This window comes from Chiroxiphia lanceolata, chromosome 4, assembly GCF_009829145.1.
Source record: "Chiroxiphia lanceolata isolate bChiLan1 chromosome 4, bChiLan1.pri, whole genome shotgun sequence".
Taxonomy (NCBI): domain Eukaryota; kingdom Metazoa; phylum Chordata; class Aves; order Passeriformes; family Pipridae; genus Chiroxiphia; species Chiroxiphia lanceolata.
In genome coordinates, this window is record NC_045640.1 from 44,193,378 (window position 1) to 44,337,556 (window position 144,179).

At 37.5% G+C, this 144,179-nt stretch overlaps 2 protein-coding genes and 1 long non-coding RNA gene across 3 annotated transcripts; 1 reads left to right on the plus strand and 2 right to left on the minus strand.

Moving 5' to 3' along the window:
- Positions 1-13,481: 13,481 nt before the first annotated feature.
- Positions 13,482-56,171, minus strand: GUCY1B1 (guanylate cyclase 1 soluble subunit beta 1). The gene is made up of 14 exons (XM_032687030.1): positions 56,097-56,171; positions 55,734-55,807; positions 39,809-39,909; positions 39,261-39,379; positions 34,636-34,833; positions 26,143-26,373; positions 24,600-24,716; positions 23,643-23,776; positions 22,360-22,557; positions 20,391-20,628; positions 19,404-19,544; positions 18,089-18,243; positions 17,646-17,772; positions 13,482-14,319 (listed from the first exon to the last, which is right to left on the minus strand). Exons 1-14 carry the CDS (start codon positions 56,097-56,099, stop codon positions 14,296-14,298), a joined length of 1,860 nt encoding a protein of 619 aa, XP_032542921.1. The 5' UTR covers positions 56,100-56,171; the 3' UTR covers positions 13,482-14,295.
- A 1,885-nt stretch (positions 56,172-58,056) lies between these two features.
- Positions 58,057-61,047, plus strand: LOC116786089. Its single transcript, XR_004356818.1, has 3 exons — positions 58,057-58,159; positions 59,510-59,543; positions 59,922-61,047. It is a non-coding gene; the product is annotated as an uncharacterized LOC116786089 (long non-coding RNA).
- A 2,053-nt stretch (positions 61,048-63,100) lies between these two features.
- GUCY1A1 (guanylate cyclase 1 soluble subunit alpha 1) lies at positions 63,101-97,923 on the minus strand. Its single transcript, XM_032686386.1, has 9 exons — positions 97,778-97,923; positions 76,345-76,761; positions 74,580-74,641; positions 72,895-72,953; positions 71,232-71,941; positions 69,253-69,738; positions 68,613-68,756; positions 66,293-66,447; positions 63,101-64,157 (listed from the first exon to the last, which is right to left on the minus strand). Exons 2-9 carry the CDS (start codon positions 76,591-76,593, stop codon positions 63,956-63,958), a joined length of 2,067 nt encoding a protein of 688 aa, XP_032542277.1. The 5' UTR covers positions 76,594-76,761; positions 97,778-97,923; the 3' UTR covers positions 63,101-63,955.
- Positions 97,924-144,179: the final 46,256 nt, after the last annotated feature.

Sequence of the window (144,179 nt, forward strand, 5' to 3'; positions counted from 1 at the left end):
TCATATTACATTAATTACTTAGTGCAGTGTTGAAACATGACTGGGTTATAAGTGATAAATTCTGTATTGTTAGGATACTGCTGTAGATCCAGGGTTAGCATCACATCTTGTTCATGTTGCTTTTGACCATCCTGCACTCTTAACCCTCTTCCAGTGTAAAGTCCCTTTATCCATCAGAAGATGCTCACCTCTGCTGACTCCTCACTAGAAGCAGTCATCACAAGAAGGAAAGCTTCTTCAGAATAGGAAAACTTCCAAATGGCCCATCCTGCTATGCACACAGCTGATGTCCAAAAAGGGGATCCCTAACTATCTTGTGTCCCAGGACAGAGATGCTCAAGGTGGTGTATTTTGGGGTTTTTTTTGTTTGGTTTGGTTTTATTTTAATATCTTTTGGGATACGGACTGCCCTTACAAAACTGTATGAAGGAGAGAGGTCCACACAAGTAGCTTTCCAGAGTGAAATACTAAAACTTTTCTATCTCTACAGAAGTGTGTCATTTTGCAATAGGAAACCTGGTGAAGTGTGTATCTAGTTTTCCTTGCTAATTGTGGGGGCTTGTTTCCAAAGAAATGACCCTGAGGCCTAGAAAACTTAGCAATGCTTCCAGTACACTTCAGGGTCCTTAACAAAAAGAAGGTTTGCAGTCCACATTATAATTGTTAGTATTTCTGCCTACCCGGTGACACTTTCAAAGCCACTCTCAACCTAGCCAGTAATTTTGAATTAAAGAGATGAACACTTAAGTAAACACAGGTTGTGTCCCTTGTGGGTCTCAATCTGAGCAAAGCATTATCTACTTATCTACTACCTATTTAAGACTTGGCAAATAGGTATGCAAGGCAGGATTGATTATTACATACCTGACAATTGCTGATGCATCCTTCACACGCTGTGAATCAGCTGAAGTTAAGAATGGAACAGCTACAAGAAGGAATGCTTTCATGCAACCTGTAAAAAGTGTAGGTTTATCAGGGTTGCACACATGCTATAGAACATGGAAAAACCGTTCATCAAAAATCAAAATTTGCTTTTGGTGTTATTCAACTCAACCCATATACCTCCCATACCAATCACTCAATTCTTAGTGCAGTTTCCATAACTGACATTCCCAATATCTTCAGTTAAGAATTTTAATTGCTAAGAATTTTTTGGTTGCCCCTTTTCCTGGGGCAACTAACAGGTCTTTGTGCGTAGTTGATGCAAAGAAAACATACTTAGAAGGCCTATTATGAATCCTGGCTAATAGGACTAGCCCAGGAATATTTGCCTGTTGGTCAGCTGGCCTTCTACGTTTGTAACCCTGAAAGACACCTTCATTTTTGTAGCCTCTCTCTATATGAGTAGTATTACTTGTTACAGACTTGATCCAGAGTTTTGTGTAAATTTTCCAACCTAAAAATGCCAAACAGCTTCAGACCATGCCCATGTAAATATACAGTTCACTTATCAATGGTATATACTCTAGTCTGGAAGTGTTACATCACAGCTTCATCTTTTCCTGCAGTCTGAATAAATGGAATTTTCTGGGGTTGTTTTAGTCCAAACATCCGAGAAATGTATGAATATAAGTGGCAAACAATGCCCCACATGAAACAAACCAGATATGAGAAAAAAACATTTGACTGGAGAAACATCACAAAATGTCTGTTTTAAGACAAATTGTAACAAGCTGTTCACTGTTGAAACATGAAAATCAAACAAACAGCAGCAAGCAGGAGGAAAAAAGAAAAGAAAAAAGGTAATACTGTTACTAAGAGGTTTACATTTCCTCAGGGAAATGAAGTCACATCGTACAGTATGGCACCATATTTTAGAGAGTTCATTTGTCCTAAAGAGTAATTTGCTGGTTGCTCTTTATTTTCCAGTATCCCAGTTCAGACAAGGACTCGCCTGTGTGGAGTACCTCACAAAACACAGACCCTGTTCCAAAGGTCTTTCAGCTTTAGGAAACTGCAAGGCATCTGTCTCCTTCCTCAATTCAAAGCACCTGAGTGCTTGGGAGGATGCTTTACCTCATCAGATAAGAAAGTGTGGTTAGGTTGGCAATGGCTATTACCTTTTCTCTCATTCTTACTGCTTGCTCAGAAACATTAGATGCCTTAACATAAAACAAATGGCCTAAATAGGGAGCAGACAACAGCAACAGCACTGTCATAGGAATGAACCTGACCCTTCCTGAGTCTCTCTTCATGTTATGCACCTGAAGAAGAGGTGAGCAGCAATGGTTTCAAATTAGGTTCAACATCCAAGCTTTCTGCCACCCAGTTGTTTTGATGACATCTTTGAGTCTGCTCCAGCAAATACTCATCCACATAAGCTCTGCTGGTGACACTAGCAAATACTGCATTATGAGGTTTAAATTTGGAGACAATCTATTCATTCTTTATTGCTGATGCACAACCGAATTCTCACTAGTTGGCATTGCCAGATTCTCAGATACCATGGGAGGTTTTCAGTACAATACGCCAATAAGAAACTTCTGGCAGAAAACTCTGGAAATCAAGAACACTATAAGCAAATTAGTACTATTCAGTTACAAAGATACATCCAAGAGGGGAAACAACCTCTTTATGGAAGAGGAAGGGGTAGTTTCCAACTGAAGAAGGGAGTATTTGGTACAGTTCATACCTCTGAGGAAAATCAGAAGGACTGAGAATCCAAACAGCTCCAAACAGGGAAACGCTAGACTTTTTCTTTCTTCTTTCTTCTTTTTTGCCTCTGTGTCTTTTATAACACCAAACTTCTTCTAAAGGCAGAAACTCCTACTGAGTTTTCATCCAGCAATGGAATTCAGCTCCATTAATTAACACTTACATGAAACACTCATTACATTCTCACAGTGTGAAGTCAACCATTATGGTTCAGAATTCAATTGTATAATTCTGTCGCTTTTCCCTTAATAAAGAATATAAACAAGTCCACAAACTGATCAGTAATTTACATGATTTCAAGATCAGATCCAGGATGCCATGTAAGGAAAATATGCAGTGGCTACTTATCAATATGAATGTCATTTAAAACAAAATCCTATGCAACAGTGGTTAAAGCTAGCAAAATCAAGGACAAAATTTGACTAATTTTTATTTCAGTCTCTCTGTCTTGACTTATAAATACTATATTATCCAAACACTTTCTACCTTCAAATAACCAGCTGAAAGAGGTTGAGGGTTAGTTTTTGAGATTGCTCAGCAATCAGCTGAACAGAATGGCTCTCCTGCTGAGAAAGCTTTGAGTAGAATGGATTTATATAATGTATTCTGAATGCATGCATTTGGCTACGTATTACTAACAACAGATTAATTAAATAAAGAATATACAGGATTTTATAATTAAAATAAATGCATAGTTCATATGCATCAGTAGATTAATATTTGCCCTAAGGAGGTTAAGGACAGCAAAACAGAAAACAGATGCCGGGCATCTCTCAGATCCATAAACCAAAACAATTCTTTTGGCCATGCTTACAGAATTGTTAGTGCCCAACCTCTGTCCCTCTTTTTCCTGCTAAAAGTGAAAAAGCAGCAACATTGCTTTATACTGTTTCTTTGGATGCTGATGGAAGAAAGTTCTCAGCAGGGACCAGAGACTTCAGCACCTTGCAAGCCAGTCTCCCTTGCCCAGGCCCCCTGCACCCACAGAGCCACACTCCCTCCGCTACAGGGCAAGGCAGTTGCATCCCAAATGCTGCTGTTTGTGCAAGTGTCCAAACAATGAGAGGAGGCCAAATGGGGCCTGGTGCTCAGGAAGGAACAAGTCTGTTTTCTGCAGCCTCCTGATTATCTGTTCCACCTGCCCCTGCAGGGAGGAAACAGGCATCATTGAAAAAGCCACAGCAGTGCTTAAAGGTATTGCCTGATTGAGTTGTGTGTTGGTGGGTGGGAACTATTCCTTTCATAGCCTAATTTCCTGCTCAGAGTTCTATTCCCCTGATTGCTACTACATTTTTTTGCACCAAGCTGTGCACTGATAGAATTCACCCACTTGCTTATCAGCCACAAGAAAGCTACTTTTGTTTTTCCATGGGCAGGGAGCCTTCCAGCATATGTTTTTTTTTAGGAGGAGGAGATGTTCCAACCTGACCTAGTGACTGTGGTTAGTAACTCCAATGACCTATGGATATTTTCAAGTACAGTGAGCGAGTAAAATGGTCCTGCTAAATACAACCCAAAGTGCAAGTCTGCATTACTGAGATGCACAGAAGGGAAAGGAAATTGTTACAGAAATAGATGAGGGAAAGAAGCAAGGACTCTTTAACATCAGCCCCTCCAGTTCATCCACATTCTCACAATTAAAGATTGTGCAGTAGCTTGAAGACTCTAGAACTGCAGAACAGAACAGAAGCATCAGATCCAGGGACTTAAGGCATACAGCAGGTATGAGCAGTCTGTAAACAGTCTGGAAAAAAATATATTAGTTTTTTTCTTTTTTGCAAGTATTTTTCATTCCAGTCTTCAATTCAGAGACACTTTCAGTAACATTTGTCTTACTAGAACTTTTTTTTTTTGGTATATTTACCAGAGGGCTATATTAGAAATGAACATAAGGTACAGAAATAGATGTGTAAAATGGACTACATTGCATTGGGAGTGATACTGCTGATCAGTCGAAACTGGAACTCCTAGCAGAGGACTAAGCTCTCTAAAACAGAAGCCACTCCTGAAGTGCTGAGATCTCTTTCAAACAACTATTTCCACTAACAGACTAGATAAATGTATCATGGTAATGCCCTAATATAACACTATCTTGCAGCAATGTTACAGGTGCCGTAAGTCTCCAGGTTCATGGGGACAATAAAACTGGCTGCTATGCAAGCGGAAACGACCCAAAAATCCTTGTATGAGAAACTATCCATGAATTATGAATTTAAATATTTAGAAAGATGTGTTTTGTAATTCTTAAATAATTAAAACAATTATCTCTTAAAATAGGATTTACATTATAACAAATTTTGGTTACTTTAGAATGCTTTTCCTCTAAGAGCTTCCTCTAAAGGTAGCTACAGGAATACTGTGTGCTGCTTGGGTAGAGTTTAACTCATTACCTTGAATTGAAGTAACAACACCATTGTTTTAACTCATTACCCTGAATTGAAGTTACAACACCATTGTTACATAGTCATTACCAAAATGTTACCAAAGATCCATGGTATTGTATCAATTTCTTATGTAGATACTGGAATGTTTGATCTTCATTTAAAATGGTAGCTTATGTTACATCTGTTTACACAACAGGTGTTACAATACAAAGTATTGACACATTCATCAGAGGCAAAACGTCTGTTTTGTGTATTCCTGAATTAAAATGTAATGATGCATGGTTTTTAAATAACATCAATACCACCAGTATTGGATAAAACAACCACAGACATTCATTGATGTCTGAAGTCCAAAGCAGAATTAGAAGAAGTCAAGAAGGGAAAGGCTTGTGATTTTCTTCAGGGTGCCAGGGGCAGTCAAGGGCAAGGTGAGAATTCAACACTTAGTGAAAACAAAACCAGTGAACCAAAAGGATGGACAGTGTCCCTTGACAGGTATGCAGCATGGTTTATAAAATAAGGTTCAAGTGAAAATTGAGGTTGAGCCTCTCACAGAGGTAGAGATCTGATCATTAAATCAGCACTTTTGTCCAGATAGCCTCTCTTTTCAGCCTTATAAAGTGAACAGTGGAAGCAAACAATTGCTTTCAAAACTAAATACTTACCTGTATAAACAGAATTGACCTTCCTTTTATTCCAGTGACCAAAGCAAAGCAGCAGTTTACTTCCATGGTCTTCCTTAGGAGGAGAATAGAGTACCTCAGGAAAGCAAGTTCTTCCAACAGCTGCTGACTTTGATTTTCCAGTCTGTGCCGCTCTTGCTACTCTATGCAAGAGTGTGCAGTGCACAAACATGTGCACAGTTCAAGGTGCCTGTTTGGTCAGAGATTAATTTCTCATCTTTTAAACAGGAGTGCTGCGGGCACAGCAGAGAGTGAACTGCCTGCTAGTCAGGAGAAAGCCAGCAACAACTAGCAAGGTGACCCTGTGTTTCTTCCCTTGCAAATACGTGCAAGATCCTGCTGCCTTCAACCAAAAGCAAGCCTCCAGCACTCAAGGTAAGCCCATTTGCCTCCAGGCTGATGGCCAGCTGCTTCTCTGTACCCTTTTGCCAGGATGGTGACAGCAGGGGTAGTTGACAAGACTCTGGAGGTGCATAATCCTCCAGCCACAGCAACACCTCTGCCCCTTCCCTATCTGGCAGCAGACTCTGCCTTGGGATTGAAGACCAGACTTAACATAGAATATCCTGAGCTGGAAGGGAGCCACAAGGATCATCAAAGTCCAACTCCTGGCCCAGCACAGCCCCAAGAATCCCACTCTGCACCTGAGAGCATTGTCCAAACCCTCCACTAAATGCTCCTTGAACTCTGATTCTATGATTCCTCCTCATTCCTGCAAAACATCTGCAGTCTTACGAATTTCCTTCAGCCATAGTCCATGTGTTTGTTTAATTCAGAATTTACTATCTGCCTCTACTGAGTTTTGCCTGGGTATTAGTTGCAAACTCTTCACCCTGCAATAACACAGCTGATGGGATTGCAGTCTCCGCTCTCTGCAGAGGTGACAGCCCAGTGAAAAGCAAATCAGCCAGAAGGGCACAGAAAGACAACCTTCACCCTGCAGGAACACCATGCAAAGTGTTTGTGTCCATGTTGCAGCCTAGCAAACATAAAGTAACTCAGTGCCAACCACACAAGTTCCTTTTCTCTAGGGAAAGTTTTATCTTCTACTTGTATATAAACAGATAATAAACATTAAAACACAGTAAGGTAAAACTATCCAGTTCATGGTACCTTCTCCTAAAGACTTCAGTTTAAAAATCCGAAACAGAACAGACACATTTCTTTTTCAGGCAGCTCCTGTTCCACCCCTGGGTGACCTGTTGGATTCTATTAAAGTCTTTTTTGCTGGGGTCAGGACAAAACAAGGCCCTACTGTTACTTTTTGCCATTTTTTTATAGCCTGGGATACTTTAACCAGTTTTGAGTTGCTGCTCAAGAAAAATTACTCTTCCTGCTAAAAACTAATAAACAACAAAAGAGAAGCCAAATCTAGTTAAGCAAATGTCTTATCAGTATGTTTCTGACAATGCTGTGGAGCTTCAGTGGGGCCAGGCTGAAGTGCATCCAGCAAAGCCACCACAGGTCCAGAGCAGCCGCAGTCCCAGCCTTAGGACCACAAGCCTCACACCTTTTGCAAGACTAATACGAATTCAGCAACCCAGCCCATTGCCTCCCTTTACATTTAAACTAAGAAAAGGTAGGATTTCCTTTTCTAAAGAGTGTTCCTCCATCCTGTTATGATTCTACAAAGTGATTGAAATCCGGTTTTTTTGGATGTAGAGTATTTAACCCAGGTGGTATTGCAGTGGGGCATGAAAGTTTGGGGTTTTTTCTTTTTGTAGGACACTGTTTTGTTATATGCAAAAAAGTATTCCTATTAATTATGGAAGGCAGAGAAGTAAGTTTTTGCTGTCACAATGGAGGACACAAACAAAGAAAGTCCAAACTCTTGCACTGAAATGCTCTAACAGAGCACCTGTGACAATTTCACTGCCTTTTCCTCAGGATGGCACTCAAACTTAGGTCTGAGAGCTACAGGCAGGATTATACACCAAGCAACCATTATGGCTTTATCCTGTCAGCCTTACAGAGCTTTCAAAGCCTGACACAACAGTCTAACCCTTTGTTAAGGAAACTTCCCCATCCAACCATCCAGCAGCCACTCTGGCCATACCTGAGTTGGGACTGAGGCCCCTTCACAGCTTCACACATCACATTTACCCAGTCAGACCAGGTTTCCTACCGGCTCGGCCACAGGTTTCCCATAGCAGAGCCTCAGATGTCCAGATCCTTCAAATAATTTAATCTTGCTGCCATAACTAAATAAAATAACAGCTTGAGCTGATGACTCTGATGAGGGACCCCAAACAAAGGAACACCTGGGCTTTTATATCCTCAGTCTGAGCACACTGAAGTCTGGGGGTCATTGGTTTCTGTCGTGTCTCTGGATGTTTGGTCATCTGGCTGGGACTCAAGTCCTGGTGCCCTTTGTTGTGCAAAGGGTCGGCACCAGGTCACAGCCTCTTGCCTGGGGCTCTTTGCACCCAGGGTTCAACCTGCAGCTCTCACTGCAGCTGCACACCGAGCTACCTCCACTGAATGTATTCCTCAACACCTTTTTGCTTCCTGTTGCAACGTTCTATATAGATTGCCTGGTATTACTGTAGCAACAGGGAGAAAAATATTAGCACACAGCAACACACAGCATTTAATTAGAAAACATGACATCATCTGACACAGAACAGGCTAGGCTCTTCCACTAGACAAGAAGAAACACAAAAACTGTGGACTGGCAGCTGTGCCAGTGAAGGGCTAGTAGGGCACATTTTGTATAGGCCTCTTTTCTCCTGGACACAGGTCCAAGCAGCAAGGAAAGAAAAGTGGCCTACCTAGAAGTTAAATGTGAGATGTACGTATGCATCTGCGCATGACTCTGTGTGTGTGTGTGTGTGCATACATGCATTTATAAAACCTGAAGGATAGGATGATGTGGGAAAGGAAGGCAGTGGGAGAAGGCATGTGTCCTTATTTTGTGGGCAAGTTTCTTATCCTCTACATCATTATAAAATTTCCCACAAACACACCTACAATGTGACAGAAGGCAAGGCTTTGATTTCTTGTACAGGCAGTTGAAGCTCTGAATGATTCACTATGCCCTCTGTGGAAAAAGGATACTTACTCTTCAACCTCATTATACAGGTTTTTTAGCAAATCAGATTGTATTTGAAGACTGAATAGGTAAACTGACATTAATTGACTTGCACAAACTATCTGAAAATAACAGGGCATAATCGGCTGTCTTTTCTTTCCAGGAACCTTACAAAGAGTCTGTAGGACTTACGAGAAATAGATGTGCATTTCTTCACACTTACTACATGGCATACTTCAGTGTGATTTATGAAGATGGTTTCTTTTTCACACATAGTTCATTACAGCACTATGCTCATATTGACATAGGGGCTGAAGGTAGCATTACTGAACTCAGAGTTTTATTTCTTATCTGAAAACTATGGCTATGTAGTTTTTCTCAGTCTTTGTTTGTTTGTTTTAATTTTTAAACAAAGGCTCAAGGACTATTGGCTTAATTGGTCTCCAGTTCAGGATTATGTTCAACACCAACTAAGAACACTTTCAGCCTTTTGCCTGCACTCAGCTAAGTTGTCATTTTAAACATAAGTCAGTTGTTTGAGGACTAGACAAGACACCACACTTACCAAAATGTAAAATCAATTCTGAAAGACTAGAATGACCCTGAGAACCTGCAATATAAAAACCCATACAGGTTTCCTGCCAGATATGTCTAACATATGAACAGATAGATCCCCATAACACAAAATTGCTTCTCTTGAAAGTACAGTTGTTCTGTAGCACTAAATCTGTACTAGGTGCATAATCACCTCTGAAAAAAAAAAACAGTAGTAAAGTCAATGCCCATCTGACTGCTGGATATGGGGAATAGTCTGGAACAAAACCTTTATAAAGGAGATCACACAGCTTCACCCCAGAATACTAATCACAAAATTGTTCTTACATTCCATAGTAGTCATTATCTCCAAAACAACTGCATTGGCAAAAAGACTCGTTGATTACGATAAAAAAGAACATTAGCCTTTTCCTGCTAATAAGAAAAAATGAATCAGTGGAGACAGCACGTATTGTTGCAGTTTTTCCACAACTGTCAGCCAGAAGTCTAAAGAACAGTAATAAAAAAATAGTGCCTAGTATGTCCAGCTATAGATTGGGTAATGAAACCTCTTCCTTTTTTTTTTTTTACAGTTACATTACCACAGCTCTGTTTACTGTCTTATTACTTGCTCCCCCCTCATGGTCAGGTAGGTGTATGAAATGCCAACAGTTTCAAATTCTCTCCCCCAGGAAAGAAAGGATCTTGTTATAACAAAAAATAAAATTTTGTTAAAATAAAACAGGACTGTAAGTCCAGTAACTTCCCTCTACTTGGAGACAATAAGCCAACACCATGACTGACAAAATTAATTTCCAATTGCCCATAAACTCCCATCTGTACCACTATGCTGACTGTCTGATGACTGTCTGGAGAACATGAATGCCAAATTCTCTTCAAGTTTTCATACTGATAGAACATGATGACCGAATTTTTTTCTCTCCCTTTTAATAAATGATGGCTCTGGAAATGCACTGGATAATCATTTTACAGTTCGTGACAATATATGTAAGTGTTGACCTGTCTACATGGTGAATGAAAAACCCATTTTAGGATACCAATGCCTCAGGCCTTGCCCTGCCTCCGTGGAGACAGATGTTATTGACAAGGCTATCAGAATTTCAGAGTACAAGAGTGTACATTACAGTGCACAGCTTGACTGCAGCACACTCAGATGTTTATTAGCTTTGGATTTTACCGGAGTTTTACTCAAAGAAAAGGTTCTGGGGCATTCAGCTCCACCCAGTTTTTATTCATATCAAATGCTAGCATATCCTACTTCCTTCTTGTGCATATGATTGTCTTTCAAATGTGAGTTTGGAACTAGTCAGCTATGATTTGTACTAACAGCTACATTAAACACCATAACCAGGTCATAGAAAAAATCTCATATAACCTTATTGGCTTTGTCTTCATCTGTCCTTCCTGAAGGATGTTCTTTACATAGAATCATTGAGGTTGGAAAAGACCTCTAAGACCTCTGAGTCCCACCATTAACTTAGCACTGCTAAGTGTTCATTGCTAATGTGTTCATTGCTAAACCATATTCCCATATGCCACATCTACATGTCTTTTGAACACTTCCAGGGATGCTGATTCCACCACTTCCCTGGGCAGTCTGTTCCTGTGCCTGAATACCCTTTCAGTGAAGACATTTCTGTGATAATTCTGTAAGTAGATATCCAAATGAGCATTTCATCCATTCTTTATTGTTCCGTTAAAAAAAAAAATCAAACATGAAGTTATGTTTCCAGAGATTGTTTCTACCAATCACCAAATCAGCATTGTGGAAGCCAACTGCAGTGCCAACTTTAAATTAGCACTAGAGTCCCAGAGTCCCCTGCATGGCCACAGAACAAACACCATTGAAACCCAGTTTCTCCTGCCTATCCAAATTCAAAGGAAAGCATATGATCCAGAAGATTACAAACAGCCTAGAATTTCATACTTTGCAATTTCATGGCTGCTTTCTCCTTCTCCTTGCTTCAAGTTTTTTGGGTAGTTTTTTGGTTTTTTTGATTTTTTTTGGTTTTTTTACAATAAATACTAAAATAAAATATTTGCATTTGTAAAGACCTTCGAAACAGACTTTTGTAATTACTCTGTCTCACGTTTCAGCTAGAGAGCTTCTATTGAAAAAGCAAATCACTGCAGTGCAATAAAAGAGGCCGTAGAGCACATATAAAAGAACTAAATACCTGCAGAAGTGTTTAACTGTTATCTGAGAACAATATTTAACCAAAGTATAATTTTAGTAGCTGAATGCGGCATTTAAGTGAAGATCAGTTCCAGTAATAGAAGTGGTTAAGTGCCTGCCTAAATCATACTGAGATAAAAAGTTCTTATATGAACACAATACATGAGCTATCATTCTAGTCCTTTAAGAAACTGGTTATGTTACAGAGTAGCTTAACAGGAGCTTTAATATTTTTAAGTTATTAAGAAGGTAGAATATAAAATCAGAGCATTATTTAAGTCTTCTGGCACTCCATCTTCCATCAGCTTGAAGTGTGATACAGAACTTCAGTTTCTTCAGAGCCATTTGCATGACTTATATCAATACACAACCAAAGCTGTCAGAAATCCTGTGTCTTAAGGAGTCACCATTAAAGTTTTGGTAAGCTTGATGAACTTCAAGTCCAAATTGCTGCTGTGTATCTACTTGAGGGAGGGCAACCTCTGATGGTGTCCTGGGATGTGCTGCTGTCCAATAGTGAGATGATGAAGAAAGTGCATGGCTTCCTTTCTTCATTTCCCATTCCTAAAGCTTTGGTTGGTAATGTACATCCTGCTCAAAGTGGATGGCTAATTGTACAAGTTTCGAGCTGGCTTCCCACCAAGTCTCCAAAACTTGACAACACGGCCTGCTTCCCAGAGAGGGAAGAGAAAAACGAACCAAGCAGCCAAAGCTATATAAAAAAAATTATATATTTTACATATAAGACAGATATATACAATGAGAATATTGTATACTATAACCCCAGAAACCCTAAATAGCTTCCTAAAAGGGAAGAGGGGGAGGGAGAAGGGAAAAGGACAAAATAGGACAAAAAGGGACAAAACCCAAACAAGTCTACATAATCTAAAAACCCGGTAACCAGCAAACTGAAGAACAGGCAAAATCTCACCACTTCCCTTGAGAGAAGCAGGATGGCTGGACACGGCCCAGCACTCTCCCCTCACGCGTGGCAGATAACAGCAGTCGCTGTAGGCCTCAGCTCCAGATAAGCCAGACCGAGACAGGGACCCACCGTTCTTGAACCTCGCCGGAAAGGAAGAGAGAGAGAGGTCCCTCCTGCTGGCTTTATTTATACCTCAAGTTATGTAAAGGAACAGCATGGAATACTTCCGTGATCACCTTCCTGGTTCCTTCCTGGTTACAAGCTGGTCTCCAGGAAGGCCTAGAGTGAAACCATCACACTAATAATTTTTGATTGTTAAATATTGTCCAACGGTTTCAAAGGAAGGTATGCATTTTTGCAACCTTGTCTACTATTTTTGAAGCATTGATCCATTTTGAACATTACTTTAATCTGCGGATGTGATTCATTAACCTGAATGTGTGAGACTTTTGGACATTTGCAAATATTGGAACAATGAGTCAATGATTTATTCAAATTTGGACTGCAAATTATTTTATGGAGAAAATACTTGTTTTGCATCAAACAATGAAATACCATTTTCTACCAAAAGAAAATCACAAGATTTCTATAGGTCAGTGGAAAAAATAATTTATTGCAATTTCTTTTGCACATTAACATGAAACATTTATACATATATATTCTGTGCTAATAAGGTATACTAGATATAGACAATTTTTATACACAAAGTAATTGCACTATCCTATTTTATAATGCCAATATTCAGAAATTATCAGTCTGATAAGAACAGATATTATTCACATAAAAATGCACTGTATACTGAAGTTATGGAAGATCTATGCATCCAATACGTTGTCCACTTTTACTAACTGTATCAGCTGATAAAAGACACAATGACCCTTTCCAAGCTTTACATCCCTTAATTATGCCATGATGCCTAGAATAATACCAGGTCCTCCCAAGAAATAAAGTAAGATCATTTCTGAAAATTTGAGAGACCAAATTAAAAGGCAACTATGGCAACCATGTCCCGAGAGCATGCCTTCAATTCCAGGGGCTCCATGAGACAAGAATCAATGCACTACAAGTGGTCTAAAATTGTCCAGTAATCTATAATTAATATGACAATTTAATTTACTTAATACAAATCAATGAGAAATACATTGCAAGTGAACAGCATTTCAGTAGAAGTATATTGGCACATGCTTCAAATGGCAGCATCAGAAAAACAACTGCCCCCTTTCAATACAGAAGATGTTTACAAAGCATCTACAAAGGTAAAATGCAGCATACTATCCAAAGAGAAACCTTTTTTTAACCAGGAATTTACAGTGCATCAAATGTTATTCACAAAATGAATGGGAAGCATGGTAACAGCAGAACTAAATCTGATAACAATATTTATACAGTAATTTTCATAATGCTGCTTTAGGTATTGTTTTTAAAAATAGTTCTTTAGGTTCATTGTTCTGCCCATCAACTGAAACACCTATCTTTCCAGCAATGTCATCAATTCACATAACCACTGTACTTCAGAGATGAAGATGAAGATGTGAAGCATCAGATTGAAGTGGTTAGTTGTGGCGCGCATTCTACACAGATTCATTCAATATTATCCAGGGGTAGGAATGACTGACGTGCAAAAATGCATATCAAGAAAAGGAAAGCTTGAAATACATGCTCATAGCAGAGATATAACAATAACAAACAATAAGGACAAAAAATTAGCAAGCAAGCCTGGAGAAAAATGGTGAGTATGATCTCAGGAGGAGGGCAAAAGACAATGGTACTGCATGTAGCAATGGCATATAATGTGAAATAACATCCATAACTCAACCTTACTGCCAGGCACCCTATTTGGAGACAGTATTGCACCCTATCCAGCGTCCTCTTCCTCTTCCCTCAGTTCAGAAAGTGTCTTGCTTTGTTTCCTTGAGTGCATGCAAGTAGAATTCAAGAAGTAAGGGATTTTCTTTGAAGCAACAACATGGTGGGTTAATGCAGTGACAAAACACATTTTACAACTTGCAACCAATATCAGTAAATAAAAAGAAATAAAACAAAGCATAGGTAGGGCATGTATTTCTTTTGTATGTATTGTACGTAGGAATGTAATAATTCTTACATTCCCTGATGAACTACCAGCTATGAGATACTTTCATTTGTTCTCATCAGTAATGTGGGAACATGGCAGAAGAGAAAGATATTTCAAAGTGGGGAGGGAGGAAAATTGCAGTCAGACATCTGAGGCTCTTTGCAAGATTTATTTTTTGCAACAAATCTGCTTCTCAAGAGAGAAGCTTCAGCTGAACCACTGTTAAAATAATAAAGATGGTAATAATTAATCTTAAAACATGCAAACAAGTAGATGCAAAATGGTCGCTGTTGCTTTTGTTCTATGTGTATTTTTGATGCAATTCTATTTTTTGCTGTATTGGTATCATGGAAGAGATATCTTAAACAGAAAAAAAGTAAAGGAGCAGCACTCCAAACCAACACTTTTTCTTGTAAATTAGGTCTTCCTCAGAAGTAACTGGTAACATGGTGACTGATATTAGAGCTATCAACTTAGGAACTAAGTTTGAGGCGTGCTGAACTGTTTCAACTCTATCATTTTCTACAGGCCTAGCAGAGCAAGAGCATATTTTAAGAATTGCTTTCACATCTCTACCACAGCTGTAAGTATTTTGTCCTCTTTCCTTACCATATATTTACTAGTGGTCTTCAGGGTAAAATATTATGCTGACAGATTTGCAAATGCTGAGCTAATAACTCTCTAATGGATATAATGAAAAGGAAAATATATCACTAATGTGCATCTATCCTAGATTAAAGATATTGGAGGTAGAAAACTTCAAAGTAAAAGCCTAATCATCAAAAATATCTTCTGGATGATTCAAGAACTATTTTCATGTTTACTTCTACAAGCCACTTGCAATATTCTGGACCTTTCTGTACAGAAACTATATGGTAAACTACTTTAAGGAAGTTTACCATATAGTTTCTGAATATATGTTAACATGCTATATTTATTATTATGAACAGTCCCCCTGAAATTGGTGGCATTGCACACAATGATACATTTGCATTCCGAAAAATTTCTGAAAAGAAAACCATTACTACATCCTTGCATAAAGCAATGTGATTACTTTGAAGTAATCAAACATAAAAAGTTGGTTATCTACTTTCTGCTTTTGGATTACAACTATTATGTACAGCCTATAAAGTGCCAGAAAAAAACCCATGAAGAGTACCTTCACAGGAGAAACTGCAAACAGTTCAGAAAATCTTAAAGGAGTAAAACTCAGTATATCTTTTTGTGTATGGACAGGTGAAATTATGCAGGGAGTGAAAAAGAATTAAAAGATTAGAGGAGTATATTCTTTCACTTTTCAAAATCACCTCTGACAAAATGATTATCAGTTCACATCACCACATCAAGGTATCTTTCTAATCTCTTATTCTCTGAAATTTAGTACAATTTAGAAGAGATACCTATGATGGGAGAAGTCCTTCTGACTGTAAGAATTACATCTATAGCTTAATTTCAGAATTAACAAAAACTATCAAAATTAGAAAGACTTTTTGAGTGTACTTAAACTGTGATTCTTAAGTGCTCCTGAAAATCAGGCTCACAGTATGTTTCTGTCAGGTTTATTCCTGCCCCCATGTCTCCCTCTATAAAGCTCAATTACTAGGTTAATAGTATTAACAAGTATCTCTCAGGACTGTTGTGAGGATTAACAAAACTAAATGTCATACAAGATCTCTGAAAAGAAATTGCAACATTTAAAATCCTAAACTATCTGAACCTGATATTCATATTAAACAGGTGTGAGGCTGAAACAAGGAAAATATCCACCTGACTCAGTACCTCTCTGAAATTTACATTTAAAATTACAATGTGCCCTGCTACAAATGATAGGACATTTATAATGCAGAAAAAAGAAGTGACAGGTGTTTAATTAAAGTATATTTTAAATACAACTATAGATTTGAAATAGTGATAGCCATGTGAAATTATAGTTAATCTTGTTGTAGAATAAGAATAGAAAAGTATTCTCAAAAGTGGCACCCAGAATATAATTAAATAATACATACTAAAATACAGAGTTAAAATGCAGAGTTAAAGTACAGGCTCTCCCCTTAAGTTTAATACCAGGGGTTAATATTGGGAGTTACCACTAAAAATTCATTATTCATATACTTGGGTACCAGTGGTAATAAATCTGGATTAGATCTCCTAAAGAGCCTTAACAGTTTAACAACCTAAATTTCATTTTCAGAAATACATGAGTATTCAGACATATCAATAATTTCCTGTGACTTACAAGAATTATTTCAGCCAAGATAATTGATGACTTTCATTATTTTCTTCAAGTGTAAGATTAAGTACATTAGTTTAAAACTCATTCTTTTTGTATTACTTTAGGGTAAAATTCAAGCTATGTAAATTACTTTTACCCATTTTTTTCCTCCGTGTTGACAGTGGTGTATGCACTTGCTCAGCTATGGCAAAGCAGCTGGCATACTGTAACTCATAAGTTTGTAGCACACTTATGAGTCTAAATTTCATTGGCTTTTACCGAGATTTTGGATAATACATGCCCAGAATTCTGAAACTGAGGCATAAGCTAAAAGACCACTCAGTGCTCGAAGAGCTTTACCTTACATCATTTTCAGAAGAGGACTTAGGCTCATATGTCATTAAAAGAAATAGTTTTCACCCTATATGTTTCTAAAGCAAGACCTCTACCAGGCAACAGTCTCTGAACAACCCATCAGGGGTTAACAGATCACCATACTCATCAGCTGTGAACCTGCTTGCATGTAGTTGCTGGACTATTGCCTAAATATTTGAAGGCACATTTATTCACTTACTGCAAGAAAACAAATGGTGAATTTTGAAGTGCTGATAACCAGACATGCCAGCTAAACAGAAATGGACATTATATTGCAAAATCTAGTACAGTGGAGAAATCTGTAAGAGGGAGATATAAATATTTAAACACTTGGCATTCCCTCAAGGACTTTTTGAAATCAAAAGTACTCTTTCAGGAACTGCACAAACTGCAAAGACAAATAATCAAGGACTTTCAAGTGCTGTCAAGATAGTAAATAGTGTTGTACAAAACTCTTCATATTGTTTTAGGGAATATTTAGTTTTGCAAATGCAAATGGATCTCAGTGGTTTAGATTAAATTTGTAATGTTTATGCCTTGTTTGAAAAAAATAATTACATTCTAGTTACTCATACCTCTGCCTCTGTACTCTTTCTGGACAAAAACCAAACCTGCATTGGTTCTTTTTTGCCCTTCATAGAAACTGGACCCCTGTACTCCAGGTGGAACTGAGGATCTGAATTTTCTGGTGTCATAAGACACCTGAAATTGAAAGAGAAAACATGTAAATATACACACTAAATATATGCATGCACACCACACAGTATCTAAAATATTAAACATACTATAGATATGTGAGCAAAATATCAAAAGATTCAAATTTATCTCTAGATCATATTTGCATACTGATAACTGTGTACCATAATGCAGTCTGCCATACAGACTGCATGAGAACTCACATACTTAAATAATGGTTGCAGAGTCCTGTCACTTTCAACTCCCAAAACACTTTGATGTTATGTTGACAAAATGATTTCTTTTAAGAGGTCAGTACCCATGAAAATAATACATCGCTCACCTGTAAGTATATTCGGAGACATTGATCTTTCCCTTTTCTCCAGTAGTTTCTGTTCTGCTTGTTAGATTGACAGTATTTCCAAAGAGACAGTACCGTGGCATCCTTTGACCTATGACACCTGTGACTACCTCACCAGTATGGATTCCTATTGTTATCTTTAGAGAGAAAAAATAAAGTTTGAATATTCAAAATTAATGTAATTAATCTGATGCTTCTGACTAAATGCAGGTAATATGCCATTTATTTCTACTAGTTTATTTTTCTCATGTGTCACTCCTACTTCTTCAAAGCCTTGCATTTCGTGGATTTTTGTCACTTTTTTTTTTTTTACTTTAGTACAGTGTCATGCCTATGCCTTCCACATGAAAAATCAAACTCCATATTTTTCCAGCATGCACCATCCTGTTATTATGCACGGTGAAATTAAAAAAAAGGTAGGAAGAGAGGCATACTCTGCAGGTCTGTGTTTATTGAGTGCTTAGAAGCTGCAGAAATGGATGGCTTAGGTCAAGAAAAAAAGATGTTTCTCAGAGAAAACATCATGGTATGTTGTGCTTAAAAGCTCATGAGATGGGACAAGGGTTTGCATAAGCTCATTCTTATAGCATATTACAGTTACTGTAAAGCCCCAAATCAAACCCTCTCACTGCTTTGCCCAGTGACAGAGTGTAGTACACAGCTCTAAGCTAGATGTCAGAACAATAACATTAATGTAAATAGAAATACACATCACGCTCATTAACCATTTTGCTCTCACAGCCTTCTCATGAGGACAGGTCAGTGTAGCCTGCCTGGTTCTGTATCAGTGCCACAACATCTTCATAAAGTCCCACAATGGCTGAACTTCCACTAATATACACTGGTGTCAGTAATCATTGCTGTAACAGTCTGTGGAACTGTACTTCTCTTTTTAATGCAATATTTTTTCATGCTGACATGAAGATCTGAGGCATAACCAAAAATATCAGTTAGGGAATATTACTGTTCTGTTCATTGAATTGAAGAAGAGTCAACAGATTGTACTAGATGCACAACAGGAATTTTTTGATTAGACTGAAATGATCAGAAAACAGACATAAATGATGCGGACCCAACTCAGTCCTTTAAAAAGTAAAGCACAATTACTACATTTTTAGACCTGGGAACTGCACGTGTCACATCTACATGTGACTTTTCACATTATTTGCATATATCAGTCTCAAAATCTAACAAAAACAAAGCTTGTATAGACTGGGACTAGAGCATTATCATATTTCAAAGCATTATCATCCTACCAAAGAATGGGTTTTTCATTCAAGCCCACACATTTACTAACCTGTACAGGCTCACCATCTACTTGAACTTGGCCTGCTATTTCCATCATATCCAAAGCCAGGTGACAGATAGATCGTGCATGATGCATGCAAGGCTCTGGTAAACCACTCACTGTCATATACTTGTCCCCAACTGTTTCCACCTATCAAGACAGATATTTTTCAATTAATTTATTACCATGGCCCTTAGAGTACTAGAATGGATATAGTGCTTCCTTCAAGATTGCTTGCCCTTTCAAATAGTTTCCCTTCTCTTTCATTCAAATCACGCTCATTCCTGTCATCTCTGCTTGCTATTGAAGGGAATTTGTTGTAAACTCACAATGCAACAAACTACAATGACACTGTGACTGTGTAAACCTGAGTCTCTCTTCTGGTGTCTTCTGAATTAAACTGAGCTCTCTGTTTCGACTCATACCCTTGATTCACATGTTAGAGGACACAAAATCAATTTCTAGTAAAAGGTAGGAATGAACTTTATAAATATAAACACACAAGCATACACAGGTACCCGTATATGGGAGATGTATATATATACATAAAAATACATATATATACCTACCTGCTACTAGCCACACTTGCAACTACACCTCATTCCTAATGAAGGAGTGGAATTCACATTGAATAACTGAATAATAAGTTATAATTTAGAATTAGAAGACCGAGGTATATGGCTGAAAAACTTAAAGCACAGTGTCAGAAGAACCACAAACGGCTTCTATGAGTTCACATTCACTAAATGTGGAAGTAGATTTATATATCCACCCAACGGCTGATTGCAGAAATCATACTGAGAATTAAGCCTATGTTCCTTCACACATTACCAACATAATCTTCTTTAGCTACCTAATATCAGGTAATACAGTTCAACGAGTGAGAAAATAAATATTTTTTAAAAAAGCCTAAAATCCAAAGGATGGAAAATACTGACACGATAGTAAATTACTGAAAAGTAACAAATTACATACTTCTAAAAATCTTATGCTTACCTTATAAACAAATGGATTCCTTCGTGAATCAGTCAGAATATCAAATCTTGTGTACAGATCATTTAAAAGATTGACAATCTTCATGGCTCCCTCTCCAGAGGCATGTTTACTACAAAAGGCATTGAATCCAACAATGCCACTGAAAAGAATGGTCACGTTGTCGTACCGCTTAGCTGGAACAGGACGCTTGTGTCTCAGCTCATTTGCCACTGATGGTGGTAGAACAGAGTACAGTAATCTAAACACGTAAGAAAAGAAAGGTACAAGCAAAACAGAAAGAATGTGGAGAAAGGTCTTTACAGCAGCATCCTTCAAATACTAACTTCGTACATCCCATAGGGTTTATATCATACTCCCATCATCAACGAGTAATATAAAATATGTTTTTTGAAGAATATGTTATTTGGGAAACAGGAACGGATCTACATCAGCATACCTAAACCCACGACATTTCAAACACACACTAATACACCTAAATTACCAACAAAATGAGACATACACTACTAATTCTTCTGACATAATCTATTAATAGTGTCTTGGATCATTTTTACTCATTTCTGCCATTTCCTCAGCTCATATAATCTGATTTTTCCCACAGAACCATAAAAACTGCAAAAAAGACCATGAAGAGATCAAACAGTTTTCCACCTCTGACCAATTAATCAATTTCTAAATGCTTCCTCTGCTGTTGGGTATGCTGTTTTTAGGAGTTATAGTATCCTTTTTTAATTAATAGTCTATATGACATATTAACACTTGTTCATATAATAAATTATGCAAATAAAATCCAAATCACACGCACAGAGCTTCACCCTACTCTCATGTGTATTCCTTCAACTTTCTATCTGCCATCTTAAGGTCTATTTCCTTCCTGACACAGCTAAGTGGACAAGCTGAAGATCTCCAACCGTTTCTCAAATCTTGAACATCATTTTGTAAACAGCCTCCTGCACAAACCCTCATTAGTTGCATTTTTGGCAAGCTCACTACTGCATGAGCTATAATTAGTGAATACCTTGGGCAGTGATATAGTAACTGACACTGTCTGTTCCAGCAGCTGCTAAGAAGGCTAGAATTCCTGAAGATAAAATGACTTTATAAAGCAAGCCAACAGGACTGAACAGAAAAAATACTTTTTAGGTTTCTTTTATCTCTGATTCTTCTGTCCATCCCTTTCAAGTATTTTTAAAATAATTTCCATTACTCACTACAGACAAAGAACGTATCTGTCAATGGAATTCATACAGAGATGGAGACTATGTTTTATAAACAAGAGTCAATCATCACTGCCAGGCTATTTTTCCCACAAGCTTTTGTTTATCTGCCAGTCATCATTGAGCTGAGATGCCACAGACTAATGCTATGAATAGCTATCTGTAGAAATGGATTTGGGCATATCCTGTATATATACATGCACATATAACGCATATAGTGTATTACTGTTATGTACTTATATCTAGATAGCCCCAAATTTGTTTCTACAGGTAACTATAAAATCAAATTCATAGCATTAGCCTATTGCAAAACTTCAGCTTTATACAGACGATTTTCAAGGTTTATAAGATACATTTTTCTGTTCTACTCACCTGTGAGCATGGCAGTGCAGAAAGACAAAGTTGGTTTACAGAACTCTGTCAAATAGCAGCATTTGGGCATTCATCAAATTAACCTTGGCTACAAGGACTGCATATAGGAAAGTTTCCAAAACTATTTTAGGTAACTCACAAATCAAGAAGAATTGTCAGTTCACTTCTTATAACCTTCCTTATCAGAGAGCGAGCCATCAAAACACCTGTGCCTAGACTGCGGGTGACATCTGACAAATAAAATGTTCTTTCTTGACTCCAGAATTACGAGCCATGATTCTGTCTTATATTCCTTCCAAGTTTCTGTTAGTTTTTGAAGAAGGTAGCTATGAATAATATATTGATTTGAGTGTTTCAGCTCAAAATTGGGATTTGGTTCTTACGTGTCTGTCTTTTTCTTTTCATCTTCCAGCGCCCGCAGTGTGTGCTGCAGTCTGTCAGTGAGGATCTCAAGCTCTTGAGTCAGTTTATACTCCTCTCTGAACTGCTCTCCCAAAAGAACCAGATCACGGGTAGCATCATGCAATGGAATATCACTCAGATATAAACCTCTTCTGGTTAAATCATCCAAGTTCATCACACTGCAATGTGGAGAAATATATAATAATATGGGTACAATTAAACTTGCCAAAGGAGCATTTAAAACTCAAATGAAATCAGTGGCTGCTGAATAACAGATAAAAAGACTACAGTTCTGAAACCTGTGATGAGCTGTACAACATATCCTTTCTACAGAACACCTTATTTGTGATCATTCATGTCAAGCCATGGCTCTTGATTTTCGCATTTAAATATAGAATTCTCATTGATGAGTTCCATGAACATATCAAATGTACATCCTTTACTACACAGATAAAAGTGAGATTATGTTAAGGTAACCTCTTCCCTTTGTTGTCATCCACTCTATCCATTTTACAGAGGAGATTAATGTATCATACCTGTGTAATCCAATGTGATAGTTTAACACGCTCTTAGCTAAAGAATCCTTCCATTCAATCCCCCATTCCAACCACTTCTTTATCACTGCTCTATTACATTAAAACTACTGCAAAAATATATGAATCCACATAGGAAATAAAATCGTAATATATCTTAGCACTCTTCGACTAAGAAACACAGGATAAAACCTGCAAAAAATGGAATTGTGAGGAATTAACATTTGTACAAATGGGCCAATATTTATATTGAGTTATTTAATAATCAGTCAAGTTTTGATGTTGAAATGCTCCTCCCTCTTCTAGTATAAACACATCAGTGTATGGCCAGTCTTCGCGAACGAAGATTTGGGAAGGGTCTTTACCCTTCGAGCCTGCGCAGTGGATTTTTTAGGTGAGACACAGTGTGCGCTGAGCTGAGCCCACCCTTTAATCCTGAGGTTCATCTGCCGGGGCCGAGCAAGCTTGGACGGTGGCAGTGAGGTCCTCAGGACGTAGGTTTGTATAGAGTGACCTTCTCTTAGATGGATGGCCTTACAGGGCTAACGAGCTCCATCTGCCCGGGGGACTTTTTCTCTGACCGGGAATCGAACCCGGGCCGCGGCGGTGAAAGCCAGTTAAATAAATACTTGAACCAATTAATTTCTGTAGTACTACTCTCATAAGAATTCTTAAAATGAGCCATTGAAAATTGAAGATCAGTATTATAGAATCCTTTAAGTTTAAAGTACCTTGGTGAACAAAGAAAGAGAATGCTGTCTGCTTCGGGCAAGTAGATCATTTGCCCTTTCAGGCGTAAGCAGCTGATTTCTGTGCCAGTCAGTTCATCTTCACACTCCAGCTTTTCCACATCCAACAGCCCCTCCTGGTGATGAAAGTCACAATTGTATAAGGGCAATAGTGTGTTATGCACCAGGCCAAGTGTGTAAGTGCATTCACTATGAAGGCAGTCAGAACACTTGGAATAGACTTTAAGCCTACATTAAAACTCATCTAATTTCTCATTGGAACACCATATACTATCCATACTTTAATACTGTGATTTGCTACCTCAAAGACACAAAGCATGGTATCTTTCTTATGTTATTTTCATAACTTCTTGTTTTCTTCTACGTTGTTTCTTAGCAATAGTTTGACAAAAGTATTGCCTATTCTATGAAGTTCTATCTGTGCCTGGGAACATCTCCAAGAAATCTTGTTGGTTTCCCTCAGGCACAGTTTTCTATAAATAAACATGCTCCTTGATGTAGGAAGTGCTACACTACATGATTCATTTGTTCAGATCACCTGCCTCATCTCCTGCCCTCTCTAGAGAAAAGGAAAAAAACTTGTGTGTGAATGTAGGGGCCCAAGCAAGAACACATTTCATATTTGTCTCTTACATTATTATGAAGCAAAAGAAAATGTAATTAGCTTTCTACATTTTCTTTGGTACAATGACATATAATGGATTGGACCCTTGCAAAGAAAGAATCAGACATGAAGTATATTTACTTCACCATTCCTATAAAGCATTCTACGTAACAACTACACACATACTCATACCTGTGACTTTCTCTTGGCTCAAGACTCAAAAGGGTCTGAGCAGAGAGAATTTTCTCTGAAGACTTCTGAGTTTTTGGCACTTCTTCTTATCTCTTCAAAGCATACTTACTGAAAGAAAAGCCAGGAAAATATTGTCTAGTTACCTTAGTCCTCAGTACAAAGACTGTATTGATATGTGAGAGGATTCCATGGAAACTAATATCAATATGAGGCCGGACCAAGGAGAAAACTGACAACAAACTGCAATTTCCTGGCTGCAACTAGAATATTAAGAAAAAAAAAGGATTATTATGTTTTATAATAAAAATATACATGGAGTAATTATACTCAATTTGCTTAGATGGCAAAACTGAATGGAAGAGAATATACACTTTATGCATTTCTCCACTAAATCACAAGGTGTTTAAGTTATGGATTTTACACTGGAAATATCCTAACTTCAAAGTGCAATTTTAGTCTGCAAGATGACTTTGTAATATTGTGTTAAACTATTACACTTGTTATTCGTTAAACCTTTCCCATTCTACAGTAAAAACACTTTCCAGTGTTTTCATCCTAAGTGACCTCCTTCATACTCCCCTTTCAATGAGCCACAGTATGTAAAGCATCAGCTCTGATAATAAGGATTCTGACTGCCATCCTCAGTAGTCTGAATAGGTATAGCTGTTCAGTGAATGCCTTCGGGAAAAATCTGGCAGAGCTACTTACAAAGCTCTTTTTTTCAAATCTTTCTGGAAAATTCTGAGAGAAATCACCAAAAAACAAATTCAGGAAAAAGCTAACAACATAAAAATGCATTTTAAAACTACATCAATGATTCAGAAACAACACAGTATATGCAGCATTAGTCTTTACATAGTTGTAAAGAAAATTTGATGGTTTGTCATCTTCTCTGTCATCTTCTCTTTTGCTTTTCTCCTTTTACTGCTTTTACCTGTTGCTTATTTTTAGAAGCACTGTCAGCTCTCAGAAGCCACAACTGATGTATCCACATACATACAGAATATAAAATATTAAATGAACCTCTGAGTACCCTTTTACTGTAAATAACCAGAGGAAATTGCAGCAGCTGCATTCAGTTCAGAACACACACATATATATCACAAACTTTGTTTGTTTGGCTCATCTTAGTTAATACTGATGCTTTTGATGCACAAGCTAAGAAAGTATGACACAATTTCTGTTATTCTGCTCTTTAGTTATCGTGCATCTGATATCTTAAGTATTTGAAGGCATTATCGTCAAGTAATACATATAGAATCTGTACCTGCTGCTAAATTATACAGCAGAATGGGCAAGACCATTATCCTGAACCCCAGGCCAAGTTACACCATCTCACATCCACTTTAAAGAGCTATCTGTTGCTTTCATAGCATATGTAGCTTGGAGTGAGCTAAGAGAAAGAATCAGTTGAATTTTGGGGATGGCCAGATTTTCTCTGCTCAAGCTTATTCTCTTACTGCATATGGACACAATCATAAAGAACAGAGTTGTTGTAGAATCAGGGCTATTTTCACAGTCCTTTATCAAATAAGAGAAACACAATGCAGTAAATATTATACACTTACATGGGAATTCTGTTCAGACAGAGAATTCTAAATCTATTTTATTAATCTTTATAATTAACCTGTGAAGCATCCAGCATTATGAATCTTTATGACTATCCATGCATGCAAATCATCTAACCTGTGGAAGGACTCTGTATATAGCATTGCCACACTGTGTGACCACCAGATCTCTGTCAAATATTATGTGGAAAGGAAAGGCCTTGCAGAAAGTATAGGGACTGATGCGAGACTCTTGGGTACCGTTTTCTTCAAATCTGTCAAGGTCTTCATAGCAGTCCTCTTCTTTAGACTCTTTCTCTTCAATTAAAAATTGAATGTGATCACACTCCTCATTTCTCTGTTGAATAACCTGGAAAAATGAAGGAAAAATGAAAAACTGAAAACTACTATTCATTAGTACCTGGAATGCTACTATGAAGACAGGAATGTATTTAGAGCAGAAAAATGAATTCAAGAATTATATTTGCATATTGAAAAATACTGTATTATAATGAAAATTTCTGATTTTAGAATCTTTATAATTCCAAGTGAATAAGTATGCCTTTGCTTAGCCACAGTTGCTCTCTGCAAGAACAAGATATTGAGATCACCCAAATACAATGTATTAAGCCTGAGTGAAATGCACATTCTGAAATCAGGGGTCAAAGCTCAGGTTATACTTGCTCTTGGCACTTGCCAGAAAACAGGATGCTCCCCTCCCCTTGACCCTGTGGTGAGTTTTGAATTACACAGATCACTCGAATTCTTATTTTGATCAAAGCTGTTTGCAAGGTTTGTAACACAACAGCAAACAGTGCTGACCAGAGGATGGGCATTTCACTGACAGCAAAAAGAAAGGTAGCTAGAACAGATGTTTGAATATACAGTCCTTACATATTCCAGCACACTGTAAGTTCAAAGCCAAAACACAAAACTAAAAGCAAGCACAATCTTCTCTGGGCTTTATTCCATATTAATTGAAATCATAGCAAAACTAGAGTCATCTACTTTGGTGGAATCTCAAAAAGGTGTCTTCAATACAGCATTTCACACTTCAGTAATTTTACTCAAAAGTTAGTAAAAAATATGAAATTAATAGGGATTGTTTTGTTTGGAGTGAGAGTCATGTATTGCAGTATAATTAAAGCTAATAACTAATAGAATAACATAATTTACCTTGAGAGGCCAAATTCACTTCTTTTCATGTTTAATTAGATTTAATGACTGGAACAGAACAATTCTATTTACACAGCATTGTTTAGCAGCAACTTTCTGGAACATGTTGCACTTGATTCTACTTTCAAGTAGAGTCTGATCTAAAGCCACTGAGGCAAAAAAAAAATTTCCTCAAAATCTCTAACATATCCTGATTCTGCCCTTTAAATGTAGTCTTAATCAAAGAGATTAACAGTTACAATATGAAAACAGAATGGATATGCAAAAACACTGCATTTGATCCCTAAAATGTTTAGTTTATTAAATATTTCTCCTCCAAAAATGTCAGAAACACTAACTGATGGGTTGGGGAACTTTTATGTGGTCCTATACAAATAGAGGAGTGTAAAACAACAAAATAATATTTTATTGTGAAATTATGCCTCATTTAAGGTGGCAGTCTTCTTTGTTCTCCTATTTGACTACTCATTTGAAGGAAAGAGATGCTTTTCCAGAGGACACTTCAGAGTAGAAGCCTGATTTAGGTGCTCTATAGCCATGTGCTGCATTAGTCTCCTCGTTCTATTGCACATGTAAGTAACTTAGAGAAAGATCAGCTACTAAATTTTCCAGGTCATCACAGAATCACACAATCAGAGAATATACCAAGTTGGAAGGGACACACAAGGATCATCGAGTCCCTTAGCCCTGCACAGGACCATCCCCAAGAGTCACACCATGTGCCTGAGATTATCATCCAAATGTTTCTTGAACTCTGTCTGGCTTGGTGCTGTGACCACTTCCCTGGGGAGCCTGTTCCAGTGCCCAACCACGCTCTGGGTGAAGAACCTTTTCCTAATATCCAACCTCAACCTCCCCTGACACAACTTCAGGCCATTCCCTCGGGTCCTGTCACTGGTCACCACAGAGAAGAGATCAGTGCCTGCCTGTCCTCTTCTACCTCATGAGGAAGTTGTAGACAGCAATGATGTCTCCCCTCAGTCTCCTCTTCTCCAGGCTCAACACAGCAAGTGACCTCAGCCGCTCCTCATATGGCTTCCCCTCAAGGCCCTTCACCATCTTTGTTGCCCCCCTTTGAACGCTCTCCAATAGTTTAATATCTTTCTTAGATTGTGGCGCCCAAAACTGCACACAATATTCAAGGCGAGGCCGCCTCAGTGCAGAGCAGAGCGAGACAATCCCCTCCCTCAACTGGCTGGTGATGCTTTGTCTGGTGCCCCCCCAGGACACAGTTGGCCCTCCTGGCTGCCAGGAGACAGCGATTCATATTCAACTTGCCACCAAAGGGTCCAGGACCCCCATGTCCCTTTCCATAGCACTGCTTTCCAGTACCTCATTCCCCAGTCTGTACAAACATCCAAGGTTGCCCCATCCCAGGTGCAGAATCCGGTACCTCCCCTTGTTGAACTTCATATGGTTGGTGATTGCGAAGATGTCTGTTTTCTTTACTACTTCTTTTTTATCCTGTTTGTAGATAGGTGTTTTAAGTGCTTTGCTATTCTCCGGTTATGGCATGGTTTTCCATGTGTTCCTCTTCCTTTAAATTACTATCCTTGAAATTGTGAGAGACAATGGCCATACTGAGGATTAACAGAATGCGGAATTTTTACTTCCTGTTACTCATGCACAGTCCCACAGGTTTTAATACTACTGTTATTGTAGCCAGGGATGGCTGAGATCATATACAGAAACTTTTTTAGAATTGTGTAGAATTATCTCTAGAACTGATCTATGCTTCCAGGTAATTTCCAGTCCTGGATCTTACTTCAAAGTGTTGTTTTATGAACTATCTAATCTCCTATCTCGTGATTTCATCCACTTCGTCAGCAAATTTAAAATAAGCACTTCTGGCCTTTAACGTAATATGTTAAATTCTGTCTCTTCACCCTTGTACCTATAAACCCAACCTAAGTGGCCAGATATTTGTCTGGCATAAAGATCTGCATTGGACACTCTGCTAAGCTTAACTAGAATAGAGCTTACCTATTGTTCCATTCTGCAAGCAAATTTTGCAAGCCACAAAATTTCAGTATCATTTAAATACTGCTGAAGAAGCCTTTGATAAATGCTTGACAAATGAAAGTTCAGTGACAGAAGCAACAAAGCCAGCAATCAAGTCTAATTCTTCCTCCCCCGCAGACTTAGCTGGCGAAGTAACATCAGTTCACCACATCTAAGAGCTCAATCACCATAGTAACTGCAGTTAAAACTGAAGGGAGAAATCACTCCTGGTTTCAAAGAGAATATATAACATCAAACTGCTAACCTGCCTGTGCTTTCCAGAAGATGAATCTTCAGAGTTTGTCCTTGGTTAATCAAGTGAAAAGTCACACTGATATTTCAGGGAAAGGCAATACAAAGAAAAGTTATTTTAAAGTGACTGTCATTTAATCTATTTGGTGAGCTACACACAAGATATTAAATCTGCAGTATCACTGTGATACAGTATGTATAATGAACACATGCTATCTGTTAAACTGTCACTGATGTGTCTACAAGACAAGACTCAGTTCTGTGGATCTGAGTATATCCCCAGGACACACTCATATCTCATCATGGAAGGACAGAATGTCCTTCGACAGGGATCTTTTTACATGAAATTGTGAAGATTAATACAAAATCAGGGAGGTTTTGCCATTTAAAGGTCAATACAGGATGAAATTCTTCATCTCTTATCAAAATTGATTGTGCAATGCTACTTGACAAATTTCACTGCAGTTGTTTCAGAATGATCCTGAGGCAAAGCAGTTCACTGTGGAAATGGCACCACTCTTAGTTTTGCATATCCAAAGTTAAAACTGGGGATGTCTTCACATGGCAGCCGGTTTCAGTGCAGACTGTCTCACTGCACCAAACCCCCAAGTCTGGAGACAGTGGAGTTTCCAGCTGCACTTGTGTCAGAATTAGAGACTGATCATGCTCCATCATTGACTTATCGTCATACACAGCATTTTAATGTGGATCAGTACTGCTTGTCCTCCATGACAAGTACCCAAGTAGTTGTGAGGTCAGTGCTCCAGCTGGTCACATCTTGGCTTTGTTTCTTATATTGCCATTACTAATAAGACAGTCTGAAATTACCATCTTGTCAAGACTTCCCCTGATCTTTTCTCATTTTATATTGTAAAACATCTTCCCTGTGTAAAAGAAAGATTTTAACAGTCTGCTCTCAGATAATAACAAAACTGCAGAAGTCTGTTCTCCCAACAGATATTCGGACTTTGTTGGATTATGTACAACACTCTTTTCCGATCCATACCATTAGCAGCTTTGAGGGAATCTCTGTTCTAACTTCACCTTCACAGGTCACCCTCATTTATATACAAACAACCTCTCACAAGTGAAGCAAGAGAATGCATAGCCAGTAGGCTGCTAACAGAGATCTCATGACAAAGTTCGTCACCAGCATCATGATGATTTTTTAGTTATCATACTGAGACTAGCAGAACATGAATATTCTTAGTGTGTTCTCAAAGGCAACAACAATTCTTGAGACAATACCTGCTACAAAAATTATATAGTCTTATCTCGATTTGTCTAAAAATGAATTACCACATCAGGGAAGACAAGGTAAATTGGATTTGAATCAAATAATCAACTGATGTCAACTTGGGCTTTTCTGAACTATTCAACTGCAATTTTGAATGCAAGTTCTAACCAAATTGCTTTCTTTTCCATGCTAACAAAGTTTAACAGAGACAAACCTTTTTTTTCCTTGCCTTCAGCACACACATACCCAAGGTGTTAAAAGGCACATTTCCTGGGAAAAGGAAGCCCTAATGTATTTTAGAAAAACACATACCTCTCTCTCTCTCTGTGTGTGTATAAATATGTGTATATATATGTGTGTGTATATACAAAATTGTTCTGTGTGAAACTGAAGAAAGGTGATACATTTTCTATGTAGCTATTTCTCCACCTAAAAAAACAATTTGGGACAAAACAAAAACAAAACATTTTTCTCCATATTTATTTTTTCTCTTGTGATCATTATGATTCCTTAAGTTTTCACTGCAGGATGAGGTAGGTGATCCTCACACCTAGAGTGCTGTGTCCAATTGTGGGCTCCTCAGTGCAAAAGAGAAACGAAGCTACCACAGGGGGTCCACTCTCTCCAGCAAGGGCCACTAAGACAATCAAGGCACTGAAGGATCTCTCAGAAGAGGAAGGGCTGAAGAGCTGGTACTGTCCAGGCTGGAGAAGAGAAGGCTTGGGAGGAGCTCAGCCATGTGCACTAATACCTGAAGGGAGGGGACACAGAGGATGGAGCCAGGCTCTCTTCAGTGGTGCCCTGTGCCAGGACAAGAGGCAATGGGCCCAAACTGAAACAGAGGAGGTGCTGTCTGAACACCAGGAAACACACTTCTACTGTGAGATGGACTGAGTGCTGGCACATGTTGTCCAAAGATATTGCAGAGTCTTCATCCCTAGAGATAGCTGAAAGCTGTCTGAACATGGTCCAGAACAAATGGCTCTAGGCAGCCGTGCTTGAGCAGATGGGATTGAACAAAATGACCTCCAGAGGTCCCTTCCAACCCCAGCCAGTCTGTGATTCTGTCTAACCCATGAAACAAAATCTAACCACTTAATGAAACAAAATCACTATTATTGGGAACAATTAAAGTCTTCTGCCACCTTCACAGAGCTTGTAATATATTAGACAAATTCAAACAATATTTCAAGAAAATATAGACTTAAAAGCATGTATTCTCTCAAGGAGATTTATGTAAGCATTTGCTCTAAACAGACAGAGAAAAAAAATGGATAATAAAGTATTAACTATCAAATTGCAGATATCACCTTTACACTAATATAAAGAGAACTGCAGAACTTATTGTGTTGATGTAAATGCTTTGGATAAAGAGATTTGGAAGGACAATTCAGGACTTAAAAGTCAGAAGATGACTTCCACAATAACATCAGAAACTTTGGGTTAGGCACTGAGTTTTTTATAATTTCAAAAAAAAAAACCCAATTCTTCTTTAGGCAAAATTCTAATTTAAGTCCAACACAAAAATTTTACAGAAGAGGCATTAATTGGTCCACAAAAACTGAGGGGATGAAAAGTAACTCCATTGTCTTCCTGTGCTGTGCTATTTCAAGCAATGGGTTACTAACAGACTAAAACACAAAAGCATTAATTTACTGAATTATGAGGGAAAGCATAGAGATGAAAGAAGTCTGTCAATTTACTTCTCCCGTTTTCATTTTTTTAAACAATAAAACTACCCAGTTTTCACACTGGAGTTTAAAACCTTCACTCCATACCATTACTGATTAATAGGTGACCTGTGAAGTAATGGTGGTAGACTTCCATTGTCTGTGTGGCTAAGATGCAAATTTTGGCACTCTCACCTTACAGAATCAAGTAGCTGATTAGTCTCTGCTTATCTACCACTGATGTTTCTGAGTACTCATGGAGTACAGTGCTATTTAATGTCTTAAAAGGTGTCAAAAGCTAGACTTTATTAAGCAGCAGAGACAAAAAAAAATTCAGGGTGGAGCGCATGTGACTTTGTAATAGGGAAAAAATTAAAAACAGGATAACAGACAAAATAAAACAGACAATATGCACTTTCTTCAGTTTAGAGGTGCCTATTTTTAGGCATGTGCTTTTGGCTCTGACAGTCTGGAAGAACAGCATGGATTTAAATTAAATTTTGTGTTCACTTACAACAGGTTTGACCAATAGTATTAAATTTCTATTTACTTACAATACAACAATAAAATTTCAATAAAAGCCTAAAAAAGCCAAATGAAAATAAGAAGCAAATATGTAATAAACACTTAAACCTTGTTGGAATATGTTATTTGTGAGAAGTCCTAGATAAATATCAATACAATCTTCTCAGCAAAGTAACATTCAGACTGAGGACACAGTTGTCAAAAGTTTGTTCTGGAAGCTGCTTTGGACAACCCAGATTTCTCCTCTGCCCCATGGATCACTTTTGTCTCTGCAGGACCCCTCAACTAAGCTGGCAGAACTCTGACAGAACACTGAACCACATAAAGGAACAGATGTAGGTAAAAATAACTCAGTTCATTTCCTCAGTCAAGTTTATTTTATAACTTGACACCAGCTGGAGAGACATGGCTGAAGAAGCTGCTGTAGAACAAGCTTGAGCACTAAGAGAAAGATGACTGCTTAAGCTGCCTGTGCTACCAAAAGAAATTCTTGTCAAGCAACAGGTTCAGCGCTTTTGCAGCCAATTTTCCATCATGGTCCACCTTGTCTTTCTCAACACTTCAAATAAACAGGTATCTAAGAAGAGGATTGTTTTGATTCTGTTGCATCCTTCTGTATCTGATTACTAACACCTGCTGCAAAAGTTTGAAATACGGTTTTCTACAAAACAGGATCTTAACATGGACACAAGTATATCACCACAGTATATACAACTAGACATTTACTATAAACCTGTGCTAGCTTATAACAGGAAAGCTAAAAGGCAAATACTCCAATACAGCAGTACAAATATCTTTGTCATTGGACTGCTTGTAAATTTCTTATCTGAGCAAGATCATGTTTTTGCAATAAACTCACAAAACTGGAAAGGATTTTCTGAGCAAGCATACAGTGAAACTCTGCCAGAAAAATAATATGACTAGGGAATAGTTTAAAAAAAAGGAATGCTTCCTGTACCTGCTTAGATGCTTTTCTACTTGATGAAAAGTAGTTTATATCAGTTGCAATATTTCTAACAGCAAAAAGTTTTGATTTTTTTGTTTCCCCCCCACATATATCCAAGCACCTTGGATCAAGCTGATTTTATACCATTCCATATGCAAGGCCCGATCAACTAAATCTTTCCATTGCTCTGTATGGACATAAAGCAGAAGCCTCTTTCCCATTTCACAAGTGACTTTAGCACACATGACATTATGTCAACTCTGTGACTGAGGAACATTTTTTCATTTCTGGGGCTGTAGGTCCATATCCAGTCACACTCCCACACAATGATAGTATGAAACCCACAAACATATCTTGTTTCTGGGAAGGACCTGGCATGCAGTCTGGGAGCAAAACACTGCTCGCCAGCCAGGCCTCACCAATGTACATCATCCTCACAATTTGTACACAGAAGAATCTGGGACACAAAGACAAAATGTCCATGTTCCCACAGAACACAGTAGACAGTAAGAAATATATGCCAAATATAAAATATATGCCAAATAAGCCATACATGTCATCTCCTTCTTTGAATAACAGCATATTGTGTTGAACTGCTCTCGATTGGGTTTGCTTGCAAATCAGTGCTGGCTTTCTCAGCACATGGTTGATGTGTCCTCAAAGTAACACAAATTATGATGTCTCTTCCTGAGCCAGTACTGATTGCACTGCTTCACAGAAGACAGTAACAATGCAAATTACTGTTTGCCACCACTTTACTTTGGATTTTCTTGATCTCGTCCTAATGACATAAATTTTCAGTGTTTACATCACTTCAGACATTACCTTCATGTCTATTTCTGTACCATGGATCTGTTGAGCTACTGTTTTAATGATTCCAATGACAATATCCTGAAGACCTTCTCTTTCTGAATAGTAATGCAGAATGAGTCCCTTCCCCTTCTCTGCATCAGTGCATCTAAAGGAAGGTGCTCGCATACCCGGGTAAATAGTAGCGAGGTGATCATGCAGAGCATCCAGGTTCTAGAAGAAGAAATTAAAAACATGATTATAACGCAATCACTTAGTATTTCTGAAGAAAGCAAGTACATATTTTGTCTAAGCCGAACATCCCCTTTCTCTTACTGCTCATTCTTTCTGTGCATCTGCCTTATTATTTGGAGAAGTGCCATCATAGCAGGTTTTTCAGGTAGGCCGCAATGTTCTTTCTATCTACCATGGCAATATTTGGACAATGAAAGGCATAAAAATGAGAACTATTAATAACTACTCCAGATAGTAAGAATTCATACAGCTTTACCATGCTGTATTTTGAAACATTCTTAGGACTAAAGACCTTGTGTGTGATTCTCAATCCAGTACCTCATCCATTTTCATCCCTTCCAATTCTAGTCTCTACAATCTCCTCTTCAGATACTAATTTAGGAGTCAAATACAAATAAGCACGTCTGAATATACATAAATCTTTCTCATAATCCATGAAAAAGCCTAGTTCTGACATCATAACAGTCAGCCCAAGTTTACAGGGCCTGCTAAGTTTCAAACTTTAAAGTAAAGATTTAAATGCTTGAAAGACCAAGCACAAATATGTATTTTCATTGAGAATAACTGAAAAAATCCACAGAATGAACTGAACATATCACAGCTGCCATAATAATGTTTCAGAGAAAGTTTTTCAGGAAAGGGAAAAGATCTATTTTTCCAGCTAATATCCTTGACATCTTATGTATATAACTTTAAATCTTGACCAGACAAATTGTGATCTGGAGAGGAAAGCTAAATTATAAATTGATAGGCATACCTAATAAGAACATTAAAGAGAACAATGAAATCAAAATCACACTTAAAACATAACAATGATCCAGCTTTGATTGTGAAGCAATTATCAAGACTCCAGTTTGCTATTTACTGTATATTTAACAGAAAGAACAAGCTCGTTTGTGGGATAGTGTTGCAACCCACATAATGCTTTACTTTTGTTGTAAAATTTATGCAACTTCTTTACAGCTTAAGTCCTGAACATTACTGCACATTTTAAATGTTGTTCTCTCACCGCCCTGCAAGTAACTGTTACCACAAGGCTTTGCATATTGTTTTCTGCCAGCACAGGAAGTGAGGTGAAAATATTTTGCACTGTAGTGTCTGGGCCATTCTCCACCTTTCACAAGCATCTGTCAATCATCAAATTTGTGGAAGAATACTGAACTTAATTTCACGTGAGCTGTGAAATGCTTGAACAGCTGCCTCTTCTGGAGGCCTCCAGAGGAAATGAGACTCCTAGAAACGAATTCCGTGGGATGCTCTCAGCCTGAAACTTCCTCCTTCAGTTTTTTAGCATGTTTCAAATCCATGGTTTTGTTGCTATATCAACATCTCCAAATTAAAACTTTGAGAGGCAACAATCCAGGAGTCAATTCATTCCAGCTGTTAGTGGGCATTGAACAGCAAAAAACATAATGCTTAAAGGCAAATTCTGTAAGATCTTTGCAGGGTTCAAGAAAATGAAATTGGAAGAGATTGCTTTGAAAGAGTGTGAATGAGAAAAGAGAAAAAGAGATGACTGGCTCTGAGAGATTGCCCCATGATCTCCTTAACAGTGCAGAATTTCGGTTTCGATATATGTGCCTCAGAAACAGCCAGGATACACCGACCTTTTGGAAAAAACCTCTTAAGGAGACACATGGGAAAAGACAATAATCTTCCAGTTACACAGTCATCAACAGCAAAAGAAATTCAAAAGGAGTTTGTTATGGGAAATGGTCAATGACAAGGATAGAATTTTTATCAGATGGTTTTCTTAATTATTAACACAAATCTGGCACAAGTGTGGCTAACAACTGGCAATAGTCCCATTCTGCAAAACTACTTTTCTGCTCTTCTACCCCGTTACTGATGACTTTGTCCAAGCAGTGTCACAGGTGAGTCCATGGGATATGCCTTTCAGTTTTTGCTCTCTAATCACCCCCAGTGGGAGGCTTGTAGCTTATTTTATTCAAAACCTCACTCCAACACATAGTCAAGAAGCAGTAGACATCTTCTTCCAAATCAAGGAGCTGAAATCACTCACAATTAGATATTGTCATTGCTACTCCTATATTTTCTTGTGTTTGATCCATTCTAAATTGATATTGCAGCTTCTGGAAAAACAAATGTGTATTTTTTCCTAGTATGTTCACCTGCTGTGAGCCAGAGGTGCGGCCGGGTACAGATAACAATAGGTTAAGTTCTCTCACTGAATTCTTGTCTCCTAGACTGCCCAGATGTATGCTAGAGCTTGTGCTGGGACAGAGACACTAATTCTAGAGCTTTGTGGAAGAGTGATCAGCTCCATGGTGAAACACTAAGGGATTTCCAAGCAAGAACAACCAGTGATACTAAATCAGGCATGATCCTGGCCCATGTAAAAATGCGAGTTGTGATTGGCACCTGAATTACAAAGATATGCTGTTCAGTGCTGTGTGGTACAGAGCATCTGGAAATTTATCTAAAAGAGGAATTACTCCTCTGAATTTTGTTACACTGCAATAATGAACAACTAAGTAGCTATGTAAATGATTCACTACATGAGAGAACTAACAACTACTCCAGTGTTTGATTTTCATTCAGTAGAAAGCTATTGAACTTAACATAAAAGCCCACTCTGGGTTCCTCAGGAGGTACCTCTTTTCACCACTCTTCTCTTTGATGCAGTGTCTTTCAATATGATTTACAAAATTTTCACACCCATGTTATTCTTAGGAAGTAAAAATATTCAATTTAATTGCCCTTTTTATTTTCCACTTTCACGAAGCTTGAAGTACTTGTGTTTCAACTATGAATAAACTAAATTTTCATGAGATGTCAAAGGAAAGAAATATAAATACAAGATTTATTTTCACATACTTAAAAAACCTGCAATCCTCAATTATTTCATATATCCTGGACTCAGTACAGATTTCAAGAAGAGCCTTTTGGAACTCTATTATGTATTTTAAGAATCTGACAAAAGTTCAGGACATTAAACTAAATCTGCACTTATTTTTATAACAGGTACATAAAGTAGTTTCCTGACCTAATCTGACTGCTGGAATATGCAAAAGCAATAAATCACAGATGACACTGATTTTCTATCGTAATAAAAAGCTAAAAAGTACACTTTTGGCACAGCTACTAGTACATTAGTCCTCTTAACATTTACAGAAGTATATAACAGCCAATATCCTCTGTTAATACTGATATTCAAACAAAGCAGCTAAAATACTGTCATTACAAGAATATAAATGTAAGTCATTCCCACTTTTACAGATGTTTGGTATGCTTATCAAATGTGTCCAGTCTTTCTATCATCACACAGTAAGGAATGAAAAGAGAAGTATACTATATGGAAAAGAGCATAAGTAAAAGGAATAGGGAAGGCCTGGCCCATATATAAGAAACCAAAGTGATGAAGCAATGGGCCAACTACACTTTCTTTTTCCTCCTCCCCTATTTTTGCTCAACCCTAACTGCAACTTCATTACATAAGTTACCTTTAAAAATTACATTTATCTGAAGGCTGGCTTTAAGGGTAGCATGTGAATGAAGCTATGAAATATACAGGATGTCACATCCCATACATAGACAGTGGTTTACAGATCACACATGATATGGACACGTTGGAACACATACATATCCTGTCTGCCCAGCAACTACAATTCATGGGATTTTTACAAGAAGTCTAGGTTGACTCCATCCAGGATGCTCTGGAATGATGCAGGTTTTGGGGCAGGCAGTCAGACACAGAATATTCTAGTAACCCAGTAAACCATGCATTCTGCTTATTCACATATTGCTGGGGAGATTTTAAAGGTACAGATGACAAGAGGCTGCTAAATTTTCAGCGAAAATCAATAGAGATTTGACACTCAGCTTTTGGGTAATCTCCAGTTCAGTGCTCTTAAACTCATTACAGTACACAGTTCTCTCCAAGAGTGATGTAGATCACAAATCTTAAATCCAAAGTGCTTTTAGAAGTGAACAATTTTCAGGTGACAAAAAAGGGAAGGCTTTTTTTTAAAAACAACACTTTAGAGAAGTCCCTACATTTCTACATTTCTTCCATGCTATTGAAAAATCATTTTCGTTTTGTTTTGGTTTATAGTGCAGTATCACACTGTTCTGCAATTAGGAAAGCACAAAAATTGACTTAAACACTGCTGCTTTATCTCACCCTCAGTTCATATATGAAAGATAATGTCTTAGAGATAAGCTGTGTATGAGCCTTAGCTTTGTACATAACATACAATTAGAAATAACCGTTATCTATAATTAGTCAGAGATAACTTAGAAGAAATACCCTACAAATCTGAAGACCACATTTGCTGTTAGTATAAACAAGGTAAGCCCTTTCACTTCACACCCCTCCCCAATTTGCTGCATATGAAAACTCCTGTTCTTCTGTTAACCGACATAATTTGGCACCAAATTCTTACCTGCAAAAACTCTCTGACATTTGAGCCCAAGACACGTAGAATTGTATCATAACCAGATTCTTGACAAAACACAAAAAACATCTTCCCAAACATTTGAAGAATTTCCCCAGCATTTAGATCTAGTTAAGACAGGAAAATATGATTCAGTTCGAACACCGTATTTCACGCACTTCGCTTATTACTTTACCCTTGTATTCATAAACAAGAAAGACAGTACCTAAACTCTACCCAGATCCAGAGGTCTCCAGTAAAAGAACAGCAAGATTCCCTGATATGAAATGAAATGTGCCCATGTCACAAATATTACTTCACTTTAAAATGGAATACTTTGGAAGTAATAAAAATAATTTCAAGGAATAAAAGGAATAAAAATATCTTAAGAGAAATAAAAAACCCACAATCCTTTCTTCTTAGATGTTAAAAAAAATCTCTCCTTTACTAATACTCTGCTTTCACTTCCTCTTTAACTATAGAACACAGATTTGGCAGGGAGGAGAGGTATTACCTTTTTTGTGATGAGGGGGCAAGAAGATATCTGTATTACTTACTAAGAACCTTGCTTGCAGCTGCAACCAGGTCATAGGTTTTGGAATCATCATAAATTATTCTGACCAGAAACTGTCCTTCTTCATCCAGCTGTGCCTCCTTCCTGAAGAAAACAGAATAAAATCTTTTCACCTGGGGGAGAAGTGCCATATTGAAAAAGGTCTTTTAAATAAAATAAGTTTTTAGGGTTACTAAAGATAGAAAATTAGAAATAAATTTGTTCCATATCTCAGTCATTAGTGTACAATACAAATATCTCAGACCACAACTGTTCCGAAAATAATAATTAGCTATAACAAAATAAAAACAATTTTTCAGTACAGAGCCTCAGAAAGAAATTGCTGAACTGATAAAGACACAATTTGCATTTTAAAAGAGGGGAATATCCAATAATGCAGCCCAAGACAGGCTCTTCAAACACTTCTTAAGCTTTTTCATTCCATCCAATTTTAATTACACTTTATTTACAATAGGCATGGGATGGTTTTAACAACCATTTGCACATATTTTCAGAGAGGAATTTAAAACACAGATATAGGTACCAAATCAATTATCTTTTTTCAGAATTCTGCACATGCCCACTGAACAGGAAAATAAAGATGCCAAGATTTTGCAAGGCCTTGTTCTCACAATGCACATCAATTCTCATGAGTAAAGTATCACCACTTCGATATATCACAATAAAAATACACATTTCTTCATTAAAGGAAACAAGTCCCAATCCCAGGTTCAATACAAGACTCATGCATATGTCTTGTGCACAGTTACTACTGATACTAAGTCAAAAAGCAAAACAAAATGACTTCTTAGTTTTTCAGGATCATTTAATATTCTTTTCAACTTGAACATGGAGTCAGCAGCTTGTCCAAAAGGCAGCACAACTCTGTAGGCGAATTTTTCATGAGAAAAACGAGTTGATCCCACTAGGCAACAAACTGTTGTGCCTTCCAAGCCTTGCATTTGACACAAGGGAGTTTCTAGGGAGGGTCCACAAGTGCCTTTCCCCCTGTTTTACTCCACCTGCTCAGCACAGGAGCCAGGCCACCGGTGCTGCAGCAGTGGCTGAGTCCCAGCTCTTGGGAGGAGGACAGGGAGCACCTTCCTGGGCAGGCAGACCCCAGGACCCTGAAGAGCCAGGTGCCCCCTGTGGTTGGTCCCACCATGCATAGGGCATGCCCACGGATACGGCCCTGACTCTGCCCAGCTTCAAGTCAAGTCATATTCTGTATTTGCTCTTTTTTCCCTTGTATGTTCTCCTTCAGCAAAGAGAGGTGGATGTGCAGGAGGACACAGGGTGGTCTCTGAGGAAGTCATGCCCTGTTTGTTGAAGTCCTCTGGCAAATGAGCACAGCCTCCTTTTTCAGTATATTTTTTAAAATAAGTGCTCATCTTCTGTGGTTTTGCCACAGAATGGGTCTCGATAGAGACATTGTGCTTTGCAGAAATAGTAACAAAAGAAAAGCCATCTGTAGGTACTCATGCTGTAATTTATGTACCAGAATGAATTAGCAAAACTAATAAGATCATGGATGGCATCACTAGTATATTTGCAGGTGGAGGGTCACAGCTACCTCATTAAAAAGAAATTATACCCTTAATCTAAATGCATCTCTATGCTGCAGAACACTTCTGAAGTCAAAAACGTCAAAGAGACAGGAAAGTCTACAAGTGATTTACTGAATCACACCTTCTTATATCACACCCAAAAAAAATTAGTACCGGAAGTTGTTCTTCAGAAAAAGCTTTAGAATTAGAAAAACTATAACAAAGGTAGATTATGAGGTAGGTTTTATAAAAAACTAAGCACGGGGGATGCAAATCGAGACATTCATCTACTTGGTATTAGAATAATTATTTTTCTAATGTACAAATGAAAGAGAATCATGAGTAAACAATTATTTACTGTACCACCGTGATGAAGGGCTTTTACCAAAGTAGGACAGAAATGCTTCCTTAGATAATGTTCAAACCTCCAGCTTAAGAGCCAATATTTCTAATTGCTCTGAATTTTTCTTGGTCATCAGAGGAATTATAAGCATACAAAACACAGATTCTAAACCTAGTTTGTAAAATTCTGCATCCCATTTTACATCAAACTCTTTCTCTCCATCATCATAACATGATCAACCATTAATTAAAATCAAAGACTTTGACAGAAACTCAGATTTTATTTTTCTAAAGTGGGCATAATTTATTTTAAAAATTAAATAATACAAACTAATAATGCCTGAAAACAATTCGTTTACAGATGTAATGGAATTATCCATCCATACAAACAGAAATATTTTCTGTGATACTCAAGGAGAGGTCTGAAAATTAAGTACTCTTGTTCATCTTAAAACTGCTAGATGGCAAATTGTACTGCTGAGAAGGCCTGATTCCAATCTCATATGGCAGTATTCTATTGACCTAAATAAAATGACTCATCATTTAACCCTCCAATTAGTAATCATCAGTCTTTGATAATCTGTTCATTTATCAATGGATGTCTGGATTTCTTTTTCCTCTTCATCTTTCTTTAATCTTGCTCATCACATTCTTCCCACTGACCAAAAATTATACATTGTTTTTATATTTTAAAAATATACTTAATTTTGTTATTAATTAATGAAGTACTGTAACTGTTACTTGAAATAAACATTTTATACTCACTCTAAGAATGATGACCTAAAATAAGCTAAGCAGTTTTCCTAAAGGACTATGACAGGGCTAGAGGGGAGGTGAGAATAAATATCCTACACAATTCTACATAAAAGGAACATCATTCTCTATCCAATGACACAAAAAATATTATAATAAACTCAATGGGGGGTCTTTATTTTCATGCTCTAAAATATTTTCATATTCCAAAATAGTACTTCTGGTCCTCTTTCCCCACCATTCTTTGAAAACTTCAGATCAGCCTCCAGGATATCAAGTCTCACAGATTCCTGAAAACAAATCCCATGCCACATATTCCTTCTTTTACTAAGCAGAAGGAGAGCTAGAGTTGTTAGTGGGAAATGATGTCTTGAAACATATGAGGTAGTCAGGGACAAGAAGGTAGAGTTTACAGTTTTCTTAAGAATGGAACTGAAATGAATATAAGAAGAGAAAACCATCTTGATTCTTTGATTCTCTTAACATGGTATGTATCTGCAAGTCAGCTACAATTTGGAGGAAAGTTTGTAAAGGGTGAACAAACTTTCCCACATCCCTGATACATGCTGTGCTTTCGTTTAGTCTCTCTGATCTCAGCCAAACCACAAAGGATAACATGCACATCTGGAAAAGCAATGAACATCCTCAAAAATACTGCATACTTGAACAATTCAGTAGACAGAGATTCTGTGTGTGAGAATTCTCTCTATGAAAAATTGACCCAGATTGATGATGCTGGTATCTCTTGTTTCAAAACTACTTACATTTCTTTCCAATTATATTGACTGGAACTTTTCCTGTTTGCTTCTCTGTGCCAAGTCATGGTTTTTTTCTTATTTTCTGTGTCCAAGTTTTTCTTCAGTGTCTGCAATTTCCCTGAGCCACCACTCTTTAAAATTAGCACTTGTAATTTCAGTGCCTATTCCATTTAATTATTTTAACTATTTTGTTTTTCTCCAGTTTACTCAAGATCCTTCGGATCACTCAGCAGCTATCTTCTCTGTAACCTTAATGATGTATTTCCCTTTTTTGATAAAGGTAAAAAAAAATTTCTACAAAATTTGTCAATGGAAATATTTATTCCTGCAGGACATTACACTCCTCAGTGATACAGGCAAGTATCTTTGCTTGTCCTACAAATATGGCAAATACCATGACACTGTCTAATCTAAACCTGTGTCAAAACATAAACTGCCTTTTTAAAGCCCCCGTTTGAAAATTATTAAATTCCAGAACTTTTCCTCTACCTTTTCAGGTCCATTCCTTCTCCATACCTCTAAGATCTCCTGTGCAGGTACATCCCAACAATTTAGCTAGATGCTGAGCTGAAAAATAATTCAGTTAGATATTTGTTTTTCTGTATTATTTTTCTGCTAGATGAATTTCCCGGTCTGCTTCATCACCGTTGCTGCGCACACAGAACATGTGGCCAGAGAGAGTGACTGAGGACAGGACAGGACGTTCAGTGAAGTCAGCTGAAGGGAAATCAGTAAATTCCCCTGCCTCTGGTGAGCTGGGTCTGCAGCTTCTGAAGCCCTTCTTCCTCCCTCAGTAATCTGACAGCAGTGAGAACTTCCAAAAGTCTTTCTATCTGAAATACTACTTTTAAGACTAAATGTGAAGGGGACATGCTGCTGAAAGCTTATCCAAAATGGCCACTGCAACATGAAAACACTCCTATTTTTACAGAGGCACTTGTCTTTCAGCAAGTCTACAAAATAGCAGGTCCTCTAATAAACTTGTTTCAGAGACCACCACAGCTATCAGCACCAGAGAGGTTGACTACAACACAGCCACCAGCAGTCTAGGAAACAGGAATGGGCAATACCTAAATGGTTTCCTCATGGCTGCACTTTTCTCTCCTAAGTATCTGACCTCTACCTGATTTATCAAAGCTTCCTGCATTTATACTAAGAGACTGGTTCTATGACAAGGGTGATATGAAGAAATATATGACAGTGTTGTGAAAACTCTTATAAGTAATACTGAAAGTGTGGCTGCTTTGTCATCTTTGCAGAGCTGATGTGGTCGGCTGTCCATTAACAGTAATTCCTACAATGTTACACAGCTGTATTTAACTCCATAACCTGAGTACCACATATGAAAACAAAATTGCCTGTGTGGAAAAAGGGATGGCTACAAACCCAAATATAAGAACTTTAAAAGACCAGAAGGCTGCAACTGTTCCCATCTGAACAGCTTCCCTCTCCTGGCTGACAGATGGATCATGAGCCAGGATTAGAACTGCAATATAAAAAGGCACCCTTAGACGCAAAAAATTTACATTTGGCTGACCACATTTCACAGAAAACTTCATAATCCATAGCTTTACAAAAAAACTGTGGCACTTCTCTGGAAATGTTTTGCTGCAGTCTTTAATCACAGTTTTTGATGAGATAAAGTTATGGGAGGAATTAGCATAGTTCTGCTGTTTTCTGCAGACTGCAGTGTTTGATCACAAAGACATTAACAGCAATAACAAGTTGTTGGTTTCTTAAGGACTTGACTGGAAACAAGCCAAAAGCAACAAGCTCTGGCAAATTCCCAAGCCCTGGTTAATTCTTTAGTGAAGTAGCCGCATTACAGTAGCAAACTTTTAACTTTTGTGTGGCCTTTCTTTAAAAATAACTTCCAAGTCAAATAGAACAGAATTTACAACGAATTTCTCATTTACATTTCTAGAGACAAAAGAAGCATGGGGTTTGCTCCCCTGTAAGTTTCTGTTCAAAACCTCCAAAAATCCCAGGATTCTAATGCTCTTGCCCAAGTTGACTCCTGTCACATGAGATGTGATATTTCATGGTTCAAAACTTACATCCTATGACATTCCTGTCCTAACTGCTATGGTCTGGCAGCCCGTTTTATTTACTCTGGACTAATTTTGAATGATTACACAGAGCTACTTGAATTGTGGGAAACAAAGATTCCAGCCCAGACTTTTCTAAAATGCTTTTGTTTTCCTCCAGAATGTTTGCATTATCCAGGTTAATGTGAGGCATTTTACTTGGGAAAGAAAAGAACCTTAATCATTGCACCACAGAAAATAACACAGCTATACAGAGGCCATTTTTCACATACAGATTTGACCTTGACATCACTGGAGAAATTCCTATTGAGTAGATCAAAGAAGGATCAAGGCTTAAAGCAGTCTTTCCTCCATCAGTCATGCTAACACCCCCCCAAACTGCTGTTGATCTACCAGCACAGGACAGTGTTACAAGTGATACAATGGTCCCTTTGAAAATCTTTCCCATTGTGCAACTAGTTTAGTATTTGTAAACACACCACTAAAGTTAAAGGTAATGTTAATAATTCACAGAAATGGATGAAATGTTACGTGTGGACAAGCATTCCAACCAAAACTATTCTTAAAATCAGAACAGATCCTGCACTTCAGATTTTTAAACCACAGATTGCGCACATTTTTATTTCTCACAGAGGAAATATTTTCTCTATTTTGATGTAGTTAGGATTTCTTTTGCCATCTTTTGAGATTTTATAGGCAACACAGATAGACAAGATGTTATGTCAGGTCGGTCTTACTTTTATAGCCCATTCTGCACAAGGTGAATTTTAATGTAGTTTTTCAGTCAGACTGTAGCATTTAAAGGGAATTTGAATAAATCATAATAAAGAAGAAGATTGCTGCTGTCGAACCTTTTTTATTCCTGTGAAGTAGGACTTGCTACTCCTACCCCTGTAGTCAGACAAAAAGCTCTAATTTAAAAAAATTCTTACAGAAAAAGAACCCTTCCCATTTGCATGCAGTAAATATAGAGGGAAAAAAACCAGTACAAGACTGCACTACTTTGCATCCTGAAGATGCACAAGCGTCTCTGTGATACACCATTACTGTTTAGAAGCTGTTGCTGTCACTTTAACAGATCATCCAGCATCCCAAAAACACAACTGTATCTCCTCCTATCAAAACTCCAGTCCAAAGTGCATGCACTGGGTGTGTCACCTGGAACATACCACAACAGAACCTAGTTCCAAGACCACCTCTAGGACTTCTTCCATGATAGGTATTGTTTCTGTTGGGACTTTTGCCACCATTGTGCTTCATTATTCCTGGTGTACCAAGGATGGAAAAAGTGCTCGTTAAATTGAAGAGATCAGTCAAAACAATGACAAAATAACACTACTGCACTTAGAAACACAGCATGGTTCTGATCTCACTGATAGGCCAAGTCAAGTTTAATTCCGTTCCAAGAGCAGCACTATTAAATGGGATTACATGTGTCAGAACTAAAGATGGTATCTGTGAAACCAGAATCATAGTTTTTGCATCTCATTTACATTAAAATGGCAAACTCACTGCTTACTATATTACTTCACAGATGGTTGGTGTTTCCAAAATGCTTCTCATCTTTTTTCATGTATTTCACAAAGATTATTTACTAAAAACTATTAAAAATATTGAACCACTCTTCCCAAAAGGAAAAAAAGAAAATAGACTTGTACATGTTCTGGATGGTCCAGATATATTTTAAAACACCCAGCTGGGGAAAACATAAATTATATTAAGTTACAAGATTAAATAAAAACGGGAATCTGTCCAGGAAAATGACGTTCTGGGTAAAGTAAATAGGTGTATTTATAGAATTCAGAGTTCTGAGCTATTTCCCAGGTTTACAGGCTGGATATGAGAGTGTTTAATGTAGGATTTCAAAACAAGATAATCCTAGAAGATACAGTTAAGAAAAGTACAAGTTCTTTGCTACTACTACAAATATTAAAAATATAATTAAAAATATAGAGCTAGTATTATTTTCCTTCCTTTTACGTAAGTGGACTAAAAGGAATGGTATTTACAAAATACTCTTTCAAGTATTTAATTTGTAAGAGCAAGCAATATGTTTATAACACCTGTTATCCTGACAGGTCTAAAAGCACTTAATTCTAGGAAAACAGCAAAGTATCTGAAAGATACCACAAGAACACTCACACAGTGTTTCATAACATGCCACTATTTCCTCTTAGCCAGCTTTTTCCCAGGCAAATTAAAGAATTTGGCATCCACTCAGTTTAAACTCCTGACCTCCGAGCAGGTCCTTCCGGTGTGAGGAACTGAAGGAGCAGGCAGTATAGTGTCCTGACCCTAAAAATCCTGTAAATAATAACCTCCAGACGCACGAAGAATCATTTCTTCAACATCAGTTTAAAAAAAAATCAACTTATAAAATACTGCTTAGAGCTTTGGAAGAGTATGAAATAAGGACTTAGAAAAATGAACAATAAATGTTCCTACTTAACACCACTTTCTGGACAAAAACTCATTAATGTTAAAAGCGTATGAATTTAAAAAAAAAAATCTGTTGCCCCTTCACCACTGATGGTTTTCCAAAGTCTCTTTCCGACATCTATTTAAGTAATCTGTATTTTTTTCAAAATTGTCACAAGACTGATTGAACAGAACACTCTGTCTTCAGCACTGGGTAAACTCTCATGGTGCTAAGGAGGCAGCAAAAACTCAATTTTCATGTTTTTTCACAGATCACTGCAATTAATTACAACTGAGTCATACATGACCCAAAATAAGAATGGACATACAATCTAAAACTCTAAGTGAATAGTCTATTTTTTTCATCAGTGTTTTTTGTGAGAGGACAATTAAAATAATTAACATGGTATGTCTGTAACATTACCAAGCATGAAAGAATCAGTAATTGAGGTAAACTGTAAAGTAAGCATTCTTTATAATAAATTAGTTGTGGACTGGGAAAGGGAAATACCGATCAAGGTCAGAGCAGTTCAACCAAGCAGGAGAGGAATCACACAGCACTGACCAAGCCACTGCAATATACAGGTATACATGTCTATGTGGCAAAATCCATAACCAACTTGTTTACCACCTGGACTTCTTCTACAGCTCCTTGGAGGAGAAGTACATAGGAAAGGAATAGCGAAGCCAGAATTTTGATGGTAGAAATCCCAAAGGCACTAATAGGATAAAACTGAAGTCCTAGCCACACATCTAAGCTACACTTAGATATTTAAAAGGAGTTTGGCATCAAGATTTTCTTGCAAATCAGCTCTTCATGAGAAACACCAAAAATCACTGGAAGGCTTTTCACTCGCTTCAGCTTCACATGATTATTAGCTGAAGTGACACACCTCACATTTTTTACACTTATTTGATTCTTATGTCCTGTTTAGTTTGCATGTTTATTGCCAGGCCACACTGTGGTTAAACAGACATAATATGCATGCACACATACACATACACAGCAGTGTTTATATGCTTATGCAGCTACATATACAAATATAGTTTTTCCAAAAATGTAATATTTCTAAGCTGATGATTATCCATCTTCTCTGCTAGCAGAAGTGATGCTGTTAAGACTGCAGACAGATTGGTTTAGACTATGGTACTGTTTTATAAGCTTTTTAAAGGGCTGCCCTATATACAGAACTACAGTCAGCTGCAAACTTAAGAAACACTTTCCAGAACTATTATGAAGAAATAAAACATCTCATAAAGAGCCATAAGCATCTGATGAGCTTTCTTTGGTTTAGTGAAAGCAGGAAAGATGGACTCAGGTCCACTCAGAGCAACATTAGTCTAGTTTGCTCCAAGCCACATTTCCCTGCCTCTCTCTAAGCCTGTATGACACAACCCACCAGTCACACCCATGAGCCCACAGAACCTGGAGGCTACCAGTTCTTTCAGTACTGAGGCTAGATCCCACTTCATTAATGCACAACTATTCTGTATTTTACTTTATCTCATTCACCAATAAATAACCACAGGCTTGATTTACAGCAGTGTTCAAATCCAGCTCTGAAGACAGAATTATTCCTTTCTAACAAGTCTTCACATGGATTTGATCCCTATACTCTTTGTATGCACAAGCATTAACTGCCTTTGAAACAATCTCGTGAGGCCAATTATACCATTTCCACTTTAAACAGGCAAGAACAACATGGACTAAAAGGTTTCATTACTTTTGGGTGCCCAGTATGGGACAGGTGGTCCTGTTTTTTTCACGGTACTGAGTACTTTTTATACTCAAAACACCATTTTCATGGACTTCACAGGCCACCAGCATCAGACCTACAAGTTACCTAAATTCCAACACTTCTTAAGAGCTTACTGCTGCAACTTATAACAACAGTCTTTCATTAGAGCTTTTGTACATATTTTCCTATGTTTCTAAAAAGGCAAACTATACTATCCTATGAACTGTTACTACATCTAAACATTGTGCTAAATAACAGTAGTAGGCCAAAATCTTGATTTTTTAAACATGTCAACAAACTTAAATTGTTTTGATATATTAGTAAAAAGAAAAAACCATCACTGACAAGGTGACATTCTGAACACAGTATACAAACACAATAAATCAAGCTAGTGTTTTTATTCTGCAGCTAAAATATTTTTTTATTTGCTTTAAAGAGCATAAAAATGGATAGTTTTTGCAATGTCAGAAATTCCAAGGAAAGGTGTTTAAAAAAATCCAACTCTGTCCCCTATAAAAAAATATCAAATATATTCTTAAAGGTGTTTCATATTTATTTAATATTGTTTATTTATATTATTTACTGTTTTGGAATATAACAAAAATATAATTAATCAGAATATCACATCCTGTTAATGAAAGTCAGTGGAGGACATTTTTTACATGCATAAATTCATAAAAGCATTTCCCTCTCCTGACTTAAGCAGCCAACCTGCACAACACTGATATACCTAACTGCTAGGAATGCATTTGAAAATGTACCCAATATACATGTATTCTTAAAACACCTACATTTTACTGCAAAAGCCACACTGAGTCACTAAAGTCTATGCTAACCTTCGCCAATAGGATGCAGAAGTTTCTGTGTCTCTTTAGTTTTCTAAAGGCAAATGACAGCCCTGCAGTTTATCTCACTCCCCCAGATTGTAGAGTTTTCTACCACTTCAGTTGAACCCAATTTTAAACTGAGCAGAGAAGCTTTTCACTTTCTTTTTCCACATTTCACCAGGATAATTTCTCAATCCTCAGTGTTTCACCAGTTTAACCTTAACAGAAGACTTACAGGAAAAAAAAAACCTCGAAGAGACAACTAGCCTGGAGCCTTGGTAGGTTGTAATCTGTGAAACTTGGGGGAGAACAAAAATTTCCTTCCTCAAAGGACAATCAATTGACTTTTTTCTCTTCCCTCATGCGTGCTTCAAGATCATTGGGTCCATGTAAAGTTTGTGTCACTCAGCCACTTCTCCAGACCTGGAATCTTGGCAAGTGTAGACACCATATGCCAGCCTAACCTTCAAAAGGAGTAAAAAACAAGTCAAAGGCAGGATGATGCCTTAACTCTACCTTAAGCATTGAGCACCAGGAAAATGAGACTGTTTTGTGGGGACTTGTACCATAAAGACAGAAGGAAGATGAAGACTGCAGCTGACAAGTTGTGCCATTTCATTTCCTAAATCCAGACATTTCATGTACCTGTGTGGGAATGCTAATTTACTCTACAGGATTGTGATGAAGCATTTCAATGCCTTTCTTAATAAGATATTTGAGTTCCCACTCATTTTCTTGGCAATATGTTTGAAAGTGTCACAGTTTGAGCATCTAACCTGGCCTCGATTCAGATTTAGAGGCCCATGGGAAAATTCTGTATTCATTTAATCAGACACAGAAGGATAGTGTTGGGAACCACAGGATAGATGATTGTGTACATATTCCCTACTGACAACAATGCTCTAGCTCCTACATATTGACCTGGAGCTGTTTCAAGAAGCCATCCCTGTTAATGCTTGTTACACAATTAAACCTTTAGACCCGCTGAATGGATTGTTCAGAATTTCACATATACAGCTGTTCAGCTCAGCCATATGTGATACCTGTTGCAGAAGAGCTCAGATTTTATCATGATAGAGGCCCCTTTCAAAAATGTATTACCACGTACTATAAAATATGCCCAACGCAAAAACATACTAGTGAAGACAACTTCTTAAGCCTTGGAAACTTTTATTTATTTTTAAAATGTGAGTAATCTCTCTGTGTTGTTTGGGACAGGTACATAGACAGTAATTCCACAAACACTAATTAGGATCAAGTTCACATGCTACCCTTATCACCCAGCAGTACAAATTTGACCTTAAACAGACATGAGCACAGAATTGGACATATGTGGGAATGGTCAGGCCTGACAACTTCCAGTTTATGTTAGCTAGCGTTTATGCTGGCTGCAGAGGACTTGAAGATATCTAATGCCAAAGGAATCTTGAGAACCACCCTTTCAAGCCGTTGAACCACGGCCACACAATCTGAAATAGTCCTCTGGATGTAACAGTGACAAAATAAGGGATTTGACAGAGGTTTTCTCTTAAGCAGGGAAGGAACAAATGCAAAGTGTCTTCTCAGCAAAAATGTGGCTAGCAGCTCTAAGGAACAGTTTATTTACTAATAACTCTTTGCAGAACTAGTGAGTGCTGATCAAAGAAGTCTGTTTCCATGTATTCTGGGTCCTAAGTCTCCCCTTCCAAGGACTGAAGAAGTGAATAACAACAAGCAATGTACAGGTAGCTTACAAGTGCCAGTAAGCACAAGAAATTACTATGCTGAATCACCTTCACTTCCCACTAAGAAAAATCTGCTACTGCAGAATTCAGCAACTGCAGGACTTTCCTCTTGCTCCCTCTCGCTCATCCAGCTTTGCTAAATCCCTCTAATGCTTCCAGGGCTTCATCACAAAAAAACTGTCTGCAAGTTCAAATTCTCAATTCTATGAGTGGTAGCCAGAGAAAAAGCAAGGAGAAAAAAAAATTTTGAGACTTTCCTGTTGAGAAATTGAGTAAAGGCTCCACAAATCAAAATTAACTTTCACTGCTTATATGCCAGGTTTCTTAATGTTATTTTGAATTCAGCCTATTGGGGATCCAGAAAGTTGGTTCAAAAATAAAGGGCTTTGAATCCTTCTGTGTTTCAAGCATTTTAATTCTAGTTCTTTAGCAAAACCAAGCCATATATCCAAGTATATACTGCAATATTTCCCCCGAACTTCATTGTAAAGGCTGCATGATGTGTAAAAAAAGTCCATTATCTAGTTATGCTTTGTTTTTAAAGTGGATGAAAAAAAAAATGGAGCCTAACTTTCCCAAGAATTCCACTCTCGGGAATTTAAAAACAAAATCAGTATGTATCTTTTTCTGCCAGATCGTGGTTTCCTAAGAACGTGGAAAAATTAATGAAAAAGCAGAAACAGAGACTTGAAGTCATCATTCTGACTCAGATAACACCACTAAGTGATGGCAATAAAAACACCACTCTTAAGAGCATCAAATTCAACTGTTTGGACTTCCAAATTCTATATGTAAGAACTTCATCCAATGTCACTTTTGACCGAAGAAGTTACAGAAGTGTTTTCATGCTTCAGATGGAGCATACCCTTTCAATTCAGTATTTAACTTTTTGAATGTATTTTTGTTGAAGAATGACCTGTTTTCATTACTCCAGTTTATTCAGTTCTATGTTTTCTTTTACCTTCTATCAATATTAAGTACAAATTCACCCACTGGCATTTGAGAATCACTCAGCAATCACAACCCACCACTCCGCTGATTCACATCTCTGGAGTGACTTCAGAGAGAACAAAATAGCAGTATGTGATCAGATCAAAAAAAAGCTTAGATAAATTTTGTGCTGAACTACCCAGCGGTTTTTCTGCTTCACAAAAATGCTGATGTTGTATTGCAAATTCAACTACACTAACAGTGCAAAGTTCCTCTCATTTTTTTTAAACAGCCAAAGACTGTTGACTTCAACAATTACTTCTGCAGCCATGAGTGATTCAACTGATTCCACTCAGCATGCCACAACACTGGTCTGTATCTTCCTGTTGTTTTCTAAATGATTGACAATTCTAACAAAGCCTTTGCAAGAAGTTCATATTTACCTATAAAAGATTAAACACCCAAACTCTTCCATAACATCTCTGTAAGTGCACTACAGGAACTAAAAGTACCTAAAAATGTAGTGGCTATCAGTTGACCCTGTACCATTCCCTAAATCAGCACCACCTATAATCTGTTACAGTGAAATATACAGGGATTAGTTTACTGGTTTCTAAACTCAAGGATACATTACTTTTTAAAATAAATCCTGCTGAATAAATACCCTGTTGTGAACATCTTTTCCATAAGGAACTACCACAGCTGTTTCATATAGGTCAGCTCCTTCTCGCAGCTCAGGTTCCATTTGTATGTTTGGGTGGTGTCGTGCTACAGTTTCCTTTCAGAAAGCCATCTTCTCTGTGAGCTAATGGCAGAGCCTACCTGCTGGGCTGCTACAAGACACAAATGTTTCTCACATGAAGAACAGAAACAGGACATACCAGCTTCCCGAATTTTCATAGCTGACCTCAGAAAAGTATTTTGTATCTTTCTAGTAAATTTGTCCAAAATGTTAAATGAGTAACACTCTCAGGGGCTTTAGTTATCCTCAGTATTCTTTTAGTTGTTTGTAAAATCTTAAGAGATAGGATGCATCAGGAATAATAGCTGGGTTTTGACAGTCTGACAGTCTTCTTGCATTAGAAGATGAAACTTTGTACCCTCTCTGATGGATTGATCTTAAATACAAATTCTTAGCAGTGGGTAATCTGGAAAAAAAGTAACTTAAAGGCATCTTGGTAAGGGATGACATGCCAAGAAAGAGCTAATATTTATTATTATATTTTATACGTGTTATAATTTTCATGGAAAATTATGCATGTGTTAGTATTTTATTTTATTGTCCCATAACTTACATGTCATTTAAAAAAATCAAATTATAAGAATTCAGAATAGATCAGTGTGTTTAGATAAGGTATGTAAGAAAAATAAATACCTCACTTGCAGCACAAAACTGTGTGGCATTCACTTAACACTCACCTATGTTATCCACAGTAATCCACAGCATTTGCAAACAGTAATTTATAGACTGTCAGGGATCACTAGAACAATGAACATCTGCTGAACCACAACTGTGGACTCACCTTTGGTGATTTTAAAGACTCAGTTAGACAAAACTCATAGCTGAGCCCCAATCTAGTCCCAGTAACCATGCAGGCTGGAACAGAAACTGGACTAGATGACCTCCAGAGATGCCTTCCAAAGAGCATGTCTATAATTCTCTGACTTCATGGTAGTGTGTAAGATTACCACATTCCTAAGGAATAGTTTTATGAAAAGAATGTGTCATGGTGATAAAAATCTCACAGTGAAAAGCTGTCCTTTAACTCTGAAAATTGTTTTAGGACAACAGCAATATATTGTAACATCTGACATATTAAACTGACATATTAAAATTGGCCCAAAATAAATGGGAAAGAGGGATATAGAAGGCGGCATCCAGTTGAAAGAAGACCACTTTCTCCAAGTTGGATAATCGACTTTTCCCTTAAACATACAATATCAAGAGACCACATTAAACACTTTCTTCTGACTACATAGTTACCTAAAGCCTTATGAAGTAAGCTTACAACTTTGTAAGCTATTAGGTCTTTTTAAAAATATTTCTTGTAGTTTTGCCCAATTATCAATATTACCATATTTATGGTAAATAGAATTTTGTTTACATTACTTATTTCAAACTTTTTGTGCAATCTCACAATTCATCAAGGGTTTAAAGTCAAGGCAGTCAGCTCCCTAGAAAAACATTATACTGCCAGAAAAGCAAGGGTTGAGCATAACAAATCAGGTTCAAGAGATGAAAGCCAAAAGTCATACTTATACTTACATTCTTATACATATTTCTCTGCATAATCAGTGACTTTTTTTAATTTCAAGCGAGGACATTACCAAAATCTCACACTGGTTTTAGACCGCGTTTATTAGCTAAACGCTGTATTTCAGCTCCTTCAGGGATGCGAAGGGATGCAACTGTTGCGTGGTTCACCTGGTGGCCGGATGCAAGGACGGGCATATCCGTGGCTTCAGGGCGTTTTGCCCGCACATTATTTCTGCCACTTAGTCCGCACAACCGAGGGAACCGCGGGGATCAACGCCATCCCCGCTGCGGCTCCTGGAGACCGGGAAAGGTGGAACCAGACGAGTCTTGGCGGCGTTAGGAGAGGCCGCGAAGTGACGAGGCGCGGCAGGAGCCGCTCTGGTCCTGTCACGGCTGCGGGACAAGCCGCGTCCTGGGCACCGCTGCCGGCCCGCTGCCCCGCCCGGACTCGCGGACACACAGACACACACGAACAGACACACAGACACGCACAGACACAGACAGAGAGACAGAGAGACAGAGAGACAGAGAGACAGACAGACAGACACACACACACACACACACACACACACACACACACACTTACTTGATGTCCTCCCAGACGGCCGGGCCGTAGTTGCGGATGACGAGCAGCTCCAGGGCGTGATTGACGAAGCCGTACTGCGGGCAGGGCGAGGCGGCGGCACGGTCAGGCACCGGGCGGCAGGAGAGCCCCTTCCCGCGCCCCGCAGCATCCCATCCCACCCTTCCCACCACCCCGGTGGGAAGCGATCCCACCATGGGAAACATCACCCCCATCTCCCCCCGAAACAAAGGGCTGGGGCCCGGCTTCGCGCTTCCCAAGCGGATTCAGCCTCTTCCCTCCCACCATGGGCCCAGGCCTGAGTAGGGTGGACGCCCCCAGCAGCCCCCGTGTCCCGGGCCGGGAGTGTGGCCGGGCGGAGCTCACCATGGTGCCGGTGCCGGTGCCAGTGGCGCTGCCGCCGCCGCGAAGCACAGCCTTGGCCCCGCCGCCTCGCCACCGCCCCCAGCCCCGCCGCCCCGAGTGGCACCGCCGGCAGCCAATGGAGAGCGTGGCCGCTGTTCTAGGAGCCAATGACGAGCGCGGCCTCTGCGCTCTCTCCCAATCAAGAGAAGGGGCGGGACTGCGGGAGGCGGTGGGGGCGGCCGCGGGCCGCGGGCCGGCGCCGCCCGGAGCACAGCGGGCAGTGCTGCCCCGCCTATCGCGGCGCCGGGGCGTTATCGAGGCGACCCAGGTGCCTGGCACGTTCCTGGTGTTGGGTGGGTACCCAAGGTGTGCTCGCTCTGGTGTCACTGCTCTTTGCAGTGGTTGCATTCGCAGGAACAGAAACGCTTCCACAGTTGTTTCGTATACCAATGCGACCACTCAACTTTTAGGAAGATAAATGCCTCCTAAAAAGTGAAGAATCCGAGGGGCAAAATGACCGCAGATATTTCTGCCCTGCACGTTCATTTTTCAAAAGATGGTGAAGTTAAAAGCATAATAATGAGTGGTCTCAGTAATGGGGGTTTTCTTGTGTATTATTGAATCCCTGTCAGTAGCCATTGTGAATAAACACGGCATTGTATCAGTAACCTGCTGCAGATGGATTCCTAAAGGGTTCTCTAAGTAAGGTATGATCCTTACAACAGGATTTTTTGAGTAGAGGATTACTGACAATATGCCAAGGACAGATCAGAAATAACATACTGTCATCATATGTTATCCTATACATGGAACAAAAAAAGACAGTGCAGCACTTGAAAAACCCATGTAGTTTAAAGCCCTTTGTACCATCAAAAGACCTGTCCTCAGTGTATGAAATAAAAATTCTAAGGAGACTACTGATTTTTATTTTCTTGGCTTGCTTAAAAAGAATCAAAATATATTAAAGAGATAATTAGTTTATCTAGGACGATTATAGGATGAGTACCTGGTGGGCTACTATTGTAGCAGCTCTTGGGCAGAGACCTTGATACATGAAGGCACTAAGCCACAGACACCAACCAATCCAAATGGATTCTAGATGTAAGTGAAATTACAGAAGTTCAGACCTTAGTAAGATAAAGTAAGTTTAAATTTTGAACTGTTCACATACTTCTTGGAAAAAAAAAATGACCGAGCACAAAAGCTTCTGTATAATCTGTTAAAAATCATAGAAGTAATATGCTTATTTTGTAGGGAGGAAAGGAAATATTTAGATAAATTAACCAAACTACTGGTTAAATATATCTGTGTAGAAAACCAAACAAAAATTGAATAGATGCAAATCTCTAAAAATCTCTTCAATTTCCAAGAAACTGGCAACAGAGATAATGTCATAAATCATGGTGCTGAAACCAAACCAAAGGCTATATTTTCCTATAGCTGAGGAGTGGCCAGCTTTCACCAATTAACTAAGATTTGAGTACATCAGGTCATTATCTACTTTTTCGACTTGGTAGAAAGTATATTTTGGGAAAATAGGAAAATGCCCTACAATACAAAGTTGTAGTTCTCTATTAAGAGTCGGTGTAAAAACTATCCTCATTCTTCACAGGTTTCAAGGGAATCCACTTGCTCTGTCTGTTTATGGGGTGAGCCCTTGTGCTCATAAAATATTAGAGAGATTACATGAAATTCTTTTTGGATATGGTTTTCAGAAAGTAGATTATCCTGTCAATTTTGTGTACCTGAGTGACATTTTTTCAAAAGTGCTACAAAGGTCAAAATTGCCTTAGACAAGTATGAAATTGCCTTTCTTCTTCGGAGTTTGGTAGCTTGCATTTGCAAGCTGTTCTTGTGATTAACTGATTGTAATACAAATGGAAGTTCTAGTCAAGGTGAGATTTGTAAAATGTGAAGTGACAACAGCACGGGAGGAGTTAAAGCAGATAGTGATTGATTTAGTTTTCTAAAACAGGGATGCCCTTTCAAAAGTTTTGAAGATGCTGAATTAAAGAATTCAACGAAGTGATTTGCTGAGAGGGACAAGCTTCCATTCCCGATGCCTGCTGAATCAAGACTATCTGGTAGGTCTTAGGCAAGATTTGGTTTCAACTAAAGGAAAGGCTCCAAGTCAATAAGATAAAATACATGTCAGATTAAGCTGTTAGTACTGAGCTGTGTTTTCAAGGCCCAACCCTGTCAGTACCAGGACTGTTAGGTCACATGCATTATGCACATCACACAACCATTTGGACTGTATCTGATGCACTTCCATAAAGCCTGCAGCTTATTCCACTGTAGCATACAATCATATTCCCATTTGGGGACCCTCATGCACTAGGTACTGCTCAAGACCTACTGCCTAGCTGCTTTTTGGTATTCAGGAGCGAGAGAGTAGCTGTGGCACTAGATACAACTGGGACGTGGATGGGATGGAATGCTGATGAGAAAGGAGCCTTTTAGGCAGTGTTTTTTGTAACAGAATTCCTACCAGACAAATTTGCCTCTTTGTGTTCCCTTGAACATATTTCTCAGGAAGAGCTTCCTGCACTGACCATCAAAAAGGCAAGAATTGCAGTCAGTGATTACAGCTGAAAAACAACTGCTATACATTTTAAGTGGTATTTTATTTTAACATGTTTCTTCCTGATTTGAGATGCTGACTTGATCTGGCAATTCCTGGTGAGATCCATGAAAGCAAAAAGTAATATAGGATCCTTTATGCTGTGTGAAAGGGCAGTTGCTGAGACAATAACTTTGGGAAACCACTAGCTGGCCAAGAACATCTGCATTCAGCTTAATATGGTTTGTGTTAATACACAAGCACTATAAAACAAAGGAAGCATTTTAATAAGTTGCATTTTTTACTCTGGACTTTGCTTTTACAGTTCATTTTGTTACTGTAATCCTGAATAAAAACGCTACCTTATATGGTATTGCTGGATTCCACTTACTGAAGAGGGAGTTACTTTGTTGACATTGGCTTGAATTATGGGTATTTTCTAATTAAATTTCAAATCATAATGGACTGAGACTTGACATTTGGAATTGTCATAATACTACTAACGAGATGCAGAAATACACTCTTAAGATCACTTCAGCAAGATTCATTATTTTTAATGTGCAACTGTACACTGATTTACTAGACCATTACATTTATTTTTCAATACTGGTATTGTCAAGCTAGGAATGAAACAGCCCTCAATATGTCCATGCTGTTCTGTAATGCAGTAGCATGTATATTTGAGAAACTGAGCACTCTGTTGCATCCTCCTGTAAGAGGAATGTAATCTCAGCCATGTGGAGCAAACTAATAATATATCCAAATCTTCCCTAACATCATCTGCAATCAGTGGAAAGACTCCTGTTCATTTTTACATGCTTGTATTCCAAAGCCCCTGGTAACGCCTTTGTCCTTGATATTTCTTTGGCAGGTTTTGTTCGGGCTGAAAAATCAGGAGAGGAAATGTATCTATAACTTAATCTACCTCTTTTCATATCCTTGGGATGTTACTGCATGCATTCTCTCAGTTACTTCCCATTATGTGCTGTGTGTGCAGGATGTGCATGTAAACATGGTGTTTGTTTGCTGTAGTGGCACAAAAATTTGTAACTTTGTACCGCTCAAAAGATGAGAAACAATTTTAGCACAGATCTTCAAAGGATGCCTTATAATGGGACTGCAAAGCAATGTGCTCATTTACATTTATATTAGGAAACCGCTTGTTCGACTTTGCTTTCAGCATCAAAAGTCTGCTGAAGCAGATGAGACACACAACTTTATAAGGTTGTTTACTTTCTTTCAAATTCTTTCACAGTTTATTATTTCTTTGACTGGCTCTCCAGCTTCATGTTCCAGCCTAACTGCATATTTAACATTCAGATCTTTCTGTTTGTGCTCAGGAGAGTATGTATCTTTAAATGGTTGCATCTGGATGTAGCAAAGGTTTCAGAACCATCGATTATTTTCCATCTTTTATTTGTGCCTCAGTACCAGAGTAATGCTGAGTAATATAAGACAGTGACTTTTACTCTCCCTCTGTGCTCTGCAGAAAGGGCTGCCAGTGAACTCATGCAAATGGATTGGGAAGTTAAAAAAAAAAAGCTTATATCTGATTATTTCCTTCCTATGCAGTTGTGAGCAGCGATACCATCAGAGTGGTTCCAGAGGTCTCTAAAGACTGTTGTGGTGCACATCTTGCAGATTTTAGGGGTAGAAAAGAAAGTCCTAGCTCTCATTTCAGAAATAGCCTCAATTAAATTTGGTCCCTGCCAAGCTAGCTTATGATAAACTGGAGCAGGACTTTGAAAGCAACTCAGTACGTTTTACACCATATGGCAAATAGCCACAAAAGTTATTGCTTTTGCAGGAAACGAATCTCCCACTGCTTTTGCAGAACAATGAGCAGGCATTAAAAAAAACGGTAGCAGCTAGAGTAGCCTGGTAGGTTGTAGGATGGGTGGGGTTTGAAAAAGGGTCTCCTAGCCAAGATTCAAGAGCAATTCCCCTTAATTCTGATGGCTTTCAGTTAGAAATACTGATTTTGCCTCCTGTATTGTTTGTTGCAGCTGTTTTTGAAAAGATTGTGAAATAAAATTATGGGAGAAATAAACTGGGTTTGGGAGAGGTCTGAATTCTTCCTTCATAAGATTTCCTAGGAAAAAGTAGATCTGTCCCAGGGGATCAATTATCTGTGCACTTCACTATTTTGTTAGTTTCTGTGAGTTCGTTTGCTTTGGTTTTGCACAGCAGTTCAGTGAGAAAGAAAATATCACCTCCACGCTAATTGTACTTCCTCTGATACCAGCAGTGTGAATTTTTTTTTCAACATCTTCCAGGAATCTTATCAGGTCATGCCTGAATGAAATCAAATTAGTTGAATTCTTTTGCTATAGCTTTCTCTTTAGCTATATCACTGTTAAGATTCAAAGGACCCACTTTTTATTTATTTCAAGGGCCATTTACACCTCTTTGGCAAAGAAATTGCAGTGTAATAAAAATGTATCTTCCATCACAGTGTAAATGTGAATGGGAATCAGCCCCACAGAATCTTCATAAACTAATAAAATAAAATTTCAGATACAAAAAAACTGTTTCTGGACATAATACTACAGTATTTGTATATTTATGTAAATAACATTGCATAGTCTCTGAAGATTTCCACAATATAACACACTATAATACAAGATATCAACTTACAAACAAGTCTTTTATTTTCTTGCAAAATATCCCAGTATTGCATGGGTTAAATTGCCTTCCTTTTGTTTATCTCAACAATTTGCTTATTGGTTTTCTGATTCCTTTAATTTAAGTGAAAAGATTAGTTAAAAAGTGAAGGGAATATTTTAGATCGAAGTGAAAAGATAAGTTAAAATAATTGTCCCTTATTAAATACATATTTATTCAGCAAAAAAACTTAAACAGAAGAACAGCTTCAGTGAAATTGAAATTCTTAAATTATGCTTAAACAGACTTGTGGCTTTTTTGCAGAACTGCTCTGAACACAAGTACATTTTAAAGCACTTTTGAAAATTACTGTCTTAAATACATGCCTAAATCCTATTTACTTCACTGACATTCAGGCACGTTGCTTTCTGTGTACACCTTACCAGAATTCTTCTCTGAAGGTTGACACCACTTAGGAAGGTGTCAGGAACTGCCATGATAAACATCCTATTTAATGACAGATTTATACAGAATTTGGCCTTGAACATGGCCATCGTCTAGTCCAGCAATAGTTCTTTTCTAGGGACAAAAGAAAATTCCCTCCTAAGCATCCCTCCTATTCAGTAGATCTGGAGAAAGAAATCCTTTTTATTTAAAAGCCTGGGTATTTTTAACATTCAATAAATGACAGTGATGGATAGATTCATGCTGACCTCAGTCATTACTGGCTTAATACCATAAGCCTACTGAAGAGTCAGTAGTCAAATATTCCCACATTTTTATATCCAGGGGCACCGACATGGGACTGCTAGTAACCTTTGGGTATTTTTGTCAATTAAATAGAATTTTCTGACCAATATAATGTTGCAAAGATCAAAATTTGCATAGTTCTTGTTTCCTTGAAATACTACTCTCAAAAATGTTACAGATACGTTTGCTTGAATACTTGTGTGTGCAATAGAGAGATATGTTTATATACGATACACAGACTTTCAGGTTCCATTTTTGTGTCACAGAATTATTTCTAAGCATCTTAGATGGATATAGTAGACCTCAAGCAATAGAAGGATTCAATATTTCAAGTTTTGTTCAAATGCCGCTTACAGGAAATCTGAATTGAAATACAGTTTTAAAATGTTCTTAATGCTAGACTCTTATAAGGACTTTTCTCAAGGCTCTGATGCTACATGTTCTGTATGAGTTTCTACCACAAAATAGCAGGATAAAATGGTATATTGAGCTTCAGAATGTACCAGTCAAGATCAGAAAATGAATAAAATGGCACCTTAGTCTAACGTAATTGCTCCCTGTAAATATTCAGAAAGCAAAATCTGATTTAGTGACAAGTAGCTTGAAGAAAGACTTTTATGGCTTGATATGCCAAAGGCCAAGAGTTTAAGAGGTTAGAATAATAACTAATAATATTTGATACTACTGGAAATAGTAGTGTGTGTAAGCTCTGCAATTCTCCAGCCCGCAGTTGGGATCAAACTGTACAGCACAGAGGAATTTCCGGGCAGATGGATCTGCTACTTAGAGATCAGACAGAATCCTAAATGCACAACTCTTAACTAACTCTATTCTGCCAGTACCAGAGGCAGACCCTTTAGAGTTCTTCATTCATTTTCCATCATCCACAACAAAAAAGCTTGTACTGGAGTAATATTAATCTTTGTATATATGTTCATATGTTTTAAAGCATTTCTGCTCACTTGAAGATTCTCCTGGCAAGTTTAAAGTGAGCATATGATAGGCCATTCCATAACATGTCATACCCCACATTGCACCCTTGAATAAGGATCATAGCTTTAAGCTGGTGTGCTTCTGTTCCATTTTATACAGTCTAACTGGAATTTCCTTTCTAAGCAAACATTCCAAATCGTGTTTTATTACACTTCTGTTAAAACATTTCAAATTTAAATGACAACAAGAAGAAAACATTTATTGCTGTAATATGTAATAACAAGTGGATATTTTTATTTTTAAGTATTTTAAAAACCCTAAGAACTAAAATAGTTTGATGATTACAGACTTTAGTATGTGATTATACAGTGTTTTAATCTATATTAATTTTATACACAAAATAAAGTTCATGAAACAGTAAGCGGCAACTCTACTATGCATGTTTATTAGCTACAATTAGCAGCCTGATCCAGAAAATGCTGAGCACCCTCTTAATTTGACTCCAGTCAGTGTGAGAAGATGATCAGCAGCTTCTAGGATGGGGCCCAAATGATGCACTGGGAGGAGTATGTGATAGCAATGACACTATTTTAATGGACATTTTCTTATGGAATCTCTAAGAAAATACATTTTAATAGTCATTGATAAGCACCAGCTCACAACACTGCATGTGGCTGCATCACTTGCACATTACATTTCCTGACAAACTGCATATACAATACATCTAGAATTCTCAGTGCAGAGAGAACTGAGTTATTACGTAGCACTAACAAATTACCACAGGGAAAATACAGTTTATAGTAGCATTTCCAACTGTGAAGCTGCAACATTACTTTAGTGACTATGTTCCTTATGCAAAGGAAAAATAAAAAGTAGTCAGTGACATACTTCCTGAAATTTTAATACTGGCTTTCAGGTGTTAACAATCTAAAGTGCTTGCATGTTTCATACAGTTTTAAAAATTTTCAATTTATACAAAAAAAATTCCAAATATTTATAAATTTATTCTTTACATTTCTGAATGTACAATTTAGTCTATTCCTGTTTCCTCACCCAAAAAATTGGCATTGCCGTCTCCCAAATCTCTCTTTTGAAACCAAGTCTGTGAGTTTGTTCCTTGAATATAAGCATCCAGAAAATAGCAAATTCCAGGGATATCACTGGGAAAATTTGGTGGAAGCTCTTCTCTTGAGCGGGGTGTGAACACAAATCCTGGATATTCCTTTAACAACCTAGAACAAAAATGAATCATCTTGATTAAAAATGAATCAGTCACTATTAAGTGCAGACATTAAATAATTCTTTATGTATGGCAGGGCAGAATCCAAATTAATCTTTATACGTTATTTACTGAAAATATAAAAAGATACTGTTTATTTGGTAACCTATAAACTTGTGCATCAGTGCAAGTAGAAGTATCACCTCTTTTTTTGTCTTGTCACTGTTTTGCATGTAGGAAGTATGTTTGTTGTAAATATTTTCAAAGATGGTTTAGTGCTGAAAGCTAGCTCACATCTGCACATCAAAGGCACCATAATTAATGTTTCAAAGAATGAAATACTGTAAAACTTATTAATTAAACTATTCAGATCCTTCTACCAATTCTAATATTTTTACTTTTTCACAGGTTGAGACAGAGATTGCTAATCTGTAGGATAAATATTGATAACTGGTATCTAAGCTTTTAAACAATTCCTGCAATACACTGGAGTTGTTCAAGATGCCATAATGTTATCAATATGTGTTTAGAATTGGTGAATGAATGAATCAAAAGAAAAAAACACCAAATAAAAAGAACATCTTCATCACTCAGGAAAAAAAAGAAACACAACAATAATAACAACAGTTTACCTGTTAATCAAATTGCCTACTTTCTAGGCACTCAGAGATTTATATTTTTTTCAACAGTATACTAATTTCAAATATTCTCTGGAGATGAATACACAGGCATGCAGAAACCTACTTATGCCACCAGTTATAGACAAGTCTTGTGTGGACAAAGTGTCTAATGGTTTTAAAAAAAGACCGTAGTCAGTATTATTTAAAATGATTTTACATACAGGGATGGAAAAACAGTCACTGTGGGCCAGCACTGTTCTTCTGACATACATAAGCACTGGCAATGCTAATGCTATCTCTGTGTTTTTAGAGCACATAATCAAAAAGGTAATACCTGTGCTACTTTTTCTAAATCACCTATACAAGACAATCCAAAGCTTGGCACCCTGTGTGTCACACAGCACATGCTGCAGGGGATGTCAGGATCCTGTGCCAAATTCTCTGTCTGACGTTGGACACAGAATCTTGCCACAAGGCATTATCAGATACATGGCAGTGAGTACAAGCTGTGTAGAAACAACATACAGCCCAGGCTACACTGAGGGTAGCTGAGCTTCCTTAAAATGTAGAAAATAATTTATAACATTTCTGGTTACTTTACCCAGCCAGCCATATCACTTTGTGTTAGCACATTCACTCTCTACAGTACATTCTTATAAAACTTTTGGCGACTCTGGAAGAAACAATAATCTCTGTCAGAGCAGTGGCATAAAATTCAGATCTGGATGGGGAGTTCAGATGTCGACTGTTGTTACCATCACATTCAAAACAGTTTCCTATTGTCTTGCCTGGCATCTATAAGACATTATTACTTGGCCATGAACATGTTGCAAGGTGATTTTGAAATACAATTAAACAGATAATACAAAGAGAGTGTTAGGTTTAAAGGACAAGGGAAAGATGCTGTATTTCCCATGGGAGAGTCTGCTAGCTGTCTGCATAACCACAGAGTTCACATTACTAAAAATATCTGAGTGGATAAATGGTACAGCCTTAAGTTCCATACTAAAAGTGTTAAACTGAATTGGTGATCAAGACCTGTGTAAACTAAACACCGGCGTGGTTGACTCATTGCAACCTAATAATTCATCTTTCTTAACCAAAAGAGAATGACAATGTGTAGAGTGATGTTTAACAGTTCTTCAGTGAGGTTGTTACTTTCAAGGGCATCTGCAGCCAGTTTGGCATCCAGTTCACAGCGAAAGCTCAAAAAAGAGCAAACTATATGAGAGAAGAAGGAAAAAAAAAGCAACACATATACAGCTGCGGGGTAAAAAGCAAAATTGGTCCAGACAGTCCATTTATTTAAAATGTATGATCTGAAAAGTAAGTATCAGCTGTTCTGTTTCACATTTTTTCTTGCTACTGCTGGTTGAATTCTGCCTACTAATAACTGTGGTGCATTCGTGAGCAGTCAGATAAAAAGAGAAAAAGGAAAATAAATAGCAGTACTTCAGGGAAATGAAAAAGAAGATAATGGACTACTACAGAAACTAGGTGGACATTTTACATATATCAAGCACTGTACCTGTAAGTTGTTGGGCTGACATTTATTTTTCTAGGTATACTGCAAGATTCAAACTTATTGGCAAGGGTTACATTATTTCCAAAAAGGCAGTAACGAGGCATCTTTACCCCAACAACTCCAGCAAAGACAGATCCAGAATGAAGGCCAATACGCATCTTTAAGTAAAAGACAGAAAACAGCATTATTAGGTGAAACAGGATGGGTAAGATCAGTTTTATAAATTCTTCCTCTATTAAAAAAGCAATATAATGAGCTACTAATATACATTGATTTAGCACAGTCTCCTTAAAATATCTGTATTCTGGTCATCACTGCTCATGGAGAGGGAACTAGCTGAAGTTTATCTTGCATTGCATTTTTAGTAAATAATCCTTCCATATCAAAATATGACTGTGAACTGCTGGTCTCTGTGGCAGTAAATTGATCTAGAAGCATCAGCAGGATGGCACTTGGATACTTTCTGGGAGGAATTACATGACACAATGTAAGACTGCTGACAGTTCATGAAGAGTACTTGCTTTGCTGTTCAGGTCAGAAGACAAGTCTTAGGGAATTGCAAAGACAGTATATCCTGCAGTTCCAACTGAACTCTGTTGACAAGGTCACACATAGACTAAATCCCAGTCCCAGATTACTGAATTTTCATAATTCAGTTAAAGAATCATTTAGGTTAGAAAAGACCTCAAACATCATAAAGTCCAACCAATAACTGAGCACTGCCAAGTCCACTAAACCATGTCTCTAAGGACCACATCTACATATCCTTTAAATGTGTAGATGGTGACTCCAAGGATGGTGACTCCACCACTTCCCTGGGCAGTCTGTTCCAATGCAACCCTTTTCAATAAGAATGTTTTCCTAATATCCAATTTCAAAACCTTCTCTGGCAACACTTGAGGCCAATTTCTGTTGTTCTGTTACCTGGGAGAAGAGACTGACCCCCAACTCATTCCAGCCTCCTTTTGGGTAGTTGTGGAGAGCAATAAGGTCACCCCTGAGCCTCCTTTTCTCCAGGCTAAACACTCCCAGCTTCTTCAGCTGCTCCTCATAAGACTTGTACTCCAGAACTTTAACCAGCTCCTTACCCTTCTCTGGACACACTCCAGGACCTCAAAGTCTTTCCTGTAGTGAGAGACCCTAAACTGAACACAGGATTCAAGGTGCAGCCTAACCAGTGCTGAGTATGGGGCGACAATCACTGCCCTGGTCCTGCTGGCCACACTATTGCTGATATAGGCCAGGATGCCATTGGCCTTCTTGGCCACGAGGGCACACTGCTGGCTCATGTTCAGCTGCCTGTCAATCCAGCGATCAACACTCCCACCCAACTTGGTGTTGCCTGTGAAGTGACTAAAGGATGCACTCGATCTCTTCATCCAGGTCACTGATAAAGATATTAAATAGAGCTGGGCCCAAAACAGTCCTGGGGAACCAACAGCAGTTGCAATATTTTGATATCTCTTTTTTTTAACTCATACTCAGATTTTTGACTTTTACTTAGCTGGTGCTGCTTTCTATGAGGTTTTTTGGTGGGTTTTTTTGGAGGTGTGTTCTTTTTCTCATGTGCATTATACATATGTAGACATGTTTTCTTCAGAATAGCATTCTGACACAATAATGGCATGATGCCAACAAGCTTGCATGTCTACTATGTGTGCTACTCTTTTCATATCAAAAGAATATCATATCATTATGAAGAAGTTGCAATTTCTAATTTTGAGTGTTAAAGCAGAAAAACCTGCAACAAAAGCAAAATCCACCCACAGAGCAAAGATGGCTGAATTCCTCACTGAAAGGAAGCCATAAATATAACTACCATTGAATCTAACAGTTGCTTTGACAGCATTAACACCATTATCTTATGGTAGTTGTTCAGTATCTGACTGTAAAACAAGAACTGTAATGGAATCATTTAAGATATCTGGATTACTACAATCAGAACATGTCTTTTTCCTATTCATAGATGCTACGTCTTTAAAGACATAGACGTCTAATTTTGAGACAGGATTAGTAATTTCTTTAGAAAACAGAATATTCCATGCCACTGACAAATTTATTGCTACTGAGACAAAAACTGTAGCATGTCAGATTGTAGATACTGGCTTCACTGCATTAAAGTCTTTTGGGTTGATTTTCAGATCTCTATTTCACCTGTACCTCACCACAAAACTCATTCACAGAATTAAAAAAGTCATTTGATTCCTCACATTGTCTGAGTTGATGCAATGATGTGAAATTTCCTTGAGTCAAAACTCCAAAAAGCAACTAAACAAACAAAAATGCCCACTTTAACCATATAAAATACAATAAAATATATGACCTTGATAGGCTCTCCATGGGGAGACACCACCTCATCTGACAGTTCCATCATCTTCAGGGCCATCAGTGCTATTTGAACAGCATGTGTTTCACTTTCTTTGTGTAAGCCTCCAGCAACACAGTAGGCATCTCCAATAGTCTCAACCTGAAAGAGGCATATTTGTACCTTACTGTTAGACTGTGTGATACATATAAAAGAATAGTCTGACTTCAGTAAGAATTGTAGCTACATATTGACCAAGTTTTATTTTTCATGCAAACTTATCCTGGACAAATCCTTCAGTATCATGCAAAAGGAAAAAACTGCACAACTTATATTTATTGCTGGGCATAATTCTAAATTATTTTTTCTTGTTCATCTACTGTCAGGCACCCATAGCTATATTAAACACCTATTTATTCCAGATTCACAGCACTGTCATTGAAATTAAATTTTAAAATTAAAGTTTTGATGGGTTTCTCTCTTGGCTGCATGAACAGCTGTTTATATTGATTTTTTGTTGGTTTTTTTTGTGATTTATCTGTCATTTAAAAATGGTTTATGGCAAAATGATTATTGGACCTCTATTATCCTCTGTCCTACTTAGTCTTAATTTCCTTTCCTGCCCCAGAATCCCACAGAAAAGCAATGAATTGTGTACCTTGTAGACATCTAGCTCTCCACATTGGTAATCAAAGCGAGTATAAAGCTCATTAAGCATGGTGATAACCTGCATAGGTGAGCATTGGGAACAGATGGCGGTGAATCCAACTATATCAGAAAAAAGCATTGTGACATTATTAAATTTCTTGGCTTGTACAACTTGTCCCTGCCACAGCTGCTGAGCAACCTCTCCAGGAAAAATTGAAAACAGAAGATCTACAGTCTTCTTCTTCTCTTCTTCAAGTGCTTGATGGGCCTGCTCAAGGGTTGCTTTTAGCTTTCCTAACCTCTTCTTCAGTCCATCCTGGGCTCTGGCCTGCTCTCCTATCAGAACAACATCTCTCAATGCATTGTGAATGGGAATATCTGAGAGGTACAATCCACGTCCTGTAAAATCTTCTAGTCTATCCACACAAGGAGATCCCAAGAATAGAATGGCACTGGATTCAAAAATATAGATCATTTGGCCTTTAAGATCCATTACCTGAAAGTTAAAGAAACAAGAATTCATGCAAAACATGCATGGCAATGGTCTAGAAACAAGAAGTTATAGAGGAAATACATTTTGCTGAAATGTAAGAAAATCAAGCCTGGTCCATAGTCCTTACATTTGCGTGCAGTTGCTTAAGAGACAACATGGGGTGCTGAATCATAGAGCCATCAAATAAGTTCACTTTTATTGAGTCTTCTGGTACAAAAGTTAGACCCCAACTTAAGGATAAACACCTAATTATGTTTGAGTATCACTATCAGTTTTAGCTTAGGAGAAAAAGAAAAATGAAAATAATGAAATGTTGTGCGTTTTCATCTTTTCATAAAATGTTACTGATAAGAGTGGCCTATGAATTTCTACTAATAACTCTAGTTCGTGCACTTCCCTCTGTAAGATAAAGGGAGAAAATCTGCTTCAGTTTTATCATAGGATATTCAGTACTCAGTACAATTTAAAATTAAAGTCAGAAATGGAAGAAATGTCCTATTTTAATGACTTAAAAAAGAAATATATTTTGTATGAAGTGGTTTTATGTTCTTTCTGCAATCAGTTGTGTAATATGCAAGGTGCTGCAGAGCTTAGCTTAACACTGCTTTGAAAGACCACTATTCTAATAAGATATTCTAATTCTAATTCCTTGCTAATAGTCATTTGCATATGCAATTACATGCAAAAGCCAAGCTAAGTCTACTACCCCTTGAAATTTTCTAGTGCAGAAATGGATCTGAGATGAAGTAGCTACATTTTTTCAAAGTAGCTACATTAATAAATGAGTGAAACTTTTTTCTATTCTTCCCTTAAATTCATGGAATGTTGAGTCTGAACTGGTAATTCATCCTGGACTGCCTCAAGTGTAAATATACTGGAATTCAGCTGGGACCAGGAATGAATAAAAACAGTCACTGAATACTCAATGTTTTTTACTGTCCCAGGTCACTTGTCACAGACCCAGCTTCAGCAAAGACAGTAAGTAATCCCATCAGCTGAAACTAAGGGGAACCTTTGGTGGTTGCATCTGATGAAAACATCAGAATATAAAAGATATCAAAATGCCAAAGATACCAAAGGCTGAATGATCAAAGGAAACATCTACTTCTTTCCCCCAGATCTTAGAGCTGTTGTTTCCAAATGATTCAGGGGCACTTTGTTAAAGGTTTCCCTGACACTCTCTTTGTATTGAAGATGTCCTTATTCTCAGAAGCACGGCATGTCACTGGTTTTATCTCAATATTTCAAATTATTTCAAAAAAATCAAGTTAGCATTCAGATTTTACATGGTAAAAGTCCTAAAGCAGAGTTTTGACCGAAATTGGCTTCAGAATCTGAATAACATTTGAGTACCCTAAATAAATTATTATTATGCAGTTATATTAGATATTTGGAGGTAATGCAAAATGCAAAATGCACCCTGTTTTTTGGATATTTTAACTCCATCTGAAGAAAACAAATTCCTCACAGAAGTAATAGCAGTAAAGAGCTCTTACCATGGATGGTTTCATATCAGTATTGTCCCATCTTCTAACTCGTACAGTAAACTGCATATTTAGCATTGTCATTATTCCACTAAAAGTGCAGCTTACTTTGGGGGTAAGAATTTCAAAATATTCTTCAAAATTGGGCTTAGCTTGAAATTCTCTCCTGGTCAAAAGTCTTCTTATCCCATTTCCAATTTGAAGAACTGACATATCCTTGTCAAACATAAAATGAAATGGGAAGGTCTTACAGAACACAGAGGCAGGAATCACAAGTGAAGACTGTGGTTTACAGGGAGATAAGGAAGGCTTTGCACTTTTGACTTGTATAGAGTACAGCAAATAAGGCTGATTAGCAAATTCAGTGCAGTCATTATGGAAACAAGGAGGCATGAGCATCACCTCCACCTCAGTTTCATACAAAATATGAGCTGCTGCTTTAATGATACCAGACAGAATAAGACTTGTGATTTTCTTAGGAAAGAAATAATACACATTTAAGAAGTCCTGATCTTTCTCCAGGCATAATATGGAGGCATCTTCAAGTCTGTCCTTTTTCCCTGCTTCTTGGCTGTGGCCACTCTGCTTCAGCAGGGTAGTGAAACTGTTCAAAAAGTCCTTAAGGGTCCCTCCAATAACCCCTAATATGTGTTCATCCTCTTCATAGCATATTTTAAATAGCTCTTCACCGAGAGATTCCCGTAGAGACTCCACGGGAACACCTGCATGGAACCACATTTTAGTCAAAATGCATTCATCATTCTGAATCAAAGGCTAACCTCCACATTTTTTTATCCTAGGCCAAAACAAATTAGCAATATCCTTCCCTGATCCATCATTGACACCTGAGGGCATTCTTATTTAGGAGTCCTGGAAACAGGGCCTGGAAACAGGGAGGCAACTGGTTGTAGTTTAAAAACATCCAGGATCAGATGTTCTTTGAAGAGATGTAAACAAAATGAATACACACTTTGGCACAAGATTTAACTCAACTCCCTTAGATTCATATAAAGCAGTAAAATAAGAATTTTAAAAATTAACACAAGAATAAAATAGGATATGCAGATATAAGTACTATGCCTGATACATTAAATGACTCTAGGAATATTCCAGAGCGCTAAGGCCAATTGGCACAGAATGGCTCACATCTTTGCTAGTAAATTGGTTTTAACAGGATAACTGGATGCAAAGTGACTGTTGGGAATGTTCCAATTCCCCAGATGTTAGTGGGAATCATTTGGAAAAGTGTTGTCTGTCACAGACCAACTGTGTATGGAAGACCATATTTCAGTTCCTGGAAATGTTAATTTACTATTACAGATGTAGCCAGAGTTATGTATCTTCAGAAGATGAAAAGGATCAAACAGTTTTTCATTAGTATAAAACTGTAACTTATTACTAATGTATAATTCCTTCCAGATGTTGGATCTTAGGGGTGGATGATTCTATGACAGCTCAGACTCAAGAAACTTGTCTTTTTAGCCCAAATTTTGATATTAGAGTTTCACAGACATCACAGAGATCACAGATGCTGCCTCTGTTTTGGCAGCATCACCACAACCCTTACATGGAAGAAATTATTTCTTAGTAACAAGACTAATTTATAGAGAATATATTCTTTTATATATAGGGCATATATAATCTATTTCTCTACTATTAAACAAGTTTACATTACCTGCTGCATTAGCATGATCACTGATAATTTTTTCAAAATCTTCACTATCCCCAGTTATTCTGTAAAGATCATAAAAATACAAATAAAATCCCTAAAAATGTAAGATAAGCATAGTAAAAATAGTAAGTACAGAAGTTACCTACCTTGTGTTTAATGTGTACAGACCAAGTTTTGCTGATCAAATAGGAAGTTTTTAATTAATTAAAAATGGTGTCCTGGTAGGATCTTAGATTATCCTTTGCATTTCTGGTGAATTAAAGTTTTGGTGGTCTGAGCTCAAATTATGGATTGAGGCCACATTCTCTTGCCTGTCATTGCAACAGTCCTGTTTTTTATTTGGTTTGTGTTTTTTTCTTGAAGCTATAACTATATTTCATAATGTGTTGTGTAATACAATTGGAATTTATATTCAAGCATTTTTTGGAATTACGTTGCATTAAATTAAAAAGAGGTGAGAAGGTATTTCTGCTTTGAGAGGAAATGCCAATAACAACTATGAATTTCAAAATTATTTTTTCACTGATAGTAATCCAGATTTTTGACACAAAACTGCAGACCTCTGAGTTCTCTGAGGACAATAAACATCAACCTGTTTGTTGAATGTCTGACTCAAAATTATTAGAAGGACATGTAGCATAGATTAACCTCCATATAACAATAAATTCCTGATACAAGCTTTCGGAATTTCTTCACTTGAAATAAAATAGATATGCAAAAGCAATACAGACATTTAGATTTGTTTTACATTTCTACTATTACTTCATTAAGAATATCATAGTAATTTTTTGTTTTAAGCCAATACTCCAGGAAGAAACATGTAATTAGAGATAGGGCAAACATTCACAGCAATAAGCCAGTCAGCAATTCCAATGCACATCTGACCAGCTGTCTTTGGTATGTAAAGTGCTTTAAAAATATCAAGTATAATTTAAAAAAAGATACATTGAAATTATCTATTCTTATCATGGTGAGCAACAGTGTAGTTTCCAACTTCAATTTTTTTCTTCACTTGGAAAAGAGATTTAACTCGAGGGGCTTATTTTTTCACATGCATTCAATAAATTGAATATTCAGTGTATCGTGAGATGCTAATAAATTCTCACTCCCTACGAGGCTCAAATGATTAATACTGGATTAGTACTAAGGAGTGCTTAAAATCAAACTGAGTTCCTCAGAAACAGAAACCAGAAGCCAAGTGAGCTTAGGAAAACATATGTCAGTATCTGGAGCATATGATTGTTCACTGTATCAGAAGCCAAATTCTTTTCTATAATACTAATTGTTAGTATTTAAAACTCTTTCCTTGGGATCTTAAAAACACTGAGCTAGACCCATACACAACCATATCTATCTTTCCATCTATGCCTAAACAGTCTCCGAATTCCTCCAAAACACTCGCTCATTTTAAACAAAGTCCTTGCCCGTTTCCCTGTACAAATGGCTAAACTTGCCCATTAAGTCAACTTTGTGAGTGATATAAATATTTGTGAATATTTTAAAATAAAATAAATCATTACTAACTTACATTACATGAAATGTTACACAACAATTTGACAAGATAATTGAAAACAGTTTCCAGAAGTCCTGATTCCCAGTCACCACGTCAGTCCCTATGAACTGTTTGAAAAATGTTTTTGCAGTGAAGTTAGTAACAAGCTCATCACAAGCTCATCACACATACATACCTGGTGTCTTTTATTCTGTGTTTTGCAAGTGTTCTCTGAAGTGCAAGATTTAGCCTTTCAAACTGGGGAAAGAAATATGTATATTGATTGAAATGTCATTGCTGAAAATTTAATCATAAGAATAACATTTTTATACAGAGAAGAATTACTTCGCTGTCCTTGGGATGAACATCTTTTTTTAAGATGGTATTGCTATTAGAAACAGCATGTCATTTCTGTGTTTGGGGTTTCCTTTATGTTGATGTCTTCAGCTCCAGTATCTCTACAATTAAGCCCCTAAGCTCATGGGCACCAGTGGTTGTGTATTTAAATACAGTGGTGTTCTTTACCTCCAGGTTCTCAGGGGGCAATAAAGACAGTGCTGCTAAGAAATAACTATAACTAACACAACTTTCTAATATTACACATCCCCCCAAAAAACACCACAGTACCATGGATTCAAAATGTAGAAAACAAGCAAAAACCATCTATGGAAAACTGAGATTAGGAAGATGCTTAGGTCTTGACCCCAAATCAGCATGAGAACAGACTACTATACTTGGACAAAGTTCCAATGAATATGACTTGATCATAATATCTTTAACTTTGCCAAGCTTTTGTCAGAGATGATGAACTAGCCTATCATGATTATATAATAGGCAGCTGCATATATTTATACCACTCTTTAAAGAGAAAAAATATCAGTTACTTCCTTAAAAATCCCACTAACTATATACTAGAAAAGCAAAACAGCTATCATGACACCACAGAAATGGTGCTTTGACAGTTTATTCATTCTTGGATTAAAAGTATTCTCCTTTATAAATTTAAAGATCGGTTCACAGGTTGAAAGGGATGGACTTTGTCTGTGTAAATGCAGCAGAGGTAAAAACAGATTTATCAAAAATTGATTATCTAGAGGTTTAGTGAATGGGTAATAGATACTAAGAGCTGCAAAACCAGATCTGCAAACAGACTTAAGAAAACTCCAGCACTTTAAATAAGGTACACTGAATGTCCATAACGGAATTGTAATTAAATGAGTGTACAGAATTGTCCATTTGCCATTTGTAGTCCCAATATATATCAGTCAGTTCCTTCAACCTTCCACAGAATTTGAGGCAAGGCCAAGTGTTAAATGTTATGGAGCTGCATTTTTCATGTTCTTTTTACAGAGACAAACCATAGTATTCATCTCCACTCAAGCAAGCCTGCACTGTACCTGTTTTCATTTAAGTTGAGCAGAGACATAAGAATATCTTCGTGGTAAACATAAATGATAATGTTTTTAAAAATAGTATGACAGGAGGTTAGCATCATAGCAGATGGAAACAGCTATTTTAATTTTTTTGTGATAATGACTAATGCACTTAGCAGTATGGATTCAGTTAGGTGAATTGATGACATGACCCCATAATTTACATAATTAGGTAACAAGATAGAGTTTCTATAACTGTATCTCTATGTAAAAAAAATGCTACAGATATAGACAGATTTAAAAGGAACAATTAAAAAGATTAGTGGAAGATTGCAAATATAAGGCAAAAATATAGAGAAATACAGTGGAAGGAATGGTGTGCACAAAAGAGATTGTGGCAAATTATATCCAAAAGGAATGGAAGTAGATGAAATGAAGATTTAGACTATGAAGAACTACATAAAAACACAAGCTTTGAAATGAAAACAACTTTCTAAAGGCTTACAGATAAAGGCGGGCATAGAATGCTTTTTTAACATTTATAATTAAATGCTATTAAAGTTTTATTATTATGCAGTATCTATTTACCTCAGGAAAGATTAGTTTGCAGATGCTTTCAGTTAGTGTGTGCAAGTACACTCTACTTCGGCTCGTTTTCCTTTGTGGAAGGTTTGCTTGACCATCTTTTTCATGGACTTCTTTGCAGATGGGCAGTGCTGCTCTAGAACTGTTTTCTGTGCAGTCCTTGTCATGTTCCTCAGTAATGTGACCTTGAGTCAGTAAGGAGAAAGGACATTCCCCTGTGATCTTCAAGTCTTTCAGTTTTGTACAGAACATACTGTACGAAGTCTCTCTCTTGAGATTAAGAGTACTTGGCTTTGTGCTTAAATAGTTCTCTTTTGTTTACTAGCAAGACCAGAAGATGCCAGAACAGTAAGTTGATAAGGCAACCACTGTGGAAGGTTATTGGTAGCTATAAATCATCACAGGAAAAAATGTGTGCCCCTACAAAACAAAAAAAAAAAGAAAAAAATTAAAAACATTTATTTTCTCTTCTAAATTCCCATGACATGCCAGTTTTATCATAAGTACATTAAAATAATGGCTTTTTGAGGACCTTGTTCAGGAAAGCACTTAATCTCATGTGCCCTTTCAAGCATGTAACCCCTACTGACTTCAATGCTTCAGGTAACTAGAGTTGCATGCACAGTTAAGTTCTTGGATGAATGGGGACTGGAGTGATTATGGCAGAGGACTTGTTTTATCTGATATATTTTTGGTCACACGGATGAGGTTTCTGAAACAGCAGAATTCTAATGAGAAAACCTTTTAAATTTTTCATAAACAGCTATTAAAAACTACCTGATACAGTGCAATGAAACTCATTTGTTATGGATGCTTAAATCTCATTTACTTGATGCTTGTAATCCTTTTTGGAATAGAGACACATATGACTAAAGTTAGTATGTGCACTTCAACAGTAAACCATCCAAAGCCAAAGGTTAGCATCTTATGTAAAAATAACTGACTGGTGACAACTAACATCATGGGAATTTGACCACATAACTGAAGTTGCTCGGAAACATCAAAGGATTTTTATGTTCTTTAAGGTGATGACTTTTGAACACCATATTTAAAAAAAAGGCTGCACTTTTCATTTTTATAAGGGTTCCCTGTTTATTACAGGGCCAAAGCCCAGCTAGAACTTAATCTGACTACTGCTGTAAAAGACAATAAAAATATTTTTACAAATATATCAGCAACAATAGGAGGGCTAAGGAGAATCTCTATCCTTTATTGGCTGCAGGAGGAAACATAGTGACAAAGGATGAGAAAAAGGCTGAGGTACTTAGTGCTTTCTTTCCTTCAGTTTTTAATAGCAAGAGCAGTTGTCCTCAGGGTACCAAGGCCCTGTGGTGGAAGACAGAGACAGAGAGCAGAATGATGCCCCCATAATCCAGGACAAAATGATCAGTGATCTGCTACATGACTTGGACACACACAAGTCCATGGGGCCTGATGGGATGCACCCAAGGGTACTAAGAGAACTGGCAGAAGAGCTCACCAAGCCATTTTCCATCATTTACCAGCAGCCAGGCTAACTTTACTAGGCTAACTGGGGAGGTCCCAGTTGATGGGACATTAGCTAAGGTAATGTCCATCCACAAGAAGAGTTAGAAGGAGGATGCAGCCTGTCAGCCTGACCTCAGTGCAAGGGAAGGTCATGGAGAAGGTCATCCTGAGTACCATCACACAGCAACATGCAGGACAACCAGGGGAGCAGGCCAGCGTGGGTTTATGAAAGGCAAAACCTGCCTGAAAAACCTGATCTCATTCTATGACAAGGTGACCCACTTGATGGATTAGGGAAAGAATGAAGTCTACCCTACTCAAATAAAGACTTTGACACCACTTCCCACAACATTCTCCTGGAGAAACTGGCTGCTTATGGCTTGGACAAGCACACTCTTTCCCAGGCAAAAAAACTGGTTAGATGTCTGGGCCCAGAGTGGTGGTGAATGGAGTTAAATCCAGTTGGCAGGTCAGTAGTGACGTTCCCCAGGGCTCAGGATTGAGGACAGTCCTGTTTTATGTCTTTATCGATGTCCTGGATGAGGGGATTGAGTGCACCCTCAGTCAGTTTGTAGGCAGCATCAAGTTGGGCAGGAGTGTTGATCTGCTGGAGGACTGGAAGGCTCTGCAGGGGGATTTGGACAGGATGGATCTATGTGATGAGGGCAGTGGTATGAGGTTCAACAAGGTCAAGTGCTGGGTCCTGCCCTTTGGTCAAAACAACCCCATGCAGTGCTACAGGCTGGGGGCAGAGTAGCTGGAAAATTGCACAGTGGAAAAAGACCTGGGGGTGCTGGTTGACAGCAGCCGAACATGAGCCAGCAGTGTGCCCAGGTGGCCATGAAGGCCAATGGATCCTGGCCTGTATCAGCAGTAGTGTGACCAGCCAGACCAGGGCAGTGATTGTTCCCCTGCACTCAGCTCAAGTCCTGTGTCCAATTTTGGGCCCTTTAGTTCAAGAAAGACATTGAGGTGTGTCCAGAGAAGGACAATGGAGATGGTGAAGGGTCTGGAGCACAAGTCGTATGAGGGGCAGCTTGAAGAAGCTGGGAGTGTTTAGCCTGGAGAAAAGGAGACTCAGGGGTGACCTTACTGCTCTCTACAATGACCTGAAAGGAAGTATAGTGAGGTGAGGGTTACCAAGTGACAGGACAAGAAGAACTGGCCTCAAGTTTTGCCAAGAGAGGTTCAGACGGGATATTAAGAAACATTTGTTCATGGAAAGAGCATTCAGAATTGGAATAGGCTGCCCAGGGAAATGGCAGAATCATCATCCTTGGAGGTATTTAAAAGATGCGTAGATGTGGTGCTAAGAGGCATGGTTTAATGGTAAAGACAGGAGTGCTGGGTTAATGGTTAGACTCAATGATCTTAAAGGTCTTTCCAACCTAAACAATTCTATGATTTATTTCAGTTAGAGAATCTGAAAAAGGCTCTTTCATTCATTTTCTATTGACTGTATCTTATTGAATCAGATCCTTTCATCCTCATATGATACTACTTTATAAAGATAATCCTCAAGAGCTTTTGGTGACTCTGGAAGCAGCTAAGTATTACATTTTTCTCTCTGCAGATATAGGACAACAACTATGTCTTTCAAAGGCGCTATAGCTTTAATAAGCATGTGCACCAAACCACTTGTTTCTGCCCCTGAGACACCCAAAGGGCTTTTAGGGTCACACAGCAACTGTATCGGGGTTAAAAATAACTAATTCCCTGATACAGGTTATCAGCAGAACAGCTGGAATGAATGGCACAGCAGAGGAGTGCTGCAGACCCAGCACAAGTGGCGTGGATAAAAGGAGAAACAGGCAGAAACTACTTTCATTGGATCTGCTGCTGCAAAAAATATTTGGCAGAAAAGGCCCCTTTAAAGTATGCTGTAATACTAATGTTGTCAGGCCAGCTTCTAGGGGACATCTATCAAAATTAAAGTATTATTTTAAGAATTAATAAACACAATGCTAAGAACAAGAGACTGAAGAATGTTTATATAACATTCTATATTTCTGATTTCAGTTTTTACTAAGAAACTCATTTGTTTCTGCTGCATGGACATCAGTAATGCTTCATTTTTTATTGCTGAATACTACTATGTAGCAAAAAAGGCAGTGAAAAATTCAAAGCAAGAACCAGACTCCAAATACATAACTATCCATAATACTTTATTCTGTAAGCATTGTTTTATATATATATATGAATATTTTTATTCAGAAGGCACTATATACCTCTATTACTATATACACATATTACTATACTACGAAAGAAAAGCAAAAAAGAACCATCTTTTCTGTAGTTGGACTGATCTGTGTACTGAAATAAACATAAATATATACATGCATCATTGTCAAAGGCTAAAAAACTTATGGCTTTGATGGATCTAACTTACATGTTTTGCTGGATTTGGGCTGTAAATTTCCAGAGAAATCTTGAATTTAAAAAATTAACTGCTAAACCATTTTAAGTCTTTGATAACAGAGATCCCAGTTCAAAACCATTATCAATTTAATAGTATAACAATTTTCAAGCAGTGATCAATTCAAAACTCTTCCTGATCTCTGCAACAACGAAATCCCCTAAATCACATCTTTAAATAAACAAAGTGGAAAACCTAATTCCATGACACTTCAGAGGATTCAAATACTAAAAAAACTCCATGCATAGTCTAGGTCTTTCTTTATTAAAACATCAAGTTTGCATCTAGTATCCTAAGTGCATCTTGCACTTTATGTAACTAATATTCAGAAAAAAATCTACTGTGCTATATGAAAATCTGTCTCACTCAGACGGTAATTAGAGAGTGGTGTTAAAGGTCTGATAGGAGAAGATAATGAATCCCCAGTGTAGAGATTATAGGAGGAATTTCAGTATAATGGACCATAAAAAGGTATGAGAAAGATGATAGCACACATCACAGGTTAAGTCAAACATCTGCAGATATGTTTCAGGAATGAGGAATGCCAGCCCTCACGTTTTTTCCTAATGTTTAAAGGCATTTTCTGACCATAATCAAAAAAAAAATAAATAAACATGAGAAAATTTTCTGGTTTTAATTTCACTCCAAACATGCTTTGAGAGAGCTTATCCCAGGGGAGCAGCAGTGTTTAATGTGAATTCTCCATCTCTGCCATATTAATTGATGTCAGTTACCTTGGGAAACAAATTGAAAATTAAAATTAAATAATCTGCTGTGAGATCAAACTACAAGCAACAAATTTATTCGGTGTCTGAATACAACATGGCACTGTGCCACTCAGAAAAATGAAGATGACTTCACATAGCATAGTCATAGCTGCAGAATAACTTAACAGTGCTCAAAATGCTTTGTGCAAACATTTCATCGTATATTTACATCTATACTTGTCTTACAGTCAAAACGCCTTCCTTTATGTTTATTTGTACTAGTTGCTTCTGAATATTTCCTCTGTTAAAACCTTTCTTGAGAGTGTCATGAAATACAGTTCAATTAATCAATCATACATAAAATCCCCTAACAGTAACACAGCCATTTATCATAATTAAGCAATACCAGTTCTCAACAGTAGCTAAAAGTGGTTTATACTCTTAGTTTATGGACATGACACAAAAATTAGAAGCAACATTAAATACTTTTCTCTTATGACAAGCAGAGTACAGTATAATGATATAATGTCACTTTTTTATTTTCAATCATATATCAGTTAGGTGAACATGTTGAGCAATTAAAAAAAGATTAGTTTGTTTTGCAGCACTCAGAAGACACAGTTGACTGAATCTAACTTTCTCCAGTGTGAGAGTGATTGCAGCACTTGCAGATGCTCACTGAGGTGTGGAAGCCATTGCCGCCACAGAAGCAGCTGTTAACTTGTCTTTCCTTTACATAAGGCAAAGGCTTGCTATTCCCATTCAGCTCTAATCTGTGAATCAGCTCTAAATTCCGAATTAGGGATTCAGAAATCACTGCTTTTTGACCCTTGCCAGTCAGTGTGCTTCTGCAGAGAGCAAGACAGTTTAGGACCCATCACCCATTCTATCAGTAGCAGGTCATTGCAGCTTCAGCTGTTGTGCCTATCAGCAAACACAAGCAAAATATCTAAATTTTATAATTTTGTCTTATTAATCTGAAGTGCTGTGTGTAGCAACAGAATCAAAGCCCTAGTGATTGGTCTGTTTCCAAGGACTTAAAGGAGGCTTCCAAAATACTCAGAGAAAATTGTTCAAATCCAGATCAGTATATAAGTTAATATTTTAAGAAGTTAAAGTAAGTATTTAATAGTCTTATTAAATCCTGCACAAATAAGTAAGCTTTCTTTGGCTGCTTCCTTTATTGTTAACTTGACCATGTTCAGGGTGCACTCACCTTCAAAGCATTACTTTGTTTGGGTATTGCTCCTTAGCACAAGATGTAAGTAACTGAAGGAGGTAGGTAAATCTTACAAATTTTTAAGTGGTAGTGAGTCATACCTAATAGAAAACTGCCATTTAAGGTCATCGTGAGACACACATTTCTGCTGCTTTAAAATATTAGCATTTGTGTAATAACACAAAACACTGTACCTTAATATTGAAACCAGTGTTCTTGAAGACAGGGCAAAACCCGAGTTTTAAAGTATCATTGAATTTCTTATACTGATTTTGTGACTGACTCATTTCCCTGTAATGATCTGAACAAATCCTTAGATCCAACTATACCCCTGAGAGAAGCCCAGACTCCAGATGTGAAAGCTATATTGCAGCCACATCTCTGGTTTCAATTAAAGGCACAAGAGGAACCTTAATTACTACACCCATGTTTTGGCATGTAGCTAAAGGAAGGACTGATTCCCAAATGTTGCTGATAAAATACATATTTGCCATTTTAAGTATCACATTAAGTACTTTGGTAGGGTAAATATTTTCCTATGCTGGAACCAAATAACAGGGAGGCATGCTGAGAAGACAGCGTGGGAAAAATATTCTCTTCCTGTGAGTCAAAACCTATCTGCGAAAACACTCCATAGCAAGCCCAGCAGGAGCCTCACAGCACCTGATCCTCTGCTTCCCCTGTCACACTCTTAGGCAGAAGTAGCAGTCCTTGGCTGTGGCACATCTGTGCACCCTCACCCTTGGTCCAAAGCATGGACCAAAGCATCACCATCAGCTAAGCAGCTTCCTCAGATGGAGATACTACCCCTGAAAACCCCGGACTCCTCATGCTGTGGGAGCTGTTGAGCCCGACTGCTCGTGGCCATTTTTCCCGAGGCAGAGCTACAGATACTTCACAAACACTAGAAACAAGCTGCTGTATGTAACCACAACGCACTATTTAATTTTTGTATTTGGTTTTGGATTTTTTTTGAGAAATCCTGATATTGAACTGACATAACTGACGAGATTTCGAGTGATCCAGGTGCCCAGGTAAGGAAGAAAAGGAAGGTAATTGAAACAGAGGAAGTGCTGCAGTGAGGACAATCAAAACCAAAACCAATCTAAAGCACCTGGAAATTACTCTTATACTTTAAAGGAATATATTTCTAAATATAGGATTAATCTGCATTTTCAGTCTCTGAAAGTAAAATACTTCCACAAAAATTGTAAGAGAAAAGCTAAGTAAAAGCAGTTTATGTCTTCAAAACTTTTTCTTTCCAAGAATTAAAACTCGTCCTGAGGACATGCAGTGTTCTTGACAGGCAGCAGGAGTTAAATGTAAAGATCAAAGTCTTGCCGATAGCCAACGGAATCTAAATCACAATCTACAAAAGGAGAAGCACTGTGGGTCTAGAATATGAAGTAATAGTTAGTAGTTGTGCTTACTGATTCCTTCCAACTACTTACTCTTACAGCTCGATTTCTCAAACTTAAAAATGCATAGAATTTTACTCATTTAACTGGACCTTTACCTTCAAATGTCTGCAAAATCTGATTTTTATTTATTTCATAGATCAAAAAATGCTTTTTAGGAGCAAATAAAATACAAAATAATTGTAATTATTTTGTGATAAAAATAAACGGAGCTCCTGCAAGTGCTGCAAAAAGATAACTTTTTATCTCATACCATTAGTGAAATCTTAAGCTAGTATTCATGCATCTTCTGTAATAAATTAAACAATTAACTGCTTAAAAATTCCAAATTTCTAATGCATGAAGAAACTTCTCACTTGAGAATCGTGGTCTGGATTAACTGTGAAGCATCTTTAGAGATGACAGAAAAATTCTCCTACTTCTTCAAAGACGCATATGCACGTACTGATCTAACTGACGTTGATGTGGGTAACTGTTTACACAACTGACACTTAGGTTTGCATAAACATCAATATTGTTATTATTTTCCCAAATACGTTGGAGCATTGTAGAGCAATATAAAACATTGACTGCAGTGTCTAATGACAGTGCATATGGTTAAATATTCCCTTTGTGTTCACAGCTTTAAATTATAATGAACAGCAAGTTTTATAAATAAAAGTACTAGTAGTATTATAAATAAAAGTACTAAAAGTTTCCCTGAACTCTATAGATCTTAGAGAAGTGTCTGAAAACTAGGTCTGTAGAAAGTAAAGTGTTTCATTAGCAGAATTCAATTGCAGAGTTTTCTGACTGGGTATTTGCCACCTGTCACTTCTGTTTACAATGTCTACAAAATCATTTTCACACTGAAAATCGCTGACAACTACCTTTCATATTTATTCATAGTTCGGCACTCATGCCAACTCCCATTGAAGTCAGCAGCATGTTTCTGGATATAGCAGGAATAGGATTAAAACTAACAGGTCTGTGACTGCTGTCACTAAAATACTGATTTGCATGTTTTCTTATTTCTGAACCAAAATATGACCTTGGCTTTTTTGATTTTGCTAGATGTGCAGATGTGATGGCAATCACAGAACTGAGGTCGTTTGAGATTCTAGAAAGGTTAAAAACTATACATGGGAAGGCAATAATAGGAACTTGTAATTAGTGAAAATGGTTCATTTTCCTGCAGCAGCGAGGTCATGTCCTCGTAACTTTTCTGAAAAATATATTGATTGAAGATCTGCATTCAACCAGAATAGATGGCTGAAAGGAGTGTTTTCACAGCCATCATGCAGCTACTGATTCTGCTTTAGGTAGATCCCATGGCAAAAAAAAAAAAAAAAAAAGCAGCTCTGAAGAAGTAGAGAAATCAGCTACTTTCCCAATTGTTCTCTTCCATGGTATTTGCAGAGCAGGACTAGAAGGCACCTTCCTTTTTGATTAAATGCCTACAGATGGTTTCTGCTACAAAACAGGTTTAAAATTAATTGAAATTGCTGATTTAGCCATGTGCACTGTAAATTAGTACCTTCCTTTTTTATTTTACTGATTGGCCTGTCATTTTCCACACAATGGTACAGGCAGATACAGTTATTCATAGCCCACCTCTTTAAAAAATCTGCTCTTCTAAAAAAGATATTTCCAGTAGAAGTAACTACAGCAGCACATAACTCAGATATCATTTTCACACTGAGGTCTCTACCAGCATAATTAACATGCATTCTTTAACTGTCTCACTGTATTATATCTCTTACCAGTATTTTCCAGTAAAAGTTAACGGCAGTAGCTTAATGGTGGCACATACCAAACCCTATCCCATATCAATCTCTCAAAATTCTTTTAGCTGTTTAGTCTTCTTTTCAAGGTGGAATTGCAGAAAACACCTTAACATCTGCACCCGAAGATGTAAACACGGGCAAAAGTGACCTTCAAGCCCAGAACTTTGGAGGGCCTCCAAGGACTCCATGTGATGAGAGGAGGATGAAGATGATGAAAGAGGGGTTCCAAACTCCCTCAGACTCAATTCTCGAAGGGGTGTGCCAAAGAGCGGAATGGGGCAGAACCGGGGGGTGGTGGAACGGGGATTGGATGGACATCATTGGGGACTGGATGGACATCATTATAAAATCATAGCACCTGTGTCAGAACACACACGTGGTGGTTTGTATTCCTGTGGCCTGGAGGCTTATTAAAGCTTCTGCTCCCTTATCTTATCTCTTCCTAAACTGGCCTGGAGTCTTTTTTTCTCCTTGGTCTTTTAGGCAACAGTTTGTTGCCTAAAGATTTGAGTGCACAAAAGCAGTGGATCTTAGCTTTGAAAAGCACAGTTTCAAATGTTATCAGCACATCCTGTGAGATTGAATGCTCTAGAAATACATTACAATACCAATTTGAGTTTATTGTTTAGTTTCCTACTAATTCTCTTCTGGAAAATATAGCAGATATGCATTTAAAGCAGAGAAAGCTAGGTGAATATGTGAATTTATATTGACTTTAAAAACGCGGGCTTCTTTTTTCACTAAAATGATGAAGCAAAGTAAAGATGAGAGATTTTATGAAATACTGAGCTTACACATGTGGTATTAAGAGAAATTAATCTTGTTAATTAATCACAACAAATACACACTTAATAACTAACATTAGCCCGCTATTGGTGTATACCACTTGTGTAACAAAACGAAAAATTAAATAAATCAAGAGGCAGATTTTGGCTTCCTGTCAAATGTTCAATCTGTGATGCTTGTTATTGTCTCCAGTGCAATTGCTGAAGTTATCACAGCTACTGATCTTTCAAATCCTTCCGTTACATTCATTCTACTCTTCTTTTAAGCATTTGAAAGAAATCAAATTGCACAGAGTGTTTCTCGGATTACTTTTGCAGAGGAAAAGTCAGCACATGCAAATGACAGCAGGAGGGAGAAGGAGTGCAAAATTAACTCAGAGGTTACTGCCATGTTCACCACTTATTCTGTAATAACTTTCCCTTAGCCTTGGTGGCAGTTTTATATAAAGAGCGAGGTGAAAATGTGGCCCTGTGGAAAAGTAAGCTGAAAATATTTATGGGAGATTCAGCTTTGACATATCTATCTAAAACCAAAAGGAATGTATTGGACAGACTATAGCAGGTTATTCAGATCTAGAAATGTGAGATCCTTTATAAAGAAACTTCTTAAGTCATTGTTGAAATGTAGCTTCTTGTTTTAATAGCATATGCAGTGAAAATCAGAGGATCTTTGAGGTATCGATTATGACACAAAGGAAAATAAATGGCAGGTAATGCTACTTTACCAAACCTTCAGTAGTGCTAAACAACAAAGAAAAGATACATCCTTATAGCTAAAAAATATCAAATAGTCGAAACCTTGGTCAGCGCTGCTCCCCCAGTTATAACAGATTCATTTAGAAAGATTTAGGATGTTTCAAACCATACATTATACTGATTCAAGTGCATTAGCTGTTGAATTGCAGTTTCTCGTAACAATATCAAAGCTGAATATTCAAATCCCACAAAAATAAAAATAATGTCATCCAGCTTCTTTGAAACTCTAGTATCTGTTTCAGTTCTGGATATTTTTGTGCCAGAGTGCCAGGCACAGACTGCCACAGAAACAGATCCCTGGCTTGAAATTCATGTAAATTCCACTGAAATTCACTGATTTCTGTGGCAGGTGTTTCAGATAAACAGAAATTAAACGGATTAAGAGATATGGAGAAAGGGAAATCCAAGAACAGGTTAATAAAAAATGGTGCAGAAACCGATCAGATATACCAATCACTAGCCTCTAATCTGAGGTACAAATTCAGGGTTTAAATATTGAGATAAAGTAAATGTATTTTAACCATAAGCGTTCCTCTGCTACTCTTCTCACAAATTCACTTTTTGCACAAGGCCCTTGGGTCTTTCTCTCATTGGGTAAATACAGATAATTTTTCCATAAAATAAGTTAGATGATTTTGCCACAGGACTTGGTTTTTTCAAAAGACTGGAATCATATTAGAAACTCCTACAAAAAAATATGCTTGTGATTTGAACTAACGTGCTTCTGTGCTACTGAACCTGAACTTTGTGCATTGTTTGAACCATGGGGTAATCTTTCTGCAGTTATTCTAGGCAGGGTACCTAGAATTATCCACGATTCTTCATCTTAAAACCTGTATAACTGCATTGGTTGCAACAATATTATCACAGGATTCTTACCAAAGTCTGAAAGATCAAAGCTTTGCTCCATTTCTCAGACGGCATAGATTTTCTTTTTTTTTCTAATTTATTTTGCAATATCTGTTGTTCTTTATTAAGTGAGAGATAAAAAGGAGAGAAGGGAGATACAGACAGGATAAAGGAGCAAGGATGAAAAAACAACAAAGTAGAGAAGGAAGCCTATAGAAAGTCATGAGGATTAAAAAATACATAAGAAATAAGGAAATTGTGGGCAATAGAACAAAACTATTTGTAATGGGCAGTTCCTTACTGATAAATTTCTTTTCCTCTACTACAAATCCACTAAAGATTGGTAGGTGCTTATGCAAATAATTTTTTTGTAATCGTTATTATAGTCTATAGAACATGCTTAAATGATAATTTCAAGGAGCTTTCCAGCATCATGTTAGATTTTAGGGGAACTTTTTTGTGGCTGTGTTTTTTGGGTTTCAACCAACTCTGTTGATTATATATTACTCTTTAAGAAAGGATACATGTTTATCACCCTGATTTGGCTGTCAAGATCCAATTTCTAGTTTCAGTGGTTTGCCTCACTAGCATCTCTTAGGAGGCTGGGAATGACATATCTTGTTTTATTCCATTGTGTTAATAAAGAACTAAAAACTTCCCAAACATGGACATTTCCTATATTATTTTCTAGAATTTTGTTTAAAGTGGTGTCAATTTGTAACTTAAAGGCCAGATGCCCATTGCTCCTGATTTAAGATTTCAAAGTTTTACATCTTCTTTTTAAAATATATTTCACTTTTCCTTTATAATATGTCTATAAGGAAAGTCTCTTCCCTCTCCATCAGGCCTTCTAAAACACCAGCCAGTGCTGCACATGTATCTGAGATCCCAGGATGGAAGAACTAGTTACCTGGCTTCCTTGAAGGCCCTGACCTGCATTCCAGTGAGGCAGCATGGAAGTGCACTAGTGTCAGCAATCACCATTAACCACAAGCCAGACCTTCCTCCCACTGTGCCACCACAGACATAAGGAACTGTAAGGGCACACAGTTCAAGGTGTGACAATTTATGCTTCGGTGCTGGGAGGCTTTGGGCTTCAGTCCTCAGGCAAAATGAGCAGAGAATACAGCTTGAGAGTCTCGCTCTGGAGGACAGAGCTCCAAATGGGAATGACAGCTAAACAGAAGTAGCAATGGGGTCATCTGGGGTCATTTACTTTGTTAAGAATCCAAACTAAAGTCAAATGTATTTGATAAACTTCTTTGTCTCAACACTTCAGCCACCCAGATGCCATAACACTCACTTTTAGTGTAGAGGCTGCCCCACACCAAAGGTCCTTCAAGTGCTATTTCCCACCAAAGTCAAAGAACAACCACTCTGCATGTGCTGTTTTCTAAATCTGTAAAATGGAAATCCACCACTGAACACTTGTTTTTTTCATTATATTAAGAAACCACGTTCATTTAAAAAACGGAGCAGATAACAGGTTGTCTCCAACTTTCTGTGTTGCATACTGGTGCATCTATACTCAGGGAGTACTTCAAATAGGTTTTGAATGTTATTTAAATATTACCCTGAAAAGATATGCTCCTTTGACTGGAAAGATTTTTTGTTGTCTGGGCCCTTAAAAAAAGAAATCATGTAACAAATAATAGGTTCCACATCTGTGCTTGTTTATGTGCACAGAAAGAGGATCTACATAGCAAGTTTCCCCTTCTTCTAGGGGGTAAAAGATGAGAAACCACATGTATAGCTGGGGCAGAGGGAAGGAATGAGATGCATGAGTTCCTAGAGGATATAAACCAGAGACCTAAGTTTAAGGATAACAAAAGGTAGTATCTCCTTCATGAAGAATTTCCTGCCAAGATGAAGACAATATTTTTAAGCATTTTGGCATTCTAGAGCATTCATAAGCACCATGAATCTTGCTAAGTGTGCACTCTCAGCAGGTAAAAACAAACAGAGGAAAATGACTGCTGCACTGTGTATGTCTTCCTTTACATGGGGTCAGAAACATTTGACATTTCTGCTTACAGTCTAGGTGCTGTGGAAAATACAAAACATTTGTTTTAAGTACTTGTACCTGGCAAGTTCTAACAAGACACAAGCACTAACTTTACAAGTATCTTATGACAATGGAGAAATTAAGTTATCACAGTATCACAAGTGTCTTTGCAGCATAGTCATGTTGTAAACCTTTGCTCTGGGTTTTCAACTCTGTTTATAACGGGCATCTAAATCCCACACTGCCCATACTATATTAAACTGACATTAGGATTGCATTCCTAAGTAATGCAGCTTCTTTGCTAAAAGACAGAGTACCAAACCTAAGTTTAGCGTTAAAGATCTGAATGCATTTATTAATATTATACTTAAGATTGTTAGTGTTTTCCATTATTGTAGTGTGTAACAGTTGGGAAAGAAAACAGTGAGTCTTTTTTTTATATAAAACATATAACTGCCTTTTTTGGCATATTTATTCCAGCATTAGATAGATCAGCCATTTATAATACAGTAAATTACAGCAGTGGCAATAAAATCCAACTATTTTTTTTAAATACATCATCCCCATTAGATGCGTTTCTGCCACTACTACTCTCGTTGCAGTTTCTTATTTTATTTTTAACCTATTCTAATTTAGTGCTAACAAAATTCTGCCCACAATATGGGCAGGGATAGATGCTCTGTTTTAGCTTTTGCTATGGGTAAATCACAATTCTGTATTCCATCAGTATTCCTTGTTCTTCATCGCTTCAAAGCCTATTTGAAAAGATACCTTTACCTTTTAATTCCCCTCTATTTATCATTTAAACCCATTTTTGCTTAGAATTTAGTAGTACTTAGAACTGCAAATAATTTTCAAAGAGAAACTCGAAGGAAAATATAATGAAATGACATTTCCTATATTAAGCAACTGTTAAAAACACTTTTTACTTGTATTTGCTAGTGCACCTCTCTAATCTAACAGAATAGTCACTGTCGTGATGTCCACCTCTATCTCATGCATGGTATAGCTGCACACTTTGAACTTTGCCTGGCCTTGCCTCTGTGGGTTCTAAAATTTACTACTGTTCTGGTCAATTACTTTTTCCACAGATTATTGCTATCGTGCTGTATCTCCCACAGATCTGGAGCATGTGACATGCAGAGTAAGTGTGGAGCTGATCGAAGTTGATACTAGTCTTCAGATCAGCTGCAGATTTTCAGTGTCATACTACAAACGTTGTGAGCCTGTTAAAATGTTTTGCACGCCATGCCTAACTCGCCATTGGAAGACTGGCCTCCTCTGTGCTGTTTCGTTGACACAACACAACCAAATGTTTTTGTCTGCAGAAGGAAATATTTCATTACCTTTTAACATTCAAGAAAGTCACCATTCAGTCAGTGGGATCAATACTTGGTCAACAAGTGAAAATCCCTACAGAGGATTACACTCAAATACTGGTATTTAACCTTTTGTCTGGTGAGTTCATCCCTGGGCAGGTTGCTTAGCAGAGAAATTGTGCCACTGTTATCTTGCATTCTTGCTCTTTCTCTGTTGCTGTTGTTAGGTCTGTTACTTGCTTATTTTAACCCAGAAGGCTCAAATTAATATCAGGGCCATACAGGAATATACACCAAAAGACGATGTCTGACCTGAAGGGTTTGCCCTCTGACTGGCTAAGACAGAAAAAGCGAGATATGAAAGGAGGCATAATGATGTCTCTTTTATAGGTGGGGAAATAAGGCATCTGAAGATCACAAAAGAAGGACTGCAGCTGAGCTAAGAAGTGCATCCAGACCTCATAACACAAGTTATGAGATTGCACAAGTTTTTTGGCCAGTTAGTAGATCTGAGTGATTTATAAAAATCAGGTCAAATCTTATAAAAATTTGCAGCCAGATTTTAAGACTAAAGATGGGATCAAAACACTTGCACACAAGTAAAATTCAAATAGATTTTACAGATAGAATTCATAAAAGGGTGCAGGTGCTATATATAAAAGCAGAACAAGGAAGGTGACCTCACCCTAAATCTTCATGGCTAACACACAGCAGGTTTAATGTCACTCTCTCATTTCTGAAGGTTCATAATTGTTCAAAGGAAAGGCATTTCCCCTTGGTTGGTTTTATTAATATCATGCAACCTGTTTGGGAACCTTTAACTGCATCAAAATAAGCATTTAATTAATTTGAGCATTTAATTTAATTTCCTGAAGTTTTTGAGAAAAAAAATCAGCTCCCCATTGACCAAAAGCCTTGCTAAGTTACTTAAGCCACAAGACTATTCTTCCCTTCATACCATTCCTCCCATGTAGAAATTCTAAAATCCTACCTCTATGCCTTGTGATTTCTGTGGACTAATGGCTCTATTCTCACCAAAATTTCAACAGTTTAATCAGTCCACCAAATATTTTTCTCATCATAAAGGCAAGTGGTTTTGCATTCTCAGCTTGCCAGTGCAAAGAGACAACTATGAAGACAATTTTGGCAAAAAGAAAAAAAAAATTAAATTTAAAGTCAGATGGATGCATGTTTTCTCCAAAGACATGGAAATTTTGCCATTTTTAGCAGTTCTATTTAAAACAGGAACTGCAATGGGTATTTTAGGCTCCAGGGTGCCTGCAGTCAGGGCTAGGGAGGGACACAGCTATTAATGTAAGCAGACGCCCCCCCCTATTAACCAGAAGACACCACCTGAGTATATTGTCTTGTGTTTTCAAAACAGAAATAATTATGAGCTAATGCAAAATCCCAATTTTTTCAAGTAACAAACTAGAAATCTTGCTGAGGTGTTCCTCTGTTGTATTCAGGCTTTTACTAGTGCTCTTTCACGCGTGAAGAGTTTCTGTATTTGCCGAGGAGGGAAATTGGCTTTCCCTGAAAAACTTTTGTCAGTCTCCATCTGTATCAAGTGCCAAGTGAAATGCAAGGTTAAAATGAAATTAAACACACGTTTACCTTGGTCAGCATTAGAAAGGCAGTCCTCACTACACAACAATATATTTTAGAGAAACCTTTTTCTGGGGTTTCAAAAATATCTGTGCTATTATTCATTAAAAGTAGAGAGTTTAGCAGCAACTACTGTATGTGGCATCACAGAAACCTAAGTGTAACTGCACTCTCTGGAATCAATAACATTCTAGAATTACACCAAGAGGATCCTAACAAAATATATTTTCCCCAAAAGCATGAAACAAATTTTGTTCTGAATACCTCAGAATGAGGCTAAAGAAAATATTCACTTCATAAATGTATGTTTCTTTCAATTTCCATTTGTGGAGGGGAAAATGATTGAAGAATTTCAGCACATTGCCTTCTAGCAAGAAATTTTTACTTTATTCACACTGAAGCAATTGGATAACTTGCATGGGATATTCCCTGAGACTCTCTAACACAAATAGCTTTCTAAGGGCTAGATTCCACAATGCTTGATAGCATTTTTGGAAGTGGTTCCAGTCTCCTCCACGATGATGCACACCATCCTGTTTCTAGATTGCAACCACACAATTAAAGCTCTCTTCCTGAGCCACTGCATGGCTGACCTATTTTCTATATGGACTTAGCTGAAACAATCAATGGGCATAGCCATGCGTAAAGTGCAAGGCATAGCCAAACTGTCCCAAGGGAGGGTTTTAGACAGCTCTGTGCAAGTCTCCAGGCGTTTTTCCCCTTTCCTTAGGGCAGAGAAAAAGCAGCCTTGTCACTCAAGCAAGGACAGTACAGCATTCTGTTCACATTCAGGTAGATACATATACACAGGAGGTACAGACAGGGGGTCTCATGAAAGAAATACCCTCCCAGAAATAACACATAAGGTCACAGCTTGGTTGTCATCTAGGCTTAGTGTTCTGCCTGTAAGAAATTAGCCTACTGCTGCTGACTTGCACGAGAAGGGGGCTCGTTTGAGTACTTCTACTAGCAGGGCACCATCCTCTTGCAACAGCTGCTTCTAGTGTGAATATGCAAGAAGAAAATCAATTCACAAATTGACTTTAAGTAATACAAAGGAACTAATTTAAAGAGTCAGAGCAGTAAAATCAAGAATAATGGCTACCACAATACTGCCAAGTTCAAGCAGCAGTGAGGGTCTGAACCGTGGAAGTGGGCATTTGAACCAAATGAGAATGTCAGTTAAAATACATCACAATTAAATCTGAAAGCAGTAATACTCTTAGCAAGGGCATGATTCCACTTAACAAAACTACCATGTATTAGGAAATATGAATGAAAACTAAGTGGAAGTGAATATCCCAAAATACTGTGCTCTGGTAGGGTAAGATTTGCTTTAAGACTGTGGAAGCCCTAAAGCTCATATATGTGCTTGGGTTCTGAATCAATGAACAGGACATGATGAGGACTCTCTGTGGTGACGTAAAATTAATCCCTAGAGAACATATTTGCTCTGACTTAGGTCATGAAGCAGCAGAACAACTGAGAGCAGAGAAACCTGCATTCCTATGAAAAGGGAGTGGATGTCAGCTTGCTCCAGACTCCACATCTCCAAAAATAAGTAATTATCCTGTGTGGTAAGATACAGGCTATAAACGAGGAGCCAAAATGACATGGAAACACTAGCATTGACCTAGGACTGGTTATCACCTGAGTAGGACAACCAAAAAAGTGGAAGAACAGTATACTACTAAAGGAGCAGCAATCAATAACTATGTTACAAAAGGCTTCATTAGAGACATTTATATGGTCTTTTCAATTGTATTATAGCAGGTGAATTTATAAGCAAAAACCTTATAAAAATTTGCTGTTTCTAGCAAATTTTGCTGCCTTTATTACAAAAAGTGTATTTGTTGTTTATGCCGTAGCTAGAAGCCCTAGTCAATTGAAGCATGTGCTTAAATCCTATTGTAATTTTAATATTAAATAGATACTAACATTCTGCCCTGAGCAGTAATGCTTTCTTGAAAAAAGACCTATGCCCTGAACTGATGTAAAAAAATCCCAGCTGTTTCGTGATAAACTTGAATCTCTACTCGTCGTACAACTATTCATGAGAGACATGCTGAATATACATCATATATATTACAACCATATCCCAGATGCTGAAAACATGCTAAAAAGAATACTCAAAGTAATGCCAAATGTGAGATCTGGCCTAATTTAAATTTCAAATGCTAAAAATTTTAATTGCAATGCTAAACATCTACATAAATGCAGTAAATTTTAATAAACACATAGACAGTAAAGATCTTCAGAAAGTAAATAGTAAAAAATGTGCAAGGAATTCCAACAAAGAAACCCTAATGGCAGCTCTCCAATGGCTCAAATTTCATATGCTAATAAAATGTGCAAACTGAGATGTAATGATTTCTAAACATTACAATAAAATTCCTTAAAGCACGTCCTGTAGTTTCCAATAAATATTTTAAAATATTTCTTTTTACCTGTACTGAACTTTTCTTAAATGAGTGAGTTTTATGAAAAAAAAATGAAACTTCTTGCTTGTCTACAAAGTAGATACAGAATACAGCCAATACCTTCTAATACATATGTCCTTGTGGATAATTTAGAATGTTGCATCTGCTCCCTTAGTTAACTGAGGTGCTTGATTTTGAGTTTCTGGGGTTTTTTTAAGTTAAGATACAATTTATAACATCTTTTGTTGAACAACTCATTTCGGTTAAAAGGAAAACAACTGCATTTGCTAAAATCTCTACCTTGGCTTTTTGGATTTCTTATTTTGAGTCTCGGTATTTTCTTTTGAGAATTTCAAACAGATGGCATTCATATTCATAGTAGCTGTGATACTTTATCTTTTATGGCATGACAAAATGAGGTTTTGACTGCTACTGATATTTGGCATATTAGATTTTATTATCGACTCTTACTTATGCTTTGATTTCACTGTGGGATCTGTTTTGAAACAGACTGTCATAGAAGGCTAAAGACAGATTTTTTAAAGAAAGCATTAATCAGTATAAGAGAAATATATATGACTTTAGTCCTTACTTTTATGGACACTAACTTTGACTTCTCATTTTTAATGGTTCATTAAAAACTTGAATAATTTGAGTACTCAGCAAGTGAACAAGTGGGAGAAGGGATGGTGAGACATTTTATTGATGTCAAAAAAGGGTAAAAAAACCCCACTGTAGAACTAACTTCCTTACCTTCTCCTCTGATGTTCACCTCACGGTCTTGCACTGTCATAACTCAAAATAGCTGCACGCTACATAATTCCACAGGAAAAAAAATGCAATCAGAAATCTCTATGTGCTTCCCTTCTTTCTCCTTCCATACTTTTCCTCCCTGCTTTAGAGCAGCATGATTTCAGCAAATTTATTTCTCTTTTGAGAATGAGGAGCATAAAGTTTTTGTATCACGGCTACAGTATTCCTCATTTAAGGTTCTTGCTACTGGTAAAACAAAGAGAACAGTCATCAGAGCTGCAGAATGTATGGCCATATGTAGCACCCCAGAGCAACACAGTCCAAGCAAGAAACTTCTCTACAATTAAGAGAACATTTGTAACACATTCACACACATTCTCCAGTCGTTTAACTTGCTTATTTTCTCTGATTAATTGTGTAAAATAGTCTGTTACTGGAATCTCTTCCCAGCACAGGCTGTCACCACCTTTTGTTCCTGACCCTAGAAAAGCAGTAGACCCATTTATATGATTTAAAGTGTATGATTCCTTGTGACTACTTTCTGTAGTTTGGAAACAAATCATCTTAATTCTAACTATAAGAAAAGGGAGTGGCACCCTTGGGAGTTTTGTCTTAGAAAAAACCCTAAGATTAGACCATTTCCAAATAAGTATAACACTTTGTTCTATTCATAGAAATATAATTAAACTCTTACACTTGTTATGAAAAATTCCTCTGTTACATTTTTCTGTAGCTCTGTATTCCGAGACTTCATAATGGAAAATCTGAGTGAATAAAATTTCCTTTTTCCTACTAGTATTCCAACTAGCAAATGTCTTACCATTTCTTTTTAGGCCAACCCACATGCAGCACAGTGTAACCTGTAGTCCAGTGAAAGTGAGTAGCCCAAATACAGCATTACAGAAACACTGCATCCTTGCTTAGGACTTTTCCTTGTTAATTCATCCTTCAAATTTTGAAAGCCATCTTACTACATCCACAGAATAAGTAGCCAGCTCTGAAAACAGAGCCATTTTAGAAGCAGCATTAGATCAAGCTTGAGAGAGGACATAAGATGTATAAAAGCACTCCTTTACACATGAGACAAAAACTTTTCAAGTGTCTAATGATTATAGATAGTGATGATTTTATAAAGGGACTACTAGGCCTAGGCTAGTAATGGTCGCTGAACTTTAGCCACAGAAACAACCCTACTCACTCAGAAAAAGAATTACGAGCCTAAAATTTTGAAAAATAGAAATAACAGGGGAGCTAAGAGACTTGAGTGAAAAACTGTTAATCATAATGAATGCAACACAGTTTGGGGGTTCATTTATTCTTCCTAGGGAAAAAAAAATTGGAATAGCAAATGCAAAAATGAAGTTATTGTTAGAACATCAGGTATGTGATGAAATACCAGGTTTGTGTCTAATTCGTGAGCTCCAATCATATGAATTACTCTGAAAACCAGACAAGAAACCTTACCTAAGCTTAACGCAGTAACACCAGCCTGAATGGGTTCAATTAGCTTGACGGGCATCAGTAGTTCGCGAATTCTTAGAAAGCCTCACAAAGCACAAAGGCTGCCGGGGTACCCCTCGTGGCCGGAGCCTTCACCGAGCTCCTCGGGCGCTTCCAGCCCCTAATCCACGCGGATTTCGCCTACAACCATATTTGGCTCGGGGTACGGTGCAAGCGGGGCTCGGGATGGGGAGGGGAGAGGGGCTTCCCGCCAGCCCCCGCCCGATCCCGGGGCTCAGACTCGACCACGGCCGGGGGAGAGACCCAGACCCAGACCCAGCTCCAGATCCAGACCCAGCCCCGGCCCCGAGAGCCCCGCGGGCACGGGGGCGCCCCGTCCCAGCGCTGTCCAGGGTCCCCGCCGCCCCGCTCCGCCGCGCTCCGCGCCCCGGGCGAGGCTCCCTCACTCTCTCCCTCACTCACTCACCATGTCGCGGGGGTGCCGCGGCCACGCAAACCCCACCGAGGGGCTCTGGGCAGGCGCCGCTGCCGCTCCCCGGCGCCGCCAAGGTGTATTTGGGGAGCGGGCGCGGCGGCGGAGGGGCCCGGCGGGAGGGGCCTCCCCGCGGGCCCAATCAGGGCGGCGGCGGGGCGGGGGCGGCGGCCGGGGGGCGGTGCGATGGCCCCGGGCCGGGTTGGGCAGGGCCGGGGGAGCCGCGCCCGCCCCGCCGAGCGCCGCCGCAGCGCTGCCCGGAGGTGCGGGGCTCCCGCGGGGCTGCGGTCACGGCACCGACGCCCCCGGGGTGTCCCGGGAGTGCCCCGCCGTCGTGCGGCACCGCGCGGGTTTAGATGTCGAGAAATGTCATTTTGCGCAGAGTCGGGAGCTTTAGTCAGCGGCTTCCGCACGAGTAGGAACCAGTGTCACCAGGGTGGCAAGGCGCTGTGGTTACTGATGTCTTTTCCACTCCACATACTCCTCAGTCTGAGGACCGTGTGCTGCCATATTTGCTTTATTTGCACTCTCTCTGCCGCGGCTTGAATTTACTTGTTGCCAATGGTATTCTGTGCAATCTCACGGAATATATATATATATATTTACTGTAGCCTTGGGGTGCAGCTGTTAAAACCAATGGCTAAACAGTGACAGAGGGGAATCAACGCCTTTCCACATAAGCACAGAGAACAAGAATCATTTAAGCAACTTTGGCATGTCAGGTAGCCAAGTTCAATCTAGAATACGAATTCATGAAACACTTTTTTTATAGAGTTGCCCAGGTCTGAAATCAGAGTCTTAATTCTTGCATGACACCACTGAAGCAGAATGATAACTCCACAATCATTGCCAAAGCAATTTGTGTTATTTTTACTGTGAAAACAGTGGATGTTTTTTGGAAACCAAGGATCAGAAATAATTTTGTTAGACTTGGACAATTAACAGGGACTGAGCTGCCTTATCAAGACACGTGGAAGCAAACAGAATATTTCACCAGGAAGAACAGCTGTTGTAAACTGAGGGAGAAGCACCATAACTACACAGGAAGGGAAGTAGGGGTATCATTTCTTGTGGTTCACTCACTGTTGTGCCTTAACAGGCTTGTGCAGAAGTGAGAGTCAAAATCAACCAAAAAAAAAGTAGCACATTTCCAAGTAGTTTTGAACAGATTAGCTTTAGAGAAGAGAGGGTATCAAATTCAAGGTGTGAATGTTTTGTTGCCTCCTTGACTGTCAGAACTGAAAGATATATCTGTTTCACACCATGCTTCCCTCCCTACTGTGTTAAAAGAAATCTGTCAGCTAAAGAACTGATTAATTCCTTCAACCACTGGTTAGTCAGCTGAAAATAATCTGCAAGAGCCTATTTTGTTGCCATTTCTGAAGTTATTGACAGGCAATATTGAGTTTGATGAGTGATAAAAAGTTCAGGACATTATGTAGCTCATAAAATTACTATATAAATAGATAATGTATTGGTGTGAAACAAAGATTAGTCTCAAGGCAAGGTGTGGTTTTCCTAATGTTTGCCCTCATCTGCAGACTACCCTAACTCTTGCTTTTCGTTCTCACTTTTCTTGCCTCAGGAAACCAGATATTTCTGTAGGAAAAAAAAAAAGTTAGAAACAGCTTCTAAACAACAGATATAAATGAATTCCATTATCAAGTTTATGTACCAAAAGGAGTAGGAGCTTCTGTTGCACAGAGAATGCCTATTCCAGGATATGCTGTGCAAATTTAGATATGGTGATCACTGCAGTGTAAACCTGCTGTGCCCAGTGTGACAAATGAATGCTGGACAAGAACTGTGAATTTCAACATTTGATGAGGAACTGGATTATCAGCACCCAAAGGTCTCCCAGAGTTCTTGAAAAGCCCCTGTTAATCTCTTATCATATCAATTGTTATGTGTGTCCTAGTAATGACTTGCAAACTTGCATCAAATAAAAACTGCTTATGAATAAGATCTTTGCAGTGAGTATTTGGAAGAAGAAAATAGTATTTAAAGTTATATTAATTGAAGTATTAATATAAGACAGTATTCATTTTACTTAGCCATTGAAAATTTAGTTCTCCAAACAAAATTAAATAAATTTCTTCCATAAGATCCTACAAATATTTCATCAAGAAACACTTATGTCACACTTAAAAATGGCCATATTTTGTTCAGTTTCTTCTTTAAAATAAGGCTCTCTTTTTAACAAATAGGATGGAAAGTTTATATTATATGTAATGATGATAAGATATATGTATAATCAAATATAAAGGCATCATAAATCAGAGCATAATTAACACTCCTAAACTGTCATTTACTGGCATCTGCTGTATTTAATTCAGGTTCTCAAATCAGATGTCTTCAAAGAAGAACCTCTCAAATTTATCATCTCCCCCATGACAACTGAAATTTCTGAAAATATGGAAACCTGCAGCCCAGAGCTGTGGTGCTGAGTAGTTGATTGCTCAGCCTACAAGGCTTCAGATATCAGCACTGTGGTACTGGAGATGATGGCAGATAACAGAATGACAGAAAGACTGAGGTTGAAAAGCATCTCTGGACTTGAGCTAGTCCAACCCTGCTACTCAAAGCAAGGTCAAAGCACATTGTTCAGAATGATGTCCAGTCAGGTTTCCAGGATCTTGAAGGGTGAAGACTCCACAATATCTCTAAACATCATGGTGCAGTGTTTGACAACCCTCACAGAAAAAAAATAATTCTTTTTTTCCTGTGCTTAAATGGAATTTCCTGTGTTTCAGTTTGTGAAATATATATCCTCCTGTCTTTTCACAGGATGCCACCGAGAAGAGTCCAGCTTGCTAATCTTTTCTCTCCCATCAGGTACTTTTACATGTGCATAAGACCTTTGGGAGCATCCTCTTCTTCAGGCTGAACAGTTACAGCTGTGTCCACTTCTCTTCATATGTCAGATGCTGCTGTCCCTTAATCATTTTAGCAGCCCTTTGCTGTACTCACTGCAGTAAGTCCATGTCTTCTTCTCGTACTAAGGAGCCCAGACGTGGGGCTCAGAACTTCAGACGTGCTTCACCAGTGCTGAGTGAAAGGGAAGCATCATCTCCCTCTGTCTACTGGTTGTGCTGTTCCTAATACAGGTTGTATAATGTTTATTGTAGCCTAAATGATACTATTTACATTTATCACTGACACTAGAAAAAGCATTTCTGAACTGTGCAGCGCTCCAGTTAGTCCATTTGGCTGTAGTGCTTGTGTTCATGTAGGTTTTTGCTTCTGAATTCAGCCTGGTCAACCAGAGTCCTCATGGATTCCCTGGCTCAGTTCGCCTCTAATTGGTGGGTTATTGAACCCAGGAGTGATGTGGCTATGCTGTGCATCTATTTTCAAGGCACGGGAAAACTTAATTTTTACCTTAACTATAATGCTTGGCTTTGTAGCTTTCTTTTTTTTTTTTTTTTTTTTTTTTTTGCATCATGTTTCTTGTTTGTAATTGTAGTTTCTACTCCACTCCATAGTTTCACATTTTCAGTGTTGTGGTGCAATGACATTTGTTGGAGTCTTGCATGAGAAACACATTACCTTTCCATTCCAGTGCAGAGGAGGGGCACATAACACAGAAGGGTGACAGTCATCTGATCCATGGCACTAGTAATGAAGTTGGGTTTTACAGAACAAGAAATAACAGTAATTCCTGGATGCAAATGAAAATTTGAAAACCTAAAAATAAATTGTTTCATACATTGCATCTTTTTAAGAGCCTTCTAAGATCAATCTAAGTACCAAAAGTGTGATGCCAACTGAAGAGTTACTTTTGTCTGAACTGAGATTAACTGTGGGTTTTGGATACCTCTGCCAAGTGGTTAGTATTCTTTTATTGATTCACTTGTTCTTGCTATAGGATGTTGAAAACACTGGAAAATATACTATCACTGATGTGTTTAAAGGCATCTAAAGGACTTCCTACTAAATTACATCAAATTCAGAGGAGGTTTCAGTGATTTATCCACATGTACCTCAATTTGTCCCTTTCTGGACAATGTTAAATCATCTCAGTTAGAAATCACTTACCCTTAAGGCTCATAAATACCTTCCTCAGGAACGTGTCTTATGCTGTTTGGAAATATATCACATTTCAAAAGGGTACTAATATTAAATGTTTTACCTTCCCTCTTTTCCACTCAAAGACTCGTTTTCAAATGTCCTATTCTCACTATTATTCAGCCACGGTCAGTCAGATCTGAGTATTTATCAGGAGTAATGGCTACTTTATCAAAGAAAGTTTTGTGCAGAGTTTCAAGTCTGCCTTAAAGAAGGTTTTTGTTTCAATGAATGAATAAAAAGCACAGGTTCCCTATTCTTTCATACGCCTCTTACACCTCCAAGCAAGCTGTCCTGGAACACAACCTTTCAAAGGATCAAAAGGATTTTTGTTACTTTTGCAAGTTTTCTTGTTAAACTGCTGTTTCCTGGAGGGCAGACTAGATTTACTATGTGTGCTCTGACAGTATGTCTGCATCTTGTAGAGAAATACAATTTTGTGAAGATCTCATGGTGAATTACCATGGAGAGTCACAGAAATGTTAGAAAAGTTCTAACAACAGTGACAGATAAATAATATTCTCGGCTTTCATCTTTGTTGGAAGATACAGACAGTCAGACTTCCTGTGGAAACATCTTCCTGCCAGTTGGAAGGAAACATCTTCCTGCCATATGCTTTCTTGCCCAATATTTCAACAGTTGAAAGATGGTGTAATGCTTGTTTTTACTGATCAACGATTAATACCTATTTTTAGACAAGGAAGCAGTGATACTTGGCCAGAGGTTAAATTTATTTCATTTATTCATATTTCATATTGAGGAAACTCTCAACTTGAAATACAAATTCCAGCTTGGGTAGTTCAAAACTCTTTGCAGCCTCCTCTAATTTAAATTGTTATGGCATCCTTCCTGTCCTGGGTGAGTTGTTATGAAATCTTTGTCCTGTGTTGTACTAAACATTGGCTATGCCTATAATGTGTGATCTGGAATAAATTTTCAGCTCCCTGCTGCAGGTGTGTTCTCTGACAACACCCTTACTTTGTCGTGGATGAGCTCTGCAAATGCATTCCTTCCCACTGTGCCTTGATTTCCATTAAAGGAAGCCTAGGCAGGCAGGCTGGCTGGCTGCAGGAAAGCAGCTGCAGAGTGCTTTGAAAGGGAGCTCAGGGAATTAGGAGAGCTGGGAACAGGCATCACAAACTGCACATATGCTGCAGCAGGTTTTAGCCTTTTTCACATTTTATAATCAGATTAGTGAATTGATTCCTGTCAGCACAGGAATTCAAGTCAAGCAAAAGTTTTGGTATTTCTTGATAGATAAGCAACTTGATATATAAGGAGATTATTCATCTATTAAATTAATTTCTTACAGCTAGGAAAGAAACAGTTGTATTACCGTGGTGGAAAACTTGTGCTGAGAAAATGTAGCCATTCCAAACTGATTTCCCTCCTATTTATCAGCCTTTCACTGATACTGTAAGCCAGTTATTGTACAGAAGAAAATATGTATTTCTAAATGGCTGAGTTTAGAAAAGGTTTTGATTTATATATTGTAGTCCACTGCTGTAATGCCACCCTTTCTCTATAGTTTCTGAATATCAGCTTAATTCAGCTGTTAAAATGATGTAAGAATCAAAAAACCCGTGCACAGGTTGGCAATCACGTTTGAGATGTTCAAATTATCTGCTGTCTTAGCAATATCGAAAATAAGATCAGGTATTAATCTTGTGCATAAAAGTAGTTCTTATTCAATATTCAATCTCGGATCTTCCAAATTAGGTAAGGGTTCATAATTACATAATTATAAAAATTGCTTCTTTGTGTTTTGTTAAGAAGATTCTGTTTGCATTGTGTCGAGTACAGTGCATTCCAGTCATTTTTTTACATTTGCATGCTATGAGAGTAAAATATATGCTAAGATCCAACTTTCTATACTCATACTCTCTCAGTTTTCTATAGAAATAATTGCTCATGAACATATTCTTGAGCAAATTCATGAAGCTTCTATTTAGATACTGTTTTGCAAACATCTGGATCCACCGTTGATTTTGTGGGAAACAATCATGAGCAGTTAGAGGGACATTATTCCAGAAATCCTTTTGCATCAAAAGAAAATGGAACACAGCACTGAATTATCATCACTGAGAAAGCAAGAATAAAATTTGCAAATAAAATTAGTTTGACCTCAGTTTTGCAAATGTTGGTTTGTATAGATAAATATTTCTCTTTTATTCTACTTACATACAATGGCAAGTGCTTACTGACTGTACTGTAAACAAGGTAGGGTTTCTTCTTTTCAGTGTTCAGTCCCAGATCATTTTTGTTTGAAAACTCTTAGCACAGTTCACACGGAGTTAAAATAAATGCACTACTTACAGAGCAAAGGTATTATCATCAGCAGAATCAGCAGCTATTACTGAATTCTGGAAATTTTGAATAGGCTCATCATACTGATTGAAGTTGGCTTTCTAATTCATCATAAAAATTCTCCCCCCACACCCTGCCCCATTAAACTGTGTTGTTTAATTTTAGTAAATGGAAATAAATACTGAGCTAAAGTGACTTCATTAACCTCAACTCATGTAGTCAGAGAAATCATGGCTAAATAATGGAAACCTAGCTCAAAATTCATATCAAGAAAAAATATAATACAGTCTTTTTCAGGTTATTCTTTCTGAGAAAAAAATTAAAAAATGCCAAAAAACGAACCTCTTTTTCACAGGATTTCTTGTATGGACTACACGCATGCAGGCAGTCCTATTTTCTTCTCTGGGAGCACTCAAACAAATGGAAACTGCACTCTCAAGGAGTTTCCTGTAGTTTTCTTCGTACTGTCTGTCAGATCTTTTTTTCTCCCCTTTCTACTCCCCTGCTCCTCACCTCCCTGCAATTCATCCATTCCTTTTTTTTTTCTCTTGTACTTCCCAGCGATAGTGCAGGCTACTGTCAGATAATTTTCTTCTTCTTTCATTGCTTCTTAATTTCCATTTAACTTTTCTGGTAAGGAATAACAAATTTATTGTGGTGAGATAGGAATGAACTGGCTTACAGACAACTGACAAAAGAACTGACTCCTGCCTCTCTCTGCAGCAGAAGCAGAGCATTTCCTACGATGTTACACCAGGAAAAAGGTATTCCAGTAATCTTTGTGAAGCCCTATGCATTGGGTCAGCTGAGCATCGATAGAGAAAGAACAACCACAAATTGATTAAGTCAAGACTGACTGTAGATGAAAATGTATTATCACCTGAATTTGACATATTAAGCACATTAAGCTTTGATTTCCTACAAAATAAAATGTTGATTTCTCCCTGCTTCCTTCCTCCCCTCCCCAAATATACGTGTCTTTTTCCCTCTTTCTAAAACTTCCTAAAGTCATTTTTAATATCTCCCACATCTTGGCAGAAACATTCTGACGTTAGACATGAACATTTGTCATTATCCCTTCACCTCACACTTGCATTAATCACAAAGAATTAATTCCTTGCAAAGCATATTGTCCTATAATGAGCCTGACATTCCTTTTGTTCTGTAGACCTTTCCATGTAATAAGTCTATGAGCAGATTCTTTGAATAAAATCAGAACAAAGTGGCACACTCTCAGTTTTGAATAACTAAATATGATAATAAGACAACAAAAGAATGAAATCTGAAATTGACTTAATACAATGACTAGAACCAGAATAAGAAAAAGAGAAAAGAAGCCAGTTCTGAAAAGCCAGCAAAAAAAGGTAGCTGGTAAAATATAAAAAGACAGGTAAGAATAAAAAAATGTAAATACAGGTAAGAATAAAAAAAAAATGTGAGCTCTAACAAAAGAGCAGCACCACTGAGTGATTTTATCCTTTTGCTTCTGAATTTCCAATTCCATACATATTAGGTGTTTTATGAAAATTTCCACTGCCTAGAATACACCAAGTGCCACTGCACTTGCTGCAAGATAGTAATTTGTAAATATGTGCCTGTACTGCCCACGCTTGTACTGTCCCAACTACTACTCACAAAGTTAATGGGGAGAAATGATAAAGCTTCTAAAGCGTGTTTTGATATTGCCAGTCCTGTAATAACTAGCTCATGGAAAAGGTCCTGAAAGTTGGAGCACTGTGTTAGAGGAGTTTTGCACAGCAGGATCATGCATCCTTAAAACTGAAGTAAAAAAATCCTTCAGCCAGCAGACTTCTGAGCATTCTTCCTCAAATACTAAAGATCATATGCACCTGTTGTTAGTCTCATCACTTCTCCTAATACTCATTTGGTATCACTAGGTTTAACACGATTTTCTTGAGGTAGCTCCTTAGGTGAAAATTAAGAAGGCAAAGTGTCAAGTACATTTAATATGTTTATAAGATTTTCAAATTATGAAGTCTACATTAGCAACCAAAAAGTTACTGAGCACATACATGGTTTTGCAGACACATGCACCAATGTTTACTTTCCTCCTACACACTCAAATGCTGCCCCCAGGATCGCCTGCGACATTTCTTGTACAGAACCACAGCTCCTTTAGCACAAATCTGAATTTTAAAAAAACCCAAATCTTTACTTTAAAATGTGTTTTTAAGTGAAAATGTGGACAATGGAAAGGCCTTCTGTTGGGTATTCCGGTTGGTTTAGGTTTCTGGATAAGTAAACAAGGCTGGAAAGCTGGCTGATGTTCCCTCTAAGGGAATGAGCCCACTGCATAGCTATGATAGGCAGCATCACTATGGAATAAGTTATTTACAAAGCTATGGATTTTTCAGTTAGAAAGCCACTATATAAATATCATTGTAGCTTAATTAGTATCATTTGTAGGTGGTATGTTAAAAGCTTGCCTTTTATAAAAGCTTTCCTAACCTCAGAAGTGTATTTCATTATTTTTCCTGATTAGGAAAAGCACAAATACACCCCAGAAAACAAATAATCCAAAGCCAAGGCACCCCCCCACCCAAAACACCAACAGCAACAAAAACACAGGCAAACAAAAACAATCAAACAGATAAAAAAGGTAAAGATAGTTTTATTGTCCTGGTCTCCTTCAGTTTCATTTTTTAGTGAAACACTAAAATAGACTTTCTTAACAGACCTTTCCAGGTTGTATCCAAATAAGGAAAAATGTTTCAGGACCAGGGAGAAAAGACCGAAAAAGATTGCTTACCTGCCATCCTTTCTAAAAAAGTGCTTAATTTTAGTAAGCTTTAGAATGAAGAATCACTTCAGAGGTTCTGGAGGTGGTGGTACATCTGTTTGAATAGCTGCAGATAGGAACAGCAACATGACCTTGTCAGTGATTTGATTTTAATTGTTCAGTTTTTAATATGTAATTTCACTTCAAATTGAGTTAAACCGTATAAGTTTCATTTTATTAAAATGTACAAATGCATATATCTTGAATGCCATTTCCTTAAAAAAGAAAAAATAAATCTACACTTTCTAAAAGTTGTACTTTTGATAAAGAGTGGGCTGCTGAAAGCATATAAGAAGAGATATGGGCAGGCAGCATACAACAGCCTGGATGCTAACCTCTCCAAGTGGGAAGCCAGCAGCTTTACAAGTCTGCTGGTTTTCACTCCTCCTGATATCTCAGCCACAAGCAAGTAATTTCTTGATGAATAAAAATTCTTGTATCACAGAGCAATAGTAACTTACAAAGTACAAAGCCCTGTCAGTTCCTGAAAGTCAACATATAGAGCCTAAAGGCTGCTTTAAGTAATACTCAATATTAACCACCCTACTAAAAAATTATAGGAATTGGAGTTTAGTGGAAGTTTCAGAATTGCCATATTGAAATTATTTTTTACAGTTGGTCTATACTGACTTTGAGCAAAAAAACTGCCCATGTTGGTATACAGAATGGCCACACCTTATGCTCAGATCTGAACTGTTTGGAGCTAGTGCTGTTGAAAAAAAGATTTTTGCATCGAGTTGTTTAGATTGTATATTAAAATAGCTGAAACCAAAAAATGTTCTAGAATTGTTCAAGAATTTTTGTTTGCTTCTTTTTTCCCCCAAGCATTCTATGCTTGATTTGTATAGTTCGGTTGAATTTTTAAGTTCTTTCTAACTACTCTATGAGTTTGCTAGTCAGCATCAGGCTGAACTAGGCAACCTTACAAGCCAGCCTACTTGTGTGCAGTGGAAATGTCTACAACTGGATTATAATTTAAATAGTATATTCCCAACACTTTTCTATACTCAGGAAAAAAACTGCCAAATTTTGCTCTTCCTCTTCATGTAGCATACACTTCCAGGAGCCACAATTTTGTTCCCTTATTCACCTGTACAGGTAGACAATCCAGTTTATGACCAAGTCCATAGTTAGTGTATTATTTATAACTGCTTGTAAATGTTCATGGGTAAAAAAATTACCTACTTGCTGCATTTGTGAATGAAAATTTGAAAATTTACAGCAATCATCTCTTTCTACTAGCAACCACAGTTTAAAAGTGCCAAAACTGAAATGTTATTGCATTGCTTCCTTTCTTTTAATCCTAATATTATCAAAGAGCTCACAATAACACAAAGACCTCAAGGTTAAACAACTCATATGAAATTCTAAGAAGTGATCAACTTTCTTCCATCTGCTTTAATTTTATTTCAGTTTATGAATCACCTCAGTGCATAAATTGCTGCTGTCCTGCAGGTGGTTTTGTCATTTGTGATGTAAAACAGCTTCTTTTTAATACCTAACTGTTCTAGAGTAACAGGTGTTGGTGTCCTATAGAAATATGTGGGAAACTCCTGAAATAGATTACTAGACTAGATTGTGGTGTGCAGTTTTGTACCAGACTCTCTTTTTGCTGTAAAGCAAGAGCTGAAATGACTCATTGATCTCAGGAGGGATCTCAAAGCATCTAATCCTCTCCTGGGTCCAAGCATGACACTGATTTATTCATGCTTAGAGGGGCAGAAGTAATAAAATGGCTTGACAGTCAGGAGACAACACTTAAAAATCTTACCAAGGGTTTCTCCCAGGTCTATTCACAAACATGGAGTTTAGTGTAGTATTTCAAGAGTTTATCAGTGAAGGAGATCAACACAAGTCTCTTTCACCAAGTCAGATTGCTGCAAAGTTAAAATTTTGGCTCTTCATTGAAGCTTCTATATAATTAGAAGAGCTAATTGTTATAACCATCAATTGTGTTATCTTTTAGTATCTCATGCATTAGTACAAGTGCTTTGAATTTCAAATAATTATTATATCAGCTCAACAAGAAAATTATTTTAGATAGCATGTTAAATTTTCTGAAATTATTCATATTGCCTTCTTTGCAGACAATTCATCTTGCCCGTATTGCAGGCTAAAATAAAAACAATCAAATAACAAAACACTGTGAAAGTTTAACAATAAATGTTGTTTAGAGGGCACATGCCTACTAATCTCTGAAGTAAAAAACTTTACATCTTACCTATGAGAGAATACTAGGTTTTATGGAAATTACTGATTATCAAGTATATGAGTCATAGCTTATGTTTCTGTTAAGTAACAGAAATTTTTATACGGTGGAATCTTTATTACCAATGGTATACCAGAACAAATAAAGTACAATTGTCAGAGCTTTGGTTGAATTTATAAGGACACAGATTTACTACAAGCAGAAAGAGCAGAAATTAAACAGAACTGACAGAAAATGGGATGTGTGAACAGGAGGAAGGAGAAGAAATAATTCTGAATATTTTTAGTTCTGCTCTTTGATCTCCTCTATTGACTCTGTCAAATATCACCAGCAGAAAAATTATGCATAAAATTTCACAGAAAGAAGAAAGCAAATGTGTAGAGAGTATTTACTGTATTATTTACTTCCTGCTGTAGTTAAACACATAGATAGACATATTTTGAAATGTTTTTGAAAAATGGCTGCTTAATACAGTTTTATGGTCACTGAACTTGCTTATTAAAAAAGATCCATCTCTAACCTCCCAAGGGAATAGCACATAGAAAAACTACTTTTTAAACATGATTTGGGAAATACACTCAGTTGTGTCATAACAGTTTAGGAAACGCAGTTGTGTATCTGGGGCAAATCCTAGTTTTTTACAATGCAGCAGATTGGTTTGATCATCTGACAGTGCCTGCTTCATTCCTGGCTGCTCTCTTCCTCTCCTGCCCTCCCTTGCCTTGGACATCTCGAGGCTTCTATGCATAGGAGGAAAAGTCACCAGATGTACTTCTTCATTGGCCTGTCAGACCTTGCTTGGTAAATTGCATGTTCTGCTCTTCCAATCCATGTCTGCACATCTTTCTTCTCATCTGCAGCTGCTTCAGGTTCTTGTAACAATGGCAGTTGTTTCCATAGCAGACCAGCTTCAGGAAAGCATTCTTTGTATTTCCAGATATCTTGTAATGCAACTCAGCTGCAAGAAAGTAGAAGTGGGCAACATCATTAAGTTAGCTGAATTTCTGCAAAGCACCAGCAAGCACCCTGTAAAGCCCCAGTGGTTCCTAGGCTATAGTTTGCGAAATTGTGGTCTTCCAAAAATCTTGTGATCTGCCTGCATATTTTGGCAATATTTGTTTGCATTCAGTTAGAAGTTTGCCTTTGGTTTGGAGAGGATATGCCTTACTGTGACGACTAGAGGAATCCTTGCTGGAGATTGTGCAAAGTGCAAACTCTAGACACTGACTAGTCCTGCCAAGACATTTCCTGCTGTGATCACTTAATTGTTTTATTTTGGTGAAAGACTATTACTCTTCTCCATTGTTTCCTCTAGAGAAGTAGGATACAACATGACAACACTACATTGTATTGCAACGTCATACACAGTATTGTTATCTCAGGTTCCAAGTAAAACAATTATTTCCATCTGAATTCTGTTTTGCAAAAGGTGATTCGCTGTGTCCTAGTCTCATATGCACAGACTTGGAGCAATGTTTACATTTCTTTTATGCATGAGAGTGAATATGCACATCGTAGTGCACTTTTTTCTATGTAAATGCATACTTCACAGGATTTAATTTAGCTTAATTTATACAAGGGGCTGACAGGCACTGACTAAAGCAATTTAACTTTCCTGTCCCTAGATGGTATCAGAACAATTAATCTATTTGTTATCACAAAGGAAATATTTTTACTTCTGCAGTCCCTAATGTAGATAAACCCTTGAGTTTGTCATGTGAATGGCAATTACTTGAAACAAATTTGAAGTACGTATGCTCATATTGCTCAGTATTTTGTTAAATGGATTGTATACATTAAGTGCTTTGATAATATTCCTGATGTGATGTGTAGGAGTGGGTATTTACAGCTATAGCACAGGATGAATCATGTCACAACTAAATGCTAACCTTGGCTGGTCAGTCCTAGATCATGGAAGATTATACAGCTCCAATTCAGATATGTTCACCTGCTCTCCCACCACTTCTCTTCACAGGGAGGACATCTGAGCACTATTCATCAGTCATCATAAACTGTATTGCCATACTTGTCTCATAGGCCTCATCTGTAATCACTGCCTCATACTCTGAAAGTCAGATACTCTTAAGAAAGACATTTATTTAGTTTGTCTTGTGATGTAGTGCTTTGGTCTGGATTAAACTTTTTTTTCCCAAAGTTTTTCTCATGCTATTTTGTTAAGAAACAGACCCAACACAACAAAAACAGTTGTTCCTTTTCCATGGTTTCAGGTCTTCACTTATGAACTTTGCATCTGTTTTTCTGGCCTCAGTTGAGGTAATTAGACTACATCCTGAAAGTAACAAAGACTGTTTGACACATTCCTTTGTGTTGACTTCTCTGGGCATTACAGGCACACGAAATACAGTGTATGTAACATATCACTTGTTACTTCCATCTGGCTTTTTGGAACAAAACAAAACTTCTGGTACCTAAGAATGGCTGCTGCTTATGGACTAGTTCCACGCTCAGCTATCATTATCAATGTATCTAAAAGAAACTAGTGTAAAAAACTGAGGTGCAAAACTCTCTTCAGAGTACTGATGCAGAACTCTAGATCTTCCATATAAATATCTTTCCGTATAAACAAGGATTAAGTAATTATAGTAAGACTTGTATTAAAAAAAGAAAAAAAAAGAAAAAAAACCCCACAGAAGTATAGACATCCTATGATGCAACTGTTTGGGGAAAAACCTTCAGGATCTAATACCTGACGACTTGACCTGTTTTGTAACAGTAGCGTATGTCTGCCAGCACAAGGTGTTAATGTAACTCTGTTAGCCACTCAATGACACTGCGATTTCTGGTTTCAGTTCTGCACAAAGTTGCAGTCAGATGGAGCTTATTCATTTGCCATGTTTGAATAGGTTCAAGGTTGTAACTCCAGCCCAGCTGAAACTGATGTTAGTGAGACCAGAATCAAACCACTGTATACTAGATAGACTTGGACAACAAAGGTAAAAGATGGAGAAAAAGAAAGCAGGAAACTTATTTTCCCTTTATATGATAGCTCAGTCAAATCTGATTAGTTTAATCATTATTTAGCATAATGTCACCAATTTTAATGGGCTGCTTTGGCATCTGTTCAGGTGCCACATGTGTTTCCAAGACCTATCAATTCTCATTGCCCTTGCATAGTGGACCTGACATAAATTGTTTCCAGCTTCAAATCAATCTTGGCAGCTGGGACACACACACCCAATTTCTATATTTTTCTGGGGGGCAAGGCAAGCTATGAGCCCCTAATCACTGCTCTGAGAGATATCCCAGCCCTGCCAACAGGGAAAGCAGAACACTTGCATCAGCCAAAATCTTGTCATTGTCAGCTAGCTGTCTTCACATAGCTTATCTTCATATATTGCTGTGCTAGCTAAAATTTGTTACAGTATGTTACATAAGCGTCCACTTTACTCAAACTGTGAAACCTGAAGATAAAGTATTTGTTCATGAGTTTTCAAAATTGCTATCTAGAAAGTGATAAATTGCCCTTGTCTCCCCAATAGGTTGTTTTGGCTGCCCAAAAATGGCAGATGAACCCAGTGTACAGTAAACAGAAGGAGATTGTCAGTCTGAACTACTGTGACCAAAGAACTAGGCTGGCTTGATAGTCTGTATTACTCTCCACTTCCTCATCAGATTGTGTTGCTCTCTCTTTCCCCAGTAGAGGAAATAAGTTAGGGGGAGGAGTGGATGTCTTGTGTGGGAACATAATGAAAAATAAGAATAGAGTATCACATAAAAATTCCAAAGACTAAGTTGCCACCATTGTTATACTCTCCTCCTCTTTTGAGCATTGGAAAGTATTAGCTAGAGAGCACTTATAAAAGATACCTCAATTATTTCTAAGAAATAAGGCAAAGGACAAAAGCTATGAAATACTGTATTAGTATCTATGTCTGTTATGCATTCTGTAAGGCTTCAAGGAGGTCGAGTTAAAAATGGAGGCTTTTATTTCCTTTCCTCAGAACAATGGAAAAATCTTTTGTCATTCTGGTAAACCTGGATGAGATAAAAGCAGAAAAGAATTCCACTGCCTTGAGTACTCAGATCCATTTGGGGACTCTAGTTTTTTATTATATAGAAGAGAGAGAAAAAAATATATTTATGTATAACATAATAGAAATATTTTAGTTCACGCTGTTCTTTTTTTTCCCCCATGAATAACATGCATACTGCAAGGCAAAGTAAAGAGTGGAAGGCAATAATTCATATTTCCTTCTATGCTCCAGTGACATTCTGAAGTAAAATTTAGCGTTTATCCTTCTTACATCCTCCTGAAACAAATCTTTATTAATTCTCTGTTTAAAATAGAACACATTTTGTGTCCTCATAATGGGCCATATCCTGCTATCAATATTTTAACAGATCCCCCATGGACTGTAATGTGGAGTCTGCTAAAAAATTGATGGCACCATTATGTTCAACTGCAAGTATATTTATAATTAAATTATTTTTCTTTGTATTCATTAAAATTTCTGTTCATGAGAAATTAAGGTGCCCTGGTTAAACTAATTAATTGTGAACACATTGTGTTTTGCTTATTTTGGTAATGTTTGCTTCAGTTTGAAAACCTGTCAAAAATGTTCATGCTTTCTTGCTATGGATTAACACACAAAAGTTCAGCAGCTTAGTACAGATTCAAAAGACAGTGCAAAAGTAATTAGCCATAATTATAGGAAGCAATTTTTGTAACCAAGTATAATATATATACAAGTAGAGCCTTGTTGAATTAGGCTGCATAATGGGAGAAAGGCTAGAAATTGCAGACAAGTAAAGCTATGATAAAAACTGAAATAGAAGGATTTGTGAAAAAATCCTATTTTTGGCCTTCTGACTTTCATCAGGGTTCATCAAGCTGGAGAAAAAAAGTCCATGAAATTTCAGCAAATACTATGGAGTCTCAACTCAAGAAGTATCCACTTTAGAAAAAAAAAATCTCCATGCCATTTAAAATTTAAGCACACAAATTTATTGCAAAAAGTACACTGCAATTTATTTAAGAGGGGAGACTTTCCAATGTAAGAGAGAGATTAGGGTAAATTTCTGGTTTGTATTACATTGGAGTAAATCTTTTAACTGCTGTTTTCCTTTAATGACCATCTTAAATTCTTATTTCTGAGTATTTCCTGCCACTGACATATGGATTTAATGTATTGCTAGCTGGATTTGAACCTGTTCTGTCTTTCTCTTGGGTCTCTGTTTCTCTTGGTACCTTTTTAAGCTTTTCTTTCCTTCCCTGTCTTTAGTGGCCTGCAATTTCTTTAACCTTCTTTGAGCATTTCAAAATCTTTTCAGTTACTAATTGCAGAAACCACCTGGAAGAAAAGTTATGTCTGGGTAACTATCAATGCACAAGATGATCAAAAGTTTTGTGAATATAATATATGTAATTTTTTTTTTCATCATGATGCTAGATATAATTTAGGTTTTTAGATTTTCACACTCCAGAAATACATGTGTAATTCAGTTACCAATTTTTTTCAAGTGTTCAGAAACAGTATATATTTATAGTAGGTGCATATACCCATATATAGGCTTTATATATACTTTTTTAAAGAACCTAATTTTGAATGATTAGATTTTTATGTTTTTCTCAGAAAGTTTTTTCAGCCCATAAGAGAAAGCAGGATAAGCCAACTGAGCAAAGCCGAAGAACAGAAAGAACATTTTGCTTCACCCTTCTGCAGTCTTTTAGAGAATATGGGAAGCTTAGGGCTAGGCTCGCTGAAATGCTAAGTACCTCTCACACAAACATTAGAGAGAGTGGAGGGCTCTGAATATCTTGATTTTAAACAGAAAACTTCTTTCCAGCAAAGATTCTGACAGGAATGGAAAATGGCAGGATTACAACAATTATTGTAATGAGAATGGAAAACCACTCCATCAAAGCTTCCTGTCTTCACCATATTAAAGCTGGGCCTTGGTATCCTTTCTTCGGTGCAGCAGGAGAACACATGTAGTGTTCCTCCTTATACTGCAGTGCATTCAAATCATTAGTCAGTAAACATCACTGGAAGGATCGGTTGTAGTGACAGCATACAACTTTACTATTGATCACCCATGGTGTGACTCAGTCTATGTACACAAATCCATTTGGCATGTATTTTGCTAAGGTACTTCCAAAATCAGACTTTACTTTTGTATGTCAACAAACTTAGCAATTTATGACAGAATAGGAGACAAGCAAAATTTTTCACATCTTTACTTCTCAGCAGTAAATCAAAATAATTATACAAGTTTAGGAACTCTTTCCCTTGGTTTTTTGGAGCACTATAGGATCAATATTGTCACAGTTAGTTGCTTCATGAATTCTTGGATCTTGCAAACCAGAGAAGACACACAGAAGCTTAAAAAGTTTTTGTATTTATGTATAGAGTTTATAATATGTATGTATTTGTTTATATATAGAAAACTACCTAGCCCATTTATCTCAGGTTATAAATTAACCCTGCTGCAACAAATTAAAGAATCCAGTACCCTGTAGTAGAGGAAAGCTCTCTCTCTTTACAACTGCACAAATGTCAGTTGCTCAAAATGGACAGAATGACTAAAGGATAATTCTTCTCTGTTCCACACCCTGCTGCATGAGAAGTGCTGCAGTGTGAGTGATGTAGTCTTGTCATTTATTTTTGGGCCACCAGTATGAGACATACCACTTGGAAGGTTACAAAAATGTTTGCAGCCATGTCTTTTTATGGAATCTTTATCTTTATATAGCTCTTTCAGTCTGTTGGTGTAAATCTTTGATATGAGAAAATACCTCAAAAAATCTAAAAAAATCCCATATAAAAAATTTTATTTATACAACACAGTGAGGGTAGATATGCCCAGTCTTGTTTGTTTATAGTTACTTTCAGCAGATCTGCTAAAACTACTCTATGCTGATACATCTCATTGATAAGAGAAAGGACAGTAATAATGAGAACATGCAGGGTTTTTTATAAGAGGCTTGAACTTAGAATTGTCCTGTTTGCATTTACAACTTATAGATGAACTTGGTGTTTATGCTGTGACACAATATTAAGTAAACAGATCAAAAAGCTTAATTATAGTTTCAAGGCTGATGCACCACTATCTGTTATTGTTGAGATACAGATTATTTACATGTGTAAATTTTGCACTAAAATTATAAAATCTATTGGGGATGATCTTTAATACTATTTAGGAACATTATACATTTCACATAAGATATTAGATTTCCTAACTTTAGTAAAGACACTAAGTTTCTGTAATAAAGTTGATCCTATTAGCTACATGATGATAAGTCTTGCTTCAGTAACGTTTAAATGAACCATAATTATGGTTAAAACTGAATCCCAACACCTGCCTTAGCTGATTACAGTACAGAATCAACAAATAAGCATAGCTTCAAAGGAATAAAATTAAACCTACCAAATCCCTATGACTACTCCAGCAAAGCTATGGGAAAAGGATTATAAAATATCTCAGTAAGATATGTTGTGAGGCAGACAATGTAATATTTCTTCTGTATTACATCGTAGAGCACAGAAGCTTTAAAACTCATAACTGACAGTTCAGCTATTGTTGGACTGCCCTTGGCTGGAATAAACAAATACAGGTAGCCACATCCCACACTCTTCTGACGCCATCATGTAGAGGGCACATGAAGTTACAAGAGGGCACAACTAAAAGCTTCCAAGTTTCATGTATTTCCCTCCTCACTTGTGGTAGAGGTCCAGAGATTGAATTTTTGTCTATTTGCAACAAAATTACATACTTCAGATGTGGGTGAAGTAGACAATTCTAATAACCAGTCTTGAAATTGTTAAAAGAAAGCTAATACTAGTGTTATCTAGCATGTAATGTTGACTTACTGGCAGCAGTATATATTTATCCTTTTAATGCACCACTCTAGGAAATACTGTGGATTTTAACAGGACAGGACTTTATTTTTTAAGAATCTGATGCAGATTTTGTATATCAATCATGTCTTAAATTGTCAGCTTTTACTCTAAACTTAACATTCAAGCAACACAGCAAAACCACCTTTGTTATGAACTCAGTGGGATGTGAAATGTCAGTATAGCAAGAAAATACCATCTCTTCATGTTGAAACAGACCATCAAAGATGTCAGGATTAATTATAAAGTGGGCTTCCAGAAGTACTATCTGCACTGAAAAAAACAGATAACAAACAGATTTCAAAATAGAAGTAACTTTTTCTTTTTTTTTCTTTTTTTTTTCTTTTTTTTTTCATATTAAAGACTAGCTATAAGTTAATTTCTGTGTCAGGAGTCAAAACCATGCCATCTGGTAGGACTAGGAAGCTTTTCAGCCTCTAATCACAGTGAATACAGTCAGTTCTGTTGAAGACTGTCTATATTGCACATCGCAGTACAATGTAGAATTGCCACAGTTATATGTAAAAGGAAGAACTTGAATACTGGGAGGAATAAAACCACATTAGTGAACATTTCTGCTTGGATTAATGCATACTGCTTTCCATTATGGGGTTTGTTCATTAAAATGCCAATTGGATTAGCTTCAGTGGAAATGTTGCTATAGTGCTTCCAATATCCAGTGTAGTGCCAGCATGACTCTATGCAACACTGCTGGGATATCCTGAACTAGATTTCATAGGCAAAATTAATACAGATCATTATCTTGAGTATGTGCTACTCCATTTATACAAGTCAATTTACCTGTACACCAGGTATAGGTATGCTTGTTGCAGACTGAGGATGTTGCAGAGAAATTGCCAAGGCACTATCTCATGGGAACCATTACTGCTCACAAAAAAGTGTGGAAAGCACACTCAGGAAATTACAAAATGGCACTAAGCTGGAGCATACCTATCCACTTTTGTGCTTGCAAAGGTAATGACAAACTGAATTTTAATTCCAAACACCACAGTGTTTGGCGGGCTGGAGCACAGAGTACGAGATGCTGAAAAACCCAGATTTGTTCAGTCTGGAGAAGTGGAGGCTCAGTAGGGTCTCACTGGTGTCTTTACTATATCGTGGAAGTCTATAAAGAGGATTGAACCAGAACCTTCACAATGCACACTGCAAAAAGTAGCATGATACCAGACAGAAACTGTATCAAGGGAAATGCTGACTAGTGAAAGGAAAAAAGTCTTCACAGTGAGAGGGGCCAAACACTGCAAAAGGTGATTCAGAGATGCTGCAGAGTCTCCACCTTTGGAGATATTGAAAACCCAAATGAACAGGGCTTCAGCAATGATCTACTGAAGTAAGCCCTACTGTGAACAAGGAGCTGGACCAGATAACCACCAGGAGTCCATTCAAACTGAAATTATTCTGTGTTTCTGTGATTTTTAATGGACTATGAAATTTCCCCTGGCCCTGATGCATATATATTCATGCATCTAAACTCTCTTACCCTCAGAAGGTTATCACATGCACACTGATCACTGAACCAGTTCCTGGCTCATGCTGTCAACTGAACTATTTGGGAAGAGGTTGGCTGGAGGAGGTCCAAAGTACACCAGGGAATTTAGTAACATTTAAAATTGTGGAAGTTGGTCAGAGACTGGTCAACCTTGTGGTCTGATTTCCTTCTTTAGTTATTAGCTTGTGCATAATCATACTAATGAGGGTATGATTATGGGTAATGCAGCTTATAATAAGAAGTGATTACCTGAGTTCATCCCATCTGTATATGTTTTATATTTAAACCATTTGAGCAGTTGCTATAGTGTCTCAATTCCAGTAACTGAGTTTCTGCTATCAGAATGTAAAGAGGAATTAGTAAAGTGCCCTGTAAATATCACTAATAGCTTAAAATAGCTATGTAGGTCATGGATGTTTAGAATTATTCTCATTTTTTAAAAAATAGTATTTTAATACAAATATGTGATTTTGTGGTTTTCCTGAGGCTGACTTGATTCAAAAAAGTATTGCCTAAACAAAAAGTGTGGTGATTCAGTTTTGTTGAAATACGAAGCTCTTTGTTACAAAGTATTTATCCACCAATTGGTCTGAAAAGCTTTTTGTTTTTAAGTTGTCATAACTAAGTTCTGCTTTCAGAGCAAAGCAAGTTGCTACACTGGAGTCAGCAGATATGAAGTCATTGCAAGCTGTAGGTAAACTTATAATGTTACAATTGGTTCAAACTTTTTAGTACTTCTACCTAGTATTTTTCAACAATTTATTAAATAATGTCAATGCAAGGCTTTATTTTAAATGCTTTTTGATACATTTTGTGCAGCTGACTGATACTGAGCATGTAACAGTAATGAGTGGATGACCTTGCAGTATGATCAGTAATCATTGTTTTTGGAGATGAAAGGCCCCTTAGGCTCAGACTTGCAAAGTCCATAGTATTGTGGTTTCAGTTCTGCCAACTTGGTCAACATATACTTGATATTAAACATCTGAGTCAGCTCACAAAAATAGCGAGGTTGTGCTTATATTCAAAGATAAACACACAACAAAATGTTTCTCTGGGTAAAGCACATATTTTTCCACAGGACTCGCTTTCTATCTTATGTGCTTATGCATGAGCATCAACTTGTCAGCTACTCTAGTTTTACTCTTATCAGAATGGCTGACAGCAGCTTGGGAAATATGAGTTATAGGACCAGTCAAGAATTTATATTACTGTTTGCTAAGCAAATTAAAAAGATCTTAGCCACAACTGATACTGACATGCAGGCATAATCAATTGGCTGTATTGTAGATTCACACAGCGCTGATCAAGTCAGAGGGCATTTCCTGTAGGTTAATAGCTAGCTGATACTCCAAGCCCATTTACAGTTATAATGAGAAAGACAAAGTAAGTTTGATTTTAATAGTGCTTCAGCTACAGTGGTAGAAGTACATAATATCCAAAGCAATGCTTGAAATTAGAAACTGTGTGGTTGAATTGTCTCTCGCAGTTGGAGTGAAGACTGCTGTTCAGTGAAGATGCAGTCAGATCCTTCTTTCCTGGAGTATATATACAGGTCATATTTTTGGAGCTTTTCCAGAGCTACAAGTTGTATTTCCTCAGTTTTGCTTTTTATTTTGGAGATGCACGACTTTACATGACTTTTAAGCTAAAGTAACATGAGGCTTTTCACTCTGTCTTAATTACTTGCTGCTCTTATTGCAGGCTTTAAACATGAACCACATCATTATTTTTCATCGGTCTATTTATAAACCAACCCCATCTTCATATACAATGACATGAAAAAGCAAAGCCTGCTTTTTCATCAGTGTTTTTCTAACTAGCAGCGAGAAGATTTAGGACATTTTATTGGTTTGTTTTGAAATCCCTGTGTGTCACTGCAGTACAGGTTACCTTTTTGGCCTATCCTGCAAGGGCTGGCTGGCTGTCCTATAGTAAGGGTTAGGGATGCTGTATGTACTCCTTCTTTAACACATGGCTAGCAGATTGGTCAAGGCACATTTCCTGAGGGTACATTATAAATGCCTTTTCAAATTTGAAGAGCATAGTGATGAATTAGCATATACACTACAGAAGAGCAAGTCACAGACCTTTACTGCTAACTCCATCATCCATTAAGAAAATGCTTGATCTCGATCTCTCTCTCTGACATTTGAGAGTACACTGTGGGAAAGAGAAGTTCCAATTGAAATTCAAGCCAAGTAAAACAGAAGAGAAAAATGTTTTCTGTGAACTGAAAAACTGAGTTACAAGTTTGCATAGATGGAAGGGGCTACAAAGGGTCAAACTTTTGAAATCCTTCACTGTTTGACAAACATCTAAAAATAACAGTGAACTTAAAACTTCCATATTTTTTTTCAACTTTGGCAGTTCTGTTGCAGTTTAGGATATTTGCCACTGTTTAAAACAAATAACTTGTCCATAATAGGATTTAAAAAAAAAAAAAAAAAAAAAAAAAAAACCCCCCTAACAGCCCACCTTAAGTCACTTAAGTATTGCCCAGTTTAGCTAGAATGCACACACTAAGGGGTCTGACACAAGCTATTATACTTAATAAACCTGGAGAAAATTTTATTGAGATTACTAAAAATCTTCTAGAGAAAAACTGTAGCATATTAATGGTAATGTGACATATTGAATTACGTAAACTCACAACATTTTTCCTGTGATTTGTAGCTTTTATTTACATTGACTAATTGCATAGCAAACCTCAGTAGTAGAAAAATAAAAAAAATTATTAGCAGATCCTCTGGTAATATAGCTAATGGACAACATGCATAAGCATTAAGAAATGGGACTTCAATGATTAATGTAATTTGCTTATATACTAAATATGAACAGGAGAATGTGGCTGGGCAAGGAATTCTGAATCTGCTAGTATCTATTTAGGGTTGCAAGGCCAAGGGCAGTACTTGGATCTTATTCTTACTTTGCCAGGAAAGGTTGGACAAGGGGATCCTTGAGGTGTCTTCCAACCTGGTATTCTATGTTTCTATCACATGATTATCTATCAGTATATGGCTCGTGTCAGAATACTCCTGGCCTAGTAACTCACTGATCTTTATTTACATTGACAGCTATGGCTGACCTTAAGATCTTCCTCAAATCCATACTCATTGATCATTAATGTTGTAACGACTCCTCCCCAGTGCTCCTGGAAAACCATCTGGTATCAGGTAAACAACATTCCTTTTTGTCAAGTTTTTAGAATTCATGTCTAAGAGTTTACTTGAGTGCAGGAAGTTTTTAAGTGTTAACATAAAGATTCAATCCTCCTCACTTGCCACACTTCTCTTCCCTGCCCCTTATCTTGACTGTTGTAAGTAGACACAGCTTGGAAAGGGAGAGGAGTCTTACTATCTTACAAAGATGATGAGGGGACTGAAGCATGTCCCTTATAAGGAAAGGCTGAGGGAGATGGGCCTGTTTAGCTGGAGAAAATGCATTTGAAGATGTGTACAAATACCTTAAGGGCAGGTGTCCAGAGGATGGTGCCAGATTCTTTTCAGTGGTGCCCAATGACAGCATAGGGGGCAATGGGCACAAACTGAAACACAGGAAGTTCCATCTGCATGTGAGGAAAAACTTCTTTCATTTGAGGGTGACAGAGCACTGGAAGATGCTGCCCAGAGAGGTTTTGGAGTCTCCTTCCCTGGAGATACTCAGAACCCACCTGGATGCAATCCTGTACAACCTGCTCCAAGTGACTGTACTTTAGCAGGGGGGTTGGACTAGATGATCTCCAGAGGTCCTTTTCAATGCCAACCATTCTATGATTCTCTGACAAGGGACAAATGCAAAATAAAGTGCACAATGGTCAAATGCAAAAAACATTTGTCTAAGCACGTTTGCGTACATTTCTATTCGGTCCATTATATAAACAATGCAACTTAAAATAATTTAAAATAGTGTTTAGCAGTTAAAAGTAATACTTCTTAAGGAAACCTAGAGAGCACAACATGGAAATTGTGCTCAGAAAGACTGCTTTTTCTGTCTTTCTTCATTTTGCATCAGGAATATGATGTTGTATTTCTTTTCAGGTTGTTTGACATGAATTGGTATACTGTATTTCATTTGACTGTCTCCAAACATTTAACTTTGTGTCACTTCAGTACTTTAGGGGTGAGGGGGAGGTCTGCAATGGTGCCAGTTGTATATCAGGCAATGTCTAATTTTTTCCTCTATACTGGCGTTCCTGGTTGCACTATTGTTTTCAATAAATCTAAAGCAGATTACTTTCTGCCTGAGCATCAGACTATACAGGAAAGTCAGCACAGCTGACTCTGAAGCCTGGAAGAAGACAACACTTTTAGCACACTTGGGCTGCTCAGGGGGCTGTAGCTGAGTCAGTATTAACCTAGTCATCTTTGGTACTGACAAAACGTGTCTGTGGCACCAAGTAACTTGGTGTATGTTGACATCACCTGACAAATTCAGTAGATACCTGGGAGGCCAGTACACAGAGAATTCTCTGTTGCCATGGCTACATGCACTGCCGTCTTCTAAAACCCAGTGTCATTATTTTGGTCTTTTGTTAATGTCTGCAATGGAATAAAACTTAAAATAATTCTTAAAAAAGTAGGTTTCATTTCCCATGCTACTTGTACTCTGGATTATGAGAAGCTGTGAAAGTACAATTTGTCTTAAAGAGAAATCACCATGCAAGGCACTAAAATACCAGAGCTGATTTCCACTTTTGTTTAAATAGTATAAATGCTTTATTCAAGATTTGCGAACATTGTTTCTTAAGTACAACTGGATTTTTCACTTGCAGCTATTCAAACATGACATGATTATATATAATATAAGCAGCATTTAACCCACATAAAAATAATCATAATCTGACAAAGTGCTTAATAAACTTTATTAGTCCTTTTGACAGACCAAGTGAGACTATCCAGAACCTTTCTTAAGATATTGAGTAGTATAACATATCAAAGAAAGAATTTATTGAAGGTTTTGTGGTAATATGTAGCCAGAGAGGGGCATAAGGCCTTATTGGTGGCATAAGGTGAGAAAATATAAAAATATGCAATTGATTATAAAAGTGTGATAGAGGAACTGCTTTTTAGGTTGTTTCTGAAGTGTCAGGCTTAAACAGTTCTTAGAGATATAGCAGGAAAGTAACTATGGAAATATAAAATCTTATTAATTCTACTGAAATACTGTCATCACTGACCCGCATATTTTGTAGCTAATTGATTATTATATCCCAAAACTTGAGGATTAACTAAAGCAGCAAGAATCTATGACCTGGACACAGAGGCAAGGGCCCAGTGCGACAGTCCTGGAAGCACTGTGAAGCTGGGACAATCTTTCTTGAACAGTGTACTGTAGAGAACACATTGTTACCCAATTTTATCTTTTTTAATATTAGCAATAATCTGATACATTTAATTTTAATCATTCAGAAGGAAAACCAGAAAACTTTTAAAGTGAAAAAAGCTCAAAACTTCTCCCAGAGCTGATCTGTAACATACTTCTTCTGATGCTTTTTGACTATTCATCTCTCAAGTAAAGCATCAAGACTCAGTTATATTGAATTCTATTGAGTAAACTCCTGGTAAACTGTATTTTTAGAGGATGATCAGCCTATGTGCAAGAGCTCAGGATAAAAAAATGTACCAGCCATGTAATTGACTCGTTGGGCTATTTAGGGAAATCCAGATATATCGTATCACCAGAGAAGCCTGGTGGTCACACTGGAGAATATCAGATAATTAAATAACTCTTCACAATCTTTACAGAAAATCCAATGGAAACTTTTCTGAAATTTTTCTCCTGATTCTTTCTGAAACTTGTATTTTTTCAAGAAAATCTTCTATTTCCTAGGGCTACTGATTTCTCTCAGTAGAAATCAAAAAAAACTAACTAGTAACCAGCTGAGTAGTTCCACAACTCTACTGGTATATGAAGTAAGTGATGCTAATATGCAAGAACACACTAAGAGCAATCAGATATTTACTCGTTAAGACAAGTGCACTTTTTCTGCTGATTTCACATCTAAGTCTAGCTCTAAAACTTGAATTTTCTACCCTATCTGTAGTATAAAGCATGTCAATACAATCAGTTTCAGAAAAAAAAAAATTGACTCACAGAGTCAGGTTTTACTGTGCCTCTGATAGAGTTGTGCAGTGGATATGTCACTGTAAAACTTGTCTCAAGAAAGTTACAAGTGTGATTTAGGCAGTTTAAAATAATTATAGTTGAATCAGAAAAGACCTTTGATGGCAACAATTATTATAAGTTATTTAAGTGAAAAAATTACTGATGAGAACTGAGGAAAGGTTTTCACGATAATTAGATGTAATAATAGAAGTAGATGGCAGAGCAACATAGCATTTTAATTTCCCTACAGTTATTTTTGGACTTAACGGCCCCCAACCCAGCAGATAATGGTCATATCCAAAAGCAAACAGTATGCCTCTTCAAAGGCATTTTGTGAGTCTGCTTCATTCCTGGAGCACTGTTTGAAGTTCAGTACAAGGCACTGGGTCAGAGATCGTAGAGACTAAATCCAGCCCCCAAGCAAGGGCTGTCAACTGTGTCATGTAAAACTGACATTGACTGCTCCTCTGTAAAAAAGCTTCCTGTGAACAGGATCAAATATGAGAGACCTACTTTATGCTTCCAGTTATTAATCAAATATATCTGGAAATTTGAATCCGATGAGTATTTGCTAGTTAAAATGTAACGTCTTCAGTCTAGCAAAACTGTTATTCAGAGACTGAAAATTCAAATGTATAAATACATAAATGTATAAATTTAATGTATAAATTAATTGTATTGGCTGGAGTTCCACTCAAAAACACAAATCCTGGCAGCAAAGGAATGCATGCATAAGCATACAAGCAACAAGTAAAAGCTCTCAGTGAGATAGGAGAGAGGCATGTAGTAAGTTGGAATGGCTAAGAACATAAAATATTAGCAGCTTGTGTGGAAACAAATTAAGCAGATTTATGCCATACTACCATTTGTTTCCCTTTGGCTCATACAAGATATATGATTTTTGTTTACAGAAATGAAGGTGAGGTTAGATCTACAAAGAAACTTCATGAAATACATTTAGTAGCTTTGGAGAGATGGGGCTCATTAGTGATTGTTTGGTACAGTGTGAAACATGCCTGGGTACTGGCAGAATTACAGTGCAAACATCTTTATTGAAGCTCATAACAGAATGTGTATAAAATAACTTTGATGATGAGGCTATATATAGGTATCTGATATTTTTCTCTTAGAGGATCAAATCGTTATACTCAACAAAATTGTGGAGGTATATATTTTCATACCTATATTTAAGAATATGTAGCAGTGCATGCCAGGATTTCTCAGTTTTCATTTATTATTTTGACATTAGAGAGAAAAAGTGGGTGTTTTACCCCACCATATGACAAAGAAAAGGTGATATTGCATGGTCACTGTGGAAGCTGCATTTCTGAAAAAGAAGTGCATATTTGTACTTTGATGCCAGATTGCCAGAGCTATTACAAGTAATAGCTGGGATTCTTTCTTTTTTTTTTTTTTTTGGCTGAAGTTTTTAACCTCAAAGTTTAAAATCTGTTATATTCTATGCAGAAGAAAGAGACATTCTAGCAAGAAGGTGGCAGTTCACTGATCTTGATAAAAGTTCTTTAAAGACAACAGAAAATGTTCACTGGTTTTGATGGGAAGTCACCTGATAAGGAAGTAGATTCAAAAATATGCATGGTTTCCTTTATTCTGAATTTACTAGGTATTGATTCACTGTCGGTGTTCAGAGAGGGCTACAATTGTATAAAAGACTGACAGTGTAGTTACAGAGTAAGGTTGCCCACCGTACAGCAAAATTCAGTAGCATTATAATAAATGCATGAAACTTAAGTAGAAAATATTCTCTGTTGAGGAATACAGACTCCATACTGGCCAAGGAAGTGTTAATAGGCTGTTGTAGATTAAAATAACCTGTCTAATTTACTTTTGAAAATTAATGCTAAGGAGAAGTGTCAGTTCACTTGACAGAGGTTGGAAGGAAGTCTGGCTCTCCTTAGCTGGTACCTTTGTTGAAGCCTGGGGTGGATGGGCATGGTCAGATTTTCTTGATCAGTTGCTGCCAGTTATGGTTGAATAGGTATAGAGTGTTTCTGCCGCCATGTGAAACTGGACTTTTTGTTGCAGAGTTGTGATGATTCAATTATTCAGGTCCACTTCAAAGAACTGAAAAAGCAGATATAAATAATACACTCAGAAGAGGTTGTCTGTGGAGCAGTGTGCAATTACATTTTTACTAAGTGATATGACCATCTTCACTGGGGTGAGGTGCTTTATTTTTCCCCTTTTGATGAATCTTTGTTACCACATTCAGTCAAATAAAGCCAAAGCCCTGTTGTATGGAAGCTGCATCTGTGCTACTGAATGTGATGTTGAGCCAGTAGTCCTGGAAGGAAGAGTGTGATATCAGTAGGATGTGCCACTTGGGCTGGGTAGTCCTCTGAGGTGTGGTAATGCATGCCTCTAGGTTCTGTAATAACAGCTTCTTGCAGTGATGCAGGGTCACATATGTATGCATTAGGAATTTTTAGAGGCAAAGCATGAAGCTCTGTAATTCAATTTGGTGTTTGTTCATTATAGGAGGAAGAATATTCTTGTTTAAGTACTGAGACTTCTTTTATGGTGCATATAGAATTGCTGGGGGCTCCTCAAACAAAACAAAACAAGACAAAACAAACACACAAACAAATCAAAACACCGAAACAAAAAAAAAAAGAAATAGAAAGAAAGAGCCAACTCTAACCTTCCCAGCTGGAAATACTAGTGATTGTACTGGGGCTTAAGTACTTTAAACATTTTTCATGTTTGCGTTGTTCAGTGTTCAGCTGCTGCCAAGCCTCTGAGAAATCTGTGCATTCTGAGACCTGAATTCTTTGATATTAAATTTCTTGTTGCACCTGAAATTATGTTTCTGGATATGTTAGAAACGTTAGTGGGTCTGCAGGTGCTGGTGGCTAACCTCTAGATTCACAAAACCTTATAGGAATACACTTAGGCTATGCTTGTATGGGCTAATCTTGTGTTGTAATAGGGTCAGTTGGTATATATTTATTTTTTTTTCCAATAAGCCTTTGTTTTGAAAAAAATTATTTCAATTTCTGGACAGCCAGAAATAGACTCAATGATCTGCTGAAACATCTTCCTGCTATTATAGGAAATAAAACGGAATTGTAAAAAAATACGAATATATGAAATGAGCCTTCTATTTTCTAATTCTACAAGGTTTTTCCCCATTGTAAAAATTAACTAACAATTAAATTATCAGTTAATTATTAAAATCAGTACATTACTTAAATTATTACCAAAAATTCTTTATTAATAGAGATTTTTGCCCCATTAACCTGAACAGGAATAACTATTCTCTTCTGTGGAAGGTTTCAGCTATAAATAAAAATTACTGAGTGCTAAAGAGTGGGTGAGTGTCTTCCACAACATGTCTTGGAGACAAATCTCCTGTACAGAAAATAGTGAAGCTGGACTTTTCCAGTCCTTGAATTCAGAACTTATTTGTTTTAATCTACACTGGTAATATTCCAATTTTTTGTGGTAACAACAATGAAGCCATAGAACAGAGATGCGGAAAGTACAAAGTGTCATCTCTGCATGTGAAGAGCGTTTCCAGAGAAGAACTAAACACAGTTCCTTTGGCCAGCAAATAAAGATTTGAGCTGGCCTGCACATACATTCCAGTTTCCTTATTGTCATGGTTTAACCCCAGCCATCAACCAAACCCCACGCAGCCGCTCACTCACTCCCCCACCAGCAGGACTGGGGAGAGAATCAGACGGGTAAAAGCTAGAGAACACGTGAGTGGAGATAAAGACAGTTTGATAGGGAAAGCAGAAGCTGCACACACAAGCAAAGCAAAACCAGGAATTAATTCACAGCTTCCCATGGGCAGGCAGGTGTTCAGCCATCTCCAGGAGAGCAGGGCCCCATTATGCACAATGGCTACTTGGGAAGACAAGCATCATCACTCCAAATGTCCCCCCTACCTCCTTCTTCCCCTCACTTCATATAGTGAGCATGATGTCATATGGTATGGAATATCCCTTTGGTCAGTTTGGGTCCTGGCTATGCCTCCTCCCATCCTCCTATGCACTCCCAATTTCCTTGCCAGCATGTCCATATGAAAAGCAGAAAAGGCCTTGGACCTGTGTAAACGCAGCTCAGCAATAACAAAACATCTCTTTATTATCAATCCTGTGTTCAGCAGAAATCCAAAACCAGCCCATACCAGCCACTGTGAAGAAAATTAACTCTACCCCAGCCCAAATCAGCATTCCAAGTATTTTGCATATCATTTGAACAAAACAGTCTGCTGGCAGTACACCTGGCCTCCTATGCAAAGACCTAAATGAAGAAAAGATTTTCATACAAGCTGTCAGTTTGAGTCCAAAATCCTAATACTTGAAAGTCTCAGGCACTCCGAAAAAACACTTCTTCCATGTTCCAGCAAGAATTTCAGTAATCTCAAACTTTGCTCAAAAGGATCAGGAAGGAGTTCATGGTAGTCATGACCTCTTGCAGATAGTACCCTATGCTGAGTTTTAGTATGAAGGATTCTTCATATTTTGTTATGAACTTGCTATAAATTCTGTTCTCCAGTCATCCACAGCATCTCCAGAAAATGAGTCTGTGTGAAAAGTGGCATGACAAGGTTTCAGGAAGGTATTAGCACTATGGAAGGGGGGTTTTATTGTTGGATCACTACAAATGTATGTGGTTTTGAAAAAAGAAATACAGCATTTGGTAATGCAATATGAGCTTTCTTACCAGTAGAAATTTTATAGCAACTACCTGATAACCATCAATTCAACATTTCGTTTGTATGTGACTCTGTCCTTGTTTGCAAGCAGTCAGTGTCTTAGGATCTGTTTGACAAAACAAAAAAAAACCAAACAAAAAACGCCACAACAATAACAAAAAGGAGCATTATCTTATGCACCCACCACTGCATGTTAAATGCTTAGTAGTAGCTCTGAAAATGGCCTTTCATTAAGATTGTGCTTCACTTGGTAAATATTTGATATATGCCATCTCAGAGGGAGTAGCTAACCTTAAATTTCCTTTGCTTCCTACAGGCTATAAGGCTAAATAGCCATAACAGAAATTTTAAACATAGCTCTGCTACCTCAGTCTTGTTTAAGACTTATCTTGCCAAGGATGGCAAAGAACATACTGGAATGTAGCAGCTAACAGAGATCTGAAGCAAATCCAGGGCAGATCAGGCATTTTATATTTTTAATGTGTACCATAGGGCTCGTAAGAGTTAGGTAATAAAACCCAGGGATAAGAGAGTTGATCTGAAGCGGAACTAGGAACAGAAATTCTATTTAAATCTTTAACTATTATTTTCAGACAACTTGCTCAGTCTCTGAAGTCCATTGCACATTACTTCTGACTTTAAGGTCCTTGCAGACACAGCCAGCCTCCAGTAGTCAAGACCTATTTCAGTTTTTAGCCTTGTCTCCAGCCACTACTTGTATGTGTCTTGTGGTAGATGATAATCCTCATTTTCATAGCCAAGGGGTTAGACCAGAAAGTTGACCTAGTGTCAGATCTTCCTGAATCTGGAGGAGTTCCAATTCAAATATTCCACTTTACATTAGAATACTATTCCCACAAGCTATAGCCTATGTTATTCTGAGGCAGATGTTATTTTCCCTTGGTTGAACTGAGCCACAGTGGAGGAAACTCCATTGGATCAGAGAGTGCCAAGATGATGGCTGTTTTACATTAAGCAGTTGATTAATGTGGAATGCTCCAAGCACAGGGGCCATTAATTTAGACTGGGCTGTACTATAACAACAACTCATGGCCACAGTTACATGAACATTCTTTCAGGTCCTGGCGTGTTTTTTTTAATTCCTGAAATTTGCAAATCCTGATTTGTCTCAGTACAAAACTGGTGTTGGCATCAGTTGCGGCCTACATTCACTCGAAACACAGTAATAGGTAGTTATTTGTTAAACTTTTTGATACGACAGTATTTCAGGTTTGTTGTGCACCGGGCATATTAATGGCAGGCAAATTTGATTTTTGGTTTGTATCATGTTTGATAGGCTTCTCTATTATGACTGTACTATAGCTGTGCTTATGCAACTGTGGTTGTGTCCTGTTTAGGCTGTGAACATTCTGCTTTTGCTTGTGGACATATTGATTCACTCTGAGTCATTCCTTCTCCTGTCAGAGTTGCCAACAGCGATAATTACTCTGAAAACAAACAGAACTGGGCTCAAGGCTCCACATTTTATTCTGTGGTTTCTGAGGCGGGCAATCAGATATGAGGAGATATATGCCAGCCCTCTCTGATTCTCCTGGGGAAGGTTTGGCTGCATGCACCACATTGGCGCTTCTAATACTTCTGATCCTTGTTAAAACACTCCCAAAGGAGCCCAGAGCTGTAACAAGAGCAGGAGGCTGGAACCATGCTATTGTAAGCAACACACTTCTGTAATTCCTTGAAGTTGATCAGTTTATGAGTCTTGAAACCAATTAACGGTTTAATTTTTTTGCCTTGCACGGCTCTGATTGGAGGACTGTTCCATACCCTTGCTACTGTAACGGTAAGAAACTTCCTTCTGACTTCCAGCCTGAAGTTATGCAGAGCAAGTTTTGGCTTTTTTAATTTTAATAAGACACATTAGGCAGTATTGTCTATAAAGAGCACTCAGCTTTTGTTTTGCACAATTAAGTGAACCAATTTAGTATATGCTTCTCTGGACATTCTTCCCCACCCTATCATTAATTCTTACACCGAGTTTGCATATGTGTTTTAATTAAAACTCAGTCTCAAAAATGTGTTTTAATTTTGATACATTAAGGAGTTAGGTCCTTGCATATAGGTCCTTTCATGAGCTTGTTCTCATGTCCATCATATGCAAATCTCACTGGCTATGCAGCCATCCAGAAACTGTTGTGCTCAGGCTCATAAGGAAACTGAGGCACATAGGGAACATTAAGTGAAGCTCCAGTGTATGCATAATGGTCTTTCATATCCACTGCCAAATAACACATCCAGGTTTTTATGATTTCACATAACAAGTATTTTAAGTTTGCAAAAGAAATGTTTATTAGGATTAAAAGCAGTGTGCTTGAGACCTATATTGCTGAATTTCATTCTGAATTTATTAATTTACTCCAGGCTGCCTGCATGATAGTCAGGTACTCCTTCCACTTTAAGAAAGTCTTCAGATTTTGTCTCACTCCATTGATGTCTTTCTATCATTACTTATAATCTTGCCATTCAGATTCAATTATTTTTCCTTAAAAAAAAAAAAAACAATATTGGAGAATGGGTTGAAAGGGTTTCAAAACATGTTTTATCATCCCTGGGAGATAAATATTCTAAAATTATAATCTATAGCAAACTTACACTTTAGAGCTGCATTGTGTGTGTGAGTTTTACAGCTAAAAGAAGGCAAGAAAGTATCTCTTTATCCTTACATATAAGTAAAAATAGACATCTATTGTATCAGTCGATAGTTAAAAGTATGTGCATGACCAGCATGAGAGAATAAGTTTCTTACAAGATACTGTCTTTATGAACAGTTGTTCCTTTTTATGGAAAAATCCTAAAGGGTCTGGGACAGGAAAGTTAATACTCATCTTCACATTGAATGAGTTCTTCCAGATTTGCTCCAACATATTAGATTGTCCCCTCATGTGCACAGCATGAGCAAATCTTTGTACTAAAATGAAGGGAGTTCGGTCTGTGCTTCCTTTACAAGAGTAATTGCAATGCATTGCAGCCAAACTTGAGCAGAATACTGGCATTTTTTCAAGTTACATATTCAGTGTAATGAAATTCAGTGAAAAAATACCAGTTGCTGTCTTTGACAGGATGGATGATATTCGAAGTCTGTGAAAAGTAGTTAAATGTGAAAGCCTTGATTCTTGATATTGCAGCTAGCTTGGAAATTTGGGCAGAACACTGTGAAAAGGAGCTATCGCCTGACTTTTTTTTAGTCAGTAAAGCACATAAATGCTCATAGTCTATGTTCCCATGTTCCACACATACTTTTGTTACAGCTCTGGATAAATGCAGAAATCCAAAGGAAAACTGTAAAGTACAGGCTGGCAGAGGAAATTCTTGCTAGAGTAACCAATGAAAAGGCTGAATATTATCTGTTTAAAGCACCAACTTTTCAGTTTCTGATTTATTATTGCAAAGTTCTGACTCTAATGTGAAGCTGAAAGTAATAGAAAATACCAGTGCTTAATCATCAATACTAGCAATAAAGCAAAGTTCAGGAAGAGAGCAAAAGATAGAGGTGTGCGGTGGGTTGGCCCTGGCTGGATGCCAGGTACCCACCAAAGCCACTCCATCACTCTTGTCTACAACTGGACAGCGGAGAGAAAATATAACAAAAGGCTCATGAATTGAGATAAGAACAGGGAGAGATCACTCGTCAATTAATCTCATGGGCAAAACAGACTTGACTTGGGAAAATTGAGTTTATCACCAAGCAAAATCAGAGCAGGACAATGAGAAGTAAAACAAATATTAAAAACACCTTCCCCTCATCCCTCCTTCCTTCCCAAGCTCTACCTCTTCCGCCTCAGTAATTAGTAATAGCTCACCTATAGGATAATATATCCAATCTGAAGGAAGTAATAAGTTTGTACATGGACTAAACAATGTACAGCTTGTGCAGTGTTAATAAGCATACTATATGCATTTATAAAAATATTAACTGAGTATGCTCAATATGAACTCTTGTTTCTTATCGCTACCATTTTGGATTTTGGGTTACATGATAACAGGTAGTAGGAGATAGACTTTGCACTCAGGAATTTTGCTAGCCCAGGTCTGAGCATCTTGATATGTTCTCATATCTCTTAGCCAGTAAACATTCTCAAGCTTGACAATTCCTACAATAGTTACATTAATCACTGTTGAGAGTGTACTTCTGCATGAGAGTTAATCATGGAAACGGGTAAAAGTGGAAAAAGTAACATTACTCATATAACACATATAGGAACACAGATAGCTTGAGTGACTAGTACATTGATTGTGTTGTTTATAAATCAACTCAGATTTATTCCTGAGGGAATACTCGAGTATTATAGACAGTTATATACTTCATGTATGAATGGACTGATACCCTATATAAGAGAGTATCTATTTATACACAAATGCAGAAAAATTTAGCCAGTGCATATTGGGACAAAAGAACAGGAAGAAAGACCATTTCTTAGTTTGCTTGAATTATACAGCACCCAGTATGTATTGACACCATAGTTGCCAGAGCACACACATTCCTGCCTCCAAGCTTCCCACATAAATGAAGAACAAATTCAAACATTCAGGAAGAAAAGAGGAATAGAGATTTTAGGTAAGCTAGTCCTAGCGATGTAATACTAACATACATTTTTGTATCTAAAACTTTAAACATGCTGCATTAATTGAATAGGTACCTACTTAAGCAGTAAGCAACAAGATGGCAAATACAGGAGCAGATATTTGTAAATCATTGGAAAAATGGGATTTTTTTCATTTTCAATGCAATATTAACCTCCTTTTCTAGATAATGGTACATGACCAGAATTGGAAAATCCTGTCTCCAAATATTTTACATCTTTCAGAAGCAGACAAGCAGAGATGTTCAAAAAATACTGTAATATACCAGACTTTTCCAGAATTTGGGGACTTTAGTTGTAGATTCAGCCTTGTGCACCTGTCATGGCTTGCTATCTTTTCGTGTGGAAACAGACATGAAGGAGGGTGAAGTAAGGGAAAGGAGTACTAGCACAAACCCAGTCTTCCTTCACCCTATGCACCTTAGGGCACGCATGTGAACTCTGCGTATGGTGTTTGGTAGAGCACCTGGGTTTACTCATAACTTCCATAACATTAACAAAAGAGCAAGGCATCTCTTTGCATATGTAGGACCCACTTATCTTTGAAAATCTGTGACAAAGTATTTGTTTACAAAGAACATTTGACTGACCTCTAGATCTTGATTTTTTTAAAATGAGTTTTGAAGGGCTGTGAAAAAGAGGGGGCTGGGAAGGCCTCCATTCTGCTACACTCATTATTTTTTGGCACTTCCTGCCCACTAAATGTCTGAAGCTGGAAAAGGCTGTTATCTTTCCCACCAGTTATCTCTTCCTAAAATTTGTAAACTTTTAAATAACATATCTAAAGACAACAAGGTAGTCTTTAGAAAGGAAAGTAGGCTTTTATCTGTGAAGAATTTGCATCATTGACTGAAGGGTTCTTCTGGCACATTACAGGAAGATCCTCTCTTCTGTGGTATAAGAGGGTCTGCTGGGGCTTTAACGTTGCCTTTCAAGGGACAGCATCTAGGGGAGAGCTCAGCAGTACCATCTCCAAGTGAACCAAGCTGTGGCCCCACAGCCCTTGGGATGCGGTGGAGTGAAATCTTGGACTCTCTTTGTAGCCAGCAGGAAGTGCTGAAGGTGACTGTAAATAAAAGCATCTTTCTGGAATATCTAATGCCCCACGTGCTGTACAGGAGAGCCTTGGGCCTTCATTTAGCTCCAGGATCTGAGAGAGACCAGGTGCCTAAGAAAGCTGCAAGCTAACGCTAAAATAAATTAGGGTATTTAAACATCAAGGTTAAAAGTTCAACTTTTAAATAGTTTGTGAGACTGGTGGTGGAACCCAGTACATTCTGTGTTTTGTGAGCTGACAGAAACCAGTCTGTTTGTAATTGGGTCTTTTGCATTTGTACACAATCGGCAAGTACTTGGTGTGATGTTGTTTCTGTCTGGGATGCAAGAGAAGTTTGTTATCATTTTTGTAACAAAACTAATAAATGTTTACAGACAAACTTGCACCAGTTAAAATAAACTGCCTTAGTGTTACATCTTTTATTAGATCACTGCAGCTCCTCTGTATACAAGTTCCCAGTCAAGTATTTGTAGGAAAATGGAGATTCACTGTACAAGTAATCCTCTTCACTGTTCTACATAAACATGTAGTTGAGAAGTAAGAGGAAACCATTATTGTGGTCAGATTTCCCCTGTGAAAGAAGTATTACTTCACCAATGGAAAAATTGATTATTCCAGTATTATCTCTGTAAATATATTCTAAAATTATGTTGAAAGAACCTAATTGTTAAAGAAGTTGATGACAATCAACTGCCTTCAGAGCAATATGAACCATTCAGTAAAAGTTAATTTCCTTTTAAATCCTAAATTTTTCTGTCTCATTGTTCAGGCTGTGGTCCAGATCACCTTTAAAACCCCACTGTTTCTACTGGTTTTTTTTCATTACTTGTATTTTGTTGTCACAGATGTCAAACAATCTGATTTTGAGTTTAATTCCATTATGTCTTTCAAATAATCACTGAGCTGAGAGACATCAATAATTTAGCAAGTATCTGAGAGGAATATTTAGGAATATGTCAATATCACTCATTGTTCAAAGTCTCCAAAAATCCCTGATAGCAGGGTAGATGTGATCTATGTGAAGACTGAGATGAAGAGAATTATGCTACCTAAGCCAATGATGTTTGTTGCAAGCAAATTATAGAGTCATTGTACTTCAAATATTTAACAACAGAGTAATTGTGTTTCTATTTGGGCTATGAAAGCAGGATTGTTGCTGTTTGACCATAATCCCAAAGTCCATTTCCAGTGATATCTAGGCTATTCATATCTTTAATCCTTAGAATTACTCATTTACTGTCTAAGTGTTTTAACACTCCAGTTAGTAGTAACAGAAAATAGAGCTCTAATCACTATTATGATATGTCATTTTTCTGTCTAGATTCCTTAAGTTTGTCAGTCTTAGCTTTGAAAGAGCAAAATGTTAAAAAATTCAGGGTACAATCTATTGTGTACAACAGTGTGTTCAACAAAAATATGAATCAACAGCAAACAAAATTTTTTTGGAGCCAGCATGTTCATTAGTCTGATCTTTTACAGTAATGTGCAGAGAAGATTTAGGAGCCAGTGATGGAAATTACATTTCAGGTCAACCTTACGAGTGTGGTTCAAAGGTAGTTCTTCCTCTCTAACGCTGCAAGACAATACCATTTTGGATTGTTGGTAGATCCATCTTTGAAATAACCTTAAAATCCTACTAATGTTCACAGTGGATCAAAATAGAAGCAAATTCAAATGCAACTAAATATATATCAGCTGAACAAAACATAAATATGTTAAGTGATGCCTTAATGCTTACATTCAGATCTACTATGATTTCATAATTCAGACCATTTTGGAAATCCATAAACAGATAAACTTTCTTTATGCTTATTTTCGTGTCCATTATTTGTGCAAGGCAGTATTAGGTTTCAAAGTTAATAGTTGCCTGTGACAGACTCATTTCTTTCCCTGTCACTACCACTCTCCCAGAGTTTGCCCTTCTCACTGATAGGATTTTTAAGGATTCATCAAAAGACAGCTGGTGTAATACTATGTGACTTTCCTCCCCACTTTAGTTTGCCTTCCTTTCTTTCTTATTTCTCTGCTACAGATGTGTATTTTTTATCTGTTCTATGCTCATCTGGAAATCCCTTGTTCTTCTAGCTTTCTGTTTGGCTCTTTTCTGTATTATACAAGCTACGCTTAATCTTGCCTGCCTTTCAAGAAAAAACCACAATGTCTTAACTCTCATTCATCTCTCTCCTCAGGATGGAACTTCTTAAGAACTAATGTAACAAGTTTAGGCCACTATGGCCAATTAAAAATCAAAAGCTCGATGTAAGTTTTGATTTTGTGTAATTTCTGAACTTACCAGCTATCACCCATCATAGTTTTTTTTCTTGTATCAGAGCCCTTGAATATTCAGTAGTATTCTAGGTAGGACTCCATTCAGATATTGCCTCTCAATTTCAATTAAAACAGCTTTTGACAGATTTTGACAAAATCTCTAATATCTCCCAAGGAAATACCACGAAAGCGTCGTTTCCTTGGTACATTTTCATGGTACTTAAAATATTTCATTTGTGTAATAGTACTTGTACCCCACATAACTTTCTTCCTTGGATCTCTGTTCTTGCATATTCTGATCCCTTTTATCTCCTTGGAGGCTACCCATGACCTTTAGAGACATTTACTTTGATTTGATAAATCTGACTGTTTATTAAAGAGGAATTTGAAGTCTTCTACAGTTATATCAAAATCGTTAAGACCTGTGAGGGTTTCTTTTTTTTCCTGGTGTACAACTCATATGCATTTCAAAACTGTATCAAAAGTGACATCCTGGCATGGGGAGCCATCCTTTCCTTCCCAATTCTGTATGCCTTTTTTTTTGTGACAAAGAGGTGCGCAGACTGGAAGGATACAATACTGCATGTCAGCCTGCTGCCTGTGCAGGCAAATAATGGTATAGGCCTCTGGGACACATGACAGAGCTGACCTCCCCAGTCTAGCCCATTGATTAACCTCCTTCCTAGGAGCCTTGTTTTGAAGCATGTTGTGCTATGCACCAACCACCCATCAGGGAAGCTGCAAATTTGCAAAGTTGGCTTTTTGATGTTAGGTCAGTCAAACTCCTCTGTGGACTCACCTTCCTTTGCCTCCCCTGCTTCAAAACATGCTGTCTCCATATTTCATTTCTGTATGAGAGGCAGAAGAAAATATCTGCAGCAAGTTATGAAGTTAATGAACTATGGAAAACAATCACATAAATTTAGAACTATTCAGGAATTGCACTGTAACAAAGAGCTTCAATTTTACCCACTTTTTTGTGCATTTTCAGTGTCAGTTTTGGGACCTAAAACTCTTCAGTTTCTTCTGCCTTGTTCCCTTTTTCAGCCTGCACTGAGGACTTAGGAGTTTAACTCCAACTAGTGAGTAGGTGCCTTGTGCTAAGAACTGAATTTATTCGGCTTGGTATCAGAGGACTGTGCATGAACCATGAGACATCTTGCATGCTTTCTTGCTTTAAAGGGTTAGTCCACAGTTTAGGATCATATGCAATAGTACAATTGCATAACAAAAGTGTGGAAAGTTGCATTACATATAGCTTTGAAAATTACTGAAACCAGATTTCTTTTTAAAAGGTCATTTGTTTTCAAACTTGCCAAAAAACAAAATTTAAGAAGTTTTACAAGCTTTCTAACATAAAAAATGCACCTGAAGGAAATCTAGATATTATTGGCTGCTCCTGTTGAAAATTTCAGTATTGTCTGAGATTACCTTAATTAGTAGCTTGTTAATTTTGTCAAAAATTCCCAAAGCACTGAAGAAGTGCTAGCAGCACTAGAGAGTGTTTCCACTCATCTGGTTTTTGGAGATGGTTAGCTACTGTAGTCACTGTCAACTGCCAATAGCTCTACCCCACATAAATAGGATCCAGAGTTTGGAAGTGCTCCTTGAAAACTTTCAGACTGTGTACTTAGTACAACAATTAGAACAAGATGTTACCTTGCCTTGCCTTGCCATGGTTACTCAGCATTAAGGGCCCTACAGTCAGGACTCCTGATTCAGCAGGGACAAAAATGGCTCAGCCAGTTTGCACCACACAGTGTTGGAGGAGTTCATGGACCAGCATTTGGTTGCTTCTGTGGAAGGCAACACAATTCTCTGTGCTCCAGTGTTTGAGATCATTTCAAATTCCAAAGCAGCAGTGGCAGAATATTCAGTCTAAACTACTGTCTCTTGGTTTCAGATGCATACGATGTAGCAGGGGAGAGAGGGAAAGAAGTTTGTCAGAAGCTAGAGCTATTGTTTGTCCATTATGAGCTTTCATAAATTCCCCCAACTGGTCAGAAATTTTCAGGGAGAGTTTTCTTGCCTTTGGTAACAGTTTAGATTGATCTGAACTGGCAGGAAGGTATAGTTTCTAGTGGGGTACCCACAGTACACATGGACAAAATGAGACTCTCAAAGGACCAAATGCATATGTGATTTTATTACATATAAATTCAATACACATTAAATACACATTAAATACACAAATGCCACCATCAGCTTTGGATGTGACAGCATCTGTCAATCAGTTCTGAAGCCATACGGATATTGGTAGAAGAAATTAATGTTTTTTATTTGTTGATGGTGCTTTTTTCTTTGCTATAGCTCCAATATATATTTCTTCATTCTGAAGATATTTTTGCAGACAATAAATTCTTTATATATATGCCTTTTCTTGGAATTCCTTCTACAGCAACAATTATGTTTTTTAGAAATAAACTAAGTATAATTAAAAAACAAAAAAAGGCAACAAAACAAAACAAAGGAAACAGACCAGAGACACTTGGGTTCTTCAGCCTGCTGATTAGTTGCTCAAGTTTATGCTCAATTGCAATAAGTTGCCTAGGCTATAAAGCATGATTGTTAAATTTCTGCTGATCTACTGAAACTAGTAAACAAAACCTGGTACTATGTCAGTTTATATCAGCAGAGAACTCAGCATAATATCATCAGATTATTCTCTTAACAGTTTGACTTCCATTTAATCAACATAGAAGGAAAGCAGAACCATTTAATAAATAGATAGAACACCAATGTTACGAATAAAATAATTCAATTTTGTATTAAAACTCTTGTAATTGAGTTACGTCTGTTTACCAGATCTCTGCCAAAAGCCATCAAGCATCAGGATGCTTTACAGTAACACAAGCATAGCAGTTCTAAGTTGTCAAGGAGTTTGACGCAGTTACTCCATTGGAATATTTACATAAATGAATTATGTGAAGCAATTTTTGCTATTAAAAAAAGATTCAGAAACTGCAGACAAAACCCATTTCCTCCACTCGTGGATTCATTATTAAAGCTGGAAAGCAATTCAATCTCCATTTCTTAGCTATTATGATGCACATTTAGGACAGGGAGTGGATTTTTTGAGGAGACAAAGACAGCAGTAAACAATAAAAATACATGCTCATTTATATAATGCAACTTCCTTCGCTGCATGTGCCCTTAACTTGCATCCTGATACAGTCAGGGATAAAGTAACATTGCTGCCAACTTTGTCTTCAAAGCAAGACTTTTACAGGAAGGTAACGAGAAAAAAACCTAACCAGATTTCTGTGTACCTTGCAGTAGTGGGAATGGCATGCTGGACTCCGTGTTTACAGAGAAACTGGGTAAGTTGCGTTGAGAAGACTGATATAGCAGAACTATGTTTAATGAGTGAAATTCTTGAGCTGTTAAAGAAGAAAATATCAACTTGACATGAATTCAGGTTTCAAGTTCTCGTCTATTTAAATTGGGGTTTACTATGTTGAAGTCTTTTGTTCAATTAGGAAGAAGACACCACTTTAATCATTGGGCCGTAGAATCACAGAGCCCCCTTGCTCAAGAGTTCACCCTGCTGCTCAAAACTGAGTCAACTCTGAATTCTGCCCTAGCTGCTCAGGGCTTTGTCCAGTTTGATCTCAAATCTCTGAGGATGGTGATGCCAGGTAACAAAAAATGCTGATCACAGGGCTTTAGAATCTCAGCTCCTAGAGTTCAACATTGGAAGGTCCGCCTGAAATCCACAGCCCATATTCCTCTCATAGTAGGTCTCTCTCCAGTTTCAAACTAGGGGTTGCTCTTCAAAATTTTTTAACAGCTGATGAGGCTGAACACTCAGAAGGACTGTGAAAGTCTTGGTACTCTTTGCATCCTCTGGCTATGGAGTTGAAATACATACTTGTTAGAAAACTACCGCAACAATAAAGCTGTATTAATTCAGAGTTTAATTCTCACCAACTCAGAAGAAAGGAGGCAATGTGCCTCTAGAGCATTTGCAATAGGACTCCTATTTAAGAAATAATGTTGTATTTTGATTTCTGCACCTGGGACAACTTCTGCAATTTCATGAAAATATCACGTATTCTAGTCTGGAAGTTCTGTTTGACGATTACAATTGTTTTTATATCAGATCCTCTTGGACAAAAAGTAGCATCTTAATCCCCTCAGTGGAATTTGGGCAGTGGGGTTTGGGTAGTGGGGTTCTGTACAGTACATACCCCTTTGAAGTTATAATAGTTTAAAAGTATTTTTTATGGTTGCTTGGTAACATTGTGAGAATTCTCTTCTGTTAGATATACAACATTACATATTTTCATGAAGTGGTTTTACTTCTTTTCTTTCCTCTTTCCTGTTTGGTTTATGTTTGTCGTTTTACAAGTCCATCTTGATCACTCTTCCTCTCAAGGAGGGTAGGTATCCTTCTTCTCAGTTTATCTTAAACAATCAAACTTTCTGTTTCTGTTCCCAATTCAAGTAATAGGTTGTTATCTAACATAGCTTTCTTTTGTACTGGAAAGTATCATACATCTGTCTGAATGGGAAAAAAGGACCTGATGGTCCACACACCTGAACATATTTTTTAATCTCAAATCACTTATTAAGATCCCATAACACTGTCATCTGTCCCAAAACATATGAGAGTTGACAGTTACACAGGACTTAAGATACTTCAATGTGACCTGCTTTGCTTTGTCTGTGTCTGCAACTAAAATGCTTCATGTAGTAGTCAAATTTTGTCATTTATCTGATCAGAAGTGGTATTTTCACCAGTTCAACCCTACTGAAACAAATTTTCCAGATGTACTAATTTTTTATGGATGTAATTTTTATCCCAGTGTTATTACAGACTGTGTGTTTCAGGGTGCAGCTTCACAGTTTGAGAACACCTACTAAAAATCAGTCATACCAGATTTCCTTTCCTACTTATGCTTGTATATACTTCGGTCCACTTTCTCTGATTGCAACACAGCCATTAAGACTGCTGGATAAGGCCTTCATTCTCCATAGCATTTATTAAACTGATTGAAATGCTTGATAGGAATTTCTAGACCTTCCACTAGCTAATATTTAATCAAAAAAGGGAGCCGTTGCTTACACTTTACAGCCTGTAACAATCAGTAGGTCATCCTGACATTGCACACCTCCAGAAAAGATAAACTGCTCCAGAATATTGTGTGGAGGGTCTGCTTGTAGTCTTGCCTATTTTACACCAGTGGAATTGGCTGGAGACTTTAGTATCACTTCTTCTAATCTCTCTTCAGTACATATGATAGAAGTCATAATTACTACTGCTGTGGGAGGGGAGGTGTTACTTCCTAATCACTGTCCAAATGGAAATTGCTTCCAGTTTTTTATTTCAGGGTGGGGTTTTTTTAGCAACCAATCTCTAAATTTAATTTCTCACTGACTCATCAGACATATTATTTAACTAGTATAAATATCTCTCATTTTCTGTGATATTTGATCCTTTATCTCTGGTCTAACCTTAAAGTGTTTGATTTTGTCAAAACTCTTATTTACTTAAATCACTGACTGTGCCATACAGCTCTCCCCTCTGGTTTGTATTGTTTCTAAGTTGCCTGTTGCAGAGTAAAGAAAGAGTATATATTGTCTGGCAGAAATTTTCCATTAAAGCAATAGGGACAATGTTAGTCTAGAAGTATTGATATTAGAAGAGCTGAAAAATGAGAGAGATGCATTTTTCCATCCTTTTAATAATTTTAAAATCTAGTTTTTAAAACGTGATGGTCTCATTCTATTTCCTTCCACAAAATATAGTGCCAGTAAATGTATTAAAGATAAAGGGCTGTGGATTTTCAAATAAAAATTACCTAAGTCTCATATCTTTGCCACTCACTTCCCAGTTCTAATTGGATTGTGGCCAGAATTTAGCTCTAAAGCTTCAATTCCATTTTTAACCCAATAATTCCTGTTATTTGTATCTTATTTTCTAGAGTTAAGAACAACTATTATTCCTTTTTAGTATTTATCCTGGCACATGGCAGCAGAGGAACCAACTGTGCCACCTTCGCTTGCTGGTTTGGTGATAGCAACTAGTGGCCTTTATGGGCAGGAAGTAATTTTATGACAAAACTGTCTTCATTAGGTCTTCTATTTTCATAGTACCTCACCCAGTTTGAACTAGGAAAATTAGTAATCACATAGTGTGTCTGACAGGGAAAGACTGTCCTGTGTCTATCCCAAGTATACATGCTATCAAACTGTGTTTTTACATATGGGGGAACTTGATATGTCCTACATAAATCCAGAGAATGAGAAGCAATGTCAAATACTTCTGTCTTGCATTTTGGCTTTTTAAATATAGACTAAAAAACAGCTAAATATCATCTAAGTACTACAGTTTTGTTGCCCCAGTTTAAGCGAAAGGAGTAGACAGACTGATTGATAGATGACCTGATTTCTCTCTTGGCAGCATGTAGCTTGGAAGTGGAATAACTAACATAAGTATCAGAGAAGACCAAGGAGGAATCCAATAGACTAGGCTTCACCAGCTCCTTTGTTATTTTAGCCCTTCTGCATCCAAGATAGTAGAAAAGCTTGGGGTTTACAAACTCTCATCCACAGCAGAGGGATCCGTTCCAACAAGCTACAAAGACTAAAGCAGAACTGCAGGAAAAAACCAGTTTACTACTGGAGCATGAATGATGTAGAGAACTGGACATTTAAAAAATGGCCTACCCAAAGAGTATTTTATCCTAGACCTGTTAAGGACCTCTGCTCCAGCACTTTTCACTTGTTTCTGCCAGCTTACAAAGCCAGGGCTGAAATAATCATATTTCTTCACTTATTCCTGAAAGAAATGCTATCTATATATAGGATTTAGCTACAGTAACTTGCAGAATTTAACTGCAATTTTGTGTTGATTAATTTCTCATGTATTCCTTTAAAAAAAAAAATATAAGGGGAGATTATAACCTAGCCATTCATACAC

Coding starts and splice junctions, on each gene's coding strand:
- GUCY1B1 (XM_032687030.1), bottom strand. Junction 39,910..55,733: donor GCCGTCTGGGAGGACATCAA/GTAAGTGTGTGT, acceptor TGTTTTCTTCAG/GAAGGAGGCACAGCTGGATG. Junction 17,773..18,088: donor GTCTCCGAATATACTTACAG/GTGAGCGATGTA, acceptor TTTCAATTTCAG/GTGTCTTATGACACCAGAAA.
- GUCY1A1 (XM_032686386.1), bottom strand. CDS start 76,593: ATGTTCTGTACAAAACTGAAAGACTTGAAGATCACAGGGGAATGTCCT. Junction 74,642..76,344: donor GCAAACTAATCTTTCCTGAG/GTAAATAGATAC, acceptor TTCTTTCCCCAG/TTTGAAAGGCTAAATCTTGC. Junction 66,448..68,612: donor CCCATGGAGAGCCTATCAAG/GTCATATATTTT, acceptor TTTTACTTAAAG/ATGCGTATTGGCCTTCATTC.